This window comes from Moschus berezovskii, chromosome 4, assembly GCF_049115385.1.
Source record: "Moschus berezovskii isolate FMDL1 chromosome 4, NW_MosBer_1.0, whole genome shotgun sequence".
In the NCBI taxonomy this organism is placed as follows: Eukaryota; Metazoa; Chordata; class Mammalia; order Artiodactyla; family Moschidae; genus Moschus; species Moschus berezovskii.
The window spans coordinates 12181697-12323191 of record NC_142463.1 but is presented as its reverse complement, the minus strand read 5'-3'; the positions used below and the strand labels follow the sequence as shown (position 1 = coordinate 12323191).

General features: G+C 49.2%; 1 protein-coding gene and 2 long non-coding RNA genes across 6 annotated transcripts; 2 read left to right on the top strand and 1 right to left on the bottom strand.

Moving 5' to 3' along the window:
* The first annotated feature begins 5863 nt into the window (after positions 1-5863).
* LOC148777982 (uncharacterized) lies at positions 5864-8995 on the top strand. Its single transcript, XR_016037161.1, has 3 exons — positions 5864-6030; positions 7985-8210; positions 8917-8995. It is a non-coding gene; the product is annotated as an uncharacterized LOC148777982 (long non-coding RNA).
* Positions 8996-9596: 601 nt separating this feature from the next.
* Positions 9597-20400, bottom strand: ZC3H12A (zinc finger CCCH-type containing 12A). Of its 2 annotated transcripts, XM_055402681.2 has the most exons (6): positions 19025-19179; positions 17716-18190; positions 13177-13316; positions 11987-12221; positions 11365-11471; positions 9597-11182 (listed from the first exon to the last, which is right to left on the bottom strand). In XM_055402681.2, the coding sequence occupies exons 2-6, from the start codon at positions 18108-18110 to the stop codon at positions 10308-10310; spliced, it is 1752 nt and encodes a 583-aa protein (XP_055258656.1). In that variant the 5' UTR covers positions 18111-18190; positions 19025-19179; the 3' UTR covers positions 9597-10307. The 2 variants fall into 2 exon arrangements, with proteins under 2 accessions (XP_055258656.1, XP_055258658.1); XM_055402683.2 differs by lacking the exons at positions 17716-18190; positions 19025-19179 and adding an exon at positions 20213-20400.
* A 28860-nt stretch (positions 20401-49260) lies between these two features.
* LOC129541417 (uncharacterized) lies at positions 49261-129414 on the top strand. 3 transcript variants are annotated; one of them, XR_008682816.2, is made up of 3 exons: positions 49261-49659; positions 51693-51806; positions 125586-129414. It is a non-coding gene; the product is annotated as an uncharacterized LOC129541417 (long non-coding RNA). The 3 variants fall into 3 exon arrangements; XR_008682818.2 differs by lacking the exon at positions 125586-129414 and adding an exon at positions 54904-55240; XR_008682817.2 differs by lacking the exon at positions 125586-129414 and adding an exon at positions 52190-54386.
* The last annotated feature ends 12081 nt before the right edge of the window (positions 129415-141495 follow it).

The following is a 141495-nucleotide window of genomic DNA, read 5'->3' as shown; positions in this document are numbered from 1 at the left end:
AGCCTGAAGATAGTTTTGACTCTCATAATTTGACATTTGCTAGAGACAGAATTGGAGAAGGCAATGGCAAGCCACTCCAGTACTCTTGCCTAGAAAATCCCATGGATGGAGGAGCCTGGTAGGCTGCAGTCCGTGGGGTCGCTAAGGGTCGGACACGACTGAGCGACTTCACTTTCACTTTCACACATTGAAAAAGGAAATGGCAACCCACTCCAGTGTTCTTGCCTGGAGAATCCCAGGGAAGGGGGAGCCTGGTGGGCTTCCGTCTATGGAGTCACACAGAGTCGGACATGACTGAAGTGACTTAGCAGCAGCAACAGAGACAGAATAAGTGAGAGTCACTCAGTCCTGTCTGACTCTTTGCCACACCATGGACTAGAGCCTGCCAGGCTCCTCTGTCCGTGGAATTCTCCAGGCCAGAATACTGGAGTGGGTAGCTGTTCCCTTCTCCAGAGGATCTTCTCACTCCAGCTCTCCTGCATTGCAGGTGGATTCTTTACCATCTGAGCCACCAGGGGAGCCAGAAATAGAATGCTTACTCTTAAAAAGGTGTATTATTAAGAGCATATCTATGTATATGAATACCTCTGTATATATATAAAGTCATGATTAGAGACATGGGTAGCTTTATACATATTTTCTCTGTGAAGTTTCATCATTGATTAGGAGACCTCCGAACTTTTCTGTAAGTTGGCCAGGCGTATTGAAGATACAAGAGCCTGAGAGTTTGTCTAGGTTCCCTGGTTTAGGAAAAAAAAACCAGCTGGAGGTTTCTGTCTACGTGCCTGTGATATTTGTAACTTTGGTTATTGGCTAAGTTTAAGTTTGCTTGACTTTATATAAAAAGAGGATAAGGTCATGGCTTTGATCTTAGCGACCATGCTAGTGGAGGAACATGTTTACTGAGGTGGCAGTTGCCTTCAAAAGCTCCCGTGTAACACTTGGTGGAGGTGGTCTGCTGGGTGGCCTGCACCTTCCCATCCTAGCAACCCCTACCAGCGACCCCTGCCCAGGAATGACTACTAGGACCACCAAAAAGGTGCTGCCTTCACCAGGTTGGTTGCATTTGGAGTGCTACTTGGCTTCCTGTCTTTAACCTTCTCATCTCATCTCTAAGATGGGAATAGGCTGTCCTTTGCTCCTTGCAGTAGTTACAAAACGTGGAAAAGCCCGAGCACTTTATGTCTTATTCTGGGAGGATGGTGCCTGTACAAAGCTTCCGAGGGAGTCTCAAATGCATATCTTTCAGGAGCTGAGGACTAGCTCACAATGTTGTAAACACCAACAGACCCTCAAAGTTGAACACGGAGAGTGGTAACAGCCCACAGAGGAGAAGCTGAGAAGCTATTTGGGGCCTGGGGAGAGACCGAGGGAAGTGTCGTGAGGGCCAGAGAGGGTGGAGCACATGGCCTCTCCAGGCTGCTGTCCCCATCTTGAGGGCCTTTGGAGTGCTGTCGGAAATTGATCAGGAAATGGGTGAAATGTTTTCACGATGATGGAGTTTATTCTCTTTACTTAGAAGAAAATCCCTTATTATGGAAGAGGAGGAAGCAGGCATTAGCATTACTTCTGATTCCCAGACCGGGTCTTTAGGTGCTGGGGTAATGTGGGTACCCTCTAAGTGTATATTCTAAAGAGGGCAATGTTGACATCTTGAGCTATGTGGTAAATAAGGAAACTGAAACCAGGCTTACAGGGCCTAAGCTTGAGAGCCGTGAGTACGCTGTTTTGAAACATTGTGACTTAGTTTTTGCTTTTATTCTGACTCTTCTGCCCCTTCAGTTCAGTTCAGTTTAGTCGCTCAGTCGTGTCCGACTCTGCGACCCCATGAATCACAGCACGCCAGGCCTCCCTGTCCATCACCAACTCCCGGAGTTCACTCAAACTCATGTCCATCAAGTCGGTGATGCCATCCAGCCATCTCCTTCTCTGTCGTCCCCTTCTCCTCCCGCCCCCAATCCTTCCCAGCATCAGAGTCTTTTCCAGTGAGTCAACTCGTCGCATGAGGTGGCCAAAGTATTGGAGTTTCAGCTTTAGCATCAGTCCTTCCAGTGAACACCCAGGATTGATCTCCTTTAGAATGGACTGGTTGGATCTCCTTGCAGTACAAGGGACTCTCAAGAGTCTTCTTCAACACCACAGTTCAAAAGCATCAATTCTGCAATCAGCTTTCTTCACAGTCCAACTCTCACATCTATACATGACCACTGGAAAAACCATAGCCTTGACTAGACAGACCTTTGTTGGCAAAGTAATGTCTCTGCTTTTTATTTTACTATCTAGGTTGGTCATAACTTTCCTTCCAAGGAGTAAGCTCTTTTAATTTCATGGCTGCAATCAGCATCCGCAGTGATTTTGGAGCCCCAAAAAATAAAGCCTTACTCTAAATTACTGAGGGATCATTACACTTAAAAACACATCAGGGGGACTTTCCTGATGGTCCAGTGGCTAAGACTCTGAGCTCCCAATGCAGGGGCCCGGGTTCAATCCCTGATCAGGGAACTGGATCCCACATGCCACAACTAAAGATCCTGCATGCTGCAGCTAAGACCCAGTGCAGACAATTACGTAAACAAAAACTAAGGCCTCACATCGGAAGCCTGACTCAGGGTGCTGCCCTGGTTTGGCAGTGGTGTGGAGAGGGAGTTGGACTGTACTCTGTACACATTTACTTCTCCCGGGCTGGGCTCCTGTTCAGTGCCTGCGAGGGCCATGTGCATTAGAGATGCAGAGATATGAAGAAGGGGTTGGGGTCCTTATTCCTGTGTTAATCTAAATGTTAGCAAGCCTGCGTTTCATTAAATGGCAAGCTCCATAATTTGAAACAATTTTCCCTTTGAAAAACTACCTCTGTGGAGTCACTATTTTCTCCCACTGAGCTGGGCTGTAACAAAGTTGATTCTGATCCCCGCTTCAAAGGGTGGTGGTCCCCAAGGAGGGTGGTGGGGGCTGGGAAGAACGTGGGAGCCTTTGGTTTGTGTTACTTTCAGGCTCAGTCTTACTTAGTTCTTCACTTTGTGTTATAAAATATATGGAAATATTCATTTATTAGTACTTATAAGAGAATTTATAAGTAAGTATTAGGGTTGAACCACAAGCAATCAACCATTTTGATCTTCCAAAATGGCAGTTACCATGGTTTAACAACATAACGTGTTGGGGTAAATGTGCACCAAGTTTTCACTGATCATGCACAAAAATAAACAATAGCTGGGAATTCCCTGGTGGTCCAGTGGTTAAGACTTTGAGCTTTCATGGCTGTGGGCCTGGGTTCAATCCCTGATTGGGGAACTAAGATCCAATAAGCTATGCAGTGACAGGAAGAAGAGAAAAAATAGACCCCTGGCCAATATAGCTCTCCTCAGACTCCCATCCCACCCCCATAACTTATCTACCCAAGGATGAACTTAGTCACTCAGTTGTGTCTGACTCCGTGACGCTATGGACAGTAGCCCCGCCAGGCTCCTCTGTCCGTGGGGATTCTCCAGGCAAAAATACTGGAGTGGGTTGCCATGCCCTCCTCCTGGGGATCTTCCCAACACAGGGATTGAACCCAGGTCTCCCACACTGCAGGTGGATTCTTTACCATCTGAGCTACCAGGGAAGGCCCTACTCCAGGATACTTTAAAATTTCTAACTTGAATGATACATTCAAATGACATGTATTCAAATGGTACTATAGTCAGTGGAAAGTTGGTCCATCTGCTCTATGCTCCCAGTTGTTCTTCCAGAAGAACCTTGTACTTATATGAGCAACATTCACACATATAACAAAAGTGGTAGCATGCTCTTTTAAAAATTAAACAAATTATTTATTTTTGGCTGTACTGGGTCTTTGTTGCTGCCTGCAGACTCTCTAGCTGGCGGCCCCTTGCTCCCCAGACTGTCATAGCGGGAGGCGCCAGCAGGTGGCAGGCAGAGCACCCCAGTGCCCCTGGCCTTAGGCTCTTCCCTGGAGAGTAGCCAGGATAGGAGCCTTTGGACCGTTCCCGGTGACCTGCCTCCCAGCAACAAGCCTGACTCTGTGGTGGGTGGGTTCACCCTCCGCCCCCCCACCCCCAGTTTTACAGCCGTTTCTTAAATGAGTGAGCCGTTTAAGATCACCAGCAGTGACCTTGAGCTGGGCTTTGAGGCCGCACCCGAAAATGACAGCCCGGGCCCTCCTCCCCCTCCAGGAACTAGCCGGAAGGATTTACATACTGTGGCCTGGCCGGGCTCCAGTTTCCTTAATTGTAGGGCTCTACTTCCTGTCCCTTTTAGCCAGATCCCCCACACCCTTCCATGAACTAGGAGGTCCCCAGGACAGGCTCTTACTCACCACCCTTTACCCACTGTACTATGTATATGGTCTAGGGAAAAATAAATTAACAAATAAACCAGAGGTTTGAGGAACCCTGAGGCACAAGTGCTAAGACCCCGGGACTGCTTTCTTGAGGGGTGGGGCCCCGGTGACCTGCTGGGTCTCGGACGTGGGCTGATGGCCCTTCCCCTCCCCCCAACTCTAGATTCGTGACTTACTGAATCCTAGTTTCTCTGCGGCTTGCTCTCTCTGTCTGAGATAGAGACCCGCCCAGCACCTTCTTCAGGGCAGGCAGGGGGCTTGCCCTTCTGAAGGGCAGGGGAGACACACACTCTGGCTTTTCCAGGAGTGGGGGAAAAGGGAGAGCACAGAGCATCAGTGGTGGGGAGGGGGAGGATGTGGCAGCTGCGATGGGGACTGGTGACCTCTCCCAGCCACGGCCCACGCCCGCCTGCAGGAGACCAGCGTTGTTTGCGGGGGTTAGCAGCCCCGGGGGCTGGGGACGGGACCTAGTTTAGGTCCCCAGATATTTGGGGACTGCTGGATTCCCTCAGGCGGGCTCAGTGGGATGGGGACAAGAGTGGGCAGGGACATCCAGGCAGGGAGTTTCATCCACTTCTCTGCCGGGGAGTGGCTGAGGTTTCCATGGTCATCTGTGCTCCCGGAGTATGGTTAACCCGTGCACGGGACAGAACTTGCAAGAAGACTCAGGGTCAGGCCCCAGCTGGTGAGAGCCCCAGGGTGGGGTGGGGTGGGGTGGGGGGCCTGTAGAGTTCCGGGAAGGGCTGGCAGGAGGCCATCCTCCGTGAGTGCCCCAGGATCATTTCCCAATGCAGGGATTTGCATATGCTCTGTTTTCCCCACTGGCTTCTCAGTCTCTGGAACCAGGAAAACAAAAGGAGGAAAGGGGAGGCTGGGCAGTGCCCGAAGCTTGATCCCTCGAGCACCTCAGTGACTTGAGCTCCTGTCTCAGGTGCTGGCCCCACCATCCTCCACTTCACACCTTCCCCCCCCCCAAGTGTTTATTTTTTAAAATTTTTACTGGAGTATAGTTGATTTACAATGTGGTGGTTTCAGGTGTACAGCAAAATGATTCAGTTATACATACACGTACAGCCACTCTTGTTTAGATTCTCCTCCCATCCAGGTCATTCAGAGTGTTGCGCAGTGTCGCCTGTGCTATATATACAGTAGCTCCTTACTGGTTATCTCTTTTATATATAATAGTGTGTATGTCACTCCCAGCCTCCCAATTTACTCCTCCCTGCCACCCCTTTCCCCCTGGCTAACCATTAAGCTTTTGTCTACATCTGTGACTCAAACTCGGAGAAGGCAATGGCAAGCCACTCCAGTACTCTTGCCTAGAAAATCCCATGGATGGAGGAGCCTGGTGGGCTGCAGTCCGTGGGGTCGCTAAGGGTCGGACATGACTGAGCAACTTCACCTTCACACATTGGAGAAGGAAATCGCAACCCACTCCAGTGTTCTTGCCTGGAGAATCCCAGGGACGGGGGAGCCTGGTGGGCTGTCGTCAGTGGGGTCACACAGAGTCGGACACGACTGAAGTGACTTAGCAGCAGCAGCAGTGACTCAAACTTCTGTTTTCTAAATAAGTTCGTTTGTACCCTTTTTTAGATTCTGCATGCAAGTGACATCATATGATCTTTGTCTTTCTTTCACACTTCACAACCATGTAGTGTGTGACCCAGAAAAGCCAGGCTGTGAGAGAGGTGAGTGAGGTGGCCAGAGCCATATAGCCAGTGGGAGGAACCTGGACCCAGGGCTACATTATTCTGAGCTGCTACCACTCAGACTGAGGTGTCCTCTTGCCAATTCTAGGGAGAAGCAGGGACCATCGCGTCCCTGTGGATGCTGAAGCCTTGTGAACAAAGATGTTTCAGCAGGTGGGGCGGGAGTTGGTGGGGAGAACTTCACAGTTAAAAACCCAGTTTTCTTTCTCGTGGGAAAGAAACATGCTGGGCATTGGGTCTGGCAGCCTCTGAGCAGCTCTGCCTGGAAGCCAGATTGAGAAAGAGGCCTGGAGGGGCGGCTCCGAACACCGGACGGCCCCAGCCAGGTCGAGGCTGCCGGGAAAGTACAGATGACAGGGCACTGAACTGACTCAGTCCTCCGAGAGCCCGGCCCCAGCTGGCACTGGCTGTTCGGGCTCTGCTGCCTTTGTCTATGCCTGCCAAAGAGACAGCAAGGCCAGACATGGCCCCTAGATGGTCCGTCAGCACCCAGACCTGCTGCCCCCTGCCCACTGCCCAACTGCCTGTGAGATCTGCTTCCCCAGATACGGCCCCTAGACGGTCCACCACCACCCAGACCTGCTGCCCCCTGCCCACCTGCCTGTGAAATCTGCTTCCCCTGCCCGCTCCTTACAGAGCAGAAGCAGTGAATGACCTGAGTTCAGCTCTGTGCCAAGGACCCAGTGTGCGCCTTCAGGTCTATGGATGCAGACTGGTGGGATTGGCAGAGGGGTGAAGGCAACCTACTTCTCCTTCTTGACCTCCCTTGGGGACTCAGGGCCTTCACACACCCCCACCCCATCCTGTGGTATGCAGCGGGGTGGCGGTGGCTGCATGGCTGGAGCTGCTGGGCAGGGAGGGTGTCAGGTCAGCTCTCACATTTAGAGGTTACCATGTAGATGTAAGGGCTTCCCTCACAGCTCAGCTGGTAAAGAATCTGCAATGTAGGAGACCCCGGTTTGATTCCCGGGTTGGGAAGATCCCCTGGAGAAAGGATAGACTATCCACTCCAGTATTCTTGTGCTTTCCTGGTGGCTCAGTCAAGAATCCACCTGCAGTACAGGAGACCTGGGTTCGATCCCTGAGTTGGGAAGATCTCATGGAGGAGGGCATGGAACCCACTCTAGCATTCTTGCCTGGAGAATCCCCATGGACAGAGGAGCCTGGTGGGCTACATATAGTCCATGGGGTCGTAACGAGTTGGACACGACTGAGCGACTAAGCCCAGCACGTGCAGATGTAAACCTGTGTGTCCGTGAGGTGCAGGGCTGAGGGCACCCCCACCACCTCCGTCCCTCTCAGGGGCCTGAGAGTCACTGCGAACTAGTGTCTGGAGCACCCTCCCTTCCTCGGGTTCATGGGGCCAGGGAAGCCCAAGCTGAGGCCCTGCCCCGGTTTGTCTTCCTCCATGGGACCTTGGGCAAGTTGCAGCTTTGTCAGTGGCTGATAATGAACTGGACAGTCCAGTATTTTAGCTTCCCGTCTATAAACACAAAGGCCCATAAAGGGCCTTTAACCTGGACTACAGTTCTTGACTGGGAAAGCTATTTTATAAATATGGCAACAATCTTTCTCGGTTGCAGATACAGCCTCCCGAGGTGGCTGGATGTCGCAGGCACAGGGCACCTGCCTGGACGAGCACTAAGTCATGTTTGCTGAAGTCACTCCCATGTCAGGCCTGGATTCTCGCCTCAAGTGCAGGCTTCTACAGGGTGTTCAGGGCGAAGAACAATGGGGTGGGGTGAGAGGGATAACAAGCAGAGAGATGGCCAGCGTCGCCTTTCCTACAACAGGCTGCATGGTTGTTCTTTGGGAAAGCTATTTCTAGGGAAGAAAAAAGAAAAAGTAGTATAAAAGTTTCACAGGGCTTCCCTGGTGGTCCAGTGATTAAGCCTGCCAAAGTAAGGGGACATGGGTTTGATCCCTGGTCCAGGAAGGTCCTGTGAGCCACAACTACTGAGTCCACGGCGCTGCAAGTACTGAAGCCTGCGTACCTAGAGCTCGTGCTCCCCAACGAGAGAGGCCACTGCAACGAGAAGCTCGTGCCCGGCAACAGAGTAGCCCCCGCTCGCTGCAACTAGGCAAAGCCTGCACACAGCACGAAGACCCAGCACAGCCAAAATAAATAAATACATCTCCGAGAAAAAGTTTCACAAACAGTAAGTACAAATTCATGAGATGTTCGAAGATGTAATTATTAAAACTATTTTTCCCATTGCTGATGGTGTTTAGGGCTCATCTGACAAGTCTAGCTTTTCACTTAAAATATTTAACATTTATCAGTTCAGTTCAGTTCAGTCGCTCAGTCGTGTCCGACTCTCTGCGACCCCATGAATCACAGCACGCCAGGCCTCCCTGTCCATCACCAACTCCCGGAGTTCACTCAAACTCATGTCCACAGAGTCGGTGATGCCATCCAGCCATCTCATTCTCCGTCGTCCCCTTCTCCTCCCGCCCCCAACCTTTCCTAGCATCAGAGTCTTTTCCAGTGAGTCAGCTCGTCGCATGAGGTGGCCGAAGTACTGCAGTTTCAGCTTCAGCGTCAGTCCCTCCAATCCTTTTTAAAACACGTTTTATTTATTTGGCTGTGCCGGGTCTTGGTTGCGGCAGGCTCGATCTTTGATCTTCACTTTGGCGTGCGCGATCTTTAGCTGTGGCACGTGAGCTCCTGGTTGTGGCATGTGGATCTAGTTCCCTGCCCAGGGATAGAACCTGGGCCACCTGCACTTGGGAGGGCGGAGTCTTAGCCACCGGACCACCAGGGAAGTCCCTATACCTCATTTATCTGGAAAAACAAACTAACCGACAAAACCCCCAAAACCAAAAAATGAAAAACAAAATCCTGCCTGGCCTCCTCCCTTCCAGGGGCAGATGGGAAGGCTGAGATGATGGCAGGAGGTGAACACAACATGAGGCCCTTTGATGAGCATCCAACATGAATGCGCTCACGTCCTCTCTGTAAGGTAGGTGTCATCATCCCTTCATAGATGTGGAAACTGAGACCCAGGGAGACGTAGTCACTGCCCCAGGGGACATTCATGGTGGCAGAGCCTATTTCTTGGGTTTGGGGCCAGGATCCCTAACCTCCTGCTTGGGGGCTACCCTGGCAGGGCCTCTGCAGGACGGTTCCGCCCCAGGGCCTCCTACTCGGCTCCTCACCTGGAGCAGGGCAACATCTGGAAGGACGGGGCAGAGCTGAGCCCCACAGCCACTCCCCAGGCTCTCCAGGAACACTTGGCCTGGTCGCAGGGCAGAAGAAAGGGGACAGCCTGGTCCACCTCCCAGTCCCCCCAACAGTACCCCCTTCCCCACGCTGCAGCCCCAGGACTCCAAGCTCTATGCTGCTGCTTCCGGACTCCCTGCCCATGTGTCCACAGCCACCTCCTCCCAGAGCCTGACCCAAGCCTCGGGAAGGATGCTTCTGCCCCAAGGGACAGAGCGCTTTCTGTGGAACTCAGCAACCTTCCTTCTGAGAAGGGTCAGAGAGCGGGTGTGGAGGCAGACCTGGGGTGCCCATGTGCTGACCTTCCGTCACCCAGAGCAACAAAGACCATTGCCTCTTAGAGCGCTCACATTGTACTTTATTGAAGTGGAGAGGCGAGGCTTTCGTGTAAAATATTTAACGTTTACACCTGTACATACACGTATACGTGTCCCCCACCTTGGGGAAGGGCGAGACGGCTCTGAATACAGAGGAAGGGGGGCGGAGAGGGTAGGACAGACTGCCCTGGACCCCCGCAGGCACGGGGGACAGACGCACAGAGTGGGGCGGAGGTGGGTTATTAAGAAGCATCTTGCTTACTAACATGAAGCTGCGTACCGCACGGGGAGCGCGGACGAGGCCTCATTGGCTTAAGAGGAGAGCCCATGGAGGGCGGGCACACGGTGCCCAACGAGCCAGCCAAGGCCGGCGTCCCAGGGGCGGGGCGGAGGTGGGGGGGCCGTGCACAGGGCCCCCAGCCCAGGCCTCTGCTCCCCCCTGCCTCCCTCCCCGCCCTCTGAGAGAAAGGAGGGTTTGGGCCTCAGCCACGGACTGACAGCCGTTACTGGCAGCGTCTCCGGAAACTACAGATACAATGTGCATCAACAGGCTGATCGCTCCTGACCCCTCGGCCGCGGGCGGCAGCGGGGCCAGAAGCAATCCTACAGGATCTTTGGTTTGGGGCTCCCTTCCCTACTCGAGTCCTCCCTCTGTCCAGCCTCTCGTGGCGGGCCTTGGGGCTGGGCTGCTCAAGGGCCCACGGCCCAGCCTGGCTTTATTCACTGAGGTGCTGGGACTTGTAGGAGAGGATCTCGGCGGCCAGCTGCTGGGGGTCCAGGAGCTGCGGGAAGCGCGCCATCACGGCCTCCACCAGGTGTGGGGGGAAGACACCGCACAGCTTAGTGTACACGCTGGCTCGCTCCTTCGCCAGCCTGCCTGCCCCGCCCCAGGGGCCCCTGTCGGCTCCTGGGCCGGGCGCCCGGGGCTCCTGCAGGCCTGGGGTGGGCGGGGGCAGCTGGTACGGCTCAGACCAGTATTTCCGAGGTGGAAAGGCAGCCGGCGGGGGTGCGTAGTCAGCGGGGACGCTGAAGTGGCCGGCACCCAGGGCCCGGCTGAAGGCCGAGAAGGCCGGGGTGGTGGGGAGCTCTGCCCCGTAGGTGCGGTAGCCAGCATAAGGGCCCCGAGGCGGGCCTGGCTCGCCAGGACCCCCTCCTCGAACCCCCCAGAGTTCTGACATCTGGCTCTCCAGGGAGCCGATGCCCGAGTCCAGGCAGTCTTGGGAGGTGTAGGGGAGAGAGTCCAGGGTCGGCGAGAACCAGTCCGAGGGCCCGAAGCTGCCGCCACTGCTCCCACTAGGTGGGAGGCTCCTGCCTGTCGGGGCGAAGGTCTGCATCAGGCCCTCCCGGGGGGTTCCTGGGGACGCCTGGGCCCCCAGCTTCTTCCCATCTGGGCTGCACTGCTCCTGCTCTGTTGGCAGAGAGCCAGGCTGAGAGGAGGGTGAAGGCCGCCGGCCGCTCTTGTCCTTGCTCGTGGCCCTGGAGGGCGGCAGCAGGGCGTTGGCGCGGAGCTCATCAGCCACGGAGCGCTGGGGCCGGCTCGGCCGCTCGGGGTGGAAGAATCTGCACTTGATCCCATAGGTGCATTTCCTCCCTGGGAGAGAATTCAGGGGGGAGATCTAGAACCAGGGGGTGGGAGACGGAAGGGGCTAGTCCAAGAAATGTGGGGTGGTGGTGGGGGTCCCTGAGAGAAAGAACATGGGTGCAGGCTGACTTGGGCGAGAGATCTGGGGATGCTGTGAGGATGGCCCGGGAGGCTGGGGCCCAGGCTCTTACCATAGGGACACGGCTGCTTCCTGTGCTCCGCTGTGAGTGGCTTCTTACGCAGGAAGTTGTCCAGGCTCGGCCCGTGACGGCCCAAGGGGTCATCGGGGGGCATGAACCTGCAGAGGACGGGGGAGAGGTAATGGGGGACTTCCCAGTGCTGGGGAGGGGCTGGACAGGGAGCCTCACTAGGATGAAGAGGGGGCAGCTCCTAAAACTAGTGTCCACCCAGTAGGATACCCCCAGTCTCTGGGGGTACTGTCCCGAGGCAGGGAGGAGGGCCCAGTCCAGAGGGCCACAGTCAGGGGTGACTCTCCTGCTGGAAGCTCGCTGAGGCCTGAAGTCTGGTTCTAGGGCTGCATCTGTTGCCCTCTGGTCAGAGCCTCGGGGCTGAGAACTGGAGAGACTGTCTTGAAGCACTGACCACATCCTGTCCCAAAGGCTCCTGACCCAGCCTCTAAACCAGAAAGCCCAGCCCTTCCTAGCCTGGAAGGGGACCAAGGGGTCCCCTGTGGGGTCCTGTCCATCTCGTGCTCAGAGCTGCCCAGGCCCAAGGCCACACGGCTCAGCCACAGAGCCGCCCCAGCCCGGTCCCTCCCGAGCCCCTCCGGCAGCGGCCGTGGTGGGGACATACTTGTCATTGACGAAGGAGTACATGAGCAGCCGCTCCTCGATGAAGCGCTTCCACTCCTGCCGCTCTCCCTGCAGGTCCCGGTACGTGTCGTTGGAGACCACGATGCCGTCCGACTCAAAGGCCAGCTTCACGATGAAGCGGTCGTCGTAGCAGACCACCCGCTTGCCACCCACCCGCCGCGAAGGCGTGAAGACCAAGATCTTCTTCTTCTCCAGGTCCCGCAGGATGTGCTGGTCTGGGAGGCAGCAGGGGCGCAGGCAGATCAGGGCCCAGCCTAGAATCGCAGTCAGCCCGCGTGGCTCCCCGACCCCTGGTAGCCAGGCTCTCAACTCCAGGGTCAAGGGAGCAGGAAGGGGCTCTGTGGAGGCCAAGGACCCCCATGCCTTGCTGGGTCTGGTGCCTTGTTTCTTGCCCAGAGACCAAGAACCCCTGAGAACAGGCTGGTAGGTCATGCTCAGAGAAGGCTGGGCCGCCTCCTTCTCCCCGCTGTACGCCAGGCCTGGTCGCGCCCAGCCTGTCCTGGGGGGATCTGGCAATGAGTTCTGGCTTGAGCTGAGGCCAGATGAGTGTTTCAGCCAGGACAGACGGACCCACCCAGAAGGGGCCTCTTTTCCTGGAACGGGCGACCCTACCAGCCTGTCCCCACATCAAGACATCCAGGGAAACAAACTTGGGCTCTCCCCACAAAGGTTGGGAGCTCGTGTAAGAGCAATGGTAGCAGCCGGAATCCGTTACGTGCCAGCAGCTGGCATCCGCTATGTGCCAGGAGCTCTGCTAAGCACTTAGGTCTATTAACTGCTGTGAGGCTGACTCCCACCCGTCAAAGTTATCAAGCCCTCACCCCATCCCGTGTCTCAGATGAGAGGCAAGTGGCCTAGCCAGAAGGGACTGAGCCAGGATTACTGAGCCCAGGGACTTAGCCGCTATGTCATCCTGGCCCTGTGCCGCGGGGGATGCGGCGAGAGCCTGCCACCGTTAGGTGAGGGAGGTGCCCGCTACCCGGAGGTAGAGGCTGCCCAGGGTAACCTCCAAGGACCGCTGTTCAGAGCAGGGATGCTGAAGACAGCAAAAGCCAGGGAAAGAAATGCTGGTTCCTGCTTGGGGCCTGGAAGCTGTTGCTCACACCCACAGTGTCTCTCTGGAGGAGAACTGCAGTGGTGAGGCCGCGCCCAGTCCGAGGTGCCACTCACCAGTGATGGGCACGTCCGGCCGAGGCTGTTCCTTCCTCCAGGACGGCACGAACACGGTGATGTCTGTGTGGCCCCGCTCCAGGAACCAATTCACCGCCAGGAGGATCCCCCGGCAGGAGAAGACCTCCTTGTTCCCGTGGCTGGGGAGGAGAGGAGGGCAGGGTCAGCCCGCTGTGGCCTTGGCCTGCCCAGGAGGGAGGTGGGCTGCCCTTCAGCCCATGCCCGGGCTGGTGGAGCCGCTGGGCTCGGCCCCCCGCCCTCTGGCTGCGGGTCCAGCGCCTGTATTCCCTGCTGGTTCCCACACAGGCTGTGATGGCCAGAACTGGGGCTTTTTTATCCTGAGGTTCCATCTCCCGACAGACAGCAAGGAGACGCCCAGGAATCTGGCAGCACCTGCTCCCCACGTGGGGGAGGGTCAGGCCGCTTACAACACACCTGGGGGTGGGGGAAAGGCGCTGGGACCACGGGGACACAGATGTCCACAGGCGGACTGAGTCACCGCCCCTCCCTTGCCGGCTCAGCAGGGCTGTGGGTGGGGGCTGGGGAGGAGAAACTAGGTTGCTCTGGATTAAAGTTGGATTAGAGTTCAGGCCTGTTCAAACTGCTGGGAGTGGGACTGAGGAAGGTGAGGGGGGAGCCTAGAGTCAACCTTCAGTTCGGGGCAGGAGGTGGCCACGGGGCCCTTCAGTGCGAAAGTGAAAGGAGACTGCTTTTCCTCCCAAGGAACGCCTGGACCGCCTCACCCCTCCCAGGAGGGCGTGACCCGAGGTGAAAAGACGGTCTGGAAGACTCTTGGGACTCTGCCAGCAGCCGAGCTGGGAGAGGGGACACCCTCCCTGCCGTGGGCTGTGGACCAGACCTCAGCCCATCCAAATGCGGCTGGATCCAGAAGCAAGCCCCGAGGTTGCCCTGGCTCAGTTTCTCTATCTGAAGAATGGGCCCGGGGGACCGCAGCCTCCTTCAGAAGGGCTCCCTGTCAGTGGAACAACGGTCCTGTCTGCTTGAGGCCAAAAACAGTCCAACAAAGTGGAGGTTCCATCTGGCTTCCCAGGAGGGGACAGGGCCTCTCAGGTAATACCTATCGGGTGTCACGGCAGGGCTCCAGGACCAGGCAAGGGGATGGGAAGGGGCAGCTGGGCCTCCTTCCCCAACAGCTCCTGCCCCTCAGTGAACAACTCAGACTCATATTTGGCAAATAAAACAGAATAAGCATTACGCAAAAGAGGCAACTCCATGGCCGACCACATCCTGTGGGTGGGTTTGGGTGGGGGGGGCGGGCGATAGCTAGAGCCCCAAGAGAAACAGAGAGGGAGGTGGGGCGGGCACGGAGGCTGTCGAGGAGTGAGGCTAGGGCTCCCAGGGCTGAAGGTCTCTGTAAATTGTAGGTGAGGCAAAGTCCGACCTGAAGGCAGAGCTCATCCCTGCCAGGTGGGGCCTCCTCGCTGCCATCTGCCGGCCCGCTTATAATAAAAGTTAACATTTACTGAGACCTGTGAGCCAGGCCCTGATCTCTGTGCTCAGTACTGAATCATCAGTAAGCCTCTGAGGAGGGGACTGTCATGAGAGGACCTTTGCCTTTTACTCAGGTGAGGAAACTGGTCCACAGAGGGCAACCAGTTGCCAGCATCACAAGTAGCAATGGTCAGAGATGCACACCCAGAGGCTGTGCTCTTAACCCCTACGGGTGCTGATGCCTGGATCGTGCAAAGACAAGTGACAGCCCTCACAGCAGGCCTGGATGGATGGGTACCGAGCCCCTACCGGAGCCCAGGTGCATTGCATACCTCCTTGGCTTCATCCTTACAAGCCTCTGAGATGCATCTAAAGTTCCCTGGCTACTGGTAAGAAGTAGAACTTGAACACACGTCACACTGCCTTCTGACCCCTAACAGGAGAGCTAAGGTTTATTTGAAGTGAAGTGAAGTTGCTCAGTCGTGTCCGACTCTTAGCGACCCGGTGGACTGTAGCCCACCAGGCTCCTCAGTCCATGGGATTCTCCAGGCAAGATTAGTGGAGTGGGTTGCCATTTCCTTCTCCAGGGGATCTTCCCGACCCAGGGATCGAACCCAGGTCTCCTGCAGGCAGATGCTTTAAAGAACAACTCCCAAACTTGAGTTTGAACAAAAGGGTTCAGTGGGTGGGGCAGGCTGGGAACAGGGAAAATCACGCATCTGCAAACTCCTGCTCCTCTGTCAGGACCCCAGGTGTGGTGTCACTGCCTCGGAGAAGCCTTCCCTGACCTGGCAGGATGGGTCAGGCCCCTGGTCTGTCTGTGCGGTGCCCAGCGCTTCCCCCTACCCTGGGCCTTCTGCGGTCTTCCTAGAACCATGGCGGGTGATCCTCTCGGGCTGGGGTCCCTGTCTCACGTCTGCAGTCTGCACACGCAGCTACCTGCCTCCCGTGCACGTGTGCGTACCTGCACACGCCCCCTCCCAGGCCAGCACCCGCAAGCCCTGGGACTTTGGGGTCCACTGGGGCTTCCGGAACAGAGCACTGCTTCTGGGAGTCAGAAACCTTAGCTGGGGACAAGTCTGCTCTCAGTCGTCCCAGCCCCCAGAATATTCCTTAAGCAGGCGGCCAGAGCCTTACTCTTGGCAGAAGTCGAACACATGTGGTGGTCCCTCGAGTCAAGCCCAGATTCTGCCCTCCCAAGCCAGGTGCTCCTGTCTGGAGCTAACTTCAGTCCTCACTGCCGTGGAGGAAGCTCTGCTGGCAGAGGAAATCCAGACATCCTCTCACCCTCACCGCAGTCTTCTGGCCCAGAAAGTCAGGGCCCCTCAGCCTAACGAGACATTGGAAGACGAGTGTTTCTGCTGGAGACTCTAGACTAACGCCCTGGGTAGAGGGCAGGGCCAAGGCAGGCTACCCAGGTGAAAAGATCTGCCTGGGCTGGGCCCAGCGAGTGGAGAAAAATTCCCTTAGAAGGAAACAAGAGGTGAATTTCCCCACGATTTGCATATGGTAGGGGCTGGCCCGCCTGCCCTGGGACGGGAGGGGGCAGGAGGGTAGGAACCCAGCAGCAGCTGAGACAGGAAGCTAGAGGCTGGAATTCCCCTTTTGCTACAGCCCCAGCTCAGAAAACCCCTAGCGGCTCGGCCTCTGGCCAGCCCCTTCACCACCTGCCCCTCCTCCTGCCTGGCCCCTCCTCCTCTGGCCAGGATACAAACACACACTGCACATGGCTGCCCCCGGGGCTCAGCCCTTGGGCCCACGCCCCCCAGAGGAGGGAGTCGCTAAGGGATCCCAACTCCTGACCCAGTCAAATGCTACTGCAGCCCGAGAGGGTCCCCCCAACTCTCAAAGCACGTAGGGTGACCAGCTGCCGCAGGCCTGTGGATGCCAGCTTGCCTCAGTTTCCACCTAGGCTCAAACCATTTCAGAGATGGGACGATGGACCCAAAAGTGGCTGGAGGAGGGCCACCTGCACATCTACTGTGCTGGGCCAGGACCAGCCAGACAGCTGAGCTCGGCCAGGTATGGAAGGGGCAGATGGGGGGCGGCGGGGAGCAGGCAGAGGTATAGAGGTCTCATGAAGGCCACCTGGGAGAGCCCTCAGGGAGGCGGGGGAAGGAGTCCTTCCCACCCCACACCCGTGTCTGGGGTCTCCTCATCCACACCCATAGGAACTTTTCCTTGTGAACTAGCCACCCAGCCCTGACTCACCAGCCTGTCTTGAAAGGACAGGGAGAAAGCGAGGCCAGAGGGCAGGGCTGAATGGAAGGAGGTCTGGGTTCTCTGGAGTCAGCAGCAGCCCCCCTACCCCCCCCATGAGAGCCTGCATAGGGGAGAGGGGTGGATGGTTACTGGAGCCCAGGCCTAGCTCTGGTCCCTGGGGGGCCCTGAGAGCCCAGTCCAGCCGAGGTGGCTCCAGCAGAAGCAGAGGCAACCCAAGTCATCGAGCCCCTGGAGCCAAAGCATCAAGCTACCCGCCCACACCCCTGATGTCGCCAGATCCTCAAGGTTACTCTTGGTCACAGCCGCAAAGGCCTCAGTAGCTGGGCCGGCTTCCACGCGAGCCCAGGTCTGAGACAACAAGGCCCCAGCAGTCCCAGACCCTGAATAACATAACGATAACAACAACTACCAATGATGAACAAGCTCTGCTCTCCAGGTTCCGAGCACTCATTCCTCACAAGCACCACCTGAGGGGTGGGTGAGCCCCATCTCACAGAAGAGGAAGAAGGCTCCTACATGAATAAGCTGGAGACCTCAGTCTGATCCCTCATGGAGAGCACAAGGCAGCTCTGGAGTCAGAAGGACTCGAGTTCAAATCCTTGCTCTGGCACTTACGAGAAGTGGGCCCCATAGTAACTCTTTGAGCCCCCTCAAACAGCCCTAAAACCTACTTCCAAGAAGCTGCAAGGATTAAGGGAGACTCCTGGCACACAGTAGGGCCTCCAAAAAGGGCTTTCCTTTCCTCTAGACTAGTCTGGAGAAGAGACCAAACTCCTTCCTGAAGTCCTCTCTACCAGAGGTGTAGAGGCATGGCCACCAATCCCGGCCAAAGGCCATGGTCTTGGACACAGAAGTGACATGTACCTCATAGCCACGTTGCTACCATCGATGACTACAGGTCTCAGGTCACTGCCCTCCTTGTCTTCCTCGGGTGGAGAAGTCTCCACGGTGGGAGCCTTGGGGGTGCCCCCACCCCGGGGAACCAGAGGCAGCTGAGGGCAGGGGTCCGGCGATGCCTGGCGCTCCCGCTCAGCTGCTGACCCATGTTTCACCAGCTCCCCCAGCACTGTGTTGGTGTCTGCCTGGATGCCCAGCTTCTGCAGGACACTGTGGATCTCAGCAGATGAGTAGCCCAGCTTCCGGAAGAAGTCAACCTTCATCTGCAGCTCTGCAGTCATTGCCTCCTCGGCCGTGGGCTCCTGGGCTGGCCTGGGGGTACCCTGGCAGCTGCGGCGGTCTTCAAGTTCCCACAGGCTCATGGTGGGGTTGGCTTCCTGCCTGGGCCTCTCTTCACTGGCCACTCACAGCTCAGATTGGTGGAAGGCACTTTTCACAGCTCCTTGAGGACAACCAGGAGGGTTAGGGGTGGGACTGAATTTTCTGCTCACCCCTCTCCTGTCCGTCCCTCTCCATCCAACAATATGGGTGGCAGTATGCAAAGCCATCTTGGCGTGTTACTTCTATTATCCTCTCAAAAGCCTTACCAGCTAGAGAGCATCACTCCCATCTTATGAAGAAGGAAAGTTCAGCCACAGACATTAAGAACTTGCTCAAGGTCATCCAGCTGTTAGCTGGTGGCGCAAAGATTTGAACTTGGGGAGTCCTACTCCTCCTCCCACCCCCCCAGCATCCCCCCCCGCGCCAACCCAGGGGACCCAGAAATCGTGGGAGGCCTCCGAGGACCTGGCCGCGCCCCCACAGCAAGCGGGGCGGGGCTCTCAGGTGGAAACCCGCTGGGTTGGAAGCGCGCTGGAAGGGGGTGGCGGGGGCTTCCCCGTCGAAGCCATCGCCTCCTCGCGTCCGCCTGCCCACTGCCCGAAGCCCAGGCCAGGAGGCTTGGGGCCCGTGGCCGGACTCCCGGGCCGGGGGAGGGGAAGTTTCCAGGGCGACTCACCAGCGAGAAAAGTTGCTGGGAAACTCTGGTTGGCCTCGGGGCTCGGGGACGCGGAGGGTGTCCCGGCCCAGAACCTCGCTCTCGCCCGATTCCCACTCCGGACCTCGACCTCCCGGGATCCTCCGACTTGGGCAAAGTTGGAGGAGGCCCCGGGGATCGGCCAGGCCGGGGTGGACGGGCCCCACGTCCCTGCCGCCCCGGTCGGTCTCGGCCAGAGCCCTTCCCACCCCTCCTCCTCCCGCCCCGGAGGCCTGCTCCCCCTCCCAGCCGCGCGCTCACCCTGCCGTGCGCCAGCCGCGGCCGGCGGCGTCTCCATGGGGCCGAGTCCCGGGGGCCAGGCCGCCGGCGACTTTATACGGGGCGAGTGGGCGGGCAGGTGGCGCCCGGGACCGTGACGCGGAAGCCGGGCAGGGCGGGCTGCAGCCGCGAGCCGGCTGGGGCGGCGCTGGGCGGAGCGGCCACCGCCCCTTCCTGCTCCGCCCCGCGCCGCGCCGCCCCGCCCCGGCCCCGGCCCCGCCCCCGCCGCCCCCGCGGCCGGCCGGGCCCGCGATGGGGGCGGGGCGCGGGCAGCAGCCCCTTCCTCTGAGCCTCTGGGCCCCGGTGGTGGGGAGGTCTGCAGGGCAGAAGTGCACGGCTCGCGAGGCGTGAGTGAGCCCGGGCTAAACCAGGTACGCACATCGAGTCAGCCGCGGGCAGACCGAGCGTGCGGCTACGCAGGCACAGGTCCGCGTACGTTCAGACCTAAGTGTGCAGAATGCACAGTCCGGGACGATCGAGTGAATTGGGTATACAGGTTGGTTCACACACGGTTGGAGGCAGAGCCATAGTTATCAAGACAGGTACACCCAGGCAAGTACTTTTCACATTGAGAATCAGGAACGCTCAACAGGTACACCGTGAGTGGAACAGGTAGGTACACACAGAACTGGGGCCCCACCCAGGGCCAGGTACTTTTTTTTTCTGAAATCAGGACCTTGTCAGAATAGAAAGGCAGGTACAACCTGCCTTGTCCCAGCTGGAAAGACTTGCCTCCAGGACCAGGAGCTCCTATTCCAGGGCTCCAGGCGCCACCTTTGTCACTTTTGAAACCCCCAGTGACTCCATCTAGCCAAGTCCCTGCTTTGTTGACTGCTCATCTTTAAAACCCCCCAAATACCTCTTCTTCTGTGCCTCCGAAGCGCAGCAACCCCAGGGGCTGGCCTCCAGGAGAGGGAGAAAATGAAGCCCCCTCCGATGTTACTCACCACCACTTCTGCCCAGTACTGTGTGTGCCATAGACCTAATCTTCACAACAGCCCCTTTTATAGTTGAGAAAAGTTCAGTGAAAAGTGCAGTATAGTTAGACATTTATTCATTGTAGTAACTCCTTTATGGTAGTAAAAATATTAAGTAATGAGTCCAGGTTAATAACCATAATGAAGATAAGCCAACCACAGCGATAATGCCTGGCATTTATGGAGTACTCACTGGGTGGTGGGCACCATGCCAACGCTGTGCAGACACTTCCGTGCCTTTGCATCTCCGATCTCGGCCAGGAGTGCCTCCCCTCCTTCCCTCCCTGCTGCTGCCTGGCCAATTCTATTCCTCTTTTTGATGATGTCACCTCCTCTGTGAGGCCTGCCCAGACGCCTTTGGTGCTGAGTTGCTTCCTCCTCGGTGCCCCCGCAGCACTCTGCCTGTGTCCCTACGTGCTGGATTGTAGTCGCTGGCCAGGGACCGCCTTCTGGGCCAGGACTGGGATGGGACTCCGCCTGTACTCCCAGGCCCCGTGCTCCTCAGCACTGTGCCCGAGGGAGCCGGCAGTACTGGGCAGCGATGAGTCACGCAGCCCTGTGTCCTCCCAGAGTGAGCCGCAGTCTCGCTGTCTTCCGGCTCATGAAGGCAGCTCTTTCCCAAGAAGCTGACTCTGTTCTGCAGAACCCAGTACTACTCCTGGGGAAACCCTGCTGCAATTGTAGCTGGAATGGCCTCAATCCCCAGGAGCCCTCTGGATCTAATGTGCCCAGCCTTTCTCCCTCCCCCAACCATTCTTTGCACACCTGTCTTACCAATTTCCTTTCTGGAGCCTTCCTGCTCTCCTGCCACCTGGCCAGCCTGGGTGGGGTCTGCAGAGGTTCAGGACTGGTCACCCATGGGTGGGGGACGAGGAGAGGCTGGAGAGGGAAAGGTCCCAGGAATTATCTTGGCTTCTAGAAACTTTCTCCCACAATGGCTCAGCGCGTAAAAAACCTGCCTGCAATGTGGGATATACAGGAGTCTGAGGTTCGGATCCCTGGTTGTGGAAGATTCCCTGAAGGAAGAAATGGCAACCCACTCCAATATTCTTGCCTAGGAAATCCCATGGACAGAGGAGCCTGGTGGGCTACAGTCCATGAGGTCACAAGGAATCGGACACGACTGAGAACTGAGCCCACTCAAGATGAAGAAGAGAGGCTGGACCAAATATATATTTTTTTTCCTTGGAAGCTCACCAGGCAGCTCAGACTGGGAATGACACAGGAGCTAGATCACTGCTCTAGGAAGGGTGGGCAGGCTGCCCCCAAGCCTTGTCAGTGGGCTGCAGAGGTTCAGTTCCACAGGGCCTACTGGAAATGCAGAAAGGGCCAGTTCCCTCCAGTGTTTTGAGGCTCCTAATATACTTTAAAAAGACTTGTCACACTAGAGCTATAAAAATTGAAGTATGTTTTAACATTTAATTGAGCAAATTAACTCTTTCATCACCTGTTCAAATTCAGTGCAATGTATTTGGACTACTGGCAAGACAATTGGAGGATTTGTCTTTAAAAATATATTATTTCCTTGGAGAAATGGCTGATTTTGGGGCTGGGACAGGGCAAAAAGTGAGCCTGGAGCGTCCTGTGGTGCCACAGTTAGGAAGTGGTCCAAACTCAAAAGGATAGGGGTGTGTCACAGGACCTCAGGAGCCTGAAGCTCCCAGTGGCCAAAACTGCAACAATTAGAGCAATAAAATGGGTAACTGAGTGTTTGGTTGTAACCCAGAGTATAAAAATCCATATCCCGAGTCGGCACTGATAGAAATAAATTATTGGATAAATAACTAGCTGGAGGAGGAGAGACAAATCTTCCAAATAATATGTGGAGGTTCTCACTCCTCCAGGTTAATTATCCCTTCTTCTTTGCTTGAATGTACACTGGGCTTGCACGCGTGTGTGCTGTCACTTCAGTCATGTCTGACTCTTGGCGACCCTATGGACTGTAGCCCACCAGGTTCCTCTGTCCAAGATATTCTCTAGGCTAGAATACTGGAGTGGGTTGCCATACCCTCTTCCAGGGAATCTTCCCAATGCAGGGCTCAAACCTGCATCTCTTATGTCTCCTGCATTGACAGGAGGGTTCTTTACCACTAGCTCCACCTAGGAAGCCCCACACTGGGTTTAGTGACTTCTAAATAATAGAGTAGGGAAAGGAAACAATAGTAAGTTTACAGTGGAGATACCTGGCAGACACCACCTTGACTGAGTGATCAAAGTTACCACCCTATCATGTGCCCCCAGCAGTACGTGATGAGCTCATTTGCTTCAGTCATGTCCCACTCTTGGCAAGTCTATGGACTATAGCCAGCCAGGCTCCTCTGTCCATGGGATTCTCCAAGCAAGAATACTGGAGTGGGTTGCCATGCCCTTCTCCGAGGGATCTTCCCAATCCAGGGATTGAGCCTGTGTCTCTTATATCTCCTGCACTGGCAGGCAGGTTCTTAACCACTGTACCACCAAGGAAGTCCTCAAATGCTGATTGAAGGACATTATACAAAATACTTGGCCAAGACTCCTCAAAACTGAAAAAGATCTCAAAAAGCACGGAGAGACAGGCACAGACCAGAGAACACAAGGAGACACACCAGATGGATGCAGCATGGCTCCTGGCTGGGTCCTGGAACAGGGAGTGCACTAATGGAAAAGCTGGTGAAATCCAAATAAGGTCTGGACACTTCTGTTTCTTTTGGCTGTACCACATGGCATGCAGCATCTCATTTCCCTGACCAGGGATCAAACTCACAGCCCTTGCATTGGAAGTGCGGAGTGTCAACCCCTGGACCACAAGGGAAGTTCCAGGGTCTGGATTTTAGTTAATAGAGATGTACCAATGTTGGTTATTTTTTTTTCTGACAAATGTACCACAGTGGTGTGAGATGTGGGAACTCTGTGTACTATCTTTGCAATTCTTCTGTAAACTGAAAATTAAATCTGAAATTAAAAATTTATTTAAAAAACCCCCTAATTTCATGGGTACTGTAGGTGGTCTGTGTTGGTAAGAGGTTCAGGAGGCTTTGTTCACTTCTGTTGGTGTCTGTTTGTCTGTCTCTATCTATCTCTCCTGGGGTTGAGTATTACCATTTGGAGATAGCCTCCAAAGTCTAAACATAGAGCCTTTTGGTCCATGAGGCCCTGGCCAGACTGTTCCCCTGCCACCCCTCTTCCCCCACACTTCAGCCACCCTTGCTCCCTCTTTGCTGAACCTTGAATGCTCGCATTCTGGGCTGTTAGAGTTGGAAAACCCCAAAGAGACTGGTTAGTCCAGAATCTTGGTTTTATAGATGGAAAGACAAAGCAGGAAAGAGATTTCATCTGGCCACATGGCAGGTTAATTTCGGCAAAGCTGAGAAAGGCACTAGCCAGGCTTTCTCCATTCCAGGCATCCCTGGGCCCCTTTGCCAGACACAATGGGGGTCAGGCCTACACAGGTGCTCAGAAGTATTGGTGACTTACTTAAGGACCCGATAAGGGCAATGTCTTGTTCAAAGGAGTGGTCTTGTTCAGGTGTTGTTGGAGGGAGCTGTTGCAGGGGACACCTATGGCCTCATCATGTGCTCCCTTAACCAGTGAATCCCCCCTGGTTTTGAAGTTCCAGAAAGAGACTGAGCTGAAGGTGGGCAAAAAGGGTGATCTGGCTTGTGCCCCTCCCTGCTGCCTACTCCTCCCCGACACCAGAGCTGCTGCAGGGAAGGGGCCAGAGAGAATCCTGTAAGGCCCTGACGGTGTGCAGAGGCTTCGGTCTCCACTCCTGTGGTTGAACCCTCCCCAGTCTTTCCTGGGGGCACAACTTTGGTGGTATCCTTGAAGCTACCAGAGCTAGCTTCTGTCAGGCCAGTAGTGTCTGGGCTTGGCTGAGGGGTCCTGGTGCTTGTCCTGCTGGGTGTACATTCATGCCCTGTGGCCCGGGCTGGGGAGGGCCTGTTCCTTTGCTGTCCTCCTCACTGTGTTTGCACACTGAACTGTAATACTCGGGGGCGCCACTGCCTCCCACCCCACTGACAGGTCCCTGGGACAGGTCCTGGCACAGATGTTGGTAAACCTGTGGTGAGTCAGTGAACCAGGCAACCGGGGTACTTCCAGGCATGTTTTGCTGTGGGCATCACTGTTTCATCCTCTTTGTCAAGTCCAGCTCACGAATGTCCACTTGTATCTGAAAAGAGCAGGCATAGTCTGGGAACTGGAGAGTCCGGGGTTCACCTGGGCCTCCAGCTGAGCCATATCTGAAGGTCTGGGTGGGAGTAGAGAACTAGAAGTTTCAGAGATGAATTTGCATTTGGGCCAGGTCTAACCACAGCTAGGTTGACGTCTGTTCACGTGGCCAGTGTGGGCACCCACATTTGGGGCTGTCATTGAGACCAGTTCATAAGGCCCTGGAGGTCACTAATATGGAGCTCACATGCTGGTCAGAGGTTCTGAGGGGCTGTTTGGGATCTCGCTGGTTTATAAACATGCCACAGGAAACTGGCTGGTGTCTCTCCAGCACACTCCGCCCGATTCCCCCTTCCTAATAGTGCTGGGAATTTCCCAGCCATGTGATCTGGTTAGAAATGACCCCATTCCAGATAACTAACAAAGACCTACTATATAACACAGCAAACTCTGATCAATGTTATGTGGCAGCCTAGATGGGAGGGGAGTTTGGGAGAGAATGGAGACATGTACATGTGTGGCTGAGTCCTTTTGCTGTGCACCTGAAACTATCACAACATTGTTAATTGACCATACTCCAAAGCAAAATAAAAAGCTTAATAAAAAATGATTAAAAACAAACAAAAGGCCCCATTCCAGCAGCAGGTCCTTACTGGCTTAAGCAAATCAATATATCTTATCCTCCAGACTATGGTAATTGGTCAGGAAAGGTTATGTGACCCAAATTAGGTCAACCAGGATAATGAGTCTCAATCCTGTGTCTTTTCTTTGTGTTAACTGGGCAGCAAGCTCTCTGTTTCTTACCAGTCATACAGGATAAAAGCAAGTAGTCCCAAGAGTTTCTGGAAGACACCTTGTGACACTTCAGAGGAGGCAGAGACAAGAGACTGGAAGAACATTGGTCCTTAGTAACAGCAGCTGGATCAAGCCTTGCCTGAAGCTATTCCAAGTTCTAGACTTTTTAATCTGTGTAAGTCCATAAATTCTGTCAATCACAACCAAAAATATCCTTTATGATGATAACAATAATTGCTTAATAGCTCTTAAGTATATAATAATTATCTAAATACAGCTTGGGCTTTCCCTGATAGCTCAGTTAACAAAAAATCTACCTGGAACGCAGGAGACCTCGGTTCGATTCTTGAGTCAGGAAGATCCACTGGAGAAGGGATATGCTACCCACTCCAGTATTCTTGAGCTTTCCTTGTAGCTTAGATGGTAAAGAATCCACCTGCAATGCGGGAGACCTGGGTTCGATCCCTGGGTTGGGACGATCCCCTGGAGAAGGGAAAGGCTATCCACACCAGTATTCCATCCATGGACTGTATAGTTGCAAAGAGTCGGACAGGACTGTGTAACTTTCACTTCACTTCACTTCAAATGCAGCTTAGGGGATAAAATCTTACAAAATATGAAGTCTGTGGGGTTGGTTTGGGAGTAATAAAACAGTGGTGAAAAGGTCAGCAAACTGCTGATCTACTTCAGGCTCTGCCATTTGCTGTTCAGTCGCTTAGTTGTGTCTGACTCTTTGTGACCCCATGAACTGCGGCACGTGTGCAGGCTTCCCTGTCCTTCACCATCTCCTGGAGTTTACTCAAACTCATGTCTGTTGAATCGGTGATGCTATCCAACCATCTCATCCTTTGTCATCCCCTTCTTGTCTTACCCTCAATCTTTCCCACTGTCAGGGTCTTTTCCAATGAGTCGGCCCTTTGAGTCAGGTGGCCAGTATTGGAACTTCAGCTTCAGCATCAGTCCTTCCAGTGAATATTCAGGGTTGATTTCCTTGGCATGCAGTAAAACAAAGGCCCAGGGAGATTTGCTTGAGGTTTTATAGCTGCTTGGTAGAGCCTCCAGACTCATTCTTGATGTTTAATGATAATAATTGGAATGCTTGAATTTCTGTGCATTTCCTGTGAAATCATGACTTTATGTTTTTCCTCTCTTTTTCTGTTTTTCCAAAAGGCAGAGAAAGAATGCAGTAATCCTCTTCATTTTGTAAATAAGGAGGCAGAAGCCCAGAAACTTAAAGATTCGCCAAGATCACACAGAAAGACAGGGGTAGAACTAGTCCCAGAAGCCAAATGTCCTGAATGTCACTCATGTTCAGCTGCTTCCACCTGTCCCCTTGTGCTAGTCACCTCTGCATGCTTTAGGGTAGGAGTAAAATGAAGGGCATGGAGGGGCCCCTTCTTCTGGCCTTGCTTATAAGCTGCAAAGTGATTAAAGAGGACTTTGAGTTGTATATTTGAAGGAGGTGATTCTCAACCCAGGCAGATGGTCCTCCCCCCCCCAACCTTAGGAAAACCAAGGTTCTGAGGCTCAGAGAAAACTTCGGTTATTTCTGTTGCCAGAGCTTCCAAAAGGGAGGCTAGTCTGGAGAGATGGGAGGTTGCATGCATGAGTTTCTGGCCTCCCAATCTATGTGACCACAGCTCTGACACCTACAATTCCTTGCTTGAAAGCCTTCCATGGTCCCCATCATTTTCAGTAGCCGCAGGATTGATATGCCCAGTTGCACAGGCAGTGCACTGCACAATTTGAATTATGATCTGAATGGCATCTCCTGGAGTTGTACAGTTCACTCATACATGATGAGCCCAGGTTGCATTTGTCAACATTTTTGAACACTCAAATTGTTTTCATAGTGATCAGTGACCTCGCAAACCCTTTTTTGAATAAAGAAGATAATTTCATTTTTCTGCAAGATGAAAAGATATTTTGAGAAAATTTATTTTAGATCAATCTGATTCCAAAGATTGTATTAGAAAGTTTATATTTAATAAGATTTGTTATTTTAAAGGCTACTTTGGATCCTTTCCTATTTAATAAATGATGCCAACTGTTTAATAGAATTTAAATTAATTTTATGGGGAAAAATTGAGATTTACAGACAAATGAATTGAAAATATCTTGTTAGCCTTGGTTTGGAGACTGTATGTATGCTTAAATTGTCATTATATATTGAAATTTAACTACATGCTATGAATTTAAAAATATATTTGTTTTCAATACAAAGTTTAGAATTTTTGCATCTTGTGCTTCAGTTTTTGTGATCTATTTGGTTATTTTCAAAACACATTTTGTGTCTTGTTTCCAAATGAAGAGATAAGAGAAGATATCATCTCCTCAAATAAACCATTTCAGGTATGAATAGCTGTTATTTTGAAAGATGAAAAGCTAAAATGGCTATATTTTCTCTTTTTCCTGTGGTTTTTGAAGTACTAGAGGCATCTTGATGTTGTACATAGATTATTTTGTTTGTTTGTTTGAACAGGTGTTACATAAACAGTGTAAAAGATTCAAAATGTACAGGTGTGCTTTTTTTTTAATGAGACATTTGCTTTTTTAAAATAACATGTTTATCGTTTATTTTGGTTTTGCTGGGTCTTAGTTATGGCATGCAGAATCTCTCATTGCTCATGTGGGATCTTTAGTTGCGGCATGTGGGATCTAGTTCCCCAGCCAGGGATCAAACCCTTTCCCCCTGCACTGAGAGCTTGGAGTCTTTGCCACTGGACCACCAGGGAAGTCCTGGTACAGGTGTGTTTTGAGTAGAACCCAAATCTCCTTTCCATGGTCCTTAAAGTGATTCCATTCTCTAGGAACAACTGAAGTTAGCACTTCCTTATGGCAAGCCACTCCAGTACTCTTGCCTAGAAAATCCCATGGATGGAGGAGCCTGGTGGGCTGCAGTCCATGGGGTTGCTAAGGGTTGGACACGACTGAGCGACTTCACTTTCACTTTTCACTTTCACACATTGGAGAAGGAAATGGCAACCCGCTCCGGTGTTCTTGCCTGGAGAATCCCAGGGACGGGGGAGCCTGGTGGGCTTCCATCTATGGGGTCACACAGAGTCGGACACGACTGAAGTGACTTAGCAGCAGCAGCAGCATGTATCTTTCCAGATAGAATCTGTGCAGCTACAAGCATATATTTGCTCACATACCTTCAACTTTGTTTCTCTTTATTTTTATACAGAGGAGACCCCTCTCTATAACCAACTGCACCTTGTTTTTTTTTTTTTAGTTCCCAATAGACCTTTGAGATAATTCCAATCAGTATGTGTTATGCTGCCTCATTACTAAAACATTTCCTGCTGAAGAAGATTCCATTGTAAGAATGTACCATCCTTTATTTAGGCTATATGTGACTGATAGACATTTAGGTTGTCTCTGACCTTTAGCTATTACAAACAACACTGCAAGTAGACCGCCATCTGCTCACCACTTTGCAACTGTGCAAATACAAAGCAGGATGAATTCATCTTACTGGGTCAAAGAATATCTTAGGGACTTCCCTGGTGGCCCAGTAGTTAAGCATCTGCTTGCGAGTGCAGGGTACACGGGTTTGATCTCTGGACTGGGAGGCTCCCAACTACTTGGTGGCTCAAACGGTAAAGCGCCTTCCTGCATTGAGGGAGATCGGGGTTCAATCCCTGGGTCAGGAAGATCCCCTGGAGAAGGAAATGGCAACCCACTCCAGTACTCTTGCCTGGAAAATTCCATGGACGGAGTAGCCTGGTAGGCCACAGTGCATGGGGTCGCAAAGAGTCGGACTGAACGACTTCACTTTCACTGGGAAGCTCCCAAATGCCTCAGGACAGCTAAGCCCGAGAGCCGTAACTACCAAAGCCCCCCTGCCCCAGAACTGTGCTTCACAAGAAGACAAGCCACTGCAATGAGAACCTGGAGCGCTGAAACTAGAGTGTAGCCCCCACTTTCCGCAACTAGAGAAAGCCCGCACACATCAACGAAGACCCAGGGGAGCCGAAAACAAGTAGATAAAATAAAATAAAATGAGTGCTTTAGTTTGCTAGGCTCCTGTATCAAAAGTACAACAAACTCAGTAGTGAAGCAGGAGAAATTTATTATTTCACAGTTCGCGAGGTGGGATGTTTGAGATGAGGGAGGCGTGGGGTGGCTCCTTCTGAGAGCTGTCGGGGAACATCTGTTCCAGGTCTCTCCTGTGGTTCCGGGTGGTTTGCTGACACTTTCTGGTGTCCCTTGGCTTGTAGCTGCATCACCTCATTTCTGTCTTGATGTTCACATGGCATTCTTCTTGTGTGCGTTATGTCTGTGTCCAAATCTCTCATTTTATAAGCATAACAGTCATATTGGATGAGAAGCCTCCTCCACCCGGTATGATCTCATCTTAATTCCATCTGTAATGTCCCAATTTCCAAATAGTGTCACATTCTGAGGTGCTGAGGATTAGGACTTCAGCATGTGAATTTGGTGGTGGGGGACACAATTCAGCCCATAACAAAGGGTGTGTGAGCACTGACCTTTAGAAAAACATTGCTAAATTGCTCTTCATATGTACTGTACCTTTCCCCTCCCACTGGCAAGGATGAAATTGGCCCATGTCACCGTATTCTTGCCCCACCGTGGTCACCAGACACTTGATCTTTGCTAGCCTGGTGGATGCAAAATAGTACGTCACTGTGTTTCACTTATTTGTAAGTGAAGACAGAGGTTCTCTTTTCTTACATTTAAGGCTGATTTGCACTTTGAGGGGCGGCCAGTTGTTTACATCCTTTGCCTATTTTTCTATTGAATTATTGGTTTTTTATCCTTATTGATTCATAGGAGCGCTTTACAGATAAGGAAGATTAGCTCTTTGTAATAGATTTCAAATATTTTCCTTTCCTACTAGTCAGTTGTCATTTGACTTTGTATATATGTTTCTTTTTTCCTTAACTCAGGAAAACTTTTTCAATTTTATGTAGAGAAACAGATCATTTTCTTTTATGGTTTAGGGGTTTTCTGTGATACCTAAGAAGGCCTTTTCCACTCTAGGATTATGACACAAATTTATCCATTTTTCAGCACACACACATATATATGTATATATACTTTTATTTAAAATTTTTATTTTTTAAATTTCTTTTGGCCAAGTGGTGCACCTTGAAGAATCTTATTTCCCTCCCCACTAGACTGCCAGGAAATTCCCGCATGTATCGTTTAAAAAAACTGTTTTGGAATTAGTTTTGGTGCAGGTGTAAGGTAGGGGCCCAATTTAGTTATCATGATGGATACTTAGTGGTCCCAACAGTACTTATCAAATAACATATGAGAATTGTGATCAGATGCAAGCAGTGTGTAGATAGGAGGAATTTGCAGAAATATTTTCTTTTTCATTTATTTATCTTTTATGCCAGGGTCTTTAGTTGTGGCATGCGAGATCTTTAGTTGCAGGCATGTGGGATCTAGTTCCCTGATCAGGGAACCCATGCTCCCTGCATTGGGAGCTTGGAATGTTAACCACTGGTCCCAGAAATATTTTCATTAATATTTTTTCCCTATTAACTTGTATTTCTATTTCAGTATCAAATTTTGTTTTTTAGGATTTTTGTCTTTAACCAGTGATTTCTCTCATGGGTATAGTCTATAAATTTTTTATTGTAATAAAACAATTTAAAATTGTTTCGTAGGCAAAGCTACACCAGGAGCTGGCAGTGTTCAGCCAAGTGATAAAAGGACTGAATAACTGCAAATCACTATTTGATAAGCCCTCTTGTCTCTCAAGCCATTCCCTTTAAACAATACAAACTGTTTCTTTATTTCTTTTGATGTTTATTTGGCTGCACTGGTCCTTAGTTTCGGGATGCAAGATCTAGTTCCCTGACCAGGGGTTGAACCTGGACCCCTACATTAGAAGCATGATGTCTTAGCCACTGAGTCACCATGGAAGTCCCTACAAACTATCCCTTAATTGATTAAAATACAGAAATTGAAACAGAAGCTAGTATTGTGTTTAAAGACATTAACCCCCTGGGAAAACTCAAGCCCTCATTGATTCATCTGAGGGGGTTAAGAGTTTGAATCCTGACTCACTAACTTCCGGCCCTGACGCCTTGGGTAACTTGCTTGACATCTCTGTGCCACATTTTTCTTCATCTGGAAAATGGGGAAAACAAAAAGAGAAGGTTCTGTAGGGCCTGAAGTTTCTGCAGTTTAGGCAGGGGAACCTCTTAAAAACTACAGGTGTGAAGTGAAGCACTGTCCCTGTAGGTTCTGGGGGGAGCGTCTCACTTGCAGATTAAAACCTTTTAGCTTCACAGCAGACCTCTGAAAATAGCATATTTTTCAAGGGCTGTTGGGAATATGGAATGAGGCCATGTGGTTCTGGTTCTGGGGCATGGTGGGCCTGATCCCAGACTAACTCAGGTGTGTAAGAAGCATCACTTTCTTTACTTACAAAAACTTGCCTGAAGTTCTGACGCCAAGTGTCCTGATTCCACCAAGCTGGCAAACACCTTCATTTCAGTCATTCTTGAAGCTTTTCCTCCAACTCACTCTGAAGGCACATTGAGAGAGGGGGCAGGGGCCCATTTTTCTGTGACCATCATTTGTCTTTGATCATCGGTACCCACACAGATACCTCCAGAGACACCCTTGCAGACTCATAAACCCACACATGTCCTAACTGAAGCATCTGCTATTCCTACGTGAATTCCCCTTCAACTTTCAGCTCTATATTGCTTCTGATCCATGCGCGGGACTTGGGGATCTTGGAGGGGTGCCCTAGGAGTGCTGTTTAATAACTTATAAGAAGACTGCTGTTGGGGGCCCAATGGCTCTATTCTGCATCGTATTAAAGATCCAGCTCTCTGAAGAGGCAATGAACCATTGGGGCTGAAGGCACTGGACTGGGTGCCAGACAGAACCGGTTCAAATCCGGCAAAGCCTTGTTTTTCTCATCTGCAGAATGGGGAGGATGATAATGTTTCCCTCACAGAATTGGTGAGTCATCAGCATCGAGGTTAATTAAGGTTAAAGGCTTGGCAGAGCACCTCCCACACTGTACACAAACTCTAGTGCTGGAGATCGCCTCTTCACTTTTCATTACTAGACGAGGAAACTGAGTCCCAGAGCCACTGGCTGGCTGGGTGAGGTCACCATGCAACATTCTGTAAACAGTGGGGGTGATGGTGCAGAAAGCATGCTTATTCGATTTGCAAATGACTTAAAACTAGGTCTGGGAGCCGTTTTTTTTTTTAACATTTATTTATTTGACTGCGCTGGATCTTAGTTGTGGCACATGGGATCCAGTTCCTTGACAGAGATAGAGAGTGGGCCCCCTGTACTGGGAGTGCAGAGTCTTAGCCACTGGATCACCAAAGAAGTTCCATTGGCTGGTATTTTAAATGACCATACTAGGGTTCAAAAGCACCTAAAGCAGGTGAAAGGATCGACTAAACCCCCTGAAGTAAAATGAAATAGGGGTGGATGTAAAATGAAAAGACTTTGCATGAAAAAGGTTTTGGCTGAAGTTTCAGTACAATCCCATGTTAAGATGGCTGCCCCCAATCTAATGTGATCTCAGGCAGTATCTCTGGTGGTATTGATTGAGGGTGAGAGAGGTGACAGCTGGAAGGTTGGGTTCAGTTCTGGTTGCCGCACCTTTGAGGGTACAGGGAGAGACGAGTCCAGTTTGTGGAGGGGCAAAGGATAGTGAGGGGCTTGCCAGGTAGCTCAGTGGTAAAGAACCTGCCTACAAGTGCAGGAGACATGGGTTTGATCCCTGCATTGGGAAGAGCCCATGGAGAAGGAAATAGCAACCCATTCCAATCTTCTTTGTCATCTTGGAGATGACAACGCACTGAGAACCAACTCCAACAGAACTGTCCCTCAATGAAAATGATTGTGTTTGGAGGTAGTGAGCACCCCATCATTAGTAGTATGCAAGTGGACTGAGGAAAGGATTCCTGCTTTGAGCTCCCAGTTTCAGCAAAAATACTAGCCCCTACTGATAAAAGCACCCTTTGCTGGCTATATATACACATATTATAGTCAACAAATATGCAACCCATATTTCCCCTATTTTAAGGTGTACTTTAAGAAATGAGTATTTCTGAAACTGGGATCCTCTTAAATCAGTGTGTATGCTTCATGCATAATGCATCCTTCTTTCTGAAAAGTTGTTATTCAAGCTTTTTTGAATCAGCAAAATGAAGTGTACACTTTGGGAAGTTGTTCTGACAATCTGTATTTCATCTTACATTTGCCCTATTAGAATGCATGTCTTGACTTTAAAGAAATCTATCTAAATAAATGATGTGTACGGGGGAAAAAATCCAAGTTTCTTAGTGAAGCCATACTCAAATATATTGAATCCAGCAGCAGGTGACATTCTACCTTGTTGCTGCCATCCTGGCATCAGAAATGGAAGCGAGACAGGCTATTAAATCGACTTTTAACAGATTCAGAACAGAAGGTTCTTGGCTAGGGGAAAAAAATTCCACTTATCAAGAGATGTTATCCCTTCAAAGGATGAGAAACTGTTTCATCATAAAGAGAGTTTGGAGGGAGCTTTTTGTTCTGCGAGGACAACATCTGGATTTGAATATGTCCATCCTCAAAAGGAGATTTTTCTCATAATGGATCGGACTCAAAACACTCTGAGCATGAGGATAGGTGCTTTTTCAAAAGGAGACACTTGCTGAGGCGCGCGGGGGGCCCTTGTGAGTCTCCGCAGCGCCAGCTCTGGAGGTCCAGGAGGGCCCCCGCGCCCTTGACTAACTTTCACACTGAAAGCCTCTCCATCATCTTCTGCCTCCCCACCCTACTCCGGGAATCTGGGACCTGAATTCTTTTAAAAACATTTGTGGTTTCAGGAGGCTCTGTTAAAAAAAAAAAAATTCTGCCGAGGATATATTACCATGAAAGATCATTTGAGAGGCTAGAAAGAAGGAAGTCAGGTCAAGGCCGGCGCGGGCTGTGCTGTAAGTTTGGGAAGGATGCTACGCGGAGCCGGGCCACCCGTGGACCACCCAGGCGGACACACGCCCGCCGACGCGGCTTTGAATCCCGGCTCTGCGGGTCCCTTCCGACGCGACCTTGGGGGAAGTTGTGTAACCTCTGCGCCCTGCGACGCTGTTTCCTGGAGCCTAGAACTGGAAAGAAGCCCCTGGAAGCCCTGACATCAGAGGTGACGCGAGCCTTCGCAGGCGATGACTAGGCAGAACCCGTCGCCACTCCCTTTCCCGCGTCCCGGCCGCTCTGCGCGGGCGTGTCGCCTCCGACCAGGTGGTTCTGGCTCCTGCGGCAGCTTTCTCCGGGTCCGCGCGCCCCAGAGCCCCCCGAGGCCCGTCAGACCCGCGGGGCTCCCCGGCTGACACAGCCCGACTTCTGATTACACGGCCCGTGGGCCGGGCTGCGGCGCCCCCTCCCGGTAATGGCAGGCAGGCGGGGCACGGAAGACGTCATCGCCACATTGCAACCAAAGGAAGTCCTTTCCGGGGTCCAGCCTCGACCTCTCCCGGGGGCCCGTTTGCAGGAAGAAAGGGCATATGGAGCTCAGTAGTCCCTTTGCCAGGCTAGGCTGGAGACCACCCTGAGGCCCAGGTGGAAGGGACCACCTGGAGTAGGACCCTGCCAGCATGTCTCTGCTGAAAGAGACTTTTGGGGAGTCTGGCTAAGGACTCTTGTGCTGGGCGGATGCGAAGGTGAGGGGGTGGGTACGAGGGGTGGGGGTATTGGGGGGGATGGTGAGGGGGCGGTGCATGAGTGAAGATCTCAGTTGGGCTGTGGGAAGGACGGAGGGGCCCCAAAGGAAGGATTGTAGCTTAGGGCTTTTGAGAAAGAAAAAAAGGACTAGGAAGGGAGCCTGTGCCTGAGGGAGGGATTTGGTGCAGCCCCCAACTCACTGACCTGGTCCGCTTCTCCCCCCCCACCCCCCCACCCCGCCCCAGCCCCGTCTCCTGGGACAGATTTTATGAGTGTCTCAGCGGTATTGGGAAAGGTCTTCAGTGAGGCATTTTTCTTCATAAAGAAAGCAAGAGGGACTCGTTAAACCCCAAGCAGAAGGTCACAATGATGAGAGATGTTGAACGTCAGATATAGAAGCAGGGGCAGACCTTACCATGGAGGCAAGCCCCCAGGTGAAGTGGGGTCCAGACAAAAGTGAGGTGGCGCCCCTGAAGCTCCCTGTCTGTCTGAGGGGCCTGTGCCTAGGGTGAAGTGCTTGGGGGCCCAGAGTAGAAAGGCCTCTAATGAGGTGCTTGGAGATTCTCGCCCTTGGGGATGGGATGGACCTGGGCAGGTGAGAATGGGCTGTGGGAGAAATCAAGGTTTAAAGTCATTGCTGGCCCCCTGCTGCCCTACTTGACAAAGTTAACTTTCTTCACCACTCAACTTGCCTCTTCCCCAGACAGTTCCCGGAGAGGTCCCACTGACCGCCACCCCAGGTACTCCCATCACTCCTCTCCTACGAAGGCGCGCTGCCGGCTGCCCTCCCCACTGGGCTGTTGTGCTCCATCCCGCTCCCTCCCCAGCACCCAGCGTGCTGCCCAGCGCCTGGCTGGTGCTCAGTGAATATTTGATGACTTCAGTCGATTTGGGAAGGGTCCCAGTTCCTCCTTGGCTTTAGACTAGATTTGGGCAGGCAGAAGACGAGGCTTGAGAGGTAGTGATCTGAGCTGTTCGTCCTCTCTCTGAAGGGCCCTGTTTCAGAGTCTGATTTCCCAGGCAGGGTTACCTTCTCCCTCCATTAGAGCCCATTCTCATGCCACCTTAGGTGCCCAGCCTGGCGCCCTCCTCATCCACCTTGGCTTCTCATTTCCCACCCTGGGCCCATCCCCTCCACGTGACTGACCTCTCCCTTCCTCACCCTGCTCAGCCTCTGACACCCCCACTGGGCTGCCCTGTGTGTGGACGCCCCCTCACCCCATTTGTGCTCAATGCTCAAGGCCAGGCTGTCCCTTTGTGACAGACGCTCTCCCCACCCAGCTGGGGCTCTGACACCCTGTGCCAGGCTGCCTCCCCTACAGGGACCCCTCTTCACTCTGCTGTGACACCCCTTCTCGTCCACCATGTTCCCCCCACCCCTACGCTGGAGTCTGCCCTGCTCTGCTGCCGCTGATGGTTTTAGGACCGAAAGGTTCAGGAAGGACAGCAGAGAAGAGAAGGAGCAGAAAAAGTATTTTAACAGTGGAAATTTTTGTGCAAGCAAAACCTTGGAAAGAATATATAAAATAGAGCTGCTCTGGAGCCTTACCCACTTGGTCCCACTCTTGGAACTGTCATTAAATCCTGCAGTGGGGAGAGTTTCTTGGTGTACAATTTGGAAAATACTGGAAAAATTCTGCCTAGAATAAAAAAGATGTCGCTTTGCAGCCACTTAGATGTCCTCTCTGAGCTTTTCTGAGAAGGTGACTTCTGCCGATGGGTGGATGGAGCTTGGGGGCCAGCCGTTTGCTGCTGCCTGGGGGATGGGTCTCTGAGGGGGCTGGAGGGCCCTGTGCAGGTTTTGGGGGCCTGGGGGAGGTGGATCAGGGTCTGCAGGACAGGGGCTGTGAGTTACAGCACCTCTGTGTGCGGAGGCACCGGCCCGACCACCCCCTTCCCTGCCTGTGCCCCTCTGTGTCCCCATCTCTGGTCACCTCCAGGAAAAGAACCAGGAAATTCTTCTTTGGTGGCTTAAGCAGATGTCAGTGACCTCCCGATGGTTCTCATCACACCGTGAGCAACACTTTACCGTTTGCAAAACGGTTTCACATCCAGTCGTGGGTTTGATCTGATCTCTGCAGCCGTTGGCAGAGATAGTGCTGTGGCTAATCCCTCCTCCCCCAGCTTCCCCGGAGAGAAGAGGAAGTTGAGGATAGGAGCGGGGGAGTTGCGTAAGTTGTCCCAGTGGCAGAGAGGAGGCCCGGAATCCCAGACTCCATTCCCAGTACCTTCCGGGCACCGTTGGCCTTTCCCAGGCCTCTCCCCACCCTGTCTATCACACTCATTGAGGTAATGAGCTTCTTTAGCCTGAGCCAAGCGTGAGGTTAGGGCTTAAGGGTAGGATTCTGTAGTCAGAATTCTGTAGGCAGAAAACAGGTCAAGAGTCAGGACCTGGTTCCCAAAACCCCGGGGGCAAGCTCCAAGGCCCCTCAGAGTAGGATGATCACATAATTAGTCATCCAGATTAGAACACTTTTGAGAATGAGAGGGAGCGCTGTTAATAATGACTCCATGGCAACAGTGCTGAACAGGGAGCGGAGGTCACTATTATGGTACCACCTGCCCAGCCTCTTCATCTTCACAGCCTCAGACCTCTAGACCTGAAGCGGAACAGCGGCCATTCACTGGCATTTAGTGGTGCTGGGTGCGCCTTAGAGCTTATTTTATTAGATCTCCATGAAAACGTGTGGCTGATCCACTTATCTTCCCCATTTTATTAATTGAGAGACTGAGGCCCAGAAGACTCTTGCCCCCAAACAAACAACTGATAAGTGGTGGAGCTGGGATTTGAACCTGAGGAGTCTGGTTTTCCTTGAGAAGATTCTATTGATAATATCATTTTAATGAATTGATTTGGCCCACAAGTATTGGCAGGGAATGGGTGTTCTCCATCTTTCATCAGAGCTCTCCTCGCCACCCCCATCTCCCTAAGCTGTCTTTAGCTCAGGAACATCATTAAAAGGACCTTTGAATGATGAGGGGATGTGTAGACAAGGACGGTCAACTGGGAATGGAAGGCACAGTGGCAGGATGAGGATAGTAAAAGCTGACTTTTTTTGGGCTGCATCTCACGGCAGGCAGGATCTTATTTCCTCAAACAGGGTTTGAACCTGTGTCTTCTGCAGTGGAAGCATGGAGTTTTAACTACTGGACCGTCAGGGAAGTCCCAAAGCTAACATTAAATAAGCATTTACTGCATACTAGACTCTGTTTCAAGTGTTCTCAGTGTATGAGCTTGTTTAATCCCATTTCAGAGATGAGAAAACTGAGGCCACTTGCCCTCCATTACGTAGTTGGTGTGCCAGGGCCACCCAGTTGGCTTAATCATCATGCAGTTTGGCCCTGAGGAAGAGGAAGCTGCTGGCCCAGTGGTGGAGTCCCTCCAGCCTGCTTCCTCCAGGTCTTAGAACTTGGAAATTCTGTGTTGGTGGCTGGAGCAGATATCACTGACCTCCTAATGTCCTCATCAGACAGGGAGCAACACTTTACAACTTTCAGGGAGGGGGAGAGTCCCTGGTCCAGCCTTCTGGGGGTGCCAGCCAAAGGTGTTCACCGATTCCTCCTCCTGCTCCGCCACCTCCCGGCAGAGGGAGAAGCTGGGCAGAGGTGGAGGCTGATCTTCACTGCCCTCCGCGGTGGCTCATTTTCATTCATTTTCTTTAAATGTTTCTTGCTCTGTTTTTAAATCTAATTTTTCAGCTTCTTTTTTATCTTCACTCAAGTTGCTTTAATGAAATGAAAATGTGTCTGTTTCCCTCTGCTGGAGCTGCCTGGGGAATTTCAATATAAAACAAACAAGTTGGCTTTTAAAATTAAAATTTTATGGGTGGCATTTCCTCACTTAATGAGAGGCACAAAAGGCTGGAGTAAAACCAATTAACACGGGGCTGGGACTCGGTGTTCAGCAAAATTAAGCAGCAGGAGCACACGGTGTGCTGGGAACCATTAGGGTGGGGCTGGGGGAGACATGCTGAGAGGCGGCATGGAGGGCGGTGGCCACCCAGGACCCCTGTGCTCCCTGGATGGCCCTGCATACTTCTACGTGCAGCCCTCAGCCCCCAGCCCCTGCCCCCAGCACCCCATGCCCAGGTACCTGTGTGCACACCTGCTGTGTACATTCATATGACTGGCAATTGTGTGGGTGAGCAAACGGGGCTGGGGAATGCCTGCTTTGGATTCCTGGGGTCCTGGACACCAAGTCTGGACAGGTGTCCTTGAAAGTAGCTAAGGTGTCCGAAAAGGCCACTCGAGAATTAACGTCCCCTGGACAGCATGAGTCCAGTCCTGTCTTCATCCACAGCTGTGCCCCAGGGCCCAGACAGCCAGGAGTGGTGTAGGCGCTCCACAAACACATGATGACTGCACGAATGACTTCATTCGGGCAAACACTGTTAATGGAACTCAACAGTGAATCACTCAGAGTCCTTATCGCCCAGCACAGGACTCTTTTTTGTTGTTGTTAGAAATGGTGAAATGCCACAGGATCTCAGGCAGGAGGGGGCGTTGTGGTGGCACTACCGAGGGAGAATGGCTCTGTGATGTCAGCAAAGGCGTGAATGGAATGAATAGCTCCAGACAGAAGGCAGCAGGCTGGGGGCGTGGCAGGACCAAAGGTCTGGGAGAGAGCTGGGCATGGCTGAATCCGGCCAGGGAGTAAGGTGTGTGCAAGCAGAGGACTCTGGGGAGGTCACAGGCAGCCAGGGTGTGAAGAGTTGGAGCTTTGACTTTACCTCGTGGGCAGTGGGGATCCCTTGCAGGTTCCAAAAGCTCAGAGGTGGTTCCTGGGAGACTGATTCTGGAGGCTTGTGGGAGGGAAAGGAAAAGTCCATGCTGGTTGGGTTGGCATTGGTTCAGGTTGAGTTGAGGACCTCAGGCTGGGGAGGTCCTCCTCTGAGGTGGGGAGCCCTGGAGGAGGAACAGGTAGGGAAACGGGGTATTCAGTGTGTCAATGCCAACCCACTCCCCCAGGCGTGGACCTGACTGTGCTGAAGACACAGGAGGTAGATTTCATACTGACATTTACAACCCAATTCTGAAAATTCCTGGCCTTGATGCCATGGCCCCCAGGGACCCCTGGGGAAAACAAGCCTCATAGCTTCAGAGAAAGGGCCTGGGCCACCTCTCCTGCTCTCTTCATCGCCATCCCCCCACCCCCCTCTTCCCCAGAGACTCCTGTCCTACACTGGGGCAGCTTTCTGCCCTCCCTTTTTGCCCTCTGATCCCCAATTCTGTGGAGAGGGTCATACTGGTTACTAGAATCCCCAGAGTGGCAATAAGGTGGGGAAGGCTGAGTGTCCCACCTGCTCTGAGCCAGGACATCTAGCTGGTTGCTATGGTCACCACCATCATCCTTAGTCTTCCCCAGTTAGGCCTTCGGACTCATGTATGCTCTCCTAGACAGAGTCCTGCAGGCTCCAGACAGACTTCCAGAAGGCACGTGGACAGTGGGGGCTGGGTCCTGGCTCTTGGGAGAGTGTCTTTGAAGGAACCTCTCTGCCTGCAATGCAGGAGACCCCAGTTCAATTCCTGGGTCAGAGGATCCCCTGAAGAAGGGATAGGCTACCCACTCCAGTATTCATGGGCTTTCCTGGTGGCTTAGATGGTAAAGAATCCACTTGCAATGTGGAGACCTGGGTTCAATCGCTGGGTTGTGCAGAGCCCCTGGAGAAGGGCGGCATGGTGACCCACTCCAGTATTCTTGCCTGGAGAATTCCCATGGACAGAGGAGCCTGGTGGGCTACAGTCCATGGGGTCTCAAAGACATGGACAAGACTGAGCAACTAAGCACTGAGGTTGGAGGAATCGGCTTCCTTATGCAGGTCTGTGTTCTGACCTGTGCCCATTGAAGGGTCCCTCTGAGGCCAGTCTGAGGATCCAGGTGAGGGTCCCCTTGAGACCAATCTGAGAAGTTTGAGGTTTATTTGTAAGTCTCTTTGAGGCCTGTCTGAAGGCCTAAAGACTGGGTTGGCCTGAAGGTCAGTCCTGTAAAACCAATAAACATGGCCTGAGACTAAGGGTGACATGAACCCTTCTCCCTCCATATAACAAAGAGCATAAATCTGGCCAAGACTGCAGGGAGTTCTTATGGTCCAGGGGCTGGCGGAGAGGCTGATGCCTTTCCTTTGGTGATGGACGAAGCTTACCCCAAACCACAAAACAGTTGACCAGAACCCCCATTCTATCCCAATAAGCAGCTGGCTGATCTTGACCAATCTGGCAAAGGCAACACACTTCTTGAGGACCACAGCACCTGCCATCTTCCTGGGGAGGGTGACTATGCGCCCTGTCTGAAATGCGCTTTTAAGTATGAATAGGAGTTCACCTCCTGAACAAGGTGGGAAGGACTGAATTGACTGAGTGGCACTGGCAAAGACATAGAAATGTGGAGCACTTTTCTATGGGCCGAGAGAGCTGCAAATATGCCAGTTTCCCTGAGGTCAAGGACTTGCCAGAGCTGGGCATACAAGTGTCAGACAAAAAAAAGTAAGCGAGAAAGTGAAAGTGTTAGTCGCTCAGCCGTGTCCAGCTCTTTGCAACCCCATGGACTATAGCGTGCCAGTCCCCTCTGTCCTAGCGGGTAGCCATTCCCTTCTCCAGGTAATCTTCCAGGGATGGAACCTGGGTCTCCTGCATTGCAGGCAGATTCTTTACCATCTGAGCCACCAGAGAAACCCTGAAGTAAGAGAGAGGGCCTTGCAAACTATTGAGTGCTACACAAAATGAGGCCTTGCTGTTACCACCCAGCTTTCTTATTTGTCATGGGAACCAAATGACTCGGAGTGTGTGAAGTTGCATTGTAAACTGGAAAGTATTTGGGAAAATGTTAATTAATGTATTTAGAGAGTAGGTAGATTAAGTGTGAGAATGTGGAGATGGAGTTGACAATTAAAGTATCTGCTAATTTCTCTCTTGAATTCACATTTTAGGCAATGTTTGTAAACTGAGAACTCTAATTACTTTTCTCCCTCACACCTCTTTTCAGATGAATACACTGTAAGAGAGTTATAGTAGCTATTAAAAATATTGTCAATTTCCTGGTAGATCAGTTGGAACTCTTTATATTAACAAGTTAACAGAGTATAACTCTTTATACTCAGAGTTAACAATGTAACTCTTTATATAAGCAAGTTAACAAGCAAGGCTTCCCTGGCGGCTCAGTAGTAAAGAATCTGCCCTCAATTCAGGAGATGCAGGTTTGCTCCCTGGGTCAGGAAGATCCCCTGGAGAAGGAAATGGCAACCCACTCCAGTATTCTTGTCTGGAGAGTCCCATGGACAGAGGAGCCTGGCAGGCTACAAAAGAGTTGGACATGACTTAATGACTAAACGACAACAGAATGCCCAGAGCAAACCAGCTCACCCAGCAAAAGGAATGGGTAATTTTTTTTGTGATGTGAAAGTCCAAAGGTATCATGAACCTCAAGATGAGTTTGGTTCAGGGTTTGTTAATCCTGATGCTGTGGCCTGTTTCTCCATGTTGGATACTGGTAGTTTCTAGGTCTCTTCCTCCAAATCTTTGGAGAGAGAGGGGTATCCCTTTGGCCAACCATCCAACAAATTTCCTGAGTGTCATGTCTGTTTGGACTAACTTGGGTCATGGGGGTGGGGAATGCCAAGGCCTTTTTGGCATAGGTCTGGATCAAGTGTCCATCCATAAAACAATCACTGTGGGACATGAGAAGGTGGAATGGGCACCCACTATACCTGGTCACTCAGGGGGACCCCTGGGCTTCAGGCATGCAGACCTGCCTTCACTGCTGTTCCAGCATCCAAACTCTCTCTCCTTTTGCAGGCATGATACTGGTCCAAGCCTTGTCACATCACCTCACATTTAAATTACTGCCATTGTGGGGTTTTTTTTTTTGTTGTTGTTGAGCCACTTAGTCACTAGCCTTTTTGCTTGCCAGTACATTTTTCTTGATAGCTGCTCAAAACCTTTAATCATAGCAAAGAACACATGTTACAGCCAATGCGATGAGACAGGAAGCATGATTACAAAATTCAGCTATGGGAAAATTAACATCATTTGCCAAAGACTCAGTTTGATCACTAGAAAACCTAGTAAAATTCAGTTCAGTTCAGTCGCTCAGTCGTGTCCGACTCTCCGCGACCTCATGAATCACAGCACGCCAGGCCTTCCTGTCCATCACCAACTCCCAGAGTTCACTCAACTATGGCAAATAAAAGTGTTTTGTGAGATATTGGAATCAAAGTAAGAAAAATAAGAAGCAAGCTCTTTTCTGTAACAACAATAATCAGTTTAAAAATAATGTAGCAGATTATTTGGAGAAGAGGGTTTTTACATTTTTTGCAATTTCATGAGGAAGCTCACTTGGGGATAGTTGGTTTCTGGAAATAATGTTGGTTTCTAGAGGTGGAGACACACTTGACCTTGAATTAGACCCCTTCCCCCATCCTTTTAAAGAACTAGAATGGGTCCATTATATAAGTAAGGCAAGTAACCACTGGTTTTTCTAGAAAGAGTCCTGGAAGAAGGAAATCTAGGTGCAGGAAGACAAACCGAGATGGTAAATATTCTGTTTTGTAATGACTGCATTTAAGCAGTTTGCTCTAGAGGTGACCTGATTTTATTGCCTGGGATAGGAGCAGAGGGGAGCAGGGATTTTCAGGTAGAGAGAGAGGGAGAGGGAGGAGGTGAGAAAGGGATGGGGAGAGAGAGGCAGAGGGATGGACAGAAAGAAGGGGGAGGCGAAGAAGAAGGGGAAGAAAACAGAGGGGGGAGGGGAGACAGGAAGAGGTGAGGTGACCAGGAACCCCCAGGAGTGTGTGGAGCACCGCAGCACCCATCTACCTTCCCCAGTTGTCCAGGCACACTTCTTAAAATGTCGTAAATATAATTCTCAGGCAATATATAGTGAACACAATCAAAATGTTATTTAACTCAATGAGAATTGAGCAAAGCTGATTCAGAGGAGGATATGAGAAACTCGTATGAAAAGCAATGATGGAGTATGATGACTAGATACAAAACTGGTTAAATTCCTGTAAGGCAATACAACCGTAACCTTTGGGGTTATTTTCTCTTCTGGATGGAAATCATTTGCACCTTATCAGTTTTCTACAAGTGAGCATCTAACTTTACAGAGTGTGTGCCCTGATCAATAGTAATTAGAATGTCAAACAGAGCTGCAGGCCCCAGAGAGTCAGCTGACTCTAGACCGGCTTGTTGGCCAAATCACAGGATGGGGCGAGAACTCAGCTATCTTTTCACCAGTTTCCAAGTTTTGAATAGGGTTAGCGGAAGTGAATCTCATAGAAGAATATCCTTTGCACAACTGAGTTTGAGTGTTCAGGGCTCAGAGTCATTATAGAAGGACCCTGAAAAGAAATATGAACCCAACTTCCAATATGGCGAAGTGGGACAAATAAGAGAAGTGTAGTTGTTGCCAATGGCTTGGTGGGCTCCCTGTGGGGTTAGGAACATTGTGTGTACCCATCACCGTGCCACACTTTGAAGCACCTCTACTTGGGCTCAGAGTTACACCAACCTTTTTATTTTCTGGGGTTTTCTTCCTGCTTAAAAAAAATTTTTTTTATTGTGGTAAAATACACATATACATAAAATAAAATTTACCATTTCAGTATTTTTAAAGTATATAGGTCAGTGGCATTAGGTATATCCACATTGTTGTACAACCACCAACACTTTCCATCTCTAAAACTTTTTCATCATCCCAAACTGAAAATCTGTACCTAGTGAACCCCAGATCCCCCTTACCCCTTCCTTCTACTTCCTGGCAACAGCCGTTCCACTTTCTGTCTCTCTGAATTCGATTACTCCAGATACCTTATATAAGTGGATGGAACAATGCAGTTTATATCTTTTGTGACTGATTTATTTCACTTAGCATAAGTTCAAAGTTCATCCCTATTGTAGCAATATATCAGGACTTTTGTTACTTTTTAAGGCTGTATATACCATATTTTGGAGAAGGCAATGGCACCCCACTCCAGTACTCTTGCCTGGAAAATCCCATGGGCAGAGGAGCCTGGTAGGCTGCAGTCCATGGGGTCGCAGAGAGTTGGACACGACTGAGCAACTTCACTTTCACTTTTCCCTTTCATGCACTGGAGAAGGAAATGGCAACCCACTCCAGGGTTCTTGCGTGGAGAATCCCAGGGATGGGGGACCCTGGTGGGCTGCTGTCTGTGGGGTCACACAGAGTCGGACATGACTGAAGTGACTTAGCAGCAGTAGCAGCAGCATACCATATTTTGCTTATTCTTTCATCCATCAATGGACAATTGGGTTACTTATACCTTTTGGCTATTGTGAATAACATTGCTGTGAACAGGGGTACATAAATATCTGTTTAAATCCCTGTTTTCAATTCTTTGGGGTACATTCCTAGGGAAGGGATTGTTGGATCATATCATAATTCTATGTTTAAATTTTTGAGGAACCACTACATTGTCTTCCACAGCAGTTGCACTGTATCTTTCCACTAGCAATGCACAAAGGTTTCAATTTCTCTACATCCTTGCCAACACTTAAATTTTGTTGCTGATTTATGTAATAACCCTCCTGATAGATATGAAGTGAAAACTTTGTTTTAAAATAATTGCCCAACGGTCACTGGGTATTATAAGAAGATCTGGTTGAGTTTCTCTCCTGTGTTTCAAGTGCCCAGGAATCTCTGTGGCTGATGCAGTCAAAATGAGGTCAGTTCTGCTTCCAGGACCACTCCTGGAAGAAACAAGGCCCCCTGCTGCTGTTTCTCATTCCTACCACATGGTGTCACTGTTGAAGATTTGTTCTGCACAGTGTGAAGGCACCTGCTCCTCTGTTGCTGTGCCAGTGTCTCTGTTGGTTCAGATCCCACCATGGGTGCCACTAGTTGGTCCAGAGGAAATAATAAGCTTTGACTAGGATTACAGTTCCTCAATTAAATTAGACAAATATTCACTGAGTGCCTACCATGTGCCAGGCATTGAGCTAGGTCCTGGGAAAACATCAAAACAAGATAGACAACAATCCTTGCCCTTCTGGGGGCTAAACAATAAACAATGGCCACAGTAAATCAGTAAGTCACAAAGCATGTTAAAAGGTGTTCAGCACAATGGGAGGATGAAAGAATAAAACGGGATAAGGGGATTGGGAGTGGTGGTGGGGTGCTGAGTGAGAGCCGCATCACTGGGCAGATGTTGAGTCAAGTCTTGAAGGAGGTGAGTTGTCCCTGGAGGAAGAGTTCCAGGTAGATGGGCCAGCATTGCGGCAGGAGCATTTAGGATATGTCTGAGGTCACAGTGCGTGAGGGGGATGGGAACAGGAGTGGCCTTGGAGACCATCATAAGGACTGCTTTTTACCCTTAGTGAGATGGAGATTCACTGCAGGACTCGGAGCAGAGAAGTGACTTGATCTGCCTTATTTATTTTCTTGACTGCACTGGCCCTTTGTCGCAGTGTGCAGGCTTCTCTTGTTATGAAGCGCAGGCTCTAGAGTGCGTGGGTCAGGGGTTGTAGTGTGTGTTTCTCTAGCTGTGGCTTGTGGGCTTAGTTGTCCCGTGACATGTGGGATCTTAGTTCCCTGACCAGGGGTTGAACCGATGTCCCCTGCACTGGAAGGCACATTCTTAGCCACTGGACCACCAGGACAGTCACTGTTTTTTTTTTTCCAAGTATTTATTACTTTTGCGATGTAAAGACTTTATTTTTTGGAGCAGTTTTAGGTTCACAGCAAAATTGAGAGGAAGGTACAGAAATTTCTCTTTTATCTCCTGTCCCCACACATGAAAGCATCCCCCATTTTCAACATCCTCCAATGGAGTGCAACATTGGTTATGATCAATGAGCCTACAGTGACATGCCATTATCACCCAGAGCCCATAGTTTACATTAGGGTTTACTCTTTTCTTTAAATGACACATCATTTTTTATAATTCTGTGAATTGGCTGGACAGTTCTGGTGTGGGTCAGCTTAGGTAGGGGGGCTAGAATGGCCTTGCTTATTTGTCTGGGGCCTCAGCTGCAGTGGCTGGGGCCTGTGTCCACGTGCTCTCATCCTCCAGGAGGCTGGCTCAGGGTTTTTCCTGTGGACGTGGAAGCATTCCTGGCAGGAGGACGACAAGGCCCCTGTGCACCAGCACTTCCCAAATCTCTGCTTCTACTATGTTTGCTATTGGCCCATTGGCCAGAGCAAGTCACATGGTCAAGCCCAGCTTCAAGGGATAGTGAGAAAGACCAAAGTTCTCAGTGGAAGGATCAGCACAGTCACGCTGCAGAGGGGCATGCAGACAGGGGTGGGAGGAACTGGTAGCCAGTTCTGTAATCTATTACAGGGAAAATAAATTAGAGCACAGTGAATTGGAGTCAGTTAGCCTGTTTTAGCATTGAATTCTCTTTTTTAAAAAATTAATTTTTATTTAATTTTGCTGCTCCGGGTTTTAGTTTTGGCATGTGGGATTTCTTTTTTGTTGTTGTTGCAGCATGTGGGATCTATTTCCCTGGTCAAGGATCAAACCTGGGTCCCCTCCTCAGAGTCTTAGCGACTGGACCACCAGGAAAATCCCTGGCATATTTTAAAAGATTTGTTTTGGTTTATGTGTTGAGAATGAATCAAAGGGTAACGGTAAGGGTCAGGAGCAGGGAGACCAGCTAGGAGGCCATGGCCAGGGCCAGGGCTATGGCCCGGGGTCATAGGCATTGTGGGTTACAAAATCATTGTAGCCTGGAGCCTGGCCCCCTCCCCAGCCTCCACAGTAAATCCTTCTGCTCTACCTCCATCATGCTCTGCTTCAGGGAAGCACTGAAGAGAACCACTGGTGACTGAGGATCTACTGTGTGCCAGGCTTGGCTCAAGGTGCTTCCTGCTGATCAGTCAATCTTCAAAGGCATCCATAAAGAAGTGATTGCTCCGCAGACATTTCAAAGCTCATGTTGTGGATTGAATTGTGTCTTCCCCACCTCAAACCCATATGATAAAGCTTTCACCCACAGTGTGGTGGTATTTGGAATGGGGCCTTTGGGAGGTAATTAGGTTTGGGTGAGGATGTGAGGATGGGGCCCCAAGGTTAGGATTCGTGCCCTTGTAAGCAGATATATTAGAGAGTTTGCTTCTTTTCTCTTTCCCTCTCCCTCCTTCCCCAACCCCTTGTGTATGAACCAAGGAAAGTCATGTGAACACAGGAAGAGGCCTCTCACTGGGGACTGAGTCTGTCGGCATCCTGATCTTGGACTTGCATCCTCTAGTCCTGTCTGTTATTGAATCTACTTAGTCTGTGATATTTTGTTATAGCAGTCCAAGCTGACTAGGGCTTCCCAGGTGGTGCGAGTGATAAAGAACTCACCTGCCAGTGTAGGAGACATAAGAGACCTGGGTTCCATTCCTGGGTCAGGAAGATCTCCAGGAGAAGGAAATGGCAACCCATTTCAATATTCTTGCTTGGAGAATCCTGTGGACAGAGGAGCCTGGTAGGCTACAGTCACAAAGAATCAGACACTACTGAAGCAACTTAGCAGGCAAGCTAAGACAGCCCATTTAAAAAAAATGTATCTATTTATTTGGCTGTGTCAGGTCTTAGTGTAGCACGTGGGATCTTCATCGCATCATGCAGGATCTTCTGTTGGGGTACATGGATTCTCTAGTTGTGGCGTGTGGGCTCAGTTGCTTCATGACTTGTGGGATGTTAGTTTCCCAACCAGGGATTGAACTGCATCCCCTATGTTGCAAGGGAGATTCCTAACCATTGGACCACTAGGGAAGTCCCTAAGATAGTCTATTTTGCAGACAAGGAAATGGAAGCTCTGGGGTTTGGGTGACCATGTCACTCAGCTGGGGAGTGGTAGAACATCGGACTGGGCTGTAATGGGAGTTTTGGGAGCCAGAGAGACACCAGGGCTTGGGGGAAGTATTGCCTGTGGGGTGTTGAGGGGGCGGTCCAGCACTGAGGAGTTGCAGAGGGACAGGTCCTGGGTGACTGGACCTGGTGGGCTCCTGGCCTGGGGTGGCACTCTCTCTGCAGCTTCCCAGAGGCCTGGCTCCAACTTCCCTGGTCGTGCCAGGGGTTCCCTTCCTTGAGGCCTTCCCGCCTTACTGGGGGTTGGAGCTGTCCAGGCTGGTGCTTCTGGAGGGGGCAGGTGGTGTTGGGGATGCAAAATAGTGGGGGGAAGGCACCCAATCATGATTCCCTGGGGCTTGTTCGCTGCTCACTCTCACAGAAGGTGGTGAAGAGGGCAGCATGTTAATGACAGTAATTGCTTTAATTATTTTTTTGTTTTGGAGAGTCATAAAATGTGGCAGCTTGCTCAGTGCTAATCATGGTAATTAGGAGGGGCTGGGGGCCATGCTTGTCAACTGGGGGAAGCGTCAGCCTGCAAAGACAAAGAGAAACAAATGGTCAGCACACCCTCCTCTTCTCTCTCCTCTTTCCCTCCCTTCTCTCCTACTCTTTTGACCTTTTCTTCCGTCTGTGCCCACCTCCCTCTGCTTCTCCTCCACCTGCACCACCCCCTTCGGAGGGAGGCCTCTTTGATGCTGCTGCTTTGACTGCTGGGTTGAGGGTGGGGTGGGCGGTGGCTGTGACTGGTCTCTGGGACTGGCCTTAGTTGAGGGCGGGGGTGGGGGGGAGGGAGCTGCACTGCCCTGGGCTCATTTCTATGGAACTCCCAGATGGCACCTTCACACAGTTTGCTTTGGACCAAACAACTTGTCCCTCACACATCCACTCCTGCCAGGGTGAGAGCGGAGCTATGTTCTTGAGTGAAGCCGGCTGAGCCTCAGGGAATGCAAATTGGGTCACCTGCCTGCTTCCCTTACCCCTAGCTAGCCAAGCATTACATGCTCTGCCAACATTTCTTGAGCACTTACTCTGCGATGGAGCGGAGATTCAGTGGGAGGATCAGGCTCTTCGTTCAGATGGAGAGCCGGGTGTGTAATGGGCAAGGACCACCCAGAGGGCACCAGAGGACCACTGAAGGTGCCAACTCTTGGAAAGTCAGGGAAGGCTTCCTGGAGGAGGTGGCAGGGCCATCAGGGAGGACTTCCAAGAGGATGCAATATTTTCTGGATCTTGCAAGGTGAGTAGTAGTTTCCTGGACATGAGGGGAGGGAGGATGTCAGACTGAGGAGAGGGGAAGGTGAGGGATAGAGCTAGAGGAATAGCTTTGGGCTATTTGAGGCGAGGGGCCTCAAAGACCACACTGTGGAATCTGGGCATGACCTAGCCTCTGAGGGGCTTTCCTGGTGGCTCAGATGGTAAAGAATCCGCCTGCAATGCGGGAGACCTGGGTTTGATCCCTGGGTTGGGAAGATCCCCTGGAGAAGGGAACAGCAACCCACTCCAGTATTCTGGCCTGGAGAATTCCATGGATGGAGGAGCCTGGCGGGCTGCAGCCCATGGGATCGCAAAGAGTCAGACACAACTGAGCGACTTTCACTTTCACTTTAGCCTCTGAGACTCCTATGCATGTGGCTTGGGAAAGGCTGGGAGTCAGGAAGCTTTTTAAATGGGGAATAAATAAAAACATGTTGGTAATGCACAGAGTGCAGAGGATCAGTGGATAAAGCAGTGCTGATATTGGTGACAAGAACAAAGGGCTTAGCCCAGGACAGTGTCCCAGGGACAGTCGTGCAGGTACCTGGAGGCATAGTTTTCTTTTTCTTTCTTTTTTAAAAAATATTTATTTATTTATTTGGCTGTGCCTAGTCTTAACTGTGGCACATGGGGTCCTTGACCTTCACCGCGGCATGGGAACTCTTAGTCGTGGCGTGTGGGATCTAGTTTCCCCACCAGGGATTGAATCCCGACCCCTGCATTGGGAGCACACTCTTAGCCACTGGACCACCAGGGAAGTTCCCAGAGACATAGTTTTGCACAGACAGGCGAGCTGCAATTACACAAAGCACAGAGATACGAATACAGTTATTACTGCCCCTCACCTTCCCGGATGTGAATGGACCTACAGACAGACACACACACAGAGTTATGCACACACAGGAGCACTCTGACAAAGGGCACTTGCGGACACACTCACAACACCCGATCCACTTATGTGCTGCACTTCTGTGCGTGCTGCACTGTGTGCTCGGTTGCTGCACCTCTGAGGGGTATGCAAAGACCAGAGGTGTGTGTGCCTTGACTGCTCAGCCTTGTTACTTTGTTCCCTGGGACTGTAGGCTGCCTGGCTGAGTCCTCTGTGGGGAGGACGTCCTCTTCAGATCACCCCAGCAGCCCCTCTGCCAGATCATGACACTTGGCCCTGAAGCTGGAGAAACTGAGGTCAGCTGTCAGGAAGAACTGTCCACACGAGAAACCAACTTTCTGTAGTTGGGGTGCCACTGCCTGCCCCAGGCCTGAGCCACTGGTGTGCTGTGTTTGGTCTCTCAGTAATGTCCGACTCTTTGCGACCCCATGGCCTGTAGCCCACCAGGCTCCTCTGTCCATGAGGATTCTCCAGGCAAGAATATTGGAGTGGGTTGCCATGCCCTTCTCCAGGGAATCTTCCCAACTCAGGGATTGAACCCGAGTCTTCCACATTACAGGCAGATTCTTTACTGTCTGAGCCATTAGGGAAGCCCCCAAATACTGGAGTGGGTAGCCTATCCCTTCTCCAGGGGATCTTCCTGACCCAGGGATCGAACCTGTGTCTCTTACGTCTCCTGCATTGGCCAGCGGGTTCTTTACCACTAGCACCACCTGTAACTTCAGGGCCCTGTGCAATTCACACTGTTGGGAAGTGGGAGGCTGATCTGAACCCTGACAACTGGGCCCTGCCTCATCAAAACATTTCCCATGCCAGGACTTGACAGTATGAACCTGCCAGTTGCCCAGATGGTCACCTGCCTCCTTCATGCTCCCAGTGGCCAGAGGAAAGCCCACATACAGTAGTTGTTCACCAAGTCTGGATGGAAGGATGGGAGGAGGGAAGGAAGGAGGAAGCAAGAATTAGAAGTAGGGGTGGTCCCGAGGGTCTGTGGGCATCTCAGAATTCACATGCGGTCCCTGCACCCCTTCCTTGCCTGTTGGGGCCCCTCCCATTCCTGCCACAGCCCCCTCCCCAAGTCTCCTGAAGCTCAGTTGCCTCCTTGTCCAATTCCATTTTCTTACTAGACAAACGAGAGCTGGATCTGCCTCTCCGTTCACACCGACAGGCTGGTTGTCAGCTGCAGTGGCATCTGTGCATGTCAGAAAAATTAAGAAGGAAGTGAAAGAAGCCGAAGCCCTGTAAGTGCCGGCTGGGGGGAGAATCTGGGCCTAACCTCTCCTGGGAAGAACCACCCCCACCAGCATCCCGCAGGAGGCCCTGGGTGGGTGCAGCCCCGGGCCAGAGTGGACACAGCTTCTCCACCTGTCTCACACATTCTCTTCCCCTGAGAGGGGAATGTGGTGAAGAGTGTGGCTTCCGGCAATTCCAGTTCCAAATGACCCAGCTGTGTGTTTGGGCATTACCTCGCCTCTTTGTGCCTTAGTTTTCCCGTCTCTAAACTGGGGATAGTTTTGTAAGGGTTAAGTGAATTAATATATGTAAGCACTGGGAACTGAACGTACATCTGGAACTCAGTGAGTGTTTTACTAGTGTCAATGTTGTTTTTCTTCCTTGTTCTCAGGGTTGTGCCTCCAAGCAAGGGGCTTAGCCCATCCATGCGGTAGAGCAAGTTCGGGAAGAATTCCCTATAGACCAGGCTTCCCCGGTGGCTCAGACAGTAAAGAATCCGCCTGCAATGTAGGAGACCTGGGTTCGATCCCAGGATTGGGAAGATCCCCTGGAGAAGGGAATGGCTCTCCACTCCAGTATTCTTCCCTGGGAAACCCCATGGACAGAGGATTCTGGCAGGCTGTAGTCCACGGGCTTGCGGAATAGGACGCGGCTGAGCAGCTGACACGTTCACTTTGTTTCCCTATGGACTGGGCGATGGAGAAAGCTTCATTCGTTCTACAAGTTTTTGTTGATCTCTCACTCACTGACCCTGCCCTTGGGGACCCCCAGTCCGGTAGGAGGAGGCAGACACATAAACAGATAATTATTATAAAAGGCATGTATATAATGGTCAGAAAAAAAAAGGAGGAAGCACCTAATGGGAGTGGGGAGTGCTGGAGCAAGGCGGTCAGGGAAGGACGAGGAGCTGGCAGAAGCATTCTGTGCACACGTGAGGGAGAGTTTGCTAGGTGGCCTTAGGGTGGAAGGCTTTCTAAGCAGACTGGGCAGTCGGAGCAGGCTGTGAGGGGCAGGTCAGCTGTGTTCAGGGGCCTGGGCTCAATCTTAAAGGCAGTGGGAGAACGGGCGAGGGTTGTGTGTATATGTGGAGTAGAGAAAGACGCAGCTTGAAGGAGGTGGCTCGAGCAATGGTTGGAGGTTGGATGGGGGAGCTCCTTGGCTGGTCCCTTTTCTCATTCATCTCTGTAGCCCCAACTAACCTGGCTGGCCCAGGTCATGGGCATTCCTGGCTACCACTGAGTACATCCACCAAGGAAAGGACCTCTGTGATTGCCCAGGCCCAAGAGGGAGCTTGGGACTGGGCCTTAGCAGAAGGGTGCAGAGTTGAGGGTTTGGGGACTTAATAATCTTCAGGACAGTCCACTCCTGGCTGCCCTGGTTATCGCAGCCTGGATCAGCCTTGGTGGGGAGGAGCAGGTCACAGAGATAGCTGGGCTTGGCCGGATCTGGCCAGCAGGGGGCAGCCGCAGTGCGTGGATGCTTGTACCGCGGCTCTGCTCCGCGCGGCTGGCATTTCGAAAGGGTCTTTGGGAGGGTGGGGGTCAGACCAGTGTGTCAAGCGCTTTCTGGGTGAGCTGAAGGGCAGGGGTAGGGACACCTTCACACCCTCAGGGCTGTCCTGCCGAACGACAAAGCTGCTGGTAGGACTCCAGAGGCCGCATCAGATGCTCCAGTAACTTCAACACTGGAAGCACACTAGAGTCACCTGGGTAGTGTGTAAAACATCCATCCATCAGTTCAGTGATCTGTGATGACCTAGAGCGGTGGGATCGGCGTGGTGGTGGGAGGGAGGCTCAAGAGGGAGGGGATATATGTATATATATAGATGACTCATGTTGTTGTACAGCAAGAAACTAACACAGTATTATAAAGCAATATACTCTGATTTTAAAAAAATAATAAAAAATAAAAGCTTTAAGTGGATGCTGTTTCCAAAACAAACAAACAAAAAATATACTCATTGCCTTATGTCCTCCTCAGATCAATAGAGTCAGAGTCACCAGGGGTTGGGCCCAGGCACACCTGCTAAGTCACTTCAGTTGTGTCCAACTCTTTGAGACCCCATGTACTGTAGCCTGCCAGGCTCCTATGTCCATAGAATTCTCCAGGCAAGAATACTGGAGTGGGTTGCCATGCCCTCCTCCAGGGAATCTTCCTGACCCAGGGATCGAGCCCATGTCTCTTAAGTCTCCTGCATTGGAAGGACTCTTGTTGAAGTTGAAACTCCAGTACTTTGGCCACCTTATGTGAAGAACTGACTCATTTGAAAAGACCCTGATGCTGGGAAAGATCGAAGGCGGGAGGAGAAGGGGACAACAGAGGATGAGATAGTTGGATGGCATCACCAACTCAATGGACATGAGTTTGAGTAGATTCTGGGAGTTGGTGATGGACAGGGAGGCCTGGCATGCTGCAGTCCATGGGGTCACAAAGAGTCGGACATGACTGAGCGACTGAACTGAACTGAACTGATTGGCAGGTGGGTTCTTTTACCACTAATGCCACCTGGGAAGCCCAGGGCCCAGGCAACAGTAATTAAAAAATCTCCCATGATGGTCCCAATGCACACTGAGCTGCCTGGCTGCAGGGATAGGTCTGTATCATTTACATCGTGTGACCACGATGATACAGGAGTTGGCTCTAGCCATCTTGAGGCTGAGAAAAGGTGGTGGGCAGGGCACCGGGCGAGAGGTACCTGCTCCCACTTGCCCCAAGGTAAGGCGTTCAGAGCGGGCTGCAGCGTGTGCATCCAGGAACGTGCGCAAGCATCTGTGTGTGTGTGCAGGCACCTTCTGCGTGGAGTGTCATGTACCCGTGTGCCTGGAGATGTCTCTGCCCTGGGCAGCTGTAGGTGCCTCTGGGCCTGTTCTGCTGCACGGACACGCGTGCTCTTGATTTTGTGCTACACGTATGTGTCGGTACACATGAGTGTGAGCTGCCGCTGTGAGCTCTCTGTGTGCACACTTGTCTCTGCATCCCCGTGTCTCACGTGTGAAGCCCGAAGGGCTGTGCTCACGGTCTTGGGTCCTTGGGAACTGACGACGGATTTGAAGCTCTGATTTGAAGGTGTTTCTCCTCTTTCTCTCTCTCCTTCCCATCTGATAGATATTCCACTCCTGTGCAGCCTCCCCAAAGACCACACACAGGCAAGTTCGGTGTGGACAGAGTCAAGTGTGGGTTTAGAGAAAAACCCACAGCCCCTCCAGGCACTGCGTCTTCAGTCAGCCCCCAGGTGGGCTGCCCGCCTCACCGGGAGAAGCTGCTCAGAACCCAGGGGGTGTTTGCCAGGCCCACCACCCTTCCCTGCTGGCATCTCGGAATGGCTGGAGGCGAGAAGGAGCCACCCAGGGCCAGATGGGGACCTGAGGATTCCCAGGGTGCTAATTAAATCAACACATGTTATATCAATATTCTTTATGTATTCATTCAACATTTATTTAGTGGAGGGGTAAAAGCGGTGATCTGCTTGGGTAAAAAATGAGATTTATTGCCTGCACGGAGCATCACAGACATCTTAATATATTTAGAGTTGCTTTTGATATCAGAGTTTTCCCGTGATTTATAATTGGAGGCGCATTGTCTCTCACTCTGAGGATGGAGATCACTCAACATAGAAGTGGTTACGAAGCTTGTTCCCATAGATGGAACTCTACTGGGCGTTATTCGGCTTGAGAACTTGAGCCAACTCTGCAAGACCGTGTTTTGCCTGAATAAATACTGCCTTGTTGTGAGTTAATAAATGGTGCCTCATTCAGGCTGCCTCAGTGCCCTGGACACACAGCTCTAGCGGTGGAGGTTGGATGGGGCTTCAGCCCAGCTCACCCCCTGGCCTCCTTCAGCCCTGCATGTGTGGTGTGGGCTGGATTAGTGTGTGTGAGTGGTCTGTCCGCTGTGTGTATGCATGAAGTCTGTCATGTCTTGTGTGGTTGGTGTGGCAGGGGTGTGTGATGAACCGAAATCTGATGTCTCTCTGTGGTGAAGAATGGGATTGTGTGGGTGGCGGTCACCTGCAGGGGGATGGATGATGTGGGTGAGGCAGGCGTTATGTGTGTGTGTGTTGTATGTGCCTTCCTCGGGACTGAGCGAACTGGGTGTGCCTGGGTGGGTGGGGGTGTGTAGTGTATAGTGTGTGTGTGTTTGTCATTTTGGGGATGGGGTTCTTGGAGACAGGTTCAAGGTCTCTGCCCTACAGCCTAGCTTTGGAGCTGGCCCAGCCTTGGGCAGGCCTCTCCAAGGCCCCTCCCCAGCCTCAGGTTCCATCCTGTTGCTGCCCCAACTGTACAACTCTTGGAGGTGGGCAACAGGATTCTGTCTGCGGGCCTGAAGGAAACAGTCCTTTAGATAGAAGGGACAGTTGGTGACAGGTGGCATTGAAACTGCCCTGGCCCCCAGCCTGCCTGTGTGGAGTCTTCTTCCCCACTTGTTTGGAGATGAGTCTTTTTATTTTTAAATCGAACCTCGCCATGCAGCTGGCAGGATCTTAGTTCCTCGACCAGGGATGGAATCTGTGCTCCCTGCAGTGGAAGGATGGAGTCTTAATCACTGGGCTGCCAGGGAAGTCCCTCAGGCCCCTGTTCAGGCCCTCACCACGTGAACAATTGCAACAGCATTCTCATCTGTCTTCCCTGCCTTCACCGCCCACCCCATGCATTCCCCAGGCTGCAGCCAGAATGTTTTCCCAAACTCAAATCTGGACATACCCTTCCTTACTCCAAACCCTTCGGGGACCCCGCGTGCGTGTAAGATGAAACCCAAGCTCCTCAGCCCAGCACTCCAGGCCCCTGCCGCCTGACCCCATCTGCCTGTCTGCCCGTCCCACCTCTCATGCTCACTACAGCACCACTGTCTTGGGCACGACTGTGAGGTCAAACCTCTAGCTATTCCCTCTGCTGAGCCTCTCATCCCTACGGGCTGGTGTGCCCTCCTTACCCAGCCCAGCCAAGCTCCTTGGAAGCCTTCTCTGCTCTCTGGACAGAATCGATGGCTTCTCAAAACCTCCATCAAGGCTCTCTGCTCTACATTATAATGGTCAGCGGGGGTGTGTGTCCCCACCGCGCACACAGGAAGTGTGTGGCTTACTTTGGGGCTGCTGGAGGGATGCTCCTGGGCCAGACTCCAACTTCTGGGGATCCACCCCGAAAAGGTCTCCAGCACTCACCCATACTCTAGTGCGGGGTGATGACTGGAGACAGTGATGTTTTCTCTTTCTTTCCTCCATTTAGGCAGCAGCTGGCCTGCGCTTCCTTGCCTTTTAGGGAGGTTGTGTTTTGAGACTAGCTGGGAAGAGACATCTGGAAGACACTTCTCTGTTGGGGTTTTGTTTCCCTAAAGCTGGAACCTCTCTAGGTGATTAAGCAGGTGGGAGAGAGGAGAGGAAATCAAAAAGAGAATCTTTTCTGGAGGTGATGGAAATGTGTGGGCAGCCAAGGTAGAGGAGACTCGGGTGTGTTCCCTGGAAGGACCCTGGAAGAGGTGGGGTCCCCGGGGCATTGTGTGGTTCCCAGCCTAGCCAAGAGTGCTAGTGGGGGAGCTGAAGGAATCCCGAGGGCCTGGACAGGGGTGTCATAGGACATCATAGGAGTCATTGTTGAGTAACGGCCACGATGAGAACAGATGTTCTCTTAAGGCTGAAATACAATGGTCTTCTATTTCCCCAGAGCCTTGGCACTTCTTCGACCAATACTTGGACCCTGGGGTGCAGCGGCGATGGTAGGTGCAGAGCGACTCATTGTGCCTCATTGTAAAGCAGAGATAAGAAGAGCATCCCCCATTATTATGATGTCATTTATATGTGGAATCTAATATATGGCACAAATGCACTCACCTACGAAATGGAAACAGACTCACAGACATAGAGAGAATAGGCTTGTGATTGCCAAGGGGGATGGGGTGGGGGAGGGAAGGACTGGGAGTTTGGGATCAGCATCAGTTCAGTTCAGTCGCTCAGTCATGTCTGACTCTTTGTGACCTCATGAATCACAGCACGCCAGGCCTCCCTATCCATCACCAACTCCCGGACTTCACTCAAACTCATGTCCATCGAGTCAGTGATGCCATCCAGCCATCTCATCCTCTGTCGTCCCCATCTCCTCCTGCCCCCAATCCTTCCCAGCATCTGAGTCTTTTCCAGTGAGTTAACTCATCGCATGAGGTGGCCAAAGTATTGGAGTTTCAGCTTTAGCATCAGTCCTTTCAATGAACACCCTGGATTGATCTCCTTTAGAATGGATTGGTTGGATCTCCTTGCAGTCCGAGGGACTCTCAAGAGTCTTCTCCAGCACCACAGTTCAAAAGCATCAATTCTTCGGCGATCAGCCTTCTTCACAGTCCAACTCTCACATCCATACATGACCACTGGAAAAACCATAGCCTTGACTAGACGGACCTTTGTTGGCAATACGTACACTATTAAATATAGGATGGATAAGTGACAAGGTCCTACTATACAGCACAGGGAATTATATTCAACATCCTGTGATAAACAATAATGGAAAAGACTATAAAAAAGAATGCTCTCTCTCTCTCAATGACAAGATTAAAGGATTGAAAGATTCTGTCTACCAAGTATTATTCAAAGGGCTCTACACACAATAATGCATTTAATCCGCACAACAACCCTGGGTGTTAGGTACTGCAACTCGCATTTTATGGAAGAGGAAACTGAAGTATTGACATGCTCAAGGGCTTAAACTGGGGACTGGGTACGGGTGGTCTGGCACCCAAGCCTGAGCTCTGACCACTGCCCCTCCTGCAGAAAGATGCTAGGTGCTTAGAACATACTGAGAGGGCAGTGGGCGTTAGCATCGCACAAGGAAAAGGTCTACTTTGAGTAGCACTTGCCTAGGAGGTATCAGAACTGAAGGCTGTTCATATAAAGAACAAACTAATAAACGCCATTTGCAGCAACGTGGATGGACCGAGAGATGATCAGACTAAGTGACGTAAGTCAGAAGGAGAAAGACAGATGCCACATCATATCATTTACATGTGGAATCTAAAAATGACACAGGGCTTCCCTGGTGGCTCAGTGGTAAAGAATTCACTTGCCAGTGAAGGGGCAAGGGTTTGAGCCCTTGTCCGGGAATATCCCACATGCCGTGGAGCAACTAAGCCTGTGTGTGACAACCATTGAGCCTGTGCTCTAGAGCCTGGGAGCCATGACTACTGAAGCCTACAAGCTCTCGGGCCCATCCTCCACAACTAGAGAAGCCACCACAGTGAGAAGCCCGTACTAGAGATTAGCCCACACTCACCACAACTGGAGAAAATCTTGTGCAGCAAGGAAGACCCAGCACTGTGTGTGCTCAGCCCCTCAGTTGTGTCTGACTCTTTGTGACCGCGTAAACCCACCAGGCTCTTCTGTCCATGGAATTTTCCAGGCAAGAATACTGGAGTGGGTTGCCATTTCCTTCTCCAGGGAGTCTTCCTGACCCAGGGATTGAACCTCCACCTCTCGTGTCTCCTACACTGGCAGTCAGGTTCTTTACCATGAGCACCACCTGGGAAGCCCAAGACCCAGAACAGCCAAAAGTAATAAATAAATAAAATATGACACAGATGAAACAGAAACAGACTCACAGACACAGAGAACAGATCTGTGGTTGCCAAGGGGTGAGGTAGGGGAGGGATGGACTGGGAGTTTGGATTAGCAGATGCAAACTATTCTCTGAAGAATGGGTGGACAACAAGGTCTTATGTATGGCATGTGTCCACGCTCAGTCACTCAGTCGTGTCCAACTCTTTGTGTGACCCCCTGGACTGCAGCCCCCCAGGCTCCTCTGTCCATGGGATTCTCCAGGCAAGAATACTGGAGTGGGTTACCATGCCTCCTCCAGAAGATCCTCCCGACCCAGGGATGGAACCGCAACTCCTGCATCCCCTGCACTGTAGGCAGATTCTTTACTGCGGAGCTACCAGGGAAGCCCCCTGTACTGCATTGCTGTTTTCTTAGTTGTTAAGTCGTGTTCGACTCTTTACGACCCCATGAACTGTAGCACACCCAGCTTCCCTGCCCTTCATTATCTCTCTGAGTTTGCTCAAAGTCATGTCCATTGAGTCTTTGATGCCATCCACCCATCTCATCCTCTGTTGCCCCCTTCTCCTCTTGCCCTCGATCTTTCCCAGCATCAGGGTCTTTTCCAATGAATTGGCTCTTTGCATCAGGTGGCCAAAGTATGGAAGCTTCAGCTTCAGCATCAGTCCTTCCAATTAATATTCAGGGTTGATTTCCTGTATAGCATTGGGAACCTATATTCAATACCCTGTGATAAATCATAATGGAAAAGAATATCAAACAGAATGTGGATAATTTATAACTGAATCACTTTGCTGTACAGCAGAAATTAAACACAACATTGTAAATCAATTATACTTCAATAAAATAAATAAAAAACTCAAAGGCTGGTGTCATCACATTACACATGCCAGCTCCTCACTGGACCAAACTGGAGATTTTCTGGATTTGTGAGAAAGTCCTCTGGGGAGTACAAGTTTTCATCCTTCAGTAACAGAACCACCACCACCTTCCTCCCCCTTTTCTGACCAAGAAAACCCTGAATTTTCCTCTTCAGCAAGCTGCTTGGTGACTGACTATATTCACTGGTGTATGGACCTTTGTCTAGCACATTAAAACACTCGTTTTGTTTGTTTGATTTGCATTATTTAATGGACCTGTGTGTCCTGACAGTTCTCAGTAAATATGAGCTATGAGTAGGAATCAGTCTGCCTACTTAAAAAACAATTAATGCATTGATTTGGCCGCACTGGGTTTTAGCTGCAGCACGCAGGATCTTCATTGCATCGTGCGGGCTCCTTTGTCATGGTGCACGGACACTTTAGTGGTGACGGTCATTCAGGGCTTCGTTGCTCCTTGGCGTGTGAGATCTTAGTTCCCTAACCAGGGATCAAACCCATGTTCCCTGCATTGCAAGGCAGATTCTTAACCACTGGACCACCAGGGAAGTCTCCCCAGTTTGCATACTGAAATGTGCAAGAAATAGCACATTCCCCCCTTTCAAGCTGATTTTATTAACTCACACCAAGCCTCTGTGTTTCTTTTCCCCTCTGAGAATCTGAAAAATTCGGCCTCAGCCAGTTTTGGGGCCAAATTGAAGATGCACGCACGTGTGTATGTGTGTGTGTGTATGGGGGTTCCCATACCCAAAGTAATGTGAAGCTGTTGGCCAAGTGTGAGCAGATAGTGAACTGAGCAGGCATCAAGGAGGGTGTCCCACTCAGGGCAGAATAACAGGGACCAGCAAGCTGATACAAGGCATGTCAACGAGAAGGCATGGCTGCTGCCCTGCTGCTAACAGGTGGCCTGGAGTTTCTTCTTGGGGATATATGTCCAGGACACCTGTCCGACTTATCCATCAGAAGCATGATACTCTCTCTGACCAATCAGAGCACTCTGCAGTCTGAGGATACTGACCTCAGCCTGTCTCAGGCCATGGTGTTGATTCTGTTGGATTCAACTCAGTTTGAGGTTACTAAGTTCAACATGGCTGGACTCTGTGCCAGATGCTAAAGGTGAAAGAAAGAGCGAATTAGACTTGACTCCTGCCAGTAGTTGAGTGGGGCCACATGTCAGTAGACATACAATGAAAACACGTGCTGCCATGAGAGTGGGGTACAGGGAGCATCAAACAAGTGTCAGTGAAGTCTTCCCAGAAAGATGCAGCCTTGAAGCCAGGACCAAGGGTGGAAGGGTGGTTCAGGCAGGGACGGCACGTGCTGGAGACTGGAGGCCGGAGGGTGTGGGGCCTGGAGATGTTGTCTCTGGGGTCCAGAGACAAGGCCACAGGAGATGAAAAGGATGGAAGCTGGAGTGGCGGACTGAGCTGGGTCATTCAGGGCTCTGGGCACCTTATGCTGAAGGGTTTTGACCTTACCCATGGGTAACATTTTAGTTCACTGATTCCTAGAATGTCGACATTCACTCTTGCCATCTCCTGTTTGAACACTTCCAATTTGCCTTGATTCATGGACCTAAAATTCCAGGTTCCTATACAATATTGCTCTTTACAGCATCAGACCTTGCTTCTATCACCAGTTCCATCCACAACTGGGTATTGTTTTTGCTTTGGCTCCATCTCTTCATTCTTTCTGGAGTTATTTCTCCACTGATCTCCAGTAGCATACTGGGCACCTACCGACCTGGGGAATTCCTCATTCACTATCCTATCACTTTGCCTTTTCATACTGTTCGTGGGGTTCTCAAGGCAAGAATACTGAAGTGGTTTGCCATTCCCTTCTCCAGCGGACCACATTCTGTCTGACCTCTCCACCATGACCCATCCATCTTGGGTGGCCCCACACTGCATGGCTTAGTTTCATTGAGTTAGACAAGCTGTGGTCCGTGTGATCAGATTGGCTAGTTTTCTGTGATTGTGGTTTCAGTGTGTCTGCCCTCTGGAGCCATTGCAGGAGAGTGACACTGTTATATTTCAGCCTTAGAGAACATCCTATCTATGATGCAGAGGGTGGATTTGAGGGTAGCCTGATTCATGTTTCTCTGTAAAAAGCAGAGACATTACTTTGCTGACAAAGGTCCGTCTAGTCAAAGCTGTGGTTTTTCCAGTGGTCATGTATGGATGTGAGAGTGGACCATAAAGAAGGCTGAGCACTGATGAATTGATGGTTTTGAATTTTGGTGTTGGAGAAGACTCTTGAAAGTCCCTTGGACGATAAGGAGATCAAAGCAGTCAATCCGAAAGGAAGTCAGTCCTGAATATTCATTGGAGGGAGTGTTGCTGAGGCTGAAGCTCCAATACTTTGGCCACCTGATGTGAAGAGCCTACTTATTGGAAAAGACCCTGATGCTGGGAAAGAGTGAAGCCCGCAGAAGGAGACAACAGAGGATGAGATGGTAGGATGGCATCACTGACTCAATGAACATGAATTTGAACATGCTCTGGGAGATGGTGAAGGACAGGGAAGCCTGGCGTACTTCAGTCCATGGGGTTGCAAAGAGCGACTGAACTGAACTAACTGATACATGTTTAACAACTAGCTCTCTGGAAAAAAAAGCCTTTTTGCCAGTTTCTGCAGTGTAAGTACTTCCATCATGATTGGTTTCAAGCCACCCAGTTGATATCACACATCGGAAGGCAGAGCTGGGGTGGGATGCTGATAGTCTGAACTCCTGAACTGGGACCAGTCAGTTCCTGTTCACTACTGGTTGCAGGGGAGCAGGGAGGCCTTATTTCTTTTTCTAGAACAAGTGGGCAAGCAGGCTCCTCTCATTTCCCTTTGTCTCCTGCCCAACACTGAGCCCGGGCCCTGCACACAGTTAGCACCAAGGCCCAGAAGTATTCTGGAAGGATAAGCAAGGCAGAAAAGAACACTCAGGAGCATCCCATCCCATTTCCTGGAGGAAGCCCTATAAACCCGCTCTGACAAGAAATTCAGCGGCAGGCAATTGTGCCCCATGTGATCAGATTTCAGGGCTGAGGACGGGAGGAGAGCACGCTGGGATGGGAAGTTGATGAGCTGATGGTAATAATTATGACAATTATGCAAAATACACAAATAATAATTACAGAAAATCATTCTTATTTGTGGGTGTGAGATGTCTCCAGCTTTTTGGAACTGTGTAGAAGCCTCAGATACCCCTTTTCTCATGGGAGTGGCAGTGTCACAGCCAAGCTCCGGGCTGTGTAGCAGGAACTGGGGTTTACAGTCGCTCACTAGAGAGCTGACTCCTGCCCCAGGTTGGTGGGATCCAGCCTTCCCCACCCAATGCCAGGCCAGGCTGGGCCAGAAAGCCAGGTCAGGAAAGGCAGGCCTCTCTCCACCCCCTCACACAAGACCCTCAGTTCAGTTCAGTTCATTCGCTCAGTCGTGTCCGACTCTTTGCGACCCCAGAACTGCAGCAAGCCAGGCCTCCCTGTCCATCACCAACTCCCAGAGTCCACCCAAACCCATGTCCATTGAGTCGGTGATGCCATCCAACCATCTCATCCTCTGTTGTCCCCTTCTCCTCCTGCCCTCCATATTTCCCAGCGTCAGGGTCTTTTCAAATGGGTCAACTCTTCGCATCAGGTGGCCGAAGTATTGGAGTTTCAGCTTCAGCATCAGTCCTTCCAATGAACACCGAGGACTGGTTGGATCTCCTTGCAGTCCAGGGACTCTCAAGAGTCTTCTCCAACACCACAGTTCAAAAGCATCAATTCTTTGGCGCTCAAGCTTTCTTTATAGTCCAACTTTCACATCCATATATGACCACTGCAAAAACCACAGCCTTGACTAGACGGACCTTTGTTGGCAAAGTAATGTCTCTGCTTTTTAATATGCTGTCTAGGTTGGTCATAACTTTCCTTCCAAGGAGTAAGCGTCTTCTAATTTCATTGCGGCAATCACCATCTGCAGTGATTTTAGTTGCATAATAAAGCCCCTCTTTTGGAACTCCAACAAGAGGAGTTGCCATAGGGTTGGGAAACTGATGGGAACCGGATTTAAGACGGCACCAGGACCTCCACAGCTGCAGGTCATTAACTCTATTAACATGACCTGGGCTCAGTTCCTTGCCTCTGCTTTTTCTGTTTTGCTATCAATTAGGCAGCTCTCTCTTATTTCCCCTTCCATTTCAACCCCCTGAGAGACAACATTTGATTGGTTCAGTTGACGACCACTGTCTCCTGTAGCAAGTTGTGTCAGGCCATGTGATAGGCTATTAGGTAGCCTATGGATGAGCTGCTCTTGTGTCAGGTGCTCATGTATGGCCCAATCAGATGTCAGTGCTGAGCTGGCTGTCTTTGGCAGGGTAGATTCAAACAGAAGTTGTTGCATGGAGGCAGACATGTCCTGTGTGAATATAAGTCATGATACTTCATTCAGTAGATGATGGTGAGTCCTGGAAAGTCCTCGAGGATGTGATTTTTAGTAAAAAATAAAAAACTTATTTTTATATTTATTTTTGTCTGTATTGGGTTTTCATTGCTGCACAGGCTTTTCTCTAGTTGCAGAGCAGGGGCTTCAGTACTTGGGACATTTAGGCTCTAGAGCACAGGCTAAATAGTTGCAACGCATGGACTTAGTTGCTCCGTGGCATGTGGGATCTTCCCAAACTAAGGATTGAACTCATGTCTCCTGTGTTGGCAGATGGATTCTTTACCACTGAACCACCAGGGAAGCCCTTGAGGATGTGATTTGATCAAAGGTGGGGCTTGGGAAGATTAATCTAGTCGCAGGGAAGAGAATCACTGGAAGTGGAGGAGGGAGGGAGGCCATGTGACTGGCTGCTGCCTCAGCCCAGTGGGAGATGAGCTGAGCTGGTCTAATTTAGCGGGTGGGGCTGGCCTGGATTAGGCTGGGAGGGTGAGTCTCCTCGGGTGCCAGATTTAAGGAAGCACTCACTTTCAGGGATGTCCTTGCCTCCTTCACCTAACCCTGGGTTGGGGCAGGGAGGAGGTGGTTGGTGGAGAAGGCAGCTGAATTTATAAGCCCTAACTGGTGGGTTGCAGGTGAGACTAAGGCTGAGGCTTCCGATGTTGTGGACCTCCAGAGGATGAAAAGGCCAGGCCTGGAGCTGGGGAAGCAGAGGAAGCAGGGGCAGGTTTAGGAGGAGGTTGATAAATTCACTTTGGGGTGTGCTGAGTTTCAAGTGCTTGTGGGATATTAAAGGTGAGATTTCTAGTAGACAGATGGGAATATGGATTTGAAGCATGGAGAGGAGTGAGAGATGGCGAGATGGCCTTTGATAGTGTCCAGTGTAGAGTCCACGAGGCGCCGTGTGTGCTAGGCACAGAGCACATACTCAGGAAATGTTTGATAAACAATGCTTGAAGTCCTGGGAGTGGACCTGCTCCCCCAGGGAATGGTGCAGGGAGGCATGGGTCCATAATGGCAAAATTTCAGGCATCTAACAATATTTTCTGGGTTCGAGGCATTTGTGAACAGGAGGAAAGTCTTCAGGGGTCCTTGAGATAACCACATGCTCATATTTATGTATTTGTCTTGTCCTTGAGAATGGCTGGAGTGTAAATATCTAGTTGAAGGTTTAGGGCCAAGGGTCAGGAGACCTCCTCCCTCTTCTCTGACTGTGAAGGTCTTTGCTCATCTAAGAAATGTATTTTGGTAATCACCTGGAGATCATACCTGAATGGTCTAGTGGTTTTCCCTACTTTCTTCAATTTAAGTCTGAATTTGGCAATTCTACGAGTTCATGATCTGAGCCACAGTCAGTTCCTGGTCTTGTTTTTGCTAACTGTATAGAGCTTCTGCATCTTTGGCTGCAAAGAATATAATCAATCTGATTTTGGTGTTGACCATCTGGTGATGTCCATGTGTAGAGTCTTCTCTTGTGTTGTTGGAAGAGGGTGTTTGCTATGACCAGCTCTTGGCAGAGCTCTATTAACCTTTGCCCTGCTTCATTCTATACTCCAAGGCTAAATGTGCCTATTACTCCAGGTGTTTCTTGACTTCCTACTTTTTTTTTGCATTCCAGTCCCCTATAATGAAAAGGACATCTTTTTTGGGTATTAGTTATAGAAGGTCTTGTAGGTCTTCACAGAACTGTTCAGCTTCAGCTTCTTCAGTGTTATTGGTCGGGGCATAGACTTGGATTACCGTGATATTGAATGGCTTGCCTTGGAAATGAACAGAGATCATTCTGTCGTTTTTGAGATTGCATCCGAGTACTGCACTTCAGACTCTTTTGTTGACCATGATGGCTACTCCATTTCTTCTAAGGGATTCCTGCCACAGAAGTAGATATAATGGTCATCTGAGTTAAATTCACCCATTCCAGTCCATCTTATTTCACTGATTCCTAGAATGTCGATGTTCACTCTTGTTGTCTCCTGTTTGACCACTTCCAATTTGCCTTGATTCATGGACCTAACATTCAAGGTTCCTATACAATGTTGCTATTTACAGCATCAGACCTTGCTTCTATCACCAGTCCCATCCACAACTGGGTGTTGTTTTTGCTTTGGCTCCATCCCTTCATTCTTTCTGGAGTTATTTCTCCACTGATCTCCAATAGCATATTGGGCACCTACTGACCTGGGGAGTTCATCTTTCAGTGTCCTATCTTTTTGCCTTTTCGCATTGTTCATGGGGTTCTCAAGGCAAGAAGTGGTGGTTTGCCATTCCCTTCTCCAGTGGACCACATTCTGTTAGACCTCTCCACCATAACCTGCCTGTCTTGGGTGGCCCCACATGGCATGGCTTAGTTTCATTGAGTCAGACAAGCTGTGGTCCGAGTGATCAGATTGGCTAGCTGTCTGTGATTGTGGCTTCAGTCTGTCTGCCCTCTGATGCCCGCTCTCAGTGCCTGCCATCTTACTTGGGTTTTTCTTACCTTGGATGTGGGGTATCTCTTCACGGCTGCTCCAGCAAAACACAGCCACTGCTCCTTACCTTGGACGTGGGGTAGCTCCTCTTGGCCGCCACCGAGACATTGTACAGGAGACAGTAATCGAGACCATCCCCAAGAAAAAGAAATGCAAAAAAGCAAAATGGCTGTCTGAGGAGGCTTTACAAATAGCTGTAAGAAGAAGGGAAGTGAAGTGAAGTCGCTTAGTTGTGTCCGACTTTTTGCGACCACGTGGACTGTAGCCTGCCAGGCTTCTCCGTCCATGGGATTCTCCAGGCAAGAATACTGGAGTCGGTTACCATTTCCTTCTTCAGGGGATCTTCCCGACCCAGGGATCGAACCTGGGTCTCCCGCATTGGTGGCAGACGTTTTAATCTCTGAGCCACCAGGGAAGCAAAAGCAAAGGAGTAAAGGAAAGATATACCCATTTGAATGCAGAATTCCAAAGAATAGCACGGCGAGATAAGAAAGACTTCCTCAGGTATCAATGCAAAGAAATAGAGGAAAACAATAGAATGGGAAAGACTAGAGATCTCTTCAAGAAAATTAAAGATACCAAGGGAACATTTCATGCAAAGATGGGCTTGATAAAGGATAGAAATGGTAGGGACCTAACAGAAGCAGAAGATATTAAGAAGAGGTGGCAAGAATACACAGAAGAAGAACACAAAAAAGACCTTCACAACCCAGATAATCACGATGGCGTGATCACTCACCTAGAGCCAGACATCCTGGAATGTGAAGTCAAGTGCTTAGGAATCATCACTACAAACAAAGCTAGTGGAGTTGATGGAATTCCAGTTGAGCTATTTCAAATCCTGAAAGATGATGCTGTGAAAGTGCTGCACTCAATATGCCAGCAAATTTGGAAAACTCAGCAGTGGCCACAGGACTGGAAAAGGTCACTTTTCATTCCAATCCCAAAGAAAAGCAATGCCAAAGAATGCTCAAACTACCGCACAATTGCACTCATCTCACATGCTAGTAAAGTCATGCTTAAAATTCTCCAAGCCAGGCTTCAGCATTACGTGAACTGTGAACTTCCAGATGTTCAAGCTGATTTTAGAAAAGGCAGAGGAACCAGAGATCAAATTGCCAACATTCACTGGATAATTGAAAAAGCAAGAGTTCCAGAAAAACATCTATTTCTGCTTTATTGACTATGCCAAAGCCTTTGACTTTGTGGATCACAATAAACTGTGAAAAATTCTTCAAGAGATGGGAATAGTAGACCACCTGACCTGCCTCTTGAGAAATCTGTATGCAGGTCAGGAAGCAACAGTCAGAACTGGACATGGAACAACAGACTGGTTCCAAATAGGAAAAGGAGTACGTCAAGGCTGTATATTGTCACCCTGCTTATTTAACTTATATGCAGAGTACATCATGAGGAACGCTGGGCTGGAAGAAGCACAAGCTGGAATCAAGATTGCCAGGAGAAATATCAATAACCTCAGATATGCAGATGACACCACCCTTATGGCAGAAAGTGAAGAGGAACTCAAAAGCCTCTTGATAAAAGTGAAAGAGGAGAGTGAAAAGGTTGGCTTGAAGCTCAACATTCAGAAAACGAAGATCATGGCATCTGGTCTCATCACTTCACAGCAAATAGATGGGGAAACAGTGGAAACAGTGGCTGACTTTATTTTTTTGGGCTCCAAAATCACTGCGGATGCTGACTGCAGCCATGAAATTAAAAGACGCTTACTCCTTGGAAGGAAATTTATGACTAACCTAGACAGCATATTAAAAAGCAGAGACATTACTTTGCGAACAAAGATCCGTCTAGTCAAGGCTATGGTTTTTCCAGTGGTCATGTATGGATGTGAGAGTTGGACTGTGAAGAAAGCTGAGCACTGAAGAATTGATGCTTTTGAACTGTGGTGTTGGAGAAGACTCTTGAGAGTCCCTTGGACTGCAACGAGGTCCAACCAGTCCATCCTAAAGGAGATCAATCCTGGGTGTTCATTGGAAGGACTGATGTTGAAGCTGAAACTCCAATACTTTGGCCACATGATGCGAAGAGCTGACTCATTTGAAAAGACCCTGATGCTGGGAAAGATGGAGAGCAGGAGGAGAAGGGGACAACAGAGGATGAGATGGTTGAATGGCATCACGGACTCAATGGACATGGGTTTGGGTGGACTCTGGGAGTTGGTGATGGACAGGGAGGCCTGGCGTGCTGCAGTTCATGAGGTTGCAAAGAGTTGGACAGGACTGATCGACTGAACTGAAGCTGAACTGAACTAGAGATCATGCCTGGTCATGAGTGGAACTGAGAGCTAACCCTCTACACCTGTGTGAGATCTTGAATGTGACTTTACAGTCAAGAATTCACTTGAGCTCCGTTGTTTCCTTGTGATGGAGAATACATAAGACTCATCCCCATTTTATGGATGAAGCACTGAGGCTCTGAGAGGTTAAATGACCTGGTGAGAGCTGCACAGCTGGTCAGGGAAGGCTGGATTAAAATCTCGGTCTATTTAAAAAGATGTATTCTCCTGAACCTGGAAGTCATCATGTATTCTAGGCTTTCCTGACATATATGATAATGGGATGACATCAGAGCTATATTTGTTATTTTGTTATTCAGTAGTTAAATCATGTGCGACTCTGCTGCCTCATGGACTGCAGCATGCCAAGCTTCCCTGTCCTTCACTATCTCCCAGAGTTTGCTCACACTCATGTCCATTGAGTTGATGATACCATCCAGCCATCTCATCCTCTGTCGCCCGCTCCTCCTTCTGCCTTCAATCTTCTCCAGCATCTGGATCTTTTCCAATGAGTTGACTCTTTGCATCAGGTGGCCAAAGTATTGGAACTTCAGCTTTAGCATCAGTCCTTCCAGAGCTGTATAAATGTCTCATATTTATTAAGGACTTATTATGTGCTGGATACTGTATGTGTGTATATATATTTAATTAAGAGCTCTATTTAAAAATTTGTTACTTATTACTGACTGCGCTGGGTCTTTGTTGCTGCATGTGGGCTTTCTCCAGTGGCCGCCAGTGGGGACTGCTCTCTGGTCGCAGTGTGTGGGCTTCTCATCGCAGTGCGTTCTATTGCCGTGGAGCACTGGCTCGGGGGCACGAAGGCTTCAGTAGTTGTGGTGCACTGGCTTAGTTGCCCTGCAGCATGAGGAACCTTCCTGGACCGGGGATTGAACCCGTGTCCCCTGCATCTGCAAGCAGGTTCCCAACCAAAGCAGATTCCCAACCAAAGCAGATTCCCAGACCACCAGGGAAGTCCTGGATACTATATTTTTCATTTAAACCTCATTTAAGCCTCACAACAATTCTGTGAGGTAAGCGCTATCATCCATCTATTGGCAAGATTAAAAAAAAGACAGTTCTGGCCGTGGTGTGGGAAGAAAGCTCTTGTGTACGTCACTGAGGGTGAGAATTGCTTATAAATGTTAGGGAACAAAATCAGCAGTAGCAATTAAAATTTAAAATACAAACACCCTCTAATTCACAAATCCCTCTTTTGGGAATCCCTCCTATGGGAATAAAAGCATCAGAGCACAAGTATAAGATATTCATTATAGCAGCATTTGTAGCGCTGAAAAAGAAGCAATTGAACATCCATCAAAAGGGAAGTAGCTAAGTAACTCCTGGCTGAATTAAGCTGCGGGTGGTCCCACAGGCGGTGAGGAGGGGGGTTATGCGTGCATGCACTGACCTGGAGAGTTGCTCGTGACTTACTAAGTGAACAAAGCGAGTCTGGAGTAATGTGCGTCCTAGTTTTAAAATTAAATAAATTAGAAATAAAAAGACAAAAAGCCCACATCGTTTTTTTGTTTGTATGGGCCTAGAAAATTATCTGGAAAGATGTGCACCATCTGTTGTGACCTTGGGGAAATTACTTTGAAGGCAGGGAGGGGGAGAAAATGAATTTTTCATGCACTTCTGCATTCTTCAGCTAAGAATGTGACAGTCATGGGTGGCTTCATAGAGGTGGTGACATTTGAGTTGAATCTTTTTTTAAAGTTTTTTTTTGGTTGAGTTGGCTCTTCATTGCTGTGTGTGGGTTTTTCTTTAGTTCCAGCAAGCGGGGCTGCTCTTCCTTGCAGTGCAAAGGCTTCTCATTGAAGTGGTTTCTCTTGTTGCAGAGCACAGGCTCCAGGGCGAGTGGGCTTCAGTAGTCGTGGCTCACGGGCTTAGTTGCCCCGTGGCACGTGGAATCTTCCCAGACCAGGGATCAAACCCCGAGCTTCCCTGCATTGGGAACATGGAGTGTTAGCCACTGGACCACCAGGGAAGTCCTGAGTTGACTCTTGAAGGAAAAATGCAAATTTGCCAGATAATGAATTGGGAGATGCAACATTTTAGGCAGAGGTGCAGAGATGCGGGGGTGGGGTGGGGTGGTTGCTTGGTTCTGACTCTGCACCCCGAGCCTCCGAGGAAAGAGTGCAGATTAAATTGAGATAACGTACGTGCAGTGCCTGGGGCACAGTGGACCTCAGCTGCCGTGAACCGGACGTCTCTCCACATGTCAGAATGTGGATTAAAGATCAAGCGGCGAATGCATATTAGGTACAAGGGTGGAGCAGGGGTAAGGATGTGGGTGGTGGGGTACATGGCAGAGGCCTCTTCATTCTTTGTTTCTTTTCTTCCTTCCTCCTCTCCTTTAATTAATTCATCTTCCTTGTGTTCTCCCCCAATTCCTCTCTTTCTGCTTCTGTTCCACTCAATCCCCTTTGCCCCCTCCCATAGCCACTTGCAGGGAGAATTACTGCAGGACAGTAGGCTGGACATGCTGTGTCCCCCCGCATGCTGTGTGCCATCTCGATCTGGGCAACTCATGCAAGACCCTGGCCTGTGACGCCAGATCAACTTGGGTTCACGTTCCAGCTCTTCCACTTACTGTGTGGCCTCAGGTTGGTGGTTTAGCCTCTCTGAGCTACAGCTTCTTCATCTGTAAAATGCACATAATGTTTCTCTCACGGGGTTGCTGTGAAGATGAAACAAGAAAATGTTTACATCTAGCACTGACTGCTTAATTTTCTTTCAGCCTGGTTTTGGAGAGGATTCTGGCCAAATCTGTGAACCTCTACTGTCCCTTTTGTTTAACGGGCTTCCTTTTTGCCTAAAACCCAAACTTGAATTGTGGATTATCCACGGTCAGCGTTCAATTCTGTACATGCTATAGGGTTCTGCTTGCCCTCTCTTCCTCTTAAACTCAGAAAAGAAAGTGAATCAAAACAGTTCCAGGCAGGGGACTTCCCTGGTAGTCCAGTGGATAAAGATCTGCCTTGCAACACAAGGTGCACGGGTTCAATCCCTGGTCGGGGTACTAAGACCCCACGTGCTGCAACTACTGAGCCTGAGCACCACAACTGGAGGGTCCCCTGCCGCAGTGAAAGAGCCCACGTGATGCAGCTAAGACCTGAGGCGGCCAATTTATATAGTTTTTAAATAAATAAAAATAAAGCCCTAGCGCCAACAGCAGAACCTACATGACGGCCAGGACTGGCTCCCAGGGATGGTTAAAGGGGGGCAGCTGCGGGTAGCTGGGGGCAGACAGCAGAGGATTCGGAGGCTCTCCAGCACCCATTGGAGTTCCTTCCTAGTTCTGTGTGCATGTGTGAGGGGTGCTGGGAAGGGCCCATTAGTGGTGATGGAAAGAGCTCTGAGTTATTAATGGTGTTTGTAGTTGTAAGCTCCGCTAACGACGATAACCATGTGCATTGTAATAATGAGTGTAATGAGAACTTTCGCAAGGAATTAATAGATCAGTTGTGACTTTGATGACTGTGGTAAGTGGGCTAGAGCATGATTGTATGTTCACAGCCTGGTCACAGCCCGGTGGAGGCACGGGTGCATGAGGGCAGGAGAGAGCCTGGGGTTAGTGGCGGCCGGGAGGTGGGCAGACCTGGGTGTGTATCTCTGCACAGGATCTTCAGAGCTCTGTGCCTTGGCATTGTCATGTCACCTCTCTGAGCCTCAGTTTTCTCATCTGTAAATGGGAGATGATAATAACACCATCCTACAGACCCATGAAAATTAAACGAGATAATACACCTGAAGCAGGCAATGCTTCGTCCTTCAGGCACTGGCTGCTTTGAGGAGTGCCACCCATGCCCCAGCTGCTGGCCCTTCGTGTGGGCTGTTCCCTCCGCCCGGCATGCTCTCCCCCCAGACCTTTACCCGGCTTGCCCCTCCTGCTGGCACGTCTGCTCAGATGTCACCTCATCCAGGGGTCCTTTTCTCACCTCTTTATCTGAAACACTCAGTCCTCCCTGTCTGCTTTATCTTTATCACAGCTGCTGACATTTTATGTATCTAGTGGGTTAGTACTTTATTGTCTGTGTCTCCTTGACTCTAAGTGTCTTGAGAACTGGGGCTTGTTTTTGTTCACTGTGGAATCTCCAGTGCTTGGAACAGCACCGGCTCACAGGAGGCACTTGGAAATATTTACTGCATAGTGAAGGCGTAGGGCATGTGCTTTCTAAATGGTGACCAGGTTACAGCTGTGTGAGCAGATGAAGAGGAACCAAGGCAATGAAGAAACTTCACGGTGAAGCTTCTCTCCAAAGGCTCCGGCTTCGCAGGAGCACTCGGAGCCTCCTGCCCACACTTGCACAGCCCTCTCCGCATCACTGAGAGGGAGAAATGCAAAGCTGTGATTAATGATCTTGGATAAGGCATTAGACCACACCATTGAAAGGAAATATGCCAGACCTGGGGACAGCGCATCAAGAGGGACAAACAGTGAGGTTTCTATGCCTGTGTAGCCATGAGAGGCGATCTTAGGAGTCCTCCTGCCAGCCCCCTGGATGCTGTCTCGAAGGTCTCCAAAAGTACTGTGTGCCCATGCGCCCATTGTGAGGCGTGTGCTGGGGTCTCATTGTGAGTGTTCTGGTGGGTATGTGTGTGTATGAACCCGTATCCTGTGTTTGTTTGCTTGCTTGTGTGTGTTGGGGAAGCAATCACGTGTGTGACTGTCCACGAGCGTGCTGGCGTGGGCTTGTGTGGAAGTTTGGAGGAAGATGGTAGTGTGTGGGTTTGAGTGTTGGTGAATTTGTTGTGAACCTTTGCTTGAGAGTGAGCTGGTGGTGTGTGTTCATGAAGTTATGTGTATGCCTGTGTTGTAAGTGGGTTGGAACATGTTTTGCGTGTATATTCTAGCTCTGACAGGGTGTGGATGATAAGAGGGTACGTGTGTTTGGGGGGGTTAGGGTGTGAACTCCGTGACTGGTTCATCACGAATTCTTGAGGCCAGGGGCAATGTGTCCTGAAGGCATCCCCCCTTGAGGCTGGTGCTATCAAAGAAACCAGTTGTATCATTTTGCTTGTGTGACAAGACATCCTGACACAGAGCCATGGCGAGAAAGGTGGGTCTCTTGGGAAGATTTCTGCTGATTGCTGCTGTTTGAATAGAAATGCAATTATTTCATAAGGCTGGGATGGCTGTGTTGGAAATAGCCGAGTGCAGAACTGGTGCGACAGGGACCACATCCCATTTGATACTAATTGGTTTGATGATGATAATTGTTGCATTGCAGACGGTGTGACTATCTCCTAATTTAATATAATCAATAAGGTAACAACAGCTCAATGCAAATGAGATGTAGGGAACCACGGGGCCATTTGTAAGTCGTGTTCTTAATGCTTTTTCCTAATTAGCTGTAGCCAGGCTCCCCTCCCCTGGAGTGTGGGAGAAGTGATCATTGAGATTGCTGTGCTTTCTCCAAACCTCCACTGTCAGAGAGGCTCAAGAAGGGCTCTTATCCTGGGGGCTCCCAGGAATCCACGGACTTTCTTAGGAGAAGCTGAAATAGAGTCAGGGAGCAGATAGTTCAATAGGACATGTCCCTGCAGATTCACGATATTCCCCAGCTTGAACCCCTGTAGTTTCACTGTCTCTTCCATCTGATTAGGAGGTGCTCCAGGGCAAGGATTTTGCTTCTCCCATCAGACTGGCCACTTCATCACTCAGGGGCCTATGTCTCTTTCACTGAATCAAGGCCCCAAATGCTACTGCTGATGCTTTATTTATTAGACCAGAGCCTTGCCAAGGCCATGGTGGGGGGTTCCCCTGCAGAGCAGAGTTTTGATTCTGCTCTTGGCCTGGTGCTTGCCCAGACCTTGTGGGTGTGTGCATGTGTGTATATTGCAGCACGCTCCAGATAGTGTCGGGAACACGGCCTGCCAGCAGGGATGTGGCTGAATGTAGGACTTTGAAAGAGACTCTGGATCCAGGCTGCTTGGGCTATTGACTGGAACACCTTGGGCAAGTCACTTGGCCTCTCTCGTCCTCCACTTCCACATTCTATAAATGGGGAAAAATCCTTACTCATAGATACCTTGTGAGATTTAAGCGAGCTAGTATCTTAACTCACTTTAATATGTATTCTAGTAAAATAAACTAGTTCCCGAGACTCATTAGTCACACTCAAGTGTTTTATAGCCATCTGTGGCTAGTAGCCAGAGGATTGGACTGAGTCGATACCATGCATCATTTCTGTATCTTTTCCATCAACACAGAAAGTTGTATTGGGCAGAGCGGCTGCAGACTTTTGATGCTGAGTAAGCTGAGCTCCAAGCAGGTTCCACACTTCTCCAGATTTCGCTATGGGTGCATCTGTGTTTTCTCTAACTAATTCAGCGCATCGCACAGACTCCCCTCCTGCTGGCAGAAAGAATCCAGCCCTGAGCCACCTCTTGTCACACCCCTGGCACCTGACACCTAGGCCTGGGAGCTCTAGTGGCTGTTGTACCAGATGGCCTGGGAGTTATTAATAAGAGACCATGTGTGTTTGTGTGTGCATGTGAGCTGGGGCCGTGTGCTGTGATCATCATTTTGGGGCCTTCCTCGGGGAAGTAACAAACAGCATCATATCCCAGGATTTCTCCAGTGGGCACCATTTCATAAATCAGTGGGAAAAGCTCCTGGTCCCTGCTGAGTTGTCCTGGGGCCCCACAGCTAAGTGACCCAAAGGCCGTGGAACTGCCATGGCTTCACGTCCCATCGTCCCCACCCTGGCTCTCTGGGCCTCGTGCAGTCTGTGCTGACTTGTCAGCAGCCTCAAGGCTTCAGCCCTGACTCTATTAGTAGCCAGTCATCCGATCTTGGAGGAATCACCTTTTATCTCTCAGCTCACTTTTCTCATTGGTAAAGCGGGGGAAGAAAGGGGACATTATACAACCTCTGAAGCCCCTTAGAACTGTAATATTTGGGATTTACACTCAGTTCCACCTTCCAGATCAGGGAAAAGACCACAGGTCTGTGTGTTTAGGGTGAGGGTACTGAAAACACCTTGTTAAATCTTCAGATTTCTGGATCTCACCTGGATCTGCTGCTGCAGGGTGATGACTCTGCAGATGACGACTTTGAACTGTCGTTGCTTTTCCCTAGTGGTTCTTATGCACCATCATGTTAGAGAACCTTTGGCCCAAGGGCACAGGCTGTATCTCCAGTGCTTCTCCTTTTGGAGAAGAAGGGCTGAGGCGCCAGGGATGGGAGAGGGTTGAGTGGAGACGTTAGTGCAGGTAGGGTGAGGAAGGCTGTGTCTTCCAGGACCCCTTGTCGAAAGCCAGGTTCCAGAGTTTGGCTGACTGGATGTGAGGTCTGGCTTGGAACAGAAGCACGGCCGGGAGATCTGTTCTGAGGGGCAGGTGGGGCTGCTTCTCTGGATTTCTGGGAACAAGGTCTGACCCAATGAAGGGACTGTAGTAAGCAGGCAAGAGGGTTCAAATCCTGGCTCAAATCCTGGCTTAGTGATCACTTAACCATATGACCTTGGGCAATTAATTTAACCTCATCTGTAGAATGGTGACCGTATGATCTGCCTTACAAGACAGCGTGTGTAAAAGCTCCTGGTGCATAGAAGTACTTACATGCTCTCCTTCACCCACTAGCTTCCAGGATCCCCTTTGACAGGGCTCAGAGTCAAATGGAGGCCTGGGTAGTATCTGGATAGTAATTTAACTGCTGCTTGCACCATATTCTGTGGTTTGCCAAGCACTTTCATGGGCATTATCTCATGATGGGCTTGTGACACCCTGATGGAAAAACTGAGGTTCAAAGAAATTTGGTGACTTGCTCAAGGTCATTTGCTGGGACATAGGATATGGGACAGGTCCACATCTGTTTGAATTGAGACCCATTATTTCACAGTGGGTCAGAACTTCCCTGTACTTCTTTTAAAAAAGATTTTATTCATCTTCATATTTGGCTGTGCTCCGTTGCTGCGGGAGGGCTTTCTGGACTTGCGGGGAACTGGGCTGTTGTGGTGGGCTGGCTTTTCCTTGAAGTGGCTTCTCTTCTTGTGACAACCAGACTCTAGGGCATGCAGGCTTCAGTGGTTGCAGTGCCCTGGCTTAGTTGCTCTGAATCATGTGGAATCTTCCCCAACCAGTGATTGAACCTGTGTCCCCTGCATTGGCAGGCAGAGTCTTAACCACTGGACCACCATGGAAATCCTCCTGATACTTCTTAAAGACAGTGAATTTGTGGGGCAAAGTGGGGTGGGGAGGAGCCATAGGGAGACTCCTAGGGAATGTCCACCTGGGTTGGGCTCCTGCTTAGCCCAGTGATGTTGGAATGGGTGTCTCTTGTTCTGACATCTTGTTCAGGATGCACTGGTGGGAGTAGGGGTGAGTCTGTTCTCTTGCCTCTGATCTTGCAGCCTGGACTTCTGCATGCTTGGCCAAGTCCCAGTTACCCTCCTTGTGACTTATTCACCATCTACAGCTGTGTTTTAAGGAACTGAGCAGAGACTAAGCCTGTGAGGTTGAGAAAGGCAGAGATAAACAGACCATACATGTAGGCAGTGGTTAACATAAGTACAATAGTGCCATGGTTCTAGGCAGGAGGCTGGCAAAGGTGTCAGCCCACAGCTGCCCAGGTGTGAACTTGAGCAGGCTGGAGGGAGTCATGGTCAGGCATGAAGCAGAGCTGGGCAGGTATCTGGCTCTGGAGTTGGCACAGGATGGGCATGGGCTGACACCTTGGACAGAGGCTGCTAGGACCATGGACAGCTCCATACATGTGCTGGTGTCTGGACCCTTCCAGACTTTTATCCCCAAACTTGCTAACCCTGCCTGCCACCCAACTCTCTAGTTGTTGAAGAGCCTTTGCAAACCCCCTTCTTAACTTAGTCCCTGAGAAGCTCCTCCCAAACTGTTTCCAGAAGCATACCTGTGATTCTGATCTGCCTGGAGGTGTTCTCTTGAAGTGGTTCATCTCCTTCAAGGGTTCAGTTTTGTTGGTGGGTGATTCTTGTCATCCCCTGGAGCCCCCATATTTTTAGTCCAGAGTCCAGTCCCAGTCCAGACTCAGTTTTTACTTGAGCAGCCCCCAAAGTCTGCTCGGAGTTGGAGCGACTCCCTGCTTTTTCTCAGTCGTGCTGCCTTCTCTCTCAAGTCCCAATGCTCTCTAACCAATATTTCTCCCCAGCTCCTCTTTTTCCTCCCTTTTTGCTTGTGACTGCTTGAGTAAATCAGAGATGAAGATCAGAAGTCACAAGTGGAGAAGCTTTTCCCACTAATGAGCTCTCCGAGGGCCGCAGAGAGTCCCTCCCTTTGTCCCGCCCTGCCCTGTTCACTTATTTATAACAAATCACAGGGTGAAGAAGGACCAATCAGCCTGCAACACTGCCCGGTCAACAATCAGAGGGAGGACAGAAGAGGATGACTCTGAGGATTTGCTTGGGGGAAAATGGAGAAGTATTGAACTTTATATTTTTTCTCAGCATAATATCATTTTGTCCAAGCAGATTAGGTATCTAAAGCCCCAGAGGGTGATATGACTTCCTAAATCCATGTGGGCAGTGACAGCCAAGCCAAGAACTGGAAGTTGGTTCTTCGGGTGCTTGATCTGGTATGATTTCCACTGTAGAACTTCTTTGCTGTTGTTGTTGGTGTTTAATTGCTAAGCCACATCAAACTCTTTGCAACCCCATAGACTATAGCCCTCCAGGCTCCTTCTGGTCCATGGGATTTCCCAGGCAAGAATACTAGAGTGGGTTGCCATTTGCTCCTCCGAGGACTTCTTTAGGATGCATTTATTTTGAAAACTGAAGTGAGGTCTCTGTTCCAACTGACAGCTTGGCATTTCTCTGTCTGTCAACACTTTGATAAATTTAGAAGAAATGGAGTTATTTCGGCACATCTGGAAACTAGCAAAAAGATCAAGATTGTCACTGATCTGTCTTCACTCTGCTACCATGAGACAAAGTGGCAGTTGACATGAACGTTTTCAAGGAGACAAGCTGTCTTTAATTTGTAATGGATTTCAACACAATTCGGCTTGTGGGTAGAAGTTACTACAGATATGCCTGCATTGAATGTGACCTGTAGATCAGGGTCCTTATTCTTTCCAGAAGGTATATTGCTTGTTTTACTATGAGCGACTTCACTTTCCCTTTTCACTTTCACACATTGGAGAAGGAAATGGCAACCCACTCCAGTGTTCTTGCCTGGAGAATCCCAGGGACGGGGGAGCCTGATGGGCTGCCGTCTATGGAATCACACAGAGTCGGACACGACTGAAGTGACTTAGCAGCAGCAGCAGCAGACAAGCAGGTGATGTGGTTAAGCAGTCTGTATTTTGAGTGGCTGTTACCATTATTGTTATTTATGATGTGGGTAGAGAGTATTTGGTGTTTAGTGTTTTGGTGGGACTTTGGCCAGGAGAAGCAAAGTGGGACAGTCCATATAAAACCTGATATTCTGAGGTCCCTGAGCCTCCTTTCCTATCCATCTAGCTTCTTCTCTCTCACCATCAAACACTGGAGGGCCAGAGATACCTAAATGTCCCTGAAGCATCTATTTGGAGTGTCTGAAAAGGATCTGGATCCAATTTCCTTTTTTACATAATCAGTGGCAAAGGCCACAGGGTAGATGTCTCTTGAGAGCCTCTGGGCTGCCTCTGGGGGTCTCTCTGACAGACTCAGCACACAGGGTCCTTGCAGGATTTGGAGGCAGGTACAGCAGGGGCCTGAATTCAGTAACCTGGGAGCTGGAATATGGGGTGGGGAGGTCTCCGAGGTTGGTTTCTTCTCATACCCTTTTCCTACATCTAAGGGCAGAGTTGACTTTCCTCTGCAAGTTTCAGCCAGTTGAAATCTTCTGAGGGCTCATCTACTGCAGTACCCACAGTCATGTCTAAAAACCCCAGTGTTCAAAAAAAATCCCTGTTATTCAGTACTGGTTGGTGCCCTTAACAGAATGCTCTATACCAGGGTGGCCCAGCAGCGTCTTACAAGATGGCATTGAAGCCACCACTTCCACTTTTTGCTTTCACTCCCTTGCTACCCTCTGCATTCCTTTGTCTTACACCTAGATTCTCCATATTGTTCAGCTTTTTAAAACTACCAGCTGGTGTTTATTATCTATCCGGTACTATTCTACTTAGAAAAAAAATACTTAATTTTTCCCCCCAAATCTTTTTTTGTTTTTATTTTTTAATATCCCCTCCTTTTGAGCCTCCCTCCCGTCTCCCTCCACATCCCACCCCTCTAGGTTGATACAGAGACCCTGTTTTAGTTCCCTGAGACCTACAGCAAATTCCCATTGACCATCTATTTTACATACGGTGATGTCAGTTTCCGTGTCACTCTCTCCACACATCTCACCCTCTCCCCCCTCTCCCCACGTCTGTAAGTCTATTCTCTTTGTCTGTTTCTCTACTGTTGCTCTGTAAATAAATTCTTCAGTACCATTTTTCTGGATTCCATATACATGCATTAGAATATAACATTTATCTTTCTCTAACTTACTTCACTCTGTATAATAGGTTCTAGGTTCATCCACCTCAGTAGTTCTAAAGAAAAAGTACTTATTTTAGATGTATTAATTCATTTGATCTTCATAGTAACTCTATGAGGTAGGAACTGTTATTATCCCTATTTTACAGATGAGGAAATTGATGCACAGAGAGGTTAAATATTTTGCCCAAGGTCATACACTAAATAAAGAGCAGAGCTGAGATTTAAACCTGACAGTTTAACTCCAGAGTCTGTTCTCTGAGCTGATATACTAATTGCCTCTCAGATGCCAAACAGAAGAGGCATTTGATTTTGTTTTTCCTCAAGATTCTGCCTTTCAGATAGACCACCTTGGCCCACCCTCCCACCCATCCATCCATCCACACACCTTTTCATTCAGCAAATATTTGTTGAAAGCATTTGCTCTGTGCCCAAATTCTGCCAGGTGACAATGGGAGCAAAATCAAACACAGTCCTTGTTCTCCCAGAGCTGGCAGACTTATGGAGCAGATAGAAAACATGTCAACACAGCACTTAACATGCATTTACAAGTGGACATTGGTGTTCTGAAGGAAAAGGACGTGGTTCTATGAACCACACTCTGTAAGCCAGGATTGCCAACTGAGGTGCCTGCATCCCATTTTCCAGCCCTGACCCAGACTCCTGGACCCTCATCAGATATAATTTCCTAAACCTATTAATAATCATTTTCAGACGCTTCTACTAGTTCTATCTGCATAGTGTCCAAAGCATCCTCCCAACCCGCCTCTGTTCCCTGGGGTGGACAGTGCCTTCAGATGTGGCCAATTCTAGCTGTTCTCCCAGCACAATGAAGGCAAGCTTTTGCCTTTGCTGACTCTACAAACTCCCCTGGTTATTTGATTATAGATAGCATTGTTTTCCTTTGTCTTGAACAGTGGTTGAAGACTTTTTGGGGGCATGGATCTCCTTGAGAGATTGGCAAAAGCTAAGAACATTCTTTAAGATAAACAATACCTCCCTGGGTTTATAAGCTACCCAAAACGCAAAGGTAGCCTCAAGTTTGCACCCTGGGTTTGGAGGATGCATTTTAGGGCTAAGTGGATTAAACTAGCTGAGTACATAGGTGCTACCCCCTGGGAGTTCAATTCTAACTGAGATATAGATGCTTCTTCCTTACCCAGCAGAATTAACTTGTATCTCATTACTTTCCTTCATCTTGGGCAGTGATTGAAGACTTTTCTGGCCATGGAGCTCTTTGGGAGACTGATAAAAGCTAAAGACATGCTTTGAGAAAAATACACATACTTAGAACAATTTATACATGATTTCAAGGGGTTTGCAGTCTTCCTATAGCTCATCCATGGGTCCTGGGTGAAGAATTTCTAACCATAATGATGACCTTTCTTAGTTTTTGTGGTTTCTACCTCTTGACATGACTCTTGAACACTTGGGCATTATTAATGGTCCAGCAGCTTGGTTAATCTCTGCGGGATCCCATGGGTTTCCCAGGACAGTCCCTAACATACCATTCAGGGTGCCAGGGACCCGTCCCAGAAATGGAGATGCTGCTTGGCACTCCTCTAGATTCTACTAGCTGGAGGTCCTAAGAACAGGTTGTCAGCTTCAGGACCTGCAACCATAACTGCCTATTTTCATGTGTACCCAGTGCTGTCTGTTAGCCAGGTTGCTCAAGGGAGACACCCAAAACTCATCTCAGTAATTCTGGCGGGGAAACAGGTATGAGACACGTGTACTACCCCTCCCCATCTGCCCGTGATTGATGTTGCTAATCAACAGCGCTTTCTTTCCCACTGGGCCCAGATATGGGTTTATAATCCCTTTCAAAAAGTAATTTAGGTAGACACCACCAATCGATCAGAGGTGGCATGTGGGATGAAATATTTTTGTCGTCCTGGATGCTGGGGAATATGGGCTGGGCACTTTGGCTCAGCCCACCTCTTGCCAGTTTAGGATTTCGGATCTCATATCCCAGCTGGCCAAGAACTCCAGGCCTCTGGTCTCGGAGAATCCAAGACTATCCTCTCTGGCCAACATGTAATCTGAGGGTGACCCTAGGTTCTCTTCTGTATTCCCCTATAATAATTCACCCATTCCTCAGCTAAATGTCTTTGGGGAACTTAAACCCTTGTTACCTCTAGTCTAAAAATATAAAAAATGGCCCATTCTTACAACTCCTGTGATCCATGCTCCATACTTCTTCAAGCAGACAATGCATCATATCACTCTCATTTTTGAAATTCTTCAGTCCTTTAAGAGAGGAAATCCACATTTTTCACCATAGCATATACAACCATCTGGGCTTCCCTAGTGGCTCAGGTGGTAAAGAATTCACCTGCAAGGCAGGAGACCTGGGTTCAGTCCCTGGGATGGGAAGATTGGAGAAGAGAATGGCTACCCACTCCAACATTCCTGCCTGGAGAATTCCGTGGGACCAATCTGTAAATGGTGGTACTTGTACGTGGTCCCAACTTCTCTTCCAGTTTTTCTTCTCATCATTCCCCTCTGCTCTAACAGATTCTTGCCACACCACATTTTCTGTTGTTCTGGGCTCTTATGCACATCACTGTCTTATGCTGTTTCTTCTGTTTGGGCTGCCTCCGCCTCTCCCACTCCCAGCGCTTTTCCTTGCCTGGTGAACGCTTATTCTTCTTTCAAGAACCTTCGCAAACGCTATCTGCTCTGTGAAAGCCTCTGTGTCCCATGCTGTGTCCCCTCCCCACTGAGCTCGCTGTGCCTGTCTTTTATCCTGGGAAGTTTTGCTCTGGTGCCTGTTTGCTTGGGGGACAGTGTCCAATGCCTCCCTGTATGTGAGCACCCAACCTAAGACAAGGTACAGAGTGGGGAACTCACGGACGTGCACTGCATGTAACTTGCAGTGGGTAAAGACCCCCAGCCTTCTCTTCCTGTCCCCCAAGGCTGCACTTGCTCTGTCATATCTTGCCAAGTGAAAGCAGCTTTCGCCTTTTAAATGATGGCTTTCCTCCTCCTTGCAGAAAGGGCATCTCATTGAAATTCACCAGGAATGGGCAGTTTCTGACATGAGTCTCTTGGCTGGCCGGAGATAAAGCTGCCAACACCCAGCACTCCTGGAAGCAGAAGTTTTTGTTCATGAGCTGAGAGCACACCTTGTTTTCACTCCCTTAGACCCCTGGGGTGCCAACACTTTCCTTTTCTCCAATGGCCTCGCCTAGGTCCCCCTGGCCTCCCTTTTCTCATGCGGTGCTATGGGTGTGAGGGGCCTGCGAACCTCCCACTTATGCTGGAAATGCGGGTGCATGAGAAGCCTGCTTAGAGTGGTTGGGTGGGAGGGGGCTGAAGGCTTCAATTTATGCAGAGCTTGATCAGTACAGGTGACTTTCTTCTGTATCCTTTGATGAACATAGACGATGGGGTCCTCAGTAAGCCCAGGGTAGTCCGTGGGCTCATGGCAAAAAAGTGCCCTTGGAGAAAACAATAAAAATAACACCACTAAGAATAATACACCACCACACAGCCCTGTGTGCTAGGCACTGCTCTAAATGCTTTTCATGTATTAACTCCTTTAGGTTCTTAGCATGGCCCTTTGTGATTGGTTTTATGTTTTCATCCCTATTTTACAGATGAGAAAGTGGAGCCCAGAGAGAGATTACTGCATGCACACTATTCTCTGGGTAAATGGGTATACTGAGACTGGCCCAGACATCACTGGGGGGAGGCCATGGATGAGACTATTCTGAGTGTAAGAAGAAGAGGAATGTTGGAAATCCCAAAGGCATTCTGGTGGTAGCTTTGAGAGTTATTTTACATCCCCAAGCTTATCCTTTCTTATCTAAACAGTAGGATAATTACGTCTTTTTGGAACATTCAACATAAGGATTGGATCAACTCCTAAGTAAAGTGTCTAGCACATTATAGATAATCGATAAACAGTAGCTGTCATTATTAATTACCTAATTGCTCCCTCCTTTGTGTTGGTTCTGTTTCATAATCTTTCCTTCCAGAGCCTTATCGGGCTGTTTTAATTATGTTTCCATATATCTATCTTGCTGCTATACTCTGAGCCTCTCAGAGGCATCACTCAGCTTTTATCCACCTCTGGGTTTTCTGTCAGAGGGGAAGTTTCCTACGAGGAAAGTGAGGCTGTGAAAGGAAGCTGTTTGCTCATGTGGACAAGCTAGTAAGTGGAAGAGCCCAGGTTTCTTTCCAGGATGCTGTGCAGGCTATTTTCTGGTCCACGATCAGAGAGGTAGGCTACCTGGGTGGGAAGCTGTAGGTTCCTGGGGCCTGCAAGAGGGAAAAATGGACAGGAGAGCCAATGTGCCCCCCCGGGCCTAAATCATCCAGACAGGGAGGGTGGGCCTCCAGGAGATGGATGGGATAGGGCTTAAATTAAGTGATCAGATGTGAGGGTGAGTGAGAGGGAGGGGTCAAGTTTGACTTTTAGATAGCCTTAGGATACAGAAGGAGTGTAAGAGTTTGTGGATAAGAGGAGAGGATCATGGATCAGATTCTGGAAATGCTCAGGAAAGGATGTCATAGGCAAGGTATGTAAAGACCTCTAGACAACACTTGTGACATCAGTCACAACCTACGATCCTATGATGTGGTCATGGACTGAGCTGGCCAAAGTACAGCCCTGGGGTTGGATTATAGGATTTGAATCCTGGCTCTACTGTAGCTTACTAGCTGTGTGACTTTGGTAAGTTACTTAACCCCTATAAATCTGTTTCATTTTCTGTAAAAGGGGGACGATTAGAAATGACCTCCTAGGGACTTCCCCGGTGGTCAAGATTCCATGCTGCCAATGCAGGGGGCAGAGGTTTGATCTCTGGTTAGGGAATTAAGATCCCACGTGCTGAGTGGTGCAGCCAAAAGATTAAATCAGTTCAGTTCAGTTCAGTTCAGTCGCTCAGTCGTGTCCGACTCTCCGCGACCCCATGAATCACAGCACGCCAGGCCTCCCTGTCCATCACCAACTCCCGGAGTTCACTCAGACTCATGTCCACAGAGTCGGTGATGCCATCCAGCCATCTCATTCTCCGTCGTCCCCTTCTCCTCCCGCCCCCAACCTTTCCCAGCATCAGAGTCTTTTCCAGTGAGTCAACTCGTCGCATGAGGTGGCCAAAGTATTGCAGTTTCAGCTTTAGCATCAGTCCCTCCAATGAACATCCAGGATTGATCTCCTTTAGAATGGACTGGTTGGATCTCCTTGCAGTATAAGGGACTCTCAAGAGTCTTCTCCAACACCACAGTTCAAAAGCATCGATTCTTCGGTGATCAGCTTTCTTCACAGTCCAACTCTCACATCCATACATGACCACGGTAAAAACCATTGCCTTGACTAGACGGACCTTGGTTGGTAAAGTAATGTCTCTGCTTTTTAATATACTATCAAGGTTGGTCATAACTTTCCTTCCAAGGAGCAAGCGTCTTTTAATTTCATGGCTGCAATCAGCATCTGCAGTGATTTTGGAGCCCAAAAAAATAAAGTCTGACACTGTTTCCACTGTTTTTCCATCTATTTCCCATGAAGTGATGGGACCAGATGCCATGATCTTTGTTTTCTGAATGTTGAGCTTCAAGCCAACCTTTTCACTCTCCTCTTTCACTTTCATCAAGAGGCTTTTGAGTTCCTCTTCACTTTCTGCCATAAGGGTAGTGTCATCTGCATATCTGAGGTTATTGATATTTCTCCCAGCAATCTTGATTCCAGCTTGTGCTTCTTCCAGCCCAGCGTTCCTCATGATGTACTCTGCATATAAGTTAAATAAGCAAGGTGACAAAATACATAGATGAATAAATAACCTCCTAGCATGTTGTTGTGACGGTCAGATGAAGTTGAACAGGTCAGTGGTGGAACACAGTAAGAGCTCTGTAAATAATGACCACTGTTATTAGCGGCTTCTTATGCTGGACGGCTGACTCTACTTGTCTTGGCATCCTCTCCCCTTTTCAGTCTCTTCCACGCCACCAGGACCGGGCACCCAAGTTGTCCATCACAGGTGCTCTAAGCCTCTCCATGTTTCAGAAACACCCTTGTCCCTGGAGCACCCTCTCTGGTCCTTTTGGGAAACTGGCAGAGAATTGTGAGTTATTATGTTCCTCCAATGAGATGCCACTTGAATTTTTACTGTACCTTCAGTGCCTTGGCCCACAGCTATGGCTAATGATGGAAATGTTGAACAGGGCTAGTGGGTCAGGGCAGCTGTTTGGGGGGCAGAGGAATCTTTCTGGTGCTGTCCAACCAACACATTCAGAAACTGTCTACCATGTCTTCTTGTATAGACACCTGTAATGAGTATAGAGCTCAGACTGAGAGAATCTGAAACCTCTCTCTTGGGATTAAGTGGGAGTAAGGAACTAAAAGCTTTTTTTTTTTTTTTTTTTAAACCTGGGGGCCTTTTGGTGAGGTCTCCAGTCATGGACATGAATTTGAGTAAACTTCAGGAGTTGGTGATGGACAGGGAGGCCTGGAGTGCTGCAGTCCATGGGGTCGCAAAGAGTCGGACATGATTGAGCGACTGAACTGAACTGAACTGAAGTCTTCTCAGTAAGACCAGGGTGCTCTGGCATTATTCCATTTCTCTCCTTTTCTCCTCCTTCTAGAAGGCAGGGAGCTAGTGGACAACTGCCTGACATTTGGCCTCATAGTAAATGGAAGAGAGGAAGGAGAAAGCCATTATGTGAGGAGCAGAAAGCCCTGTTCTGGTTTGTATTTTAACCAGGTGTGCTCTAGTGCTTGCTTTACCTTACTGGGCAAGCAGCTTCCTTTCACTGAGCTTCAGTTGCCTATGACATGGGGACGATAATAATTGACTCCCTTAGCAAACCAAGCATTCAGATCAATATGCTCACTTGCTTGATGCAGAAATTGAAACCCAGACTGCAGAAAGAGCTTGCCTAAGGTCATGAAGCCAGAGTTTGGCTATGAAACTAGGTCATGTGGTAGTGCTTAGGTAAGTGTTGCAAGAGGGTGAGGGATGGTGTGGGATTTGTTAGGGAATGTATTTGTCAGACCTGATTATTTGCTTAGGTTCTCAGAGCCATGGAAAGGAAGGAAAATCCGCCTCTGCTGAATCATTTACTGCCACACTTTCAAAGCCAGTGGGGATTTCTGGAGGAGCCTGGAAGGCTCAGAGAACTTGACGTGTGTACATGTCCTGGGGAGTCACATGCCCTGATCACACATAGGACACCGGCTGCCTTTGGAGCTCTTCTCAGTGACTGCCTGCAACTCAGGTCTCAACTCAGCTGCACAATGAATGGACTGCTCATCTCACCAGCACAGAGCACATTTGGGCCAAACTTCTCACTCGGTTTTAAGGGGCCAATACATCTGCAGAATCACTTACCCATCACTCTGCAGATGGAATGCATTATTTCGGAAAAGTTTCTTCTTTTCCCCTTTCCCCCCAAAACTTTTATTCCCTAGCGGAAATGGTTTATCAATGTCTTTAAAAAACAGCTCAGATCTTCTTGGCAACCCCTGATATCATAAAAGAGTGGCAGTGCGAATGCAAATGAATCGAAGGGCATTAAAAAATCCTCTTGCTTCGGCAGCTGAAGTGGAGAAGGGCCAGATGATGGATAGCGCATGACTTTCTGCTGAGCGATTTTGCTCTTTTTACGGCTGCCAATGGCTGATGTATTTCATCTTTTGTTTCCTTTACTGCCGCTTAAGCAACCACCCTCAGGCTGGGGGTAGGTCCCTGGGCGCCCACTTCATCTTGCCCCCTGGGGAGGGCTGTAGCCAGCTGTTTTGCACTTACTGCCTGATTCAGGGAAAGCATGGGCTGGCCCAGCTGGATGGGGCCCTGGAGGGGAGTGCCCTTCCCATGATTGCTGAGCTCAGTGGAAAAGGTGGCTGAACAGGCGAAAATCCTCTCCACTCTCCTGGGGAGACACATGCCCCCTTCCAGCGCACCTGTGTTTATCAAGGCTTGTTGCATGCCAGGCCCTGTGCCAAGCACAGTGAGGCTGCCAAGAGGTGACAGTCACCACCCTGCCTTTGTTGATTTTACCATCATGTTGAGGAAAAAAGTCATGCCCAGAGGGTTATACACGTATAAGTGCACACAGAAAGACTTCCCCCAGGCAGTCACTCTTACACTCATGTGTGAGGGCAAATGCTCACATTTACCTACACGCTAGCACAAACACACATGGAAACGCAACCACCCACACACGTATAGGTGCACACACCAGAGTGTAGACAGAAACCTGTGTATATTTGCACATTTGTACACCCAAACAAAAATACATGTTCCTGCACACCCACTGATGCAGAAGATAAGTGACAAAACAAAACTACGCATGATCTGAAGACGGAATGTGCAGGCAGATGAGAAAGAATTCTGGGATGTCACCATGGCCAAAATGTTGATGTAGGAAATTTGCCTTTAATTTCTTATGAGCTGTGTGATCTTGCTCAAGTTTCTCAACCTCTCTGAGCACCAGTTTCCTTATTTGAAAGTGAAGCCCTTCCAGATACAAGAACTTATAACTTTGCGAAATCAGAAGTTCAGAAGGCAGTGTGGGGCTGCAGTGATAATTGTCATAACCAGAGTAGTAGTAATAATAAAATAATAATGTGTGTGTGTGTACACGTGCTCACTCAGTCATGTCCAACTCTTTGTGAGCCCATGAACTGTAGCCTCACAGGCTCCTCTGTCTGTGAGATTTCTCAGACAAGAATACTGGAGTGGGTTGCCATTTCCTTCTCTAGGGGATCTTCTCTACCCAGGGATCAAACTTGTGTCTTCTGCATTGGCACATGGATTTTTTTTTACCAACTGAACACCCTGGGAAGACTTGAGATAATAACAGATAACCTATACTCAGCACTTACTATTGCTATACATCATCTCTTAATCCTTGCAACAGTCCTAAGAGATGAGTACAATTATTAGCTATATTTAATAGGTGAGAAAACCATTGTTCAGGCAGATAAGAAGCCCAGTGAAAGTGTTAGTCACTCAGTCGTGTCCGACTCTTTGCGACCCTGTGGACTGTAGCCCACCAGGCTTCTCTGTCCATGAAATTCTCCAGGCAAGAATCCTGGAGTGGGTAACCATTCTGTTCTTCAGGAGATCAAACCTGGGTCTTCTGCTTCGCAGGTAGATTCTTTATTCTTTGAGCTACCAGGGACACCCAGGGTCACAGCAAATAGTGGCAGAGTCTGTATTTGAACTCTGCCGGGTAGGCTCTAAGGCCTACACTTCTGTCTCTGTTTTTGTTTCATTGCTTAGTTGTGACTGATTCTCTGCAACCCCGCGGACTGCAGCACACCAGGCTTCCCTGTCCTTCAGTATCTCCTGGAATTTGCTCAAAGTCATGTCCATTGAGTCTGTAATGCTATCCAACCATCTCAGTCTATGTTGCCCATGTGCTGAGTTGGACTCATGTGGGGCCCCAGGAGGCAGGCACACTCCCTGTCCTTGGGAGGCTCTCAGTCCTGTGGGGAGGCAGCCGCATTCTGGGAACCACAGCAAGCAAGCAAGCAAGGTGTGTCGCTTGATGCTGTGGAACTTGGGTTCCTAGGCACTCTCCTCTGCGTGCTTGTGATGGTTTTTCTCCTGACTCCTGTGGGCCTGGCAGTTCAGTCCAGCCCTGAGGGGGAGCCATTGGATGGAGTTTCTCTGGGTTGGGCGGGACTGTGTCAAGACAATGAGACTCCAGTCAACTTGAGAAGCTAGAGCTCTTCTGGGTATGAGTTGCCTGCGTCCCTGTGTCTCCCATAAGGACGCATGGTCACTCCCTCTGCCCTGGCCCAGGCCTGGGCTGGGATCTCTATAGCTCATTGTCATGGCTTTGGGCTACTTAGGAAAAGAACTTTTCTCCTGAGGATTGCAGCCCTGCACTAGGGTTGGCATTGAGTGGGGTGATCAGATGTCCTCATGGAGCTCTTCCTTGTTACTGGGGAAGGAGGGTTGTAGGGCCTTTCATCAGCCTCTCAGGAGAGGTTCCCCTTCACCCTGGGGTGGCCTGTAAAGATGGGGCAGGGGCTAGGAGGATCGGACCACCAAACCACAACAACAAAGCTATTCCAGATCACACATCGAGGGACGAGTGGCGGGGACAGGATCTGCACGCAAGTCTGGCTGATTCTGAAGGTTAGACATCAACCACGCCAGTACTGCACTGTGTCCCCAAACCTGCCCTGCGCACCCATAATGTGCTTGTGGGGTGAGTGGGGCTGTAGGACAGAGGAAATTGGAGGACGCAGAGTGTATGAGCAGATGGGAAAACGGAGCAAACGTGTGCACGCACCGCAGTCAAAGAGAAGAGATTTACCTGATAGTGCTTAGTAGGGATGAACTGCTTCCAGGGGCAAGGTCAACTCTCTGCTTTCCTTAAGCCTGCGGCCTCCGTTCAGTCCACCTTTAGAGCTGTGACCTCCCTGAAGGCAGGAGCCTCTGTCCCCTAGGCCCCAGGCACCCTGAGGCTCTCAGTACAGTTTATAAAATGAACATGTCCCTCCCCAGCTGCATGCCCCTGGAACTGCGGCCCCCTCCAGCTGTGCCTCCTGCCTTCCTCCCATTGGAGTCTGTGCCGCTCCAGCTTGTCCCCATCCTCCTTGTCTGACGGGCTCCTCACTCTTTTCAAGGACTAGGGATGTGGGGAGGGTCTAACTCACCTCTGACGGTCCTTCCAGAATCCTTTCCCTTTTACACCCCATAGCTATCTCTTGCTCTCTGAAGGCCCCCACTCTTCTAGGCTGTGTTGTTGTTGTTTCTGAGTTGCTAAGTTATGTCCAGTTCTTTGAGACGCCGGGCTTCCCTGTCCTTCACTGTCTCTCCGAGTCTGCTCAGACTCATGTCCTTTGAATCAGTGATGTCATCCAACCATCTCATCCTCTGTCATCCCCTTCTCCTCCTGTCTTCAATCTTTCCCAGCATCAGGGTCTTTTCCAATGAGTTGGCTCTTCACATCAGGTGGCCAAAGTATTGGAGCTTCAGCTTCAGCATCAGAGTCCTTCCAGTGAATATTCAGGGTTAATTTCCTTGAGGATCAACTGGTTTGATCTCCTTTCTGTCCAAGTGACTCTCAAGAATCTTCTCCAGCACCATAATACGGGCCGTCGTGAGGCCCTGCTGTATGCCCTGAGGACCCTGGAAAGAGGGCCCCCCACCCCATTCCCTGGGCCACATGGGTAGCTTTGTCCGGTGCATCCTAGTGCTGGGCTGGGGCCCTCAGTAAGGAAGGCATGGCTGTGGTCGGGGCTCCCGCTCTGGTCTGGGGTGGAGCTGCTGGGTGCTCCCCACCAGACTCTGAGTCCTGCCTTGGGCTGGTGTGTTCAGGGCAAAGCCTGCCAGGACAGCGGGATTGTCAGGAACACCCCAACTGCTCTTTAAGCGGCTGTCGCCAGCGCCGTGTCTCCAGATTCTCTCTGCCCTCATTCTCCTTGACCCTCTCTGAAGCTGGGCAAAGCTGGTGGTTCCCAGTCCTCAGGCTCAGTAACCCTCCCTCAGCTGCCCACAGGTGGTAGCAGCTTGTCACTTGTCCCTTGTGTCTTCCACCTGCCGGTCCCTACAACCTTCTGGCCTCGTGGTCTCTTTCCGGCGGCCTCTCCACAGCCCTCTGACCACTGCTCAGAGACCCTCCAATCTGGATGCCCCGCCTCCATTAGGCTGCCTGCCTTTTAAAAGATTCATGGGGGTGAAATTCACATAACGCAGAACAAGCTGTTTTAAAGCAAGCATTTCAGTGGCGTTTAGTACATTCACAGGTTGTGCCGCCACCACCTTGATCTAATTGCAGATCACTCCACCAAAGAAAAGGTTTTCCTCTATCACATAAAGGTTTTCCAAAGAAAAACTCGTACCATTTAGCAGCACACCCCATTCTCCCTTCTCCCAGCCCTTGACAACTGCCCATCTGTGTTCTCTCTCCATGATTTGACCTCCTCTGGATATTTCATATAATTGGAACCATACAAGGGGTCTGCGTGACTGGCTTTTTTGGCTAAGCATAATATTTTGAGGTTCATCCACATTGTAACCTGTATCAGCTCTTCATTCCTTTTTGTGGATAAATATATTCTACTGTATGCATCTACCACAGTTTGTTTATCCACTCCTTGGTTGATAGACATTTGGGTGTTTCCATCTTTTGGCTATCGTGAATAGCGCTGCTATTTGTGAACAAATATTTGCTCGAGTACCTGTTTTCAGCCCTTTGGGGTATATACCTAGGAGTGGAATTGCTGAGTCAGATGGGATGTGTATGTTTAACTTTCTGAGGAACTGCCAAGGTGTTTTCCATTTTATATTCTTACCAGTGATGTATGTTGCCTTCTTTTTGTATAGATCTGACTTGTCAATTTCATCTAAAACTCACCTGGGGTGCCTCATTGCTGTGGTGGTTTTCCAGAGCCTGGCTGAAGAACTAGAAATTCAATGTGTAAAACGGGTGAAAGAGTCAAGGACCGTCTCGGGCAATGTAGGGACGAGGGACCATAGGCCCGCTACCTGGCATCCTCTCACTCTGCACAGCCAGGGCAGAACCTCTGGAAAGCTCTGGTCTAGAGCCTGCCTCCATCTTCTATGGGAGCAGGAACTGAAGCCAAGAGAGGGACTTTGATATGGTTGCACAGTGTCAGTGACAGGGCCAGGACTGGAACCCAAACCTTCTGGCTCCCTGTGAAGGACTCTGCTTTTGTCTATTGATTAGTGTGTTTTTGTTTTTGACTGTGCAGGGCTTTCTCTAGTTGCGGGGCGTGGGCTTCTCATCGCGGTGGCTTCTCTTCTTGTGCGGCACAGGCTAACTTAGTTCAAGGACTCAGTAGTTATGGGGAATGGGCTTAGTGGCCCTGTGGCATGTGGAGTCTTCCCAGACCAGGGGTGGAATGTATGCCCCCTGCAGTGGCAGGATTCCTAACCACCAGGGAAGTTCTGTTTTTTTTTTAAGGAAAAATATTGCAAGTGATATGTACTTATGATTATAAATTCAAACACTAAAGAAAAAAATAAAGTAAAAAATGAAAGTTTCTCCATCTCTGTTTCCTGCAGAAACAGTCAATGTCAGTCAAGGTCAAAAGTCTGATTGTGTCATAGGGGTGGCAGGTAAAGGAGAGGGGTGTAGAAAACCTTTTCTGTTCATTGCAGTGCATGCCTCCTTCAGCATGCAGCTGGTCAGTGTCTTGTCAACAAAGTCAGCTGATCCACTGGAAGAAAAAATTTGATGATGGCCTTCCAGATTGCTTTTGCCCACTTGTGTGTGCGCGCGCGCGCAAACACACACACACACACACACACACACACACACTCCCTCTCTCTCTGATACACACCCACACATACTCCCTCTCTCTCTGATATACACTCACACACACACACACTCCCTCTGTCTCTGATATACACTCACACACACACACACACACTCCCTCTGTCTCTGATATACACTCACACACACACACACACACTCCCTCTCTCTCTGATACACACCCACACATACTCCCTCTCTCTCTGATACACACCCACACATACTCCCTCTGTCTCTGATATACACTCACACACACACACTCCCTCTGTCTCTGATATACACTCACACACACACACACTCCCTCTCTCTCTGATATACACTCACACACACACACACTCCCTCTGTCTCTGATATACACTCACACACACACACACACTCCCTCTGTCTCTGATATACACTCACACACACACACACTCCCTCTGTCTCTGATATACACTCACACACACACACTCCCTCTGTCTCTGATATACACTCACACACACACACACTCCCTCTGTCTCTGATATACACTCACACACACACACACACACTCCCTCTGTCTCTGATATACACTCACACACACACACACTCCCTCTGTCTCTGATATACACTCACACACACACACACACACTCCCTCTGTCTCTGATATACACTCACACTCACACACTCCCTCTGTCTCTGATATACACTCACACACACACACACTCCCTCTGTCTCTGATATACACTCACACACACACACACTCCCTCTGTCTCAGATATACACTCATACACACACACTCCCTCTGTCTCTGATATACACTCACACACACACACACTCCCTCTGTCTCTGATATACACTCACACACACACACACTCCTTCTGTCTCTGATATACACTCACATTCACACACACACACTCCCTCTGTCTCTGATATACACTCACACACACACACACACTCCCTCTGTCTCTGATATACACTCACACTCACACACACACACTCCCTCTGTCTCTGATATACACTCACACACACACACACACTCCCTCTGTCTCTGATATACACTCACACACACACACACACACTCCCTCTGTCTCTGATATACACTCACACACACACACACACTCCCTCTGTCTCTGATATACACTCACACACACACACACACACTCCCTCTGTCTCTGATATACACTCACACACACACACACACACTCCCTCTCAGATACACACGCACACACACACACACTCCCTCTCTCTCTGATACAGATACACACACCCTCTTTCTCTTTCCCTCTCTCTCTGATATACACACACACACTCCCTCTCTCTCTCCCTCTCTCTCTCCCTCTCTCTCTCCCTCTCTCTCTGATACAGACACACACACACACACCCTCTCTCTCTCCCTCTCTCTCTCCCTCTCTCTCTCCCTCTCTCTCTGATACAGACACACACACACACACCCTCTCTCTCTCCCTCTCTCTCTCCCTCTCTCTCTCCCTCTCTCTCTGATACAGACACACACACACACACCCTCTCTCTCCCTGTCCCTCTGATATACACACAGACACACACTCCCTCTCTCTCTCCCTCTCTCTCTCCCTCTCTCTCTGATACAGACACACACACACACACCCTCTCTCTCTCCCTCTCTCTCTCCCTCTCTCTCTCCCTCTCTCTCTGATACAGACACACACACACACACCCTCTCTCTCCCTGTCCCTCTGATATACACACAGACACACACTCCCTCTCTCTCTCCCTCTCTCTCTGACACACACTCACACACACACATCTACTCACCTGTGTACTCACATACCCCTACATGGATTTTGTGTTTTCCTATTTGTTTTCACACAGATAGGACAATATGAGACTTACTGTTCTGTGGTTTGCTTTCTTTCTTTGGGAGCTCCTGAATTCTAGAAGGACCAAGCACTTGCCTCGGAGAGCTTACATTGGGTGAGTCATGCCATGGAAAGATGGAAGTTCTATGATCACACTTCTGTGCCCAAAGAAGGGAACACGGGCTTAGGGACTCTGAGGGCCAGGACTGAATTACTGGTGCGGGTGGTACTCCAGGCCAGCGGTGGCGGGGAGTGGGACACTGACCACTGGCTTCCCGAAGAGGACAAATGAGCTGAGCTAGACCACAGGGCCTGTGTCAGGGAGGCGGGGGGACACTGGGCTGAAATAAGGGGCCAAGTTGTGGGGGACTTTGGATGCCACGGAGAGGAAACAGCAAGCTATCCACCAGGTCATGGAAAGCTACTGGGAGAGAGAAATGGAAGTGATATATATATTTTTAAATTATTTATTTGTCTGTGCCAGATGTTAATTGCGGCACTCAGGATCTTTGGGGACCTTTAGTAGCAGCACACAAACTCTCAGTTATGGCAAATGGGGCCGAGTTCCCCAACTAGGGATCAAACCCAGGCCCCCTGCATTGGGAGCATGGAGTCTTAACCACTGGACCTCCAGGGAAGCCCTGAAAACTTCTGGAAGAAGGGAGATTAGCCTCTGTTGTGCATGAGCGTTCTTGTGCACTGTGTGCCTGTGTGAACACCTGCACTGGGAGAGGCAGAGTGCTGTCTGGGAGCTTGGATGGCACTAGCAGGAAGGAGCTGGTGGGAGACTGTGGCCCCAGAAATGCGATGGATAGGAATGGACGTGATGGATGGCCTGGACAGACTACGAGTGACTGGAGACAGAACCTGGAGGAAACTTCTGAATTGAAGGCCGGTTGGTGGCAGGGAATAGGAGAAACCAGAGAGTCCTCATGTAAACGGGAACAAGGTTGGGAGACTAGGAACTGAAGGTCAGGACGTGTTGAGGTCTCAGGGTTGTGTGGTGGAGAGGCGTAGAGGGCTCTGGATTTGTCTGCCCAGGTGGAGGATAAGGCAAGATTTGTTAACTGCCCCTGACATCAGATCAATCCCCTGGAGAAGGAAATGGCAACCCACTGCAGTGTTCTTGCCTGGAGAATTTCATGGACAGAGGAGCCTGGCAGACATGACCTAGTGACTTAGCGCACGCACGCACACACACACACACACACCATCAGATCACATCTCCGGGATTCTCAAAGGGGCAGGGCCAAGACTGGCTGACTTGTGATGCCCCTGCCTGCCCACCTTCTCCCTCCCACTCCATCTTCCCTTCTCCCTGCTCTGCCCTCCGAGGGGCACTGGCCTGTCCTCAGCATCAGAACTGGACCAAGTCGAGAGAGCCTGGGCCACAGGAGTGGCCCAAGTGTCACTGGTTTCGGTTGTAGGGTCTGTTTAACGATTCTCTACTGCTGTCCAAAATGTAGGTAAAGGAGAAAAGAGAGAAGAAAAAAAGCCCAAAGCCTCAAACATTTATGTAATAAATTGCTGAGAAAGAGGCGGCGGCGAGGGAAGAAGAGACAGGAGAACTGAGAGCCAGGAGAACAAGGGTAAGAAGCTTCAGATTTGGAGGATGTGAGGCTCTGGGGAAAGGAAGAGAAAAGAGGAAAGAGATTTTTAAGAGTCTTCGGGGTCTGAACTGGATCCCTTTTACAGTGCTTTGAGAGATTCAGGTAAAGATTGGAATTCTTTTTTAATTGCTTTTGGCTGCCAGACTGTGTTGCTTTGAATGTAGAACCAAGGCAGGACGAGGCCACTTGGGGCAGAGGAATTCATCTGGATTGCATAAGAAATACTTTTCCTTCCCCTTCTTCACATTTTATTTCTGAAATGGGGATGTGTGTGAAACTGATGTTTGTACTTCATTAGTGAATTAAAGGGAGAAGGCAATGGCAACACACTCCTGTACTCTTGCCTGGAAAATCCCATGGACGGAGGAGCCTGGTGGGCTGCAGTCCTTGGGGTCGCTGAGAGTCAGACACTACTGAGCGACTTCACTTTCACTCATTAGAGAAGGAAATGGCAACCCACTCCAGTGTTCTTGCCTGGAGAATCCCAGGGATGGGGGAGCCTGGTGGGCTGCCGTCTATGGGGTTGCACAGAGTCGGATACGACTGAAGCGACTTAGCAGCAGCAGCAGCAGCAGCAGTGAATTAAAGATGGAATTTAGGATTAATGGTGTTGGAGAAAGTAGGAAACTTAATAGTTAGCATCTTGTTTGAAGGAATAGAGACCTGTTCAATGTAACTCTGTCATAATGGGAACTCTGCTCTAAGGATGCTGAGTGTCTCCTGGAGGGATGCAGCTGGTCCTCAGGGTGGGACCAGAACTGTCGGCTAGAGCTCCACCAGCATCCCTCTCTGTCTCTGTTCCTTGCTGTGAACCCCCATCTCGGTCTTTTTCCCCTCCTCTGCAGACCAGCTTCTTTTGTTTCTCTGGTCCACATGGCAGAGAAGTTGGCCCCTGCCACTCTGGAGGTCACATGGAGCAAAGCCAACACTTCAGGAGGAGCTGAATGCCCCTCTGCTCCAACTGGAAAAAAATTTTTTTAAAAAGTATTAATAACAGTTTTATTTTTCTTTATTAACCTACCATAGATAATTTTACCTTTTAATTTTGAATCACATATAGAAAGGGCATTGTGCATTTTCATCCTTGGGGCTACTAATGTATCTTTTTTTAAAAAATTTATTTTTACTTGGAGGATAGATAATCGCATCACACTGTTGTGTTGGTTTCTGCCATACGACAGTGTGAATCATCTCAGTATACTGATATCCTCTCTTTCTTGAGCCTCCCTCCTCCCCTAACCTCCTTTCCATACCTGCTCTCTTCCCCACCCCCACCTGCCCCCAATTCTTGTGGAATGACTCCAATTGGCCCTTGCAGGGTGACATTCACCCCAACACCCCCCTAACACCAACTTGTGGCTGGTGGAGTGGAGGGAGAATCATGGTTGCTGCCCACGTGTCTGCCAGGAGCCTCTAGCAGCCCAGGGACCGATTGCGAAGAGCACTTCCCAGAGACCAAGTGGGCTGGGCTGACAACCTAGAAGTGGTTCTTAGCAGGTATCTCTCCTTTTGAGTGCTTAATTACTATACCAATTCAAGAGTGACTATAAAAATCTGATTTTCTTCGTATTTCAAGACATAGCTAAATCCCCTGTGTCCATCGGTTACTCTGGGGTATGCCAGGAGGGAAAGGGGAGAACAGAGCATCCTTTTCCTGCTCTGGACTGTAGCTTCTCCCCTGAGCTGGGCCAGCCCTGCTCCCTTGCAGACAGGAGGGATTGAAGCCTTACACTCTCAGGCTGCACTGAGCCCTCTTCTTCTCCATGAAGCTCCTGTGCTTTGTTCTGGCAAATGGACCCCCACCGGACCCATTGTGGGAACTGCTGGGCCCTGAAGCTTATCCAGGAAGGCCTTTGTTCCTGTACTCCCTGTCCAGTCTCAGCGCCTGGGCACTGACCCCAGGCCCCAGGGGCCCTGTTGATGCACCCGTTTCCTGGGTCTTTGCAGCCCTGGTTCTGGCACCTCCAGCTGCTGGCATCAGAGGGTCATGGTGGTGCTAGGTGAAGGTGAAAGCCACTCAGTTGTGTCCAACTCTTTGCGACCCCATAGACTATACAGTCCATTGAATTCTTCAGGCCAGAATACTGGAGTGGGTAGCCTTTCCCTTCTCCAGGAGATCTTCCCAAACCAGGGATCGAACCCAAGTCTCCTGCATTGCAGGTGGATTCTTTACCAGCTGAGCCACAAGGGAAGCCCAAGAATATTGGAGTGGGTATGGCAACCCACTCCAGTGTTCTTGCCTGGAGAATCCCAGGGACAGGGGAGCCTGGTGGGCTTCGGTCTATGGGGTCACACAGAGTTGGACCCGACTGAGGTGACTTAGCAGCAGCAGCAGCCTATCCCTTCTCCAGCGGATCTTCCCGACCCAGAAATCGAACTGGGGTCTGCTGCATTGCAGGCGGACTCTTTACCAACTGAGCTATCAGGGAAGCCCATGGTGGTGCTGGCAGGCAGTAATTTCTTCATGGGTGAACCTAAGCAATGGTTTGGGCAGTCACAGGCAAGGGGCAAAAGCTTCAACCTCAGAATTTTGAACCTCTGAACCTATTCAGAATTTTGCAACCTAAAAATCTGGAAAGCATATACTTTCATTTCAAAAAACATGAGAATAATAACCTCTAATAGGCTTTCATGATTATTTCACAAATAGATTTTGTTCTTATCATTTAGTTTCTATTATCCCCTTAACCCTCACAACCATTTTGAGAAGTGTCCTGGTGTCATCAGCCCCACTTCAAAGATGAGGAAACTGAGTCAAAGTGCATTAGGGTAACTCGCCCAGAGTCAGCCTCGCTCCAGAGCCCGTGATCCTAACCAGCATGTCTCTGGAATTCCTGTAAATTTTGTGTCATTTCCAAAAAACAAAATTTATTTTGAATTTTATAGTGGGAGAGAGGAATGGTAACCAAATCTTCATTTTTTTTAGGGCATCTAAAGATTTAACCCCACCCTGACCTTCTTTGCTTTGAGCTGATCTGTCAGTTTCACTTAGGGGATCTATGGATCCTACCTCTTGCTCCACCCATTTAGAACTTTTCTGATAGGTCCTGAGGTCAGGTGGGCCTCTGATATTTCCTGAATAATGCTGACAGATCATGCTTCGCTGATATGGGTGGGCACTGGGCCTGCTGGGCCCAAGAGGTGGGTGGGTGGTGGTGTGGTGGACACCTGGGGAATGAGCCCTTCTGACCGACCACCCCTCCATGGCTGGAGAAACAGCCAGCGGTGGCTCAGAGAAGCCAGGCCCTGCTCCTGCTCATCGCTCTGAGCTGGCTTGGCTCCCTCCTGACAGCCCGGGGCTGGTGGCAGATGGCTCAGCCTCTCCCTTGCAGAGCCCAGGAGGCCTCCACACATCAAAAACAGACTTGACTCCAGGCTTTGGTGAGATGTGGGGCGGGCATCTGCGGGAGCGGCACTGCACAGCCAGGGCTCATGTGTTTATTAAACACCTCCAGAACCAGCTGCTGCGCCTGGCTTCCAAGCAGAGGAAGCTCGGAGGCCAGGAGGACAGGCGTGAGTCCTGGCTGCCCCAACATGGCAAGACTTTCCTGGAGAGCCAGCCCTGGCCTTAACGCCTCCTCTGAGCCATGGGGACAGCTGTCCCTGAGGATGCGGGAAGGGCGAGAGCTGTACCCAGTAGGAATAATACTGGTGATCATAACAGCTGAAACTTACTGAATGCTGACCACGTACTAAACTCTTAGTACTAAGCACTGTACATGTATTATTCACTCCACAAATATTTATTGAGCGTTTGTTCCATGTCAGGCACTGTTTGAGGTGTCTGGGATAATGATACAACCAAACATCATCATGTTTAATATAAGTCAGCACCATTCTAAGCCATCTATGTACAATGTATTATTTAATTCTCGCAACAACCCTGAAGTTAAGTACTGTTATCTCCATTTTACAGATGTCAAGATGTGAGCCGCAGAGAGATTGAATAATTTATGTGAGGTCACACTGCCAAATAGGTGGTAGAGCCAGGATGTGAATTCAGCAAGCTGAGCTCTGGAGTGGGTGCTCTTAAACCTCGCAGTGAATGTGGAGAAAGCAGCCCTCAAGGATCTGACAGCCAGTGTGGGAGAGGACATGCATTAAACAGGTGTATATATGATTACTGTAAATTCTGTGAAGGGAATAAATTAACATACTAGGATAGGGGTTAACCCAGAGAGAGATTACTTTTGATAATGTGATCAGAACATTTAATCTTCCCCAGAACCTTCTGGTGGGTTGTTTGCTTCCCATTTCCCAGATGAGTATGGTGAGGCAAGCTTGGAGAGATTAAACAGGGAGCTGGAGTGGGGCTGCAAAGGGACCCAAATTCAAGAAACTGGCCTTTAATACCTGCACTCTTTTTTTTGGGGGGGGTGATTTAAAAAAAATTAAAAAAAATTTTTTTGGCGTATAGTTGATTTGCAATGTTGTGTTAGTTTCAGGCGTACGGCAAAGTGAATTGGTTATACATGTACATATATTCCCTCTTAGACTTTTCCCATATAGGGCATTACAGAGTACTGAGTATAGTTTCTTGTGCATAATACCCGTCCTCTTGAGCTCTGCTCTGAGGCTCCTTGCACTGTGTTTTGGCCAGAAAGGAGGAGTTTTGCTCATCATAGGGCTTGAGGTGGGCAGGGTCTTTGGGTCTCTCCTTGAGGATCTGACCTCGCTCTTTGTTCTGAGGCAACAAGGGGACATCGTGCCCATCTCTGGCCGTCAGCCTGCAGGGTCCGGTATGTGGTGTGTGTACCACCTGCACACGCGTGCCTATACTCACTCACAAGTGATTGTATATCTGCCTCCCTCCCTGCAGCCTCCTGCTCACACAGACCATCCTGACCTTTTATTAGGTGACTTCATAATTGATTGAAATGTCCCGGGTGCTTTCTCTTAACTCCAGGGTGATTATGACAATTATGATGATTATTAAGTAAAGGAGAGAGAGAGGGAGAGGAAGAGGGCTGGGGGCTGGGATTCACCAAGTGGGGCTGTCATTAAGCCACATTGTGTGAGATTGTTCGCCTTCAAAAGGCAGCTGTGAAAAGGAGAGAGTGGCTTTAAAAAAAAAAGCCCACTATGCAGTTGGTGCAGGGCGCACGAGGCCGGCGGGAGGACCATGGGGTGGAATTAGGGCAGTGACAGCCAGAATTACACGGTGTCTGGGCTGTGGTGCCGCCTCTTCTGTGGGGGGAGGGGCATGGGGGAGGGGACAGGTAATGTCTGGGAGCTTCTGGAGCCTTGCCAGGAGCGACGGGGTCCTTTGGTGAGCAGGGTGACCTGGGATTGAGCAGAAGGGACCTGGAGCGCGGGGCTGCCAGAGCTATTTATCTCGACAGCGGGGGAGGGGGCCGCTTATTTTTGGAAGTGTTTCATGCCGGCTCGACGCCCCTTCCAGGCTTTTCGCGCCTTCCCACCCCAACTGGGAGTTGGCAAAGGAAAGCCAATCGTGTGGAACAGAGGATGCAGATAGATAAATTCCCAGCCTCCTCCACCCAGGAGGTCCCCGGCTGTGGCATTGTACAAGGAGGGAGGGCGGCAGCCTTCTGCTGGCCTGCACGCCCGCTGAGGGCTGGTGCTTATCTGCCGGGTCAGCCCGGCTCCCAACCACCTCGGGATTCAGCAATGTCTGCAGGGCAGGTGGAAATGCCCACGCCCCAGACCCTTCCAACCTACGATACCACGGGGGTCCATGAGCCACTCCATCTTCCCTCCTCCTAATTCCAACAGAGGGTGCCCCTCCAGAGCAGTCGCGTGGTGGTCTTCCAGCCCCTGCTTGCACAGCCCCAGATGGGGGAACTTGCCTCTCCTTAGAGAGGCTCCGGAGCCCGTCTGTCTGATTTGAGTCCCGCTGTTTGTTACCAGTGTGACCTTGGGCAGGTTCTGTCACTTCTTTGTGCCAGTTTTCCCACCTGTGACGTGAGGATAATGACTGTCCTTATGCTGCAGGATTAAATGGGCTCCTTGATATAAAGGACTTAGCCCAGTGCCTGGCACACAGTGAAGCCTCCCCAAGTGTTCTCTGGGGACAGCCCAGGCCGACTTTCCTGGAAGAAAGTCCTATTGTTATAGGAAGCCAGGATCTGGCACTTTCTCTGTTGATGCTAACTTTGTATCCTAGGGCCGTGCGGTTGCTTTATTCTTCCTGCATTTATTTGTGAGTGCCCATCTGGCTGCCAGGCATGGTACTGGGCATGAGACATGTGTGCAGAGAGGGGCAGGTGGGATTCCTGGACCCCAGAGCCCATGCTTCTCTTGGTCACCTCCTCTGCAGGTACAGACCCTGGTCTGTACATGCACAGTAGGGAGGGACCAGACATGATCACAACCCCCAAGTTGAGAGCAAGTGGGGAAGGCATAGGGTGTTTGCTGGGAAAGGCAGTCAGGGTTCTAGGCCTGGGGCTTTGTCCCTGCTCTGGGGCAGCTAGGAGAGGGGTCCATAGCACCCCACACTCCCCAGGAACTCAGGTAGCCATAGAAGGACTGTTGACCATGGAAGAGGCCAAATGTCTCCACACCCCTGGTTCAATCATTGCTGAGAACGTGCTGACTGCTCTGAGCACTTCTCAGCCGATGGAGCCAGGGGTCAGTGCTGCCCACCAGAGGGGACTTTTATGTTATTATGACTCTTTTCTTGACTCTGACAGGCAAAGTCAGAACCTCTGTTTCCTGGAACTCCTTGCGCTGTTGTTTAGATAAGTTTAAATGAGCTGTGATTAAGCTAATTTTGAAGTAATTAACTTGGGGAAGGAATCCTTCACTTCTTAAAATTCTAAGTGACTGTTCATTATAAGAGGGAGCCCTCGCAAAGGAGCCACGCAGCTTTCAGGAGCCCCGCTTAATTAAAACATACGGAACTCAGCCGCAGAGCAAGAGTTTACCATCATTAATGAAAAATGAATATTCTTTATCTAATTACATGGCATAATTAATTGCCGTCTCCAACCAGAGAGACGGGGAGGGGGCAGGGGAAGCCATAGGCTCTTGTTCTCACAGACTCAGCGAGGGTTCAAGCCTGATTCTAGGGTCCTCTGGAAGTCCCTTCAAAGCCCGGTGCTCAGGGAGACCCCAGTCCAGGGTGCAGAAGGGCCAGGCAGAGAGTGATTCCTCACAGCAGTGGGTGTTGGCACCTGCCGGGTCCCAGTTCAGTTCAGTCACTCAGTCGTGTCCGACTCTTTGCGACCCCATGAACCGCAGCACGCCAGGCCTTCCTGTCCATCACCAACTTCCGGAATTTACCCAAACTCATGTCCATCGAGTCGGTGATGCTATCCAGCCATCTCATCCTTTGCTGTCCCCTTCTCCTCCTGCCCCCAAACCCTCCCAGCATCAGGGTCTTTTCCAATGATTCAACTCTTCACATGAGGTGGCCAAAGTATTGGAGTTTCAGCTTTAGCATCAGTCCTTCCAATGAACACCCAGGACTGATCTCTTTTAGCATGGACTGGTTGGATCTCCTTGCAGTCCAAGGGACTCTGAAGAGTCTTCTCCAACACCGCAGTTCAAAAGCATCAATTCTTCAGCGCTCAGCTTTCTTTATAGTCCAGCTCTCACATCCATACATGACCACTGGAGAAACCATAGCCTTGACTAGACAGACCTTTGTTGGCAAAGTAAAGTCTCTTCTTTTTAATATGCTATCTAGGTTGGTCATAACTTTCCTTCCAAGAAGTAAGCGTGTCTTAATTTCATGGCTGCAATCACCATCTGCAGTGATTTTGGAGCCCCTCCAAAAAAGTCTGACACTGTTTCCATTGTTTCCCCATCTATTTCCCATGAAGTGATGGGACCAGATGCCATGATCTTAGTTTTCTGAATGTTGAGCTTTAATCCAACTTTTTCACCCTCCTCTTTCACTTTCATCAAGAGGCTCTTTAGTTTCTCTTCACTTTCTGCCATAAGGGTGGTGTCATCTGCATATCTGAGGTTATTGATATTTCTCCTGGCAGTCTTGATTCCAGCTTGTGCTTCTTCCAGTCCAGCGTTTCTCACAATGTACTCGGCCTAGTAGGTCTCTTTTGAGTCAGTTTGAGCCCGCATCAGCCATCCAGGGTCCTCCTTGGAAATGCAACAAGTTTAATGAGTGCTTACTACGTGCTCGATTGTCAATAAAACAGACTGAAGTCTTGCCCTTAGGAAGCACGTAGGTTTGAATCGTGGTTCTGCTGTTTACTAGCTGTGGGGAGCTTTGGGCAAGTTCCTTGACCTTCTGTGCCTCAGTTTTCTCATCTGCAAAATGGGATTAACAATAGTGTTTATCTCATAGGGTTGCTATGAGGATTAATAGTGCCTGGTAGATATACATGCTCTGTAACAAGTGATAAAGTAAATAAAAAACACAAGTTGGGATGTAACAAGACAGCAGAACAGGAGGAGGACTGGCGTTAGACTTGGTGTTCAGACAGAAGTGGGGGGAGGGGACGTGACTTCTCGGCCCTCTTCCCCTTCCCTCGCCTCACAGCTTCACTGTTGCCATGGGGTCCTCGTGTATATTCTCCTGTCTCTACCTTCATCTGCATCTTCCTCTGGGGACTTCCTAGGTCACCCTTACTAGGATTTGCCCTCCGAGAACCCACAGCACATTTCACCAGGCAGGGGGTGCTGTCAAGACGCCAGCTTTCTGCAGGTGAGGCGATCACAGAGAGTACCTGATGCAGGTCTTGGAGACGCTCCCATCCAGCATCTTAGCAATGAGGAGACTGAGGCCCAGGAGACACTGTGAGGTGGCTGGCTGCGGGGCCTGGAGACCAGGTTTTCCGACCGCATCCTAGCCTCTTGCCCCCGACCCGGAAGTCAGTCAGTGTCTGGCCTTGGCTCAGCCTGCGAGGGCCCTCAGTCCCCTGGGCCCAGGGCAGTTCCTCTGTTCGGGCGGGTGGAGTCTGCCTTGTCCCTCGGTTCAGCATGAGCTCCGGCTCAAGGCGCGTTCCAAGAAGTTCCCTTTCTTCCTGATGCTCTCTCTCCGCCTCTTCCTGTGTTTGTCTCATCCACACAGAGGTTAGAAAGATGAACAGGGCCCTGCCCCTTCTGGGTGGGGGCGGCCAGTCTAGTCCGACTCTCTGCATCCTTGGGGACCACCAGACCCCACACCGGGCTCACCTTGGGTGAATCCAGTTTGGGGAGAAGCAGTGGTACTGCTTTTGCTGGTCACTATCAGCTATGGGCACTGGCTCCAGGTCGCACCCATATCTCACCCCAGGCAGAGCAGTAGGGGGCCAGCTGCCTCCAGGCTGGTGCCTTCTAACCTGCACCCTGCTTGTTACCTGCCCACCCCAGCTTCTCCACAGTGACAGCAACGGATGTTCTCAGGGTGATGGCTGCTCCCTTCGGAGGAAGCCATTCCGGACCTGCCAGGCCACCACTTTGGGGCTTTGCCCACTTGTCCCCGGCTCTCGTAGGGAAAGTGGTTTTGGCCTGGGAGCTCTGAGAGCAAAAGGAGGGCCAGGAGGCTTCCTGCTGAGCTAAGCTGATCAGACTCTGGATACAATTTTTACTTAATCTCTAAAACGTTTTGAGATTTGTCTTTGGAGAAGAGGGAGTAGTGGCCCTGGGGAGGGGCTAGGCAACTAGAGAGAAAAGAGAGAGTGTGTCAGGCAGGGACTTAGGGGAGTAAACCAGATGATAGCGCTGGTGAAGCTCATGGGAAAATGTTGTTGGCTGTTGGCTGTCCCTGGGAATCGCTGCTCCAGAAGGGTAATTGGGAATGCCCCCAGTGTTTTGGAAAGTTCTGTGTTCTGCCCTTTCTGGGGAGCCCGAGCTGTCCCAGGGGATGATTCTCTGGGACCAGGTTACAGACAGGCCAGGAGGGAACTGGAGAGTGAGTACCCTAGTGGCTGTGGTGCAGAAATGATGCCAGGAAAGGACATCTGGGTGGCTCTGGGTTTTCCCTGGGAGGGCAGCCGCCTCGGGGGCTAGGCGCCTCCCTGGGACAGCGCTTTCATAGCCCAGGCTCATCCCCAAAGCCGCGGCCACTTTCATGCTCCAGTTACTGCAGAAAATGCATGAATTTATTTCTGCAAAGCTAGCCTGCAACAAAAGGCATTATATTGACTGGAAGGAGAAACCTTCTGAGCAGGAAAGGTGGGCGTCACCAGTTTCTGGTCCCCAGAGACCTCAGTTTATTCTGAACTGGCTGCAGCCAGAGACCGGGGCTGAACCAGCCTCTCTGGTTTCCTGTCAGCTCCAGCTTCTCCTTAATTTGATGATTCTTGAGATAGCGGGGGAGCTCTCAGCTTCCTTCTCACAAGGGCAGGTTTGAGTGAAACCCAATCGACTTCTAGCATCGCTTCAATCACCTGTCTGAAAGGCTTGATTTAACTCTCTGGTCAGGAAGATGGGATTCAATCAATGTTCATCCAAGAAAGCACATTCTTCCTAAAAAGTTACTTTGCATGTTATTAAGTAATAGCAACACCTTCCATCTCCCAGGGAGCCCCATGTTGCAGCTGGAGAAGAGGCACAGCGATGCACTGGGAGCTTGTGACTTATCTTGGCAGTTTCATTTGGATCCATTTTGCAACTCTGTTGGCAGATGGCACATGTGGCATCTGACTTTCCCTGAGGCAGAAGGAACAGATGCTGGTGGCAGGAGTGGGGAGAACGCTGGTCAGGAACTAAGGTGGCTTTAATAAAAGAGGTGCAAACACTGGACTGACCGTGGGACGCTCCCCTTGGGAGACGCATCCCTGGCTTTGGAGTTGACCAGAGTGAGGTCTGAATGCTGGCTCTGCTTGTTCCTGGCTGTGGGGTCTAAGACACATGGATCTGCCTTGCTCAGCTCAGCTGCCTTCCCTTTTTGGAAGGTTGGTGATTGGTCACCTTCATTTTTGTATATTGAATGCCTGGTGCAGAGAAGATAACTCGTTCATCATTTGTTGAACAAATAACATTTAAAAATTTATTTATTTTTGGCTGCTCTGGGTCTTCGTGGCTACTTGCCAGCTTTCTCTAGCTGCTTTCTCTTTCTTTGTTTGGTTCGTGGGCTTCTCACTGTGGCGGCCCTTCTTGTTACAGAGCACAGGCTCTAGGCACGTGGACTCAGTAGCTGTAGCTGCTGGGCTTAGCTGTCCTGCGGCACGTGGGATTATTCCGGACTAGTGATTGAACCCGTGTCCCTTGCGTTGGCAGGTGGATTCTTATCCACTGTACCACCAGGGAAGTCCCAATAAAATTTTACATAAAAGAAATTTGTTGAGCTCAGAAATGTTAATTGCTTTGGTCAGAAATATGAACTGTGAGCATAAGTAATGCATGCTATGACACAAGGGCTGACAAACTACAGCCTGAACGCCAAATCTGCCTGTTTTTGTAAGATTTTGCCCATTGTTGTCTGTGGTTGCTTTCAGGCCACAAAAGCAGAGCTGAGAAGTAGTTACAACAGGAAGTATAAGGCTCTCAGAGCCTAAAATAGTTACTTACCTTGACCTTCGCAGAAAAAAATAAATTAAAAAAATGGCCAACCTCTGGCATAGACCAGTGGTTCCCAAACTTCAGCCTGCTGCAGGATCATCTAAAGAGCTTGTTAAAATGGAGATTGCTGGGTCCCACCCCTAGGAACCCTAGGTTTGCTAGGTCTCCATCAAGGCCTGAGTTTGTGCATGCAAAGTCGCTTCAGTCGTATCCTATGCTGTGTGACTCTATGGACTGTAACCCACCAGGCTCCTCTGTCCATGAGATTCTCTAAGCAAGAATACTGAAGTGGGTCGCCGTGCGCTTCTCCAGGGGATCTTCCTGACCCAGGGATTGAACCTGTGTTTCTTATGTCTCCTGCATTGGCAGGCAGGTCCTGTCCCACTAGCGCCACCTGGGAAGGCTTGAGCAGATTTGTTTATTTTCTCTCTTGCCCTCTGCCACCATCATGAGAAATGCAGATCTGGGCTGATCTGCTGGCCCAGTAGAGTCAGCATAAATCTGAGTCAGCCGACTACAGACGTGTGATGGTACATATTATTGCTTTAGCCCGTGGTGCTTTGGGGTGGTTCGTTATGTGGTAGTGTCAAGAAGTTTGAGCCTTATTCTAACTGGATGTCACTGAAAGTGTTTAACTAGAAGAGTGACAAGAGCTGATTCAGTATTTTAAGCCATCTCTCTGGCTGCTGTGAGGAAGGTGAGGTGTGTGGAGGAAGCAGCAGACTGTTTGGAGCCCAGCCCTGGCAAAGAGGAGGTGCTCAGGAACTGTTGTTAGCCTCCCCAGGCTGGAGTGAATCTCATCCTTCCCTATGCTCCCCCAATACTCTCTTTGGGTCCTTCTTACCTGTGACTTAGCAGTATTAGTTGCTCAGTTGTGTCCGACTCTATTTGACCCCATGGACTATAATAGCCCACCAGGCTCTTCTGTCTATGGAATTCTCTAGGCAAGAATGCTGGAGTGGGTAGCCATTTCCAGAGTTACCTGACCCAGGTAACTATGCTTTTTATGGGGCTTTCTAAGTGGTGCTAGTGGTAAAGAACCCGCTGGCCAATGCAGGAGACATGGGTTTTATCCTTGGGTCAGGAAGATCCCCTGGAGGAGGGTACGGCAACCCACTGCAGTGTTCTTGCCTAGAGAATCCCAAGGACAGAGGAGCCTGGTGGGCTACGTCCATAGAGTCACAAAGAGTCAGACACGACTGAATCAACTGAGCATGTACATGCTTATTATTATCCCACCACTAGACCATGGGATTCTCTATTTTTAAAAAGATATTGTTCACTTATTTGGCCACATCAGGTCTCAGCTGAGGCCTGAGGGATCTTTTGTTGCAGCACGCAGACTCTCTAGTTGTGGCGTGCAGGCTCAGTAATTGTGGTGCTTGAGTTTAGTTGCTCCAAAGCATGTGGGATCTTAGTTCCCTGACCAGGGATCAAACCTATGTCCCCTGCATTGGAAGACAGATTCTTAACCACAGGGCCATCAGGTAAGTCCCTAGACTGTGGGATTTGTGAGGTCAGGGACCTGGCCTGACCCTTCTATAGTCTCTTGTTCCTCTGGACCCCGCATAGGCTCAGTCCGGAGCTGAATCAATACCTGCTCTAAAATGAATTAATATAGAAGCTCTTTCTGCAGCTGCTACGAGGTGGATTTTCACTTCAGTGGTCTCTAACAGATTCCCATGTCTAAGTGACTTCTACAGGTCATGTGTGGCTTTCTTTAAAACCTCATCAGCAAACAGGGATTGCTTGAATAGCTTCCCTCGAGTCCCAGGACGTGTGGAAGTCAGCATCGTAGAGAGAATGCTCTGAGCAACTCCGTAGCAAGGCCTGAGGAGCTTGGAAAGAAAACCAGCCAGAGCCTGTTTGCAAACCTTTCCTGGAACACTTAACACGAGTGCATCCTCCGTGGTGGGGAAGACCTGCTCTGTGTGGATGTTTCTGAACATATTTTACCTTCAATATCTCTAGGGGTGGGAGAGAGAGCCACTGCCCCTGTACACAACTTCAATAAGAAAATCTACTTTCTTTGATTCATCTCGACCACCCTGCTTCTCACAGTATTTACCCTAGAGGTTCAGAGTATTTAACCAGCAGGTTTTATGACTTATCCTAGGATTATGTCCCGAAGGAGCAGGCCAAGCCTGGGGAGAGACTCTGGGTCTTTCTATCGCTGGAACTTTTACAAAAAGCCAAATGTTCTAGTATGTTAGCTGGTCTGGCTCCAAGAGAAACATTCTCCAAGTGGGCTCTGTTTGCCTTTCTGTTTCAGAAAATGATTTGTAGCCAGTTCAGTAGTTCACCTGAGTATACCAGAGCTTGCTCCACATCTGATATACGCCTTTTTGGTTGCGCAGCTATGGAGATAAAGATGCCCAAATGCAGCCCCTGCCTCAGTGATATCAAGCTCGGGAAGGCGATAAAATCATCGTGGGGAGCAGTCATTTGATTCAGGTCGGTTTCACTGACTAGGTTAAGCAGGGGCCAGATCTGCTTTGTCTCCAGCGTTGTATTACCAATGCCTAATACCGCCTGGCAGCACCTAGCAGGTCCTCACTGACACTTGCTTTATAATCGAGGTAGACTTTACAGAGAGCAACATGCACAGATCTTGCAGGTACATTCTGATCAGTTTTGGCAAATATGTAGCCCCAGGCAACCAACAGCTTCATCAAGATCCTCAGCCGTGCTGTCCTGTAGAAATGTAATATGAGCCACGTAGGTGATTTAAAATTTTCTGGTAGCCTTATGGAAAAAGTAAACAAAAAGACAGGTGAAATTAATTTACTAACATATTTACTTAACCCAACATATCCAAAATATTATCATTTTGATATGTCATCAATAGCAAAATTCGTTAATGAAACATTTTATATTCTTTTGCTCATCTCAGGTCTTTGGAAACCAGGGTGTATTTTATACTTGCAGCACATTTCAATTCAGATAGGCCCTATTTCAAGTGCTCAGAAGGCACAGGTGGTAGTGGCCTCTGTGGTGCCAGGTATAGAACTAGGACCTTTTCATCACCTCAGAAAATTTCATGCTCTGCCTGCCCCTTCCCATCAATTGCCCTTGTTCCCAAAGCAACCACTTTCTTCTTCTTCTCCTTTTTTTAAGTATTTTATTTGGCTTTGTTGGGTCCTGGCTGTGGCATGTGGGATCTTTTGTTGAGGTGCGTGGACTTTCTTGTTGGGGCTCACGGGCTCCAGAGTTGTGTGTGCTCAGCAGTTGAGGTGCGTGGGCTTAGTTGCTCTGTACCGTGTGGGATTTTAGTTCCCTGACCAGAGACCGAGCGCTCGGCTTCTGCATTGCAAAATGGATTCATGACCACTGGAGCACCAGGGAGTCCCCGCAGCCACCGTTCTGATGTCCATCACCGTAGTTTCACCGTTCTGATGCCCATCGCCACGGTTTCACCGTTCTGATGCCCATCGCCGCGGTTTCACCGTTCTGATGTCCATCACCGTAGTTCAATTCTGCCTGTTTTAAGCCTGTGTTTGCTGTTTTTGTTGTTCAGTCAGCTGTGTCCATCTCCTTTGTGACCCCATGGACTATAGCCCGCCTGGCTCTTCTGTCCACGGTAATTTTCTGGCCAAGATTGCTGGAATGGGTTGCTGCTTCCTCCTCCAGGGGATCTTCCCAACCCAGGGATAGAACCTGCACATCTATGTCTCCTGCACTGCAGGCAGATTCTTTACTGCTGGGCCACCAGGGAAACCCTATATAAAGAGAACTCAAACAAAACATACTCTTGCATTTGGTTTCTTTAACTCATCATACTATTTTGGGGATCCATGGTGTTGTAGATATAATAATTTGTTCTTTTTATTGCTCAGTGCTGTTCTCTTGTACACACAGGCCATGCTTGTTTATCCACCCTCAGAAAATATTTGATTTTGAATAAATGTTGGTATGCCAGGGCAAGGTACGTAAAGAGCTTCCCAAAGGACAAAATGTTGTAAGGATTTGGGGCTGCAGGACGACAATAGTTCAGGAGAGTGGCCTTAGGAAAGTGTCCTGGAAGAGGGGACATCCAAGTTGGACTTGGTAGAACACTTAGAGTTTTGACGGGTGAAAAGGGAGATGGGGAGCCGTTTCAAAAGCAGGAAATGCCTGGAGGTGGGTGGTAGGAGCTGTTTGGTCAATGAAAGTCTGGGGGAATTAAGGTGGTCTGGGGCCAGACTTGGAGGGTCTTGAAAGCAACTGCAAAGGAGACTTACAGGAAAATGATCAATGGCTACTTAGGGAGCAGGAGCATAACCAGCGGTCAGAAAGACTTTTCTGGAAGATGCGATGCTTGACACAAGCCTTGAACAGTGATTTTTATTTTTAATTTTGGCTGTGCTGGGTTTTCATTGCAGTGCGCTGGCTTCTCTTGTTGTGGCACACGGGCTTAGTTGCTCCACAGTAAGTGGGGTCTTAGTTTCTCCACCAGGGACTGAATCTGCACCCCCTGCTTTGGAAGGTGGATTCTTAACCGCTGGACCACCAGGGAAGTCCCTTGAAGGGTGATCTTTTCTCCTATGCCCCTCGAAAGCCCCACATGCCTGTACCTGCTTGTCTCCTTGTTCCCTCTGTCTGGACTATTCTCAGCATTCCCACTTCAAGCATCTCCCAGCAGAAAAGTTCCCTGTCACTTTGCAGGGCCCTCATCCCTATGACATCATTTCCTCCCAGTCAGTCCCCACGTTCATGTTTCCCCATCACAGCCTTGCATTAACCAGCAGCTGCATTTACATGGCCCATACATCAGGCTGAGCCTGTCCTTGGTGAAAAGGTGTGCGGGCCCGGGAGGACCATTCATCATACCTGCGCAGCTCCTGGAGGCTTCCCTGGGCTCCCAATGCATTAGGCCAGAGCTGTCACAAACATCCCAGGTTCATCCCATCCCTGAGAGGGGAGGACATCCAGGTAGTCTCTGGTTTTGGAAAATGGCCTGGATGTTTCCTTACTCATGCTGTGATGTCTTTGCAACATCACAGATGATGCCACTTGGGCAGGGAGATGCTATGGATCACACCATCAAATCTGATTAAATTCATCTTCAATCAATCATGTTGATGTATCCGGAGCTAAACCAAAAGACTGAATATATCTGGTCTCGTTTTCTTCTCACATCAACCCAGTGGGCTTGGAATAGCTCTGCCCACTTCAGCAGTGAAGGAAAGGAGCTCTGACTTGCCCAGGTTTACTGACACCACAGACACAGTGACAGAACCAGGGTCTGGACTTCGAGTCTCCTGACTCCAACTCCAGTGCTCACTGCACAAAGGCCGGCTGCCCAATGAGTATCTTTCTGGCCTCGTGCCTAGTTCCTCCAGTATTTTTCACAACCCCCATCCCTGGACCTTCCTAGAGGGTGGCTTATTTCTTTAAGCTATGGCAAGAGGAGAAAGAAAGAGGGAGACAGTGAAATAAATTTATTGCCATGTTAGAAACGTTGGATTGAAGAATTGATCCCTACGGCTAAGTAATTTCCCTCTTTCGCGCAAAATATAAATAAATCTGTATGGCTTATGCTGAGTGATGAGCCTGGGCTGCCGGCTGGATTGCACGACATGAGATGCCCTTCAGACTCTCTGGCTTCCTCTCCTTGACCCCATCAACGAGCTGTTCTAAACAGCCCTGGTGTGCTCCCTGAAGGGGGAGAGGCTGGCAGCTCCTGTGTCTTGCCCGCTACACTTAGGCGGACTTAGGGACGTCGTGCAGAGTCTTTCCAGAGCTCAGCTCGACCCTAGCAGGTGTGGCCTGGAACTGCTGATTTTCAGAGCCATAAATAGACCAGCTTGATTATTATTATTATTGTTCTTTTCTCTAGGCTAAAGGGGAGGGGGTGGGAAGAGGGGATGTTGGTATCTCAAGTGTGTGATTAGATAATACAGTTCGTTCCTCTTCCCTAAAGGTTTCATCTAATATCTGGGAAGAGATGGCCCGTGTGGCATGTCCTAAATTAATTACTCTGCGTGTGTGTGTTTAGAGGGGAGCTTTAGTCATTCTGCTCTCATGCGGTTTAATTTTAGCTTGTTTTCCTGGGGGTGGTCCTTCTTCCCAGGCTCCACCCAGTCTTAGGTAAGGACCTGGAAAGACCTGGAGGGAGGGTTGTCTGGCGCTGCTCCCTCCTAGAGGGCAAGGAGAGGACTCTGGCCTCTGTATCTCACTGTTGTCAAGTGGGTCTGCTGGGCCTGCAAACTCAGGAAAGGGTTTTATAAAGGGCAGGACTTATTTAGAAGACAGATGGCTTGGAAGTGCTGGATGGTTTTTCCATCTTTGAAGGGCAGTGGAGTGCAGGCAGACTCTAAGGGCTTAGGAACAGAGGATTCCTGGAAGACGATAACGTTGATGTCATGGTGACTTCCCTTGTCTTGAAGTGGGATTGAGAATAAAGGAGGGAGAGCTTCCAGGGCCCAGGCTGGGGACGGGCAGGAGACAGGGAGCCCCCGCCCTGCCTTAGCCTTAGTTTATGCTTTGAGAAAAAGTCTGTGTGACTTTCATCTTCAGTTCCCCGAAGACTGATCACCTTGGGGGAAGGGAGACAGCTCAGCTCATCACATAGATTCTGCTTCTGGCTTTGACCTTCTGCCTCCACTGAGAGTGAACACTGGGCTTCAATACGGACGTCTGCCCAGGTGGGACCCAAATATCCCTTTCCTATGTTGCTAGCAGGAATTTTGGGGATCCTCTTGCTAGCAGGAATTTTGAAGTTTATGGAATCTTGGGGCATAGAGTCTAAGGGATTTACTTATGGAGTGGCACCTGCCCTCCTGTTTCTCTGAGCCTCACGGATGCCTTATAAGCCAACCCTTATCACTCCTACTCTTGACCTTGTTTCTGCTTATAACTAAGAGAACCTTGACAAAGCTATAAACGGTCTAGGATCTGCGCTGTATGAAATCACCTACAGTGGGCACATTCCACCCTTGTTGGTTTCCTAGCATCAGAATCACTGACTTTTGTTTGAGGATTCTTCTAGCTTTTGAGTCTTGGTAAGAAACCAGACAACCTCAGGAGAGAATTTGAAAACTCACCTTTCTAACTTTCCATGCTGTCAGGGTGTGGACTTAGGACCCATCAGACTCACCCATCCTGGACTTGGGCTAGAGAGTAAAGCAGCAGGGACCCGAAGAATCCATTCTGGCGAGGGTGGCAGCAGCAGTGACAGCCGTATCTAATTTCTGGACTCATGGGAGCTGGAGGTTCCACCAACAGCATCTGGGAAGTTTGGAAAAAGGGGTCCGTGGTGGTGTGGAGTGTAGCAGGGGGCTGCGGGACTCTCCTCTGTGTCAGGGATGAAGTGACAATAGTCTATGGTTTGCTGCAGTGAACTGCTGCTGAAGGTGTCCCTAGGGACCCAGATGTGTGCCCACCATGAGGTGACCCTGGAGACTGGCTGTCCACAGTGTAAGATGAGCAGGGTGGCTACAGCTTTTGACTTTAAGGCAAGTATAGTAGGACAGAGATGACTTCTGGTCCCAGTTTTCTGCAGGGCGAAGCAAAAAAAAAGAGTACAAATCATGTAATTCTGCTGCAGAAAGTCTTTTCTGCCAGCTACTGGTGCTCGAAAATCCCTGAAGGCCAGGCCCAAAAGTGAGTGCAGATCACCAAATGGCAGCTTGGCCGAGATCTCCACAAGGATATGTTCTCATGGTCAAGGCTCAGGGGACAGCCCCACCACCCCCACCTTCTGCTCCTCTGAAGCTCTTTCAATGCAATTTCCCTACTGGACACAGATGAGCTGTCCCTCCTGTGTGTGTGTATGTATGTGTGTGTGTGATATCTGGGACTTAGGCCAGTGTGGGTTTCTGGCTAATAATGCAAGAATAGAATGGGGCTTCTTGTTGTTCTTGGGGTAAAATCCAAACTCTGGGTGACCCACGAGACCCTGCAGGTTTTGCCACCACCGATATCTGCAGCCTCGTATGGCTACAATTTGCTTTCTCTCTGTAAGCCTTGCTGGCCTTTCTTACAGATTCCCAGGAGCAACACTTGTCTCAGATTCTTCATGCATATTTTCCTGTTATCTGGATCCTCTTACCATACTCCAAGTCCAGGCCTTTCTCCAGTCTCAAGACCAAACTCTGCACCAAACACAGTTTGTCTCCCTGAACCCCATTCTCTAATAGCGGATATTTTAGCTCTGTGAACACAGCCTCTGAGCACAAAATTATTTTTGGTAGCTGGTTCATGGCATTGACTCACCCACCCTGATAGCCTTCTACTGTCTCTGGAACTGTCCCCTCTATCAAGGACTATACATTAAAGGCTGCGCATGTGCAGCTGGCCCCTGGAAACAGATGGGTCTGGCTTCCAGGCTGGTCTCCAACCTCTCAGTGCAAAGCCGCTGTTCTGTGCTTCTTGCGGTTCACTCTAGCTTTCCTTGTGAATATAATTGAAATTTCACAGTCATCAGTTTTTAAAATGATTTTTGGAGCTTTGGAAGGTGGTGGGAGTCACAAAATGTCTTCAGAATATTCGTCTCAAAGCTTCTTGCAGAAGCGAATCTCCTTTCTTCCCACCTTCCTGGGAGCAGGCAGTGGCTAAGCCCCTCCTGGGTGTCAGGCCTGGGGCTCCGTGCCTGGAGGGGGAGGAGGGCAAAGCAGGATGTGCAGGACCCTGCCCTCGCTGCATTCAGGGTGGGGTGTGCTGTGTGGTGGGTGGAGGGCTCAGACTCACACGCTTGCTTGCTTCTAGAAGCAAATGTGGCTGTGATAAATGCCAGAGGGAGTGTCAAAGTGTTGTGGGAGCAGGAGGGGGTGGGGATAAACGTGAGCTGCTCCACTGGCTTGATTTTCCCCTGTCTAGAAACCACTGCTCTGAGATTCTAGGCTATAAATGTGGAGTCCTTTGAAAATGTGGAGGTGTTTTCAAAGGACTGGGAGGGTTTCAGAGTCATTCTCCTTGGAGACAGGGGGATGGCTGTGATGACCTTTTTGCAATTTCAGTTCAACCACTGCCTTCTCATTTAGACCCCATTCCTGTGGGCATCTCCCTGTGAGGATGTCATGCAGGTGCCAGTCCCCTGCTTGGGATGGCATCTCCCCCCGCCACCTAGATAGCTCCCTCCTAAATGCTGCCATCCTGGGAAGCCTTTCTTGGTGATTCCAGGCGTGGGGAGAATGCCCTTTCCTGATGCTCTGGATGCTGCTTTGGGTAACTGACACTTTGGCCCCGCCTTGGGCAACTCCAGAATCCTTTTATCCCAGGCTCTGTCATCTCTCTGAACATCCCGCCAGGCCAAGCACAGTTCTCACCCAGCACCAATGACATGGATGGAGAGGCACTAGAGTGTGGTTAAAAGCAAAGGCAGAAAAATAGTAGCTCTGCAGACAAGAAACCAAGGGACCAAGATTACCCTCACCAGTAACAAGTCATGTGGCTATCACATACCTCCAGTCTCTTGCGAGGAGATGGGCACTCTGCCATCTGCTTCTCCAAGTCCAACCTCAGACTGTTCATGAGAAAATGCAAGGCAGACCCAAGCCAAGAAACATTCCATAAAAATACCTGGCTGCTCCTTTTCCAAAGTGCCAGGGTCCTGAAGACAAGGAAAGATCTAGAAACAGTCACTGGTTAGAGGAGCCTAGATGCAGTGTGAAATTCGGGATTGTGTCCTGGAACAGCAAAAGAGCATTGGTGGAAAAACTGGGGAAACCTGAATAATGTCTGTAAGTAGTGGTCCCCAGTCTTTTTGGTGCCAGGGACTGGTTTTTGGAAGACTTTTCCACGGACTGGGAGTGTGGTGGGGATGATTTAGGGAAGATTTAAGCACATTATAGAGGAGCCTGGCAGGCTACAGTACATGGGATCACAAAGAATCAGACATGACTGAGCGATTTTCACATACATACATAATCACATTATATTTATTGATCTCTTTATTACTATTGTGGCTTCACAGGTAGCTCACACAGTAAAGAACCTCCTGCAGTGAGGGAGACCTGGGTTCAATCCCTGGGTTGGGAAGATCCCCTGGAGAAGGAAATGGCAACCGACTCCAGTATTCTTGCCTGGAAAATCCCATGGACAGAGGAGCCTGGTGGGCTACAGTCCATGGGGTTGCAAAGAGTCGGACACGACTTAGTGACTAACACTTTCACTTCTATTTCTATTATTATTGCATCAGCTCCACCTCAGATCATCAGGCATTAGATCCTAGATAATATTGTACTGTTGTTAATGTTTAATTTTGTTAAATATGCCATAGTTACGTGAGATATTTATAAGAGAGGAAGGCGCATAGGAACTCTCTGCACTGTCTTTGTAACTCTCCTGTGAATCGAAGATTATTTAAAAATAAAAAGCTTAAAAAAAGGGTGGATGTTCTGGAAACAGAACACCTGGGTTCAAATCTAGCTCTCTCACTTCCTGGCTGTTTGACTTTGGTCACGTGACACAACTCTCTGAGCCTCAGTTTCCCCATTCAGAAAACAAAGCTGATGACGGTGCCGACCTCACTGGGTGGTTGTAAGGATTAAAGGAGTTACACACTTAGGGACACACAACTAGAAAGTGCCCAGCCTACAAGAGGCAATCAATATGACGTACGCATCCTTTCTGTTAGTGATGAAGGAGGAAGTCCAATTTCTGAAAGTTGGGAGGGATGGAGAATATACTGATTGACGGAATTCAATAAGATTTGACTAATCCAATGTGATTCAATCAAATAAACACCTACGGATCTCTTCTGTGTGCCAGGCTCTGTACTGGGGTTTGGAGAGAGACAGCAGACCTGCTCCTCGTCCTGGCAGAGCTCAGATATGATGGCGGGGACACAGACCTGGATGCAAATGGTGATTAGATAGGGAGACATATAGCTAAACAGGAGCGTGCTTACTCCGCTAGGAGGTCAGAGGCCTCGGACTGGGTGGGAACCAGGGACGTCCTCGTGGGTGTGCTGACACTTGAATTGGGTTTTGATATATAAATAGGAATTTTCTAGATATACAGGCTGTGGGTACAGTGTGCTAGTAAGCACAATATAGGCACCTATAGGCATTGTGCTTGATGCCTTACCTAAACTATTTCAAGTCTCCTCCATAGCCCTGAAAGGTGGATGTTTTTATTACCAATTTACAGCTGAAGCAACAGAGACTCAGAAATGGAATGGGATTCCTCAAGGTTATAGACTGCTGGTAAAGAAAATTCATATTCAGACCATTTGGAATCTGTCTCCAAGGTTGCCTGCCAAGATGCACCGACAGAGCCACTAGAGGCTGAAGGAGTAGCACGTGCCATGGTGGCAGTGTGGGGTCAGGTGTGGGGCCATGGCCTGCTGTCTCCTGAGGTGTGCAGGAGGAGACGGTGGGAGAGACGGCTCAGGCAGAACACGGGAGACTCTGCTGCTACACTCAGGGGTGTGGACTCTCTCCTACAGGTCAGGAGTCATGGAAAGGTTTGCCCAGGGGCACAGGGGGTCAGATCTGTGTCTTAGGCAGCCTCCCTGGCTTCAGTCTAGGGTGTGGTAGGAGGCAGAGCAGACCCAGGGAAGAAGGGATAAGAGCAGAAGGAAAGGGAGATGATAAGGCAACATCTCGAAAGACCTACTCCAGCGAAACAAAGGCAAGTAAGGAAAAACATGGCTTTTGAAATGCAACTATGAAAAAAACACCGGGTCTCAGTGGACCATGAGCTTGGCAAAGACCAAGTGGCATGGCTGCCATGAGGCAAATGGACTCGGGCTGCATGAATGGAGGAGCAGGGAGGTGCTAGCCCCCACCTTCTCTCATAGCTGCTTCAGAGCATCTTGAGTTCTGGATGCTCTGCTCCACAGGGAATTGAGACACTCCATGTTTGTTTAGCATGGGGATGGTATTCCAGGTCACGTCCAGTGAGAGGGCAGCTGAAGGACCTGAGAATGTCTAATCCAGAAGAGAAACAACTCAGCAGCAGACAGAGCTAATGTGCTCGGGAGCCCAGAGGACCCATGAGGGAACATTACAAGGAATCAATTTTGAATTTACTTGAACTCTCAGTTTGCTTCTGTTCCTTTCTGCTTCATGCACCTCTGAAGCCAGAATTTCTTTGCTGCTCTAGTCCACGGTGTGGTGGACTAGTGTGGAGGGGTGTGGTGGAAAGTGTCCCTTCCCGCAGTTTCTAAGTTCCCGGATCCAAGGAGACTTGGTCTCATCCTTCTTCTTAATCCACCCCTATCACCAGTTTCCCACGGTCCTCAAAGAAGGGGCTCTGATTGGTCCAGCTTAGAGCAGATGCCACTCCTTAGGGGCGGAGCCACAATGGTCCTCTGGAACACTAAAAACAGAAGGCGTGAGAGGCCCTTCTGTAACCATTTGGAGGGAGAAGACGGGGGGGGGGGTGACTGGAAAAAGGGGACTGTGCAGAGAACCCAATAGATGGGGCACTAACCCATTTAAGCAAATATTACAGTAATTCAAGTCTATGCCCCAACCAGTAATGCTGAAGAAGCCGAGGTTGAACGGTTTTATGAAGACCTACAAGACCTTTTAGAACTAACACCCAAAAAAGATGTCCTTTTCATTATAGGGGACTGGAATGCAAAAGTGGGAAGTCAAGAAACACCTGGAGTAACAGGCAAATTTGGCCTTGGAGCACGGAATAAAGCAGGGCAAAGGCTAATAGAGTTTTGTCAAGAGAACGCACTGGTCATAGCAAACACCCTCTTCCAACAACACAAGAGAAGACTCTACACATGGACATCACCAGATGGTCAACACTGAAATCAGACTGATTATATTCTTTGCAGCCAAAGATGGAGAAGCTGTATACAGTTAGCAAAAACAAGACCAGGAGCTGACTGTGGCTCAGATCATGAACTCCTTATCACCAAATTCAGACTTAAATTGAAGAAAGTAGGGAAAACCACTAGACCATTCAGATATGACCTAAATCAAATCCCTTATGATTATACAGTGGAAGTGAGAAATAGATTTAAGGGTCTAGATGTGATAGATAGAGTGCCTGATGAACTCTGGACAGAGGTTCGTGACATTGTACAGGAGACAGGGACCAAGATCATCCCCATGGAAAAGAAATGCAAAAAAGCAAAATGGCTGCCTGAGGAGGCCTTACAAATAGCTGTGAAAAGAAGAGAAGCGAAAAGAAAAGGAGAAAAGGAAAGATATAAGCATCTGAATGCAGAGTTCCAAAGAATAGCAAGGAGAGATAAGAAAGTCTTCTTCAGCGATCAATGCAAAGAAATAGAGGAAAATAACAGAATAGGAAAAAAAAAGAGATCTTTTCAAGAAAATTAGAGATTCCAAGGGAACATTTCATGCAAATATGGGCTCGATAAAGGACAGAAATGGTATGGGCCTAACAGAAGCAGAAGATATTAAGAAGAGGTGGCAAGAATACACAGAAGAACTGTACAAAAAAGATCTTCACGACGAAGATAATCACGATGGCGTGATCACTCACCTGGTGCCAGACATCTTGGAATGTGAAGTCAAGTGGGCCTTAGAAAGCATCACTACGAACAAAGCTAGTGGAGGTGATGGAATTCCAATTGAGCTATTTCAAATCCTGAGAAATGATGCTGTGAAAGTGCTGCACTCAATATGCCAGCAATTTTGGAAAACTCAGCAGTGGCCACAGGACTGGAAAAGGTCAGTCTTCATTCCAATCCCAAAGAAAGGCAATGCCAAAGAATGCTCAAACTACCGCACAATTGCACTCATCTCACACGCTAGTAAAGTCATGCTCAAAATTCTCCAAGCCAGGCTTCAGCAGTATGTGAACAGTGAACTTCCAGATGTTCAAGCAGGTTTTAGAAAAGGCAGAGGCACCAGAGATCAAACTGCCAACATCCTCTGGATCATGGAGAAAGCAAGAGAGTTCCAGAAAAACATCTATTTCTGCTTCATTGACTATGCCAAAGCCTCTGACTGTATGGATCACAATAAACTGTGGAACATTCTGAAAGAGATGGGAATCCCAGACCACCTGACCTGCCTCTTGAGAAACCTGTATGCAGGTCAGGAAGCAACAGTCAGAACTGGACATGGAACAACAGACTGGTTCCAAATAGGAAAAGGAGTATGTCAAGGTTGTATATTGTCACCCTGTTTATTTAACTTATATGCAGAGTACATCATGAGGAACGCTGGGCTGGAAGAAGCACAAGCTGGAATCAAGATTGCTGGGAGAAATATCAATAACCTCAGATATGCAGATGACACCACCCTTATGGCAGAAAGTGAAGAGGAACTCAAAAGCCTCTTGATGAAAGTGAAAGAGGAGAGTGAAAAGGTTGGCTTGAAGCTCAACATTCAGAAAACAAAGATCATGGCATCTGGTCCCATCACTTCATGGGAAATAGATGGGGAAACAGTGTCAGACTTTATTTTTTGGGGCTCCAAAATCACTGCAGATGCTGACTGCAGCCATGAAATTAAAAGACGCTTACTCCTTGGAAGGAAAGTTATGACCAACCTAGACAGCATATTAAAAAGCAGAGACATTACTTTGCCAACCAAGGTCCGTCTAGTCAAGGCTATGATTTTTCCCATGGTCATGTATGGATGTGAGAGTTGGACTGTGAAGAAAGCTGATCGCCGAAGAATTGATGTTTTTGAACTGTGGTGCTGGAGAAGACTCTTGAGAGTCCCTTGGACTGCAAGGAGATCCAACCAGTCCATTCTAAAGGAGATCAATCCTGGGTGTTCATTGGAAGGACTGATGCTGAAGCTGAAACTCCAATACTTTGGCCACCTCATGCGACAAGTTGACTCACTGGAAAAGAGTCTGATGCTAGGAAGAATTGGGGGTGGGAGAAGGGGACAGCAGAGGATGAGATGGCTGGATGGCATCACCGACTCAATGGACATGAGTTTGAGTGAGCTCCGGGAGTTGGTGATGGACAGGGAGGCCTGGCGTGCTGTGATTCATGGGGTCGCAAAGAGTCGGCCACGACTGAACGACTGAACTGAACTGAACTGAACTGTTCAGGTTCTTTTCAAGTTAATAAACTCATACTCACCAGCCTGCAGAGATTCTGGAGGAGAGGGTCTGGAAGCATAGAGGACATCTGTTCCTCGAAGATTCGTCCTGCCCAGAGATTTGGAACTCGTCCCCTCATTCCAGATCAACATTGGGTCCCATTTTCCTCGAAGATTCGTCCTGCCCAGAGAGTTGGAACTCGTCCCCTCATTCCAGATCAACATTGGGTCCCATTTTCCAGTTGTCTGGCTACTTTTCAGGAGCAGAAACATTTCTGATGTTGGAACTCGAAGACTTCTGTCCTCCTAGGGTTGGGGCGTCATGTCTGGGGAGAGGCCACAGCTGCTGGCTCAATGGCTGGTGTGCCCCTGGCCTCTCCAGGGTATGGAGTTGTGATGCTAATTGGCTATAAAGAGTGGGCTTTGAATTGGAATTTTCTGGGCTTCCAGTTCCCTGGTCGCAGCATCTGAGGCTCATTAAACCACAGGTAGATGAATTGGCTCTGTGGATGCTGACTGTGCAAACTCAGGGAGCGACGGCAGCTGCTGGGATTCCAGCTATGAGAGATGCTGACAGTACAAAGGCCAGGATTGCTGGCACGAGGCGCTGGCATGGACTCAGGGGGCCCGAACCTCAGTCTTCTCTCTTTCCCACACACCCGTGCATGCGCGTGCTCTCTCTCTCCCACACACAGAGTCCTGGAAGTTGGGCCTGAAGGAGACTGGTTCTTGCTTCCTTGTAGCTCCTAACTAACTGTGTGACTTTGGGCAACCCAAACTCTCTGGGCTTCAGTTTCCATAACAGAGGTTGGATAAGAGGATTCCAGGGGCTTCTTAGGTTTGGGCCAATCCTGTGTAGGAGATTTTGAAACAAGAACCATCTAGACTGCAGCAGCCAGTTGGTGGGAAGGCAGCCACCCTATCACTGGTCCTTGATGGTAAGACTGCAAACTCTGATTTGTGCAGGTCTCCCCTTCCCAGTCAGGTGTTCCCTGGTTGTGTTGGGCTGCCCAGGGTGGCAGGCCCTCAGATCCACGCCTCTTCTTCAACTCTCCTTCCTGGGGATGGCCCACCATTTGGTGGTGGCACTGGCCACTGCCAAGCTGCAGATGCCCTCGGTGAGACAGCCACTTGCCAGGTGCCCTGGGTGGTATCAGGGGCCTGGTTCTGCTCTCCCATGGCATCACATTCCCCTGAACTCTGTCCCCAGAAGCCAGAGCTGAGATGGAGCGAATATGAGCTCTCCTTCATGTCAAACCTGGTCACATGGGCATCCAAGCAGCCCAGCCCGGACCACCGTCTCACACAATCGGGGAAATAGCTCCTTCCTCTTCTGGCCTAATTCCCCTCCTTGGATCTTAGACCATCAGGCTGAGCAGGACAACAGAGGCCAATGCGTGCCACCCTTCAGTTGTCCTCACTTCAAGCTTTCTTCCCTTCCTTCATTCAGGGAAACATCAGAAACTCCCAAGCATCTTTTTCCCCGCCTTGTTCTTAAATTTTTCTTTTTTAAATTTAGCAGCTCCCAAGCATCTTGTCCTCCAGTGGGGAGGGAGGAAGTTAAGTCACCTGAATTTCCCTGCTTGCTGGAGGCATTCAATATCCTGCTCCACCCCACCAGGTCACTGCCCGTTTTTCCTATTTGATTTCTGTTTGAGCATTTATGTCCATCAAAATTAACCACCGTTTATTGAGTACTTATTGTGTAGCCAGCATGGGGGAAATTACTCTTCTCTTTAAAAAAAAGTTTTCTGCTCTCTGATTTTTTTTTTTTTTCCCTCCAAGATCTCTCAGCCTTCTGGAAGGGAAGCCTTGAATTATTCAACCTGCAGTACAAATCTCTGGAGAACATCACCTCGCGGCTACTTTAATCACTAGAAAGGTTCAGAGTCAGTTATAATCAAGCCAAGTCAACGTGGAAATGCTCATCTCTGGCTTGAAAACAAGATCAAAAGGAAGACCGAGGAAGAGATAAAATCTGAGAGGAGAAATGGATGTTGGTTTCCAGAGACTCTTAAGTCCTTCTCATTTCCAAAGGGGTCGCACTGGAAGCCCCAGCCCCTGCAGAGCACAGTCCTGCATATTTTTCTGACCTCTTCTTTTTTCCCCCAAACCCTTTGTGTTTTCTAAATTTATTTTTGATTGAAGTATAGTTAATTTACAATGTTGTTTTAGTTTCTGGAGTACAGCAAAGTGATTTAGTTATACATATATATCTATTCTTTTTCAGATTCTTTTCCATTATAAGTAATTATTACAAGATATTGAATATAGTTCCCTGTGCTATACAGTAGGTCCCTGTTTATCTATTTTTTATATAGTAGTGTGTATCTGTTCACTGGGGCTTTCCAAGTGGCGCAGTGGTAAGGAATCCACATGCCAATGCAAGAGACCCAAGAGATGTGGGTTGGATCCCTGGATACGAAAGATCCCCTGGAGTAGGAAATGGCAATGCACTCCAGTATTCTTGCTGGAAAATTCCATGGACAAAGGAGGCTGGTAGGCTACAGTTCATGGGGTCGCAAAGAGTCAGACATGGCTGAGCGCACGCACACATCTGTTCATCCCAATCTAATTTATCCCTTGTTCCCACTTTGGTAACCTTAAATTTGTTTCCTAAGTCTGTGAGTCTATTTCTGTTTTGCAAATAAGTTTATTTGTATGATTTCTGTCTGACATGAGGTCACTGAGAAGTCAGTTACAACTCTGCTGATTCAGGGGCAAATCCACCAAGGATGAGACCTCTGACTGATGGTGATTTTGGGAAAAGCTGCTGCCTTTTCAGAATGTGAGTGCAGGGAGGTTAAGATGCAGAAAGGGGAAGGGCTTATATGGTGGCTCAGATGGTAAAGAATCTGCAGTGCAGGAGACCCGGGTTTGATCCTTAGATCAGGAATGTGCCTTGGAGAAGGGAGTGGCTACCCACTCCAGTATTCTTGCCTGGAGAATTCCATGGACAGAAGAGCCTGGCGGGCTACAGTCCATGGGGTCACAAAGAGTTGGACACGACTGAGTGACTGACACACCGCCTGAACTAACCTGGGATTAGGTGCATTTATGTAAGCTCTAGGGGATGTGGAGGGGTGTGGAGGGCTGGCTGTAGGGAGTCTGTGGACACACCAGGGTGAGAGAGCATCCTCAGGGAAGTGAGGGTGGGTCCGCAGCTTAGGGAAGGGGCAGTTCTGTCCTCATTGGGTCCCTGTCTGAGCCCCGGGAAAGTGACGGGAGTGGCGGTCTGCAAGGAGAAACAAGGAGGTGTTTTTGGGGTTCAGTCATCTGTTATGTCATCTGCTGTCAGGCAGTGTGGCACCAAAAGATGGAGGGGAGCGATTGTGCTGAGCTTAGCGTGGGGGTTTCCGAGGACGCAGGATGGCTTTGGTGGGCTGAAGGCCCAGCTGGTCCCTCTGATGGCTTGATGGTGGCAGGACCACCATCAGCAGCAGGAATGGGTCACAGAGGTAGCCAAGGTGGGGTTCCCCTCACCCCGACCACCCAGGATGAGTCAACATTGAAAATGATCATGAAACCACCCCTCCCCACCCCCAAAGGAAGAAGGATGCTTACCACCTAAATTAAGGACCCCAGAAGCACATCTAGGGTTCGTGGGTGTGCTCTTTCTCTTCCATCTGTGCAGGAGATAGGATGGTGCACCGGTTAGGGAAGAGGGGATGACTCAGCTCAGTTAAGGAAAAAGAGTCCTCCTGGGCACAGTCCATCATGCTTGCACTGGTGTTGAGACCAAAGGCCAGCTAATGAGAAGATTCCCTGATGGGGTTCTTTTCCTTGTAGACCTCTTAGGAAGAGGGAGGAGGCTGGATCAAGGCAGGTCTCGGAAATTCTGGGACTGGCCCAGATGCTCTTGTAGCAGTTCAATCTCAGTCTTGGCACCCTCTGGGATGGGTATCAGCTGCCACCATAGGCTGTGGCTTGTTCCTTCAGGTAGAAGGTTGGGGAGAGGGCAGCAGAGGTCTTAGCGACAGATATCACTGATGGGACCAGATCACAAAGTGGGGGAAATGACAGATGTTAATGTGGCAGCTGAGAGGCTGTGTTTGTGGGGTGCCCAGGCCGCCGGGGGTCCAGTCCCAGCTCTGTCACCCAGCTGTGTAATGTCACCCTCTGTCAATGTCTCAGTCTCTCCGCCTATAAAATGGACAGAAGGTTGTGGGAAGAGTGAAGTAAGTGCTGGCAAAGCCTTTGGTGCAGCACCTGGCTTTCAGGAAACTCTAAGCAAACCACAAGTCTCCATGCTCAGCTGTGTCTCTGGGTCCTCTTAGAGACCAGGGCCTGTAGCAGCAGACCCGGTTTAAGCCAGAGAAATGCTGCCTGGGGCTGACTGTAAACTCCTTGGTGCCCCCAGAGTTGGGGGGACATGGGAATTCGGGGAAACATTGCTTTTCATTTGCAGAGCAGTGAAACCACACACGGACCAGGCTCACCTTCAGCGTTCGCCCTTTGCGGTAGAATCAGCACAAAGCCGATTCCATCCTATTGCAAACATGTACTGGACAAACTGGAAACTGAAGGAGCAGAAGCGTGGAGGACTGCTCCGCCCTGGGGCGGTTTGGTGGGTCTGCTTCTAGACCCTTGGTCATGCGTGTGCAAACAAACTCACCATGTGTGTACAGCCCCCGTATAGTCCCCCTCTCCCTCTTTCCCTCCCTCCCTCTCTCTCTTTTCCCACGTCTCTCCTTTCCAAGGGGCAGATCCCACGACACACACACAACTGCCATTGCTTAGTAATCTGCGTTTCTCCCCTCATTATTGTGTCAGGCACAGCTTCCTGGTAGTGAACATATTTCTATCCAAGTCCCCCTGGCCCCTCCAATACTGTAGTTCCCCAAAGATTTAAGGAATGAAAAAGGACCAGAGAGGTTCAGATATCCCCAAGGGAGAATCTAAGAAAGAAGGCAATTTTATAAAAGCCTTTTAAAAAATGATTTCCCCTGGTTAAACATTAATGTATCTTTAGGAAAAAGAAAACTTGGGAATTCCCTGGCGGCCCAGTGGTTATTAGGACCCAGCGCTTTCGTGGCCCTGGGTCTGGGTTCTATCCCTCATCAGAAAATCAGCAGCGTGGCCAAAAAGAAAAAGAAAAACTTAAAATCCATATTGTTGAGGCAGTTCCAATATGGGTTGGAAAAGAATTTCCAGACACAGAGCATTTCAGAAGGGAGCAAGTTTTTTAAGAACAAAGAGCAGAGATAAGTGGGCACTGAGAGCGAGGTGGGCCAACCTCCTGACAGACCAGGGAGAGTCGACAGTTTTTGTGGGCTAATAGCCAATTTTTATAGCCTCAAGCCAAAGAAAATGCCTGCTGGAAAGTTGGTGTTAGGTGATTGGTTGGGGTGCTATATGGTGTTTACTGGAGTGGGCATTTTTGCCTAACTGGGAGTCAGGAAACTTGTTGGTGATGATCAGAGGGGCTTTCGGCAATGGTTACAATGGACCTCAGTCAGCTTCAGAGGTGACCTTGGTTCTGGGCTCCGCTTCTGTGGCCTTGGTGCAAGGCCTTGCCCCTGTGGCCTAGGGGCAGGACTCAACACATATACAATGGGTTGGCCAAAAAGTACATTTGGGGTTTTCCATAAGATGTTGTGGAAAAACTTGAATGAACTTTCTGGCCAACCCAATGCTTCCTAATTTCATCACCCAGCTATAATCATTTTCAACATTGTGATACAGCTCTTTCTAATCTTTTTTTTTTTATGTCTACAGTTGTGTTTAAACAAAATTAGAATCACATTATAGCATATTTATGTTTTATATTTAATATTATTTCACAGATATTTTTCTCTCATTACTATCTATCATATGGGCCTAAATTATATGGTAGCCAAGAACATATGGCCCAATTTTCCCAAATGCAAGATTCAATAAAAAGTTTTGAGGCCAATTTGAATATATAAATAGGGAAATCATCAAATGCTTACTCACAATGTTTAATTTATAAATTTAGTTGCACAAAGATATTTAAAACCACATATAGCAGGAAATACATTAAATTTAGAAAGATTATTCTTTCCCATTTTCATATTTTATACCAGCTCTCCTGGTATCTTTGATATCTATGTTTTGTCATCCTGGAGCTGCTTTGTAAATTACCCACCGTAGCTGTCTGCAGCACACCATTTCCATTTTGGTCTAATTTGTTTGAGGCTTCTCTTTTTCAGTGTTGTTGTTTGTTTCCTATTTGTTTGTTTCTTAGACTGCACCATTCGGCACTCGGGATCTTAGGTCCCCAACCAGGGATTGAAACTGTGCCCCCTGCGTTGGGAGCAGAGTCTTAACCACAGGACCACCAGGGAAATCTCGTGTCTAATGAGATTGAGATCTAAGACTTTAAAAATCTGTGTATGGTGTTGTCTCTGGAAATTGTTTTCAAAGCCACAAGTACCTATTAGCATAACATTAAAAGAGTCTTTTTATTTGTCCCAGAAGTGTGTACTAGTGATCTCTACAACATAGCCACTTACTGTATTGCTTTTAAAAGTGATCTTTAAAAGCCTGTTTACAATGACAGCTAACACTTGTAATTGTAAGGTCTTAACCCCCAGAATAATTACTAAATCCCTGTTAAATGTCTTTGCTTCCTTTTTTCCCAGTTCCCATAGGTGACCTCTTTAAACATCCCAGACTAGCATTGATTGAGGTCAAGGAGGGCTAATACGATTTCCTCAAACAGTACTTTGTTTAAAATAAAGTAACTGAAAAAGAGTGCATTTAATAGGAGACTCTGTAAGAACTTGAATTTAAAGAGTTTTTTTTTTTTTCTTTTCTAGAGGATAAATGTAGGAAAATTCCTTATGTTTTATTTGGACATTTTTTTTTTAATGACAAGATTAATGGAAACTTGGTTTTCCATCTTTTGGCTGTGCCCTAATTTATTTAATCATTCCTCTATTGTTCAACAGTTAATTATTTCTGCCTTTTTTTTTCATATTGTAAATAACTAGCCACATTCTTGTATTTATATCTCTGGGCACATTACAGACTACTTCCTTGGGACAAAGTCCCAGGGTCAAATGGTGTGGCTATTCTAATGAATTATTTATTATTATTATTATTTTTAATTGGAGGGTAATTGCTTTACAATGTTGTGTTGGTTTCTGCTGTACAATGTTGTGAATCAGTCATAACTATATAGACATATATCCCCTCCTTCTTGAGCTTCCCTTCCGCCCCACCATGTAGGTCATCACAGAGCTGCAGACTGGGCTCCTTGTGCTACATAACAGCTTCCCACTGGCTAATCTGTTTTACACTTGGTAGTGTATATATGTCAATGCTAACTATCTCAATTTGTCCCGTTCGCTGTGGCTATCTTAAAGGATCTTGATATGTTGTGCCAAATTGCCCTTCAGAAAGTTGTACCAATTTGTAAATCCCACCATCAGTGAGTAGAGGTGGGCACTTGATAATAAACATGCAGTGTTTCTGAAATTAATAGGAAAAATGCTTCTCCATAAACTCATTGAGGTTTTGTGGAGCCATAACTGATTGAAATTATAGGAGTCCTTAGAACTCATCTCAGTTCAGTTCAGTTGCTCAGTTATGTCCAACTCTTTGCGATCCCATGGACTGCAGCACAGCAGGCCTCTCTGCCCATCACCAGCTCCCGAAGTTTACTCAAACTCATGTCTACTGAGTTGGTGATGGCATCCAGTTATCTCATCCTCTGTCATCCCCTTCTCCCCTGGCCTTCAATCTTTCCCAGCATCAGGGTCTTTTCAAATGAGTCAGTTGTTTGCATCAGGTGGCCAAAGTATTAGAGTTTCAGCTTCAACATCAGTCCTTCCAATGAATATTCAGGACTGATTTCCTTTAGGATGAACTGGTTGTATGTCCTTGCAGTCCAAGGGACTCTCAAGGGTCTTCTCCAACGCCACAGTTCAAATGCAACAATTCTTCAGCGTTCAGCTTTCTTTTTGGTCCAACTCTCACATGCATACAAGACTACTGAAAAAACCACAGCTTTGACTAGATGGACCTTTGTTGGCAAAGTAATGTCTCTGCTTTTTAACACGCTATCTATGTTGGTCATAACTTTCTTCCCAAGGAGTAAGAGTCTTAATTTCATGACTGCAATCACCATCTGCAGTGATTTTGGAGAAACCCAAAATAAAGTTGGCCACTGTTTCCACTGTTTCCCCATCTATTGTCACGAAGTGATGGGATCGGATGTCATGATCTTAGATTTCTGAATGTTGAGCTTTAAGCCAACTTTTTCACTCTCTTCTTTCACTTCCATCAAGAGGCTCTTTAGTTCTTCACTTTCTTCCATAAGGGTGGTATCATCTGCATATCTGAGATTATTGATATAACCTCTGTCTTCATAATTTGAAGATAGATATATCTGAGGTTTATTGAGAGTTCCAAAAATCTCCATCTATTTCTGCTTTATTGACTATGCCAAAGCCTTTGACTGTGTGGATTACAATAAACTGTGGAAAATTCTCAAAGAGATGGGAATACCAGACCACCTGACCTGCCTCTTGAGATATCTGTATGCAGATCAGGAAGCAACAGTTAGAACTGGACATGGAACAACAGACTGGTTCCAAATAGGAAAGGGAGCATATCAAGAAGCCATCTAGTCCTACTGATTTCCCAATGGGCTTGTATACCTCTTGTGATGGGAAGCTTCCTGGTGGGAGCCTCTGCCAGGACTGGATGGTTATGATGCTAACCCTCATCCAAAATCTGTCTCCCTAGAACTTACAGTTTTAAGCAGAACACCTGGCTTATCTCTATGTTAGGCATAGCCACTCATTGAAATTGGGGGAAAGGGAAATTTAACGTAATGAGTTCCAACTCTGGTGTCAGACACCACACCAGGTATGGCTCCATGAAGCTGGAATTGGTGTCCCATTATTTGAAGACAGAGAAACTGAGGTTCAGAGATCTCAAGCAACTCTTCAAAACCCACATAGCTGGTAAGTTGAGGGACTGAGATCAAGGGCTCCACACAGTTTTCCTTAAGTCTTCTTTTTTGGAGCTATTTAAAACAAGTCTGCCTGCAGGCTTGCAGCCCCCAATCATGTCTGGAGAGCATACCTCCCAGAGCAGTCAGAACGGCCCTGATTTCAAGTCTTTTGCCCAGTTCTCTCCTTTAGTGGACTGACTGTGGTGATCGGTACTCGATTTGGTGAGTCTGGGACTCCCCCTCCCTGTGTGGACCATGATGAGAATCCGCCAAAGTGGCAGCTGTTTGGACGATGGAGGGGACACAGCAGCTATTACTCTTGGAAAATTGTTACAGTCAGAAGAAGCAACAGATGCAGAGGTACCCAGCAGCGTTCAACTTGTCCTGGCTTGCCTCTCTCTATGTCCAGTTCTCCTCTCTGGCTGCCTACTGTGTTGGCCGACAGCGGCTCAGGCCCACCACCAAGCACTTGGCTGCAGACCCACGGAGTTGGAGACCACTCAGCACCAGCTCTGAACAGAAGTCTCCACCCCCCCCCCACCACCGCCCCGACGTGGTCCCACTTTGGTGCTGGATGCTCTTGACTTTGCCAAGTGACTGGTCAGTAGCTCTTTCTCTGATCCTCCAACTTTTCCTCCAAACCTTCACTTTCTCAGCTCATCCCATAATGGTTGAAGTACGGTTCCTATAATATTGGGTTGGCCAAAAAGTTATTTTGATCTTTTCCGTAACATCTTACAGAAAAACCTGAACGAACTGTGTGTTATGGAAAGTCCTGAACAAACTTTTTCACCAACACAATAAATGCCTTATCTCAAAGCACTGGTAGAGATTCTGCTCCCTTGACTGAACCCTGGTAGAGATGATGTCTCAGTATTTCAAAACTACGTCTTAAGAGGTCTTACAACTTTCTCCTCTCTCAGGGCGCTGAGACCATCATGCTGTGTGGGAACCCTGCTGGACCAGCTAGAGGCTGAGAGGCTACATGGAGGAGAACTGAGGTTCCCTGGTTAATACTCAAACTCATGAAAAAGAAAAAAAAAAACTTGTAAAAAACTGTTTTGGGGGACAGAGAAAGTATTTTTCTATTAGTTGTTTAATCTGCCATCATATTCCATTGCATGACATGAAAGTCAGTTACGTCCGACTCTTTGTGACCCCGTGAACTGTAGCCCACCAGGCTCCTCTGTCCATGGGATTTCCCAGGCAAGAATACTGGAGTGGGTTGCCATTTCCTTCTCCAGGGGATCTTCCTGACCCAGGGATCAAATCTGGGTCTCCTGCATTGCAGACAGACTCTTTACCATTTGAGTCACTAGGAAAGTTAAAAATATACTAGGTAAAATTTAGTGCAATCTGGTTAGAAAAATAAAAATTTAAAAATATTTATCAACTTTGTTAACTTATACCAAATATAATTCACTGCTTTTTTTAAAAAAGGAGTTTTTATTGGAATATAATTGATTTGCAATGTTGTGATACTTTCTGCTGTACAGCAAAGTCATTCAATTATACAAATACATAGATCAACTCTTTTTTAAATTCTTTCCCCATATATGTCACTGCTTTTTTTTTTATTGTGGTAAAATAAAGATAGCATAAAACTGACCATTTTAGCTGCCTCTAAGTGTACAGTTCAGTGGTATTAAGTATAATCACCTTGTCGTGCAACTATCATCGCTATCAATTCCAGAACTTTTTCATCATTCCGGACTGGACTCTGTACCCATTACACAATTAACTTCTCATTCCCTCTTCCCCTTCCGGTTTTAAGCCCTAAGATTCGAGGTGCTTTGTTATACAACAGTAGAAAATTGAAACACCAACACTTGGTGAGATTGTGTTAGTTTTAGTTTAGGAATGTAGTTTCCCAATCTATGCATCTCTTTTTTGCCTTAGGAAAGCCTCCTCTTCCCCAGCCTTAGCAACTAAGAAGCATGTGTCTTCCGCTGCCATTCCCCCGCAGCAAGCTTTCGTGTCCCCATGGCTCTGGTGACTTGGCTCTGGTGACTTGGCTCTGGGTCTTGCCTGCATTTCTCAAAGTGGTGTCCACAGAAAGAACACTGTCCTCTAGGGGAGACTAGAGTAGCAGAGCCTACGGCGGAGTTTGTAAACCAGTGTCCACATCATGCCCACATATATGCTTTATTCAGCACATACCACCAACTTGCAGTGTTTGAAAGTAATTTCAACATATATATGCTTCTTTATTAGAGATAACAAATAAGGACCTATGGTATAGCACAGGGAACTCTATCAGTACACTGTAAGGACCTACTGGGATAAGAATCTAAAAAAGAGGAGACGTATGTGAAGTTCCTTGGTGGCTCAGATGGTAAAGAATCCATCTGCAATGCAGGAGACCCAGGTTCAATCCCTGGTCAAGAAGATTCCCTGGAGAAGGGAATGGCAACCCACTCCAACAGTCTTGCCTGGAAAATTCCATGGACAGAGGAACCCAGTGGGCTACAGTCCATGGGGCCTCAAAGAATCGGATATGACTGAGCAAGTAACTCTTTCTTTCACGTATATGTATAATTGAATCACTTTGCTGTACATCTGAAACTAACGCAGCACTGTAAATCAACTATACGCTAACAAAAAGTTTAAAACAAGGAGACACAAATGATTCAAACATGAAAAAAAAGAGAAAATCTGAATTTGTTTCCAGTGTGTGAAGGTCCAGAGAGCCACATGCAAAGCTTTCTGGTTTACTCTGGAGAAACAGAACGCCTGACCACATGAGGTCCACAATCCCACAGGATTGCGACCTTGGCTCTTGGCTGGGTTGAGCAGAGGCTGTCCCTACTGGGACAGATCTGTGCCCTCCAGCATTCTGCAGTCCAGATAGGCCCGGCTGCACTTACTTTCCAATGCCTTATACCCAGCCCCTTCACTCCTTTGCCCTTTGGGCTACTTGACCTCTGGGTGTTTGAGCTTCAGCCTCTGGCTAAAGGGACAATCACCGCCCATGAGTGAGCCTGTGCTTCTGTAAATACAGCCATAGGATTCTAGCTGTTTGGCCACTATATTCCAAGCTCAGAATCTCCTAAGCCTCTGAGCTTTTTCTGGCAACTTGCCCCATGGTATCTTGGCCATGATGCTTACCAGAGGTTATAAGGGCCTTCATGATCTCTATCTGCTTCTTCTTAGAACTAAGGAGAGAAAGGAGTTTATGGCATGGCAGGTGAGTGCCTGGTTTGAGAACACATGATGAAGGCAGGGGATTGATTTCAGGACCAGATGATGACCCAGATCCTGGCCTGAGGGATTTTGGGGGATGATTTGGCATTTCCAAGTTTCAGTCCAGGTGCTGATCTCAGTTTGACCTGAATTATTATCCCTGTGTCTTCCTCCGTGGCCACTGGACTAAGCTCCAGGAGGATGGGGTGGCTTGTGATTTATCTTTGATCTCCTAGAGCCTGCCACACAGTAGGGTCCTGATAAGTGTTCACTGAGTCAAATTTTAAAGGAGGAAAATCTGAAAAATTGCTGGCTTGACACTGGAGTCAGGATGCCCACTAAAAGAAGGCGCTGAGAGACCTCCGACAAAAAGCATCTCCGAGAGGAGATGGACGCAGTCCTCTTAGCCTTGGCGAGGTCAAGATACACGTGTGAGCCTGGGGCGAAACCTCAGGATTCGTTAGCTCATTCATTCCCCCATTTTCAGATGTCTCTGGGGCACCTCCTGGCACTGAGTGTAGCTGCTGAGACTTAGGGAGGGGCGGGGGAAGGGTACCTTGACTTAAATCAAAGGTCTGAAGGGGCAGGCAGTGGCCATGTAGGTTCTAAACACGTCGAAATGCACGGCAGCCCTTTTGTGGGAACTTTTGGGCATTGGTGGACGTCTAGTCCTGGTTAGACAGCCCTGACTTTGGAGTTAAACATGCACGAGTTAAAATCCTGTTCTGTCACTTCTTAGCTGTGTGACCCTTGTTCTGTGAGCTCAGTTTCCTCATCTGGCAAATGGGGAGAGTTCCTACCCCCAGGGTAATTGTGAGGATTATCTGAGATATTTATGTAAAACATAGCACAGTGCCTGGCTTTTCCTTTCCTTTGAGAAATGATAGCTTAAAAAAATTTATTACTGTCATTAGAAGGCAGGAGAAGACAATGGACCATGGCTGGATGGTGGGTCATAGTCTCTTGGGGAAGATGGAGGAGGTGACTCGGTGCAGGTCATCGTGTGGGCCCAAGGGTAGGCAACTTGCACACTCGCTGGTCATTGCATTTGGCAGGACAAAGAGGCCCTGATGAGATCTTGCCTGTCTTTAGTTTCTCTGAGGGGAGAGGAAGTAGCAGTGGGAACTGCTACCTTGGGTCTAATTCTAGCCAAGAAGGGCAGAATCAGCGACGCGGAAAAGGCAGAAACCTTGAGAAAATGTGGAGTCACAGTGGCTCCTGGAAGGGGGAGGGTCAGCCTTCCTGGGCTTAAGAGGGTGCTTGTCAGAAAGTTCAGGGCCAAGTGACAAGTGAGTCCAAGGTTTGAAGCAGGAGGAGGGAAGACAACCTGAGCGAGTGGGTGGTGGTCGAGAATGAGGCTGACTGCACAATGGGAGTTGTCTTCATGTGCCGGGGCGGCTGATGGTGCCTGTGGGGAGTGGTCCCAGCCACATCATACCGCTCAGCAGACCACGTGTGCGGCAGCCTTCGCTCTCTGGACTTCTCAGTGCTTCTCCAGATCATTTTCCCACGAACACAGCTGGAGTGGTGAATGGACAATGAGAGGCAAGGATAATCATACTGATCAACACTTCTTAATCTGCTCCCGCTGGTCACTGATCTCTAGTCGTGCAATCCCTTTGCCCTCTCCAAGTAGGTGCTTCACTCAGCCATACCCTGAGACCCACTTATGTAAAGAGAACACATGGTTCCAGCCCCAGCTGCCTTGTCAAGCCTGCAGCTACTCTGGTTGGGGAGAACAGGCTCTGGAGATGGTGGGATTTAGGTGAAGCCGGGTAGCTTTGTGCCACTTCTTTCCCACCCTCCTCCCCAATAACCTCATTAGCAGCAAGAATTCAGGGGGGTCCTTCTCGCCTTCTCTGCAGACTGATCATCCACAGGAGCATTTCATCGTAAAAAGCCTCTGTTCTCTCTGGCTCCAGCCTGGGCTATTCTGCCAGTCTTTGTTCTAAACCCAAGAAGAATGTGGAAGGATTTCTCCTGCCTTTTGATGCTTTTTCTGAAATTTAACTTCCAAGTCTCTGCTACTTTCTGCAGGGAAAAAAAATACCCATTCAGGTACTTGAAAGCAGCTGCCACAGGTAAAGAGGAAGGAGCATGGAGCCCACGGGTGAGCTCTGGTCCAGAGTTTGAGAGAACTTTACTTCTTTCCATCAATTCCTAATCTCAGGGACCTGCTCCTCTTATATCTGGGTGCCTGGTGGGGTTTCCTTTCCTAGGAATTATCGCCAACCTCCTGTGTTTGTGTCCTTAGCTTTCATTGCTCTGTGGATATCACTGTGGCCGATTGCTTGTCTTTCTGGACTCTTTTCAGAGCTTTCCCACCAACCTAGGGAGAGGAACACTAATGAATATTGCCTCCCATTAACTGAGCATCTGGCTTGCATCCCTGCCTCAGCACTCTCCAGAGGGCTGTCTGAGATTCTGCTGTCTTTGCCTGCTTCAGCACCCATACTCCATCACCCTTGTAACTACTCTCCTTTCAGCTGTCTGAGATCACACGACTCTCTAAGCTGCCCTACCTCCCCATCACTCCTCCTGAATCCACATAGCTTTGGGCTCCGTTGCTGTTCAGTCGCTCAGTCGTATCTGACTCTTTTTGACCTCATGGATGCAGCTTGCCAGTTTCTTCTGTCTTCTGCTATCTCCTGGAGTTTGCTCAAACTCATGTCCGTCGAGTCTGTGATGCTATCTAACCATCTCATTCTCTGCTGCCCCCTTCTCCTTTTGCTTTCAGTCTTAGCCAGCATCAGGGTCTTTTCCAACGAGTTGACTCTTTGCATAAGGAGGCCAAAGTATTGGAGCTTCAGCTTCAGCAACAGTCCTTCCAATGAATATTCAGGGTTGATTTCCTTTAGGATTGACTGGTTTGATCTCCTTGCAGCCCAAAGGACTCTCAAGAGTCTTCTCCAGCACCACAATTTGAAAACATGGTGCTCAGCCTTCTTTATGATTCAACTCTCACATCCATACATGACTACTGGAAAAATCATAGCTTTGACTAGATAGACCTTTGTTGGCAAAGTGATGTCTCTGCTTTTTAATATGCTATCTAGGTTGGTCATAGTTTTTCTTCCAAAGAGCAAGTGTCTTTTAATTTCATGGCTGCAGTCACCATACACAGTGATTTTGGAGGACAAGAACATAAAGTCTGTACTGTTTCCGTTTTTTCCCCTTCTACTTGCCATGAAGTGATGGGACCAGATGCCATGATCTTAGTTTTTTTTAATATTAAGTTTCAAGTCAGCTTTTTCAGACTCCTCTTTCACCCTCATCAAGAAGCTCTTTAGTTCCTCTCTCACTTTCTGCTCTTGGAGTGGTGTCATCTGCATATCTGAGGTTGTTGATTTTTCTTACAATCTTGATTCCAGCTTGTGATTCATTCAACCTGGCATTTTGCGTGATGTACTCTTCATATAGGTTAAATAACTAGGGTAACAGTATACAGCCTTGCTGTACTCCTTTTCCAATTTTGAACCAGTCAGTTGTTCCATGTCTGGTTCAAACCGTTACTTCTTGACCTGCAGACAGGTTTCTCAGGAGGCAGTAAGTTGTTCTAGTACTCCAATGTCTTTAAGAAGAGATTGTTGTGATGCACAGTCAAAAGCTTTAGCAAAGTCAACGAAGCAGATATTTTTCTGGAATTCCCTTGCTTTCTCCATGATCCAACAAATGTTGGCAATTTGATCTCTGGTTCCTCTGCCTCTTCAAAACCCAGCTTGCACATCAGGAAGTTTGTTGGTTCACATACTGTTGGAGTCTAGCTTGAAGGATTTTGAGCATAACCTTACTATTAATTGCACGTGAAATGAGTGCAATTGTATGGTAGTTTGAACCTTCTTTGGCATTCCCCTTCTTTGGGATTGGAATGAGAACTGACCTTTTCCAGTCCTGTGGCCACTGTAAAGTTTTCCAAATTTCCTGACATATTGAGTGCAGCACTTTAACAGCATCATCTTTTAGGATTTCTAATAGCTCAGCTGGAATTCCATCATCTCCACTAGCTTTGTTTGTAGTAATGCTTTGGCTTCACTGCCCATCCCTAAAAACTCTTTTATATCTCCTAGTTCAAATTCCCCCATATATGAATGACTATGGCCAGCTCAGAGGATGAGTGGCCAATAAATGGATGGGCTGCCTTTTGGTCAGGCTTTCTATTCTCAACAATTATCTTGTCCCAGACCTGGTTCTGCTGTAGAACTCACATGGCTGTTGGAATATTCTTTATATTTCTGAGATAGCCTCAGAACATGATCAGTATGTGTGGTGGAGAAAGACTTGGTCTAAGACACAGAGACCTGGGGCCTAGATCTTCTAGCTTGCTGCATGATCTTGAGCAAGTCCCCTTTCTTCTCCAGACCCTAGTTTTCCCATCTGGATAATAAGAAGGTGAGATAATTTGTAAGAACCTGGCTAGCTCTCAACTAATCATTATCATCACAAAATTCAGTTCAGTTCAGTTCAGTTCAGTCGCTCAGTCATGTCCGGCTCTCCGTGACCCCATGAATCACAGCACGCCAGGCCTCCCTGTCCATCACCAACTCCTGGAGTTCACTCAAACTCATGTCCACAGAGTCGGTGATGCCATCCAGCCATCTCATTCTCTGTCGTCCCCTTCTCCTCCCACCCCCAACCTTTCCCAGCATCAGAGTCTTTTCCAGTGAGTCAACTCATCGCATGAGGTGGCCAAAGTATTGCAGTTTCAGGTTCAGCATCAGTCCTTCCAATGAACACCCAGGACCGATCTCCCTTAGAATGGACTGGTTGGATCTCCTTGCAGTACAAGGGATTCTCAAGAGTCTTCTCCAACAGCACAGTTCAAAAGCATCAATTCTTCGGTGATCAGCTTTCTTCACAGTCCAACTCTCACATCCATACATGACCACGGGAAAAACCATAGCCTTGACTAGACGGATCTTTGTTCGCAAAGTAATGTCTCTGCTTTTTAATATATTATCAAGGTTGGTCATAACTTTCCTTCCAAGGAGTAAGCGTCTTTTAATTTCATGGCTGCAATCAGCATCCGCAGTGATTTTGGAGCCCCAAAAAATAAAGTCTGACACTGTTTCCACTGTTTTTCCATCTATTTCCCATGAAGTGATGGGACCAGATGCCATGATCTTTGTTTTCTGAATGTTGAGCTTCAAGCCAACCTTTTCACTCTCCTCTTTCACTTTCATCAAGAGGCTTTTGAGTTCCTCTTCACTTTCTGCCATAAGGGTAGTGTCATCTGCATATCTGAGATCATTGATATTTCTCCCAGTGATCTTGATTCCAGCTTGTGCTTCTTCTAGCCCAGCGTTCCTCATGATGTACTCTGCATATAAGTTAAATAAGCAAGGTGACAATATACAGCCTTGACATACTCCTTTTCCTATTTGGAACCAGTCTGTTGTTCCATGTCCAATTCTGACTGTTGCTTCCTGACCTGCATACAGGTTTCTCAAGAGACAAGTCAGGTGGTCTGGTATTCCCATCTCTTTCAGAATGTTCCACAGTTTATTGTGATCCACATAGTCAAAGGCTTTGGCATAGTCAATGAAGCAGAAATAGATGTTTTTCTGGAACTCTCTTGCTTTCTCCATG

Bases quoted from the DNA above. Each gene is read 5' to 3' on its own strand.
- ZC3H12A (XM_055402681.2), bottom strand. From the start codon at position 18,110: ATGAGCCTGTGGGAACTTGAAGACCGCCGCAGCTGCCAGGGTACCCCC. The intron at 12,222-13,176 runs GTGAGTGGCACC...GCTGCCTCCCAG, and splicing joins GCCGGACGTGCCCATCACTG to ACCAGCACATCCTGCGGGAC. The intron at 11,472-11,986 runs GTATGTCCCCAC...CGTCCTCTGCAG, and splicing joins TACTCCTTCGTCAATGACAA to GTTCATGCCCCCCGATGACC.